Below are 142,997 nucleotides of genomic sequence, written 5' to 3' on the forward strand. Positions count from 1 at the left end.
AGTGGGTTTTCTTGTTGAGACCAGACAAACAAACAAAAAACTGCGAGAATGTCACCTCTCCTCTCGGTCCTTTCCATTCCCTGACCTGAAGGCTTTACTCTCTTTAACCCAGTTGCATTGTGCGTCACTGAATGGAGACAGAGCTTCTTTTGAGTTTGTATGTTTCAGCCAAGGTTGAGGACGCTCTAAGATGTCCAACTTTAATTGATTCGCTCCATGTTATTGCTCATAGAGAGAAGAAAAAAAACGTGCCGCCGCTATTGCCTTCTTGTCAGCCAATCTTTTCTGTATCTCCTGAACCTGCTCCTTCCTCTCTGGCTGAGCTTTTTCGAGAAGAGATTCCCTCTTCGTCAGTAGAATTTCTTCTTTTTTCTTTTCTCCTCCACCATCCACCTACAAGATCGTTCGACTAACCTCCGATATTTAGTTGTTCTCCTGCAGCAGTCGAGGTCTTCGGGACTCATCCAAAGGTCCCCTCCATATTGACTCGCTCTAGCAGCAGTGGTTGCGCACAAAAACGCTCTTGAACCCGTGACTCCGTCTCAGCAGCCGCGGTGAGAAATTGGCCAGCTGAGCCATAAAAGTCCACTATATGTAGAGAGCAGAGCTGAGTGGGCCATTTTGGGCTCTGAGGCCTCAGACTGTTTGATCCTGAACTGCTCATATGACTCCTGAGGTTTCTCACGCAGGCTCGCCCAATGCAGCCGCATCTATCAGCGGCACTGTTGTACAAGCCTGGGAGTGTGATTCTGTTCCCGAGTATAACAACTAATAATGATGATGTGAAGGACTGTAAGATAAGAAAGTCATTATTAGCGAGTCAATATTATCTATTTTGGCCCAGCTTTTGCACTGAGACTGCAAAAACCTCATTTGTAAAAAAAAAAAAAAATGTTGGACCAGCAAAAGCATTGACTTGGAATAATAGAACGAGAATCATGTTCTTATTGGCATGACTGATACTCCTCTTGTCTTCAAACGCTGTAGACGTATTAATTGAAATGATAATAAAACAGAGCGTTTCGTATATGATTAATGCTGCTGTTCCTCTTTTTGTCTCTGCGGCGACAAAAGCCAAACATTCAGAGTCCGTTCCGATAATAGGGGATTATGTTAATAAATATATTCAGAATTTGATTACAACGTTGACGTTTCTGACAAATAACCCTCTCGAGACAGAAGCCATCACTTCTAGCCCGACTCCAGACTCTTCTATATTTGCTTTTTTTTGCACCACTAAGAAGAGAGCAATATCCATGTTATTCATTTTCTTAATAAATTAGCCTTTTTCCCACCTAAATTAGATTACTGCCGATCTTAATTTGTTTTATAATAATGAACCACAGGCTACTTTTGCTCATTGACTGATATCAAATAGTAAAACCTCTTTCAGCAGTGCAATTAAACATTGCTCTCTTTTTTTTCTCCTCATTTAATTCCCAAGTTAGATAAATCACATGTCTAAATTGGGGTCATTGTAACCTCAGAAAATTTGATTAAGTGTCCAATCGGCCAACTTGTGTTTTCATTCATCCTGCCTGTGGTGAAAACTTGCTCTCTCTCTCTCTCTCTCTCTCTCTATATATATATATATATATATATATATATATATATATATATATATATTTAAATATATATATTGCTTGGAACTGACATCGCTGAAGGGATTTAAGATATTTCCCCCCAAAATTGGTATAAATAAGGCTTAAGTCCAGTTGCCGCAATGGAAACTAATACTCTAAAGCTTCCTCAAGCTTAACCAAAGTCCATAACTTTATCAGCATGTTTGAGTGAGAACCATGAAGTGTTATAGGGGACTGATCAGAAAGGGGCTCCCTTCGGTGTTCCCGGCAACAAGATTGTCAACTTTAAACTGATCTATCTTGAGAATAGCTGAATATTCTGCATTGAGTCCACAGCACAATTTGCAGCGATCCATTCTAATGTATGAGCTACAATATACCACAGAGAAGAAGCAGGAATTATCATACAGATCAGGGTTGTGTTCAAAAACCCTGAATACATTGTTCTCCCATACAGTGTTATAGAATGCCTCATTTGAGAGAAAGAATGGCTCACATGTACCAGTTGTATTGTCTAAGCCCTTGACATTCAATAGACATTATGTAAGAACAATAGAGATGGCAGTTTTCAAGCAGAACTGATAGTTATACCACATCTGAGTAGTTTTCATGGAGAGGGACTTTGTGTAGACGTGAACCAGACCCTGAAATAAGCAGCATTTCTATTAAAGACATAATATGCACCATCTGCGGATGGAAATATTTCCAAACCTTGGACCTTGGCTGTATATATTTTTTGAATTCTACACTTCTATCCAAAAGGTTTCCAACAATGAAGTGAAAACCCCAGTGAAGATTGTAATTTTATTCACGGTGAGGTTCAAGGTTTCATTTGGCTGCCTGTCGCTATTACTCACGAGAAGTCGGCAAACGTGAATGAACAGAACGTGAAAAAACCTTTAAAACTTTAAAATCTCGTCCATGAACATTTCTCCTTGAGTCACATCTGGTAGACTGTCATCAGTAATGGTGGCTGTTAAACAATGAAGACAACAACTATGATCCCAGGCTACCATACAACATCGTCGACTACATTTTTATTGTTTTATATTTGTATGGATTGAGAGACCCATAGTGACAAAAATTCTTTTGCATTTAAAAGTGCAATGTGCAAGAATTTTAGTTTGGAAATGGTTACAAATTAACAAGTTAATAACAGAATGTGGCTAACAGTGTTGATGTGATGACATCTGTGTATTGTGTTGCAGAGAAAATTAGCATGCTAGCAAGCTAACTCTGTCCCGGTCCAGTTCTAACTTCCTTTATGAGATCCAACAATCACCTATCTTTCAACAGAATCACCTTCCTGATGCTTCAGAATGTCCAGCTGGTGGCGTTAGAGGAAATGTCAGGAGATCGGCAAAGTCATTAAGATTCATCCTGTGGGGACCATGAATATTTGTGCCAATTTTCATTCCAGTCCATCAGGTTTCATTAAAACCCTAATATGTGACGCTCGTGGCACTACAAGAAAAGTCAGGAGGTCACTAAAGTTATGAGGATACATCACCTGGAACCCCTAAATGTCTGTCCAAAATTCAATGGCGATCCTTTTGGTAGTTTTTGAGATATTTCAGTCCAGACCAAAGTGCTGGACTGACAGAAAGGTCACACTATTATGGCTTGCTGCACACTGATCGGGTGGCTAAAAACTTGGCCCTGTATTAAATGTGAACTGTTCAGGTAGAACTCGGGTAAAAATAAAATCTTACCACTGTGCTGGCAGAGCCTTTTGCATTGGACAGACTTGAGTCTGGGGTTTGAGAGACAGCATGAGTCAAAGCTGGTGGACAGCTGGCTTGGAGTCAAAATGAAGTCACGGCCAAAGTGGAGTCATAGCCATATCAGAGCGGAGTCGGCGCTGGCGCCAATCTGGCCGAAGAGCCACAGAGGAGATGGATCTAAGATTGAGCCGGTGCCAGAGAAAAAAATTTGAGCAAAGCTGGAAGCTGAGGCCCATTCTGGAGATGAGTAGGAGTTGATGTCAGAGAGGGAGTCTCGCTTTTACTGAGGAAGTAGGAGCTGATGACGAAGAAGACGATGAGTGGAGTCTGAGTTGCGTCAGAGTGGAACCAACCAGATAATTGCTGGAGAAGCGCCAGCAAAAAGCTGCTGGAGTCTCTACTGAAGTCAGAGACAGAGCTGGAGTGGGGGAGGAGAGCTGAGATGAAGAGGTGTAAGAGACTGGGGATTCATGAAAGTTTTCTTTCTTTTCTTTCTCCATTTCAGTCCCTTTCTGATCGTAATGATGTGTTGAATTTAGAAGCAGGGAACAGTGTGAGGCTGACGGAGAAAAATTGTGCTGTCAATGAGTATGTTCAGCTTGGCAGGTGAAGAGGCCTGATTTGATATGATTAAAGGGAGTCTGTCACTCTGGCTGAAGACAGAACATTTCGCTCTGGACACTTGACAGACTCTCTGCTGGTAGCCACAGGAAAAAAAAAAATCACTCTCCTCTTTCATGCTGTAAATATTGTCATCTGTAGCTTTTATTCTGATCTGCAACCAAACAACTATTAGCAAGCTCAAAATCAAATCGGCCATTAATCTTAGGATTGAGATTAAACGATTTGCTGTGGTAGATGTCCTATAGAGGGACCTTAAATGGCAGTTTTGTCCTTTTGTCTTTGCCCATCAAAGTCTGTCCTCTTGTTCTGCCCCCGATGATCAATTAAAGGTCCAGTGTGCAGGATTTGGGAAGACCTTTTGATATGGTTAGCATTCAGTGGTTCTGCCAATCACTGATACTTCACATCTGAACGTCCATCAGTTCTCTTTGTTGATCATTTTCTACGTTACCACCAAGTGAACGGACCAAAAGAAGATTATTCATTTTGTGAACGGGTTTAAGTTTTGTACAGACATTCATTGGACCCAGAGGATGAATCGTCGGGACCTTGCTAATCTTCTGATTTATGTCACCAGCAGGTCAAATCTTTCATTTACGCTGCAAAACATCCCATTGTGTATTAGATGGATATCGGCACAACATGCTATACAAATATTCATGTCCCCCTGAGGACGAATTGTTACCCCTTTAATCCCCCCCCCTTCTGTTCATCCAGCACCACAATCAGGTTACAACATCAATTTGTCCGTGAAGTCTTTTTCATTCTTGCATCCAGCTTTTAGTCCTTTTATACTGATATTTATATACTTTTATACCTTCTCTCTGCCTCAGCCTTGTGTAGAGCCTCGTTTTATTTCTACTTTTTCCTTAACTAGGTCTGAGAGAAAAGAGATTTTGCAAAAAGCTAATTCGGAAATAGTAGACCAGGAAAATAGAGCATCAAGCAAGATCACGGCTCATGAACACGATAGCGCACGGCATGGCATGAACACAATGAGATGGCATTGACCAACGGCTGGAGGACAGTCACAACATATGTGCAGCCTGTATGTATACACAATATCTTTTGTATACATTTGATTAAAAAATGCCCTTTCAAGGAGCAGTATAGCAGAGAGAATAAATCAAGTATAGCAGATGCAGTCCCCCAGTTTCACTGATCTAACTCCTGCATATCACTCCAGTAGTGTGAAATATTGACCACATGTTGCACATTGAGCTCATTATAACGGAATAGTATATCACTTATACACAGAGTTGCTAATTGAATGTCGTGAGACTATAATAATGTGACGCATTCTTAAAAAAAAAAAAAAATTACTAGAATTACAGGAAAAATGTGACATATTGGGAAATAAGCTCATTCTCCTCTTTGCCAAGACTTAGATCAGAAAATCAACCCCACTTTCATGTCTGTAATGTGAAGCTAGAGCCAGCGGCTGATTAGCATAGCTTAACCTTAAGCGTAGAGGCGGGAAAATATGGCAAGCTTGCCTTTTCTCAGTTAACTGACGTGCTATGTAATCGAGCAAAAACATGAAAATCTCTTGTGCTTGTGTCAACCAAGTTTTACTACTCATTTCCTGCAACACTTTTTTTTTTTGCAATGCCCATGTTTTACCACTTCCCCGGACCTATTAACACTTACAGACTCTGCCTCCCTCTCTCTCACCCACCAGCTCCTCTTTGTTGAATTTTATTGGGACAGCACGTGTTGTAAGTGCCGGAAAGTGGGGGCGCAAATGGATTGGAACCAGTTTGTAGCTTGTGATGATGAGGTGGCCGTGACTCCCTGATGGGTCAGATGGGAAATTTAGCCAGGCCACCAAGGGAGGTAATTGTTTTCCAGGGACGGCAAGGGTTACACGGGAAAGCTAGAGCGAGAAACAGGGAATGAGAATGGAAACGGGAAAGTGGGGGGCGGGTGGTTTGGTGTATGAGTAGGTAAGCAACATAAAGAGCCATTCTCCTTCTCCTCCTCCTCTTCTTCTGTCATTTGTATCATTCTGTCCCTCCTCCTTCTCTCCTCCCGTTCCTTGTCCTTATCAGATAAGCGAGGACGGCTTCCTTCTAAAGGTGCTACTAGACATCTCCAATAACTATGTGTGTGTTCACTTGTGTGGCTGTGCGGTGTGTATGTGTGTGTGTGTGTGTGTGTGTGTGTGTGTGTGTGTGTGTGTGTGTGTTTGCATGACAGTTATGGGAGCTTGTCATCGTGCTCCTCTAGATCAATGGAGCACAGTTGCCTAGCAACCTGCTGATCGGGAGGAAGGAGGCGGGGGGGGGAGAGAGAGAGAGAGAGAGAGAGAGAGAGAGAGAGAGAGGCATAAGATTAGAGGAGGGAGAGAGATGGAGAGGTCTGGAGAGGGAAGGAAAGAAGGAAGAGAAGTGGGTGAGATCAACAGTGAAGAATGCCGTGGTTGGGTGACAGGAAATAGGAGCTAAGACAGTAGAGCTTAGCGTGTCGAATGTGTCTTTGTGCGTACTGTAAGAGGCGGTGGGTGGATGGAATGTGGGGTGTGAATGCATGAATTGTGCGTCCGTATGTGTGATTGTGCGTGAGTGTGTGCAACAGTAGTTTGGGGACTGATGAGTAGATGTTGATACTATCGCGCTGAAATAGAACATCAAAGCGTTGCATGGTGACGCCAGCAGCACACACTCTCTCTCATTTAGCTGCTGATTTAATTATCTTTATCTTAAAGGGGAACAAAGTGGTTAAACGCACTGCGTTGGGAGGGAGCGGTGGTGGAGATAAACAGCGGGGAAACGAGCGGGGGGGTGGGGAGGGGGGAGGAAAAAAAAATGTAGAGGGAACTTGGAGGGAGATGAATTTGGACAGGAGGAAATGAGGAGAAGGGGGGGCGGGCGTTAAAAAGAAGGAGAGGGGAGGAGAGCAAGGGCGAGGTGAATGGAAAGGGAGATGGATGGAAAGAGAGTCTGATGATCAGGTGTTGGTTGGCCTCCAGAGAGATGCACACATATGCTCCGGATCGTCTACGATATTTGCACGGCGCTTCCCCATCTCTGCCAGTGATCGCAGGAGGAAGGAGGAGGAGATGAAGGGGGTGTGAAGGGAGGATGGGGTGTTAAAATACACGGGGACGGGAGGCGAGGGAGGGATGGGGAAACAGAGGAATAGCTGTACATCCCAGAGGTATACTCTGTGACTGAGTTAGAATAACATGTGGAGGCAGAGAGGCTGTTAAACTTTATGGAGGATTGAAAATGGACAATTAGCAGCTCAACGATCTCGCTGTCACCTGGAACGTTCTCCCCCCGTTGTCATAGTAACCCTCCTCTCCCTGCTCACACTTCCTAATTCATGGTACACCCCCCCGCCCCACCCCCCACCTCTCCACCGTGGCCGGAGTGCACATACTTGTACCTTCATGCTCACACAGACGTACAAATGGGGCACTTTCTGTGTGTGATCAATACAAACTGTATTTTGTGTGATTCTGGTCTGGGGCTGTTTTTCATTACGGGGGGAAAGTCTTAATGCTCCAGCACACAGCGATGATTCAGATGATAGGATGCGTCCAACTATGCGGCAGTAGTTTGTGGAAGGCCGTTTCCTGTTCGAACATCATCACGTCAGAAGGCTCACATGTCACCTTTGAGATGAACTGGAACGTCGACTGCAAGCAAGGCCTTATACCCTACGTTCATCTTCACTGATCTCTGTCATCAGATGCATATTAAAACATTAAACACACAATATGTAACTACCAGTATCTGGATTAGAACCTCTGGAGAATAAACACCTGGAGTCATTTCAGATTTTGCTCTGATCCATAACTGAAGGGAGGAGAGCACAGAGATACTTTTACAGAGATACTTTTAAAATTCTGGGATTAAGAAAAAAATGGGGATTTATCTTCATTCCTATTTATCAACCTGACTGCAACGGCGATCTGCTAAGAAGAGACCTCCGTTTTCTGAGGTTTCTGTACTGTAACGGCTAGATTCCACCAGATAAGTGTCCGGTAGGTTAGTACGGACCCTGCCAGAGTAGACATGCAGGGCTTCTGTTTCAAAATGCAGCCAGTGGAGGATGCCGGAAGACGGATGATGGAGCGAAACCGTACCGTAGCCAGAACACAATGTACATGCATCCAGTTGAATAGGGTAATGCTGACAGAGTACCAGGCCAACGCTCTGCCAAGTACTGAATTCACCGATGGGTTTTTCTGGTTTTGATCCCATAGACGCACACACACCCTTGGCGTGTCTCGTTAACATTATCTTACAGCTAACGTACAGTAAACTGGCTGTTGGGGACAGATGAAAATCTATCTCATGTGACTCGGGCACAAACGTTTGAGGTAAAGTTTCAAAGTCTAATTTGATTTCATAATCAATGATTTTTCGACAACTATCCAGGTAGTAGTGACAGGCGACCACATGAAATGTACTGTTCCCTTGAGTAGCCTTGTGGATTTCTCTGGCGTTTGAGCGTTGTTGTAAGTATTAGGTGTTAATGAGAGAGCACAATTCAATAAAATATATAACAAAGGTTTCATTTGGTAAAAATTTTCAATGCAGAATTCCTACATTTTATATCTTCAATGCAGAAAAAGTTGGGTATTAGATGCACAATTGTTTCCGTTTAAAGACTATTTATTGTCCCTAGTTTTAGTATTGACCGATCACATTTGAGTGGGCTTTGGCCGCATGCATGTAAATAGTCTGTACAAAGAACAAGAAGGCTGTTGCAGCAGGAGAATAATGCCTATGGTTTTTGGAAATAAATGTCAAAAGCAGACATTTGGACTTTGTAAGGTAATAACATTAATGATGGCTGTGTTTAAGTGTCCCAGTAAGCTATGAGTGAGCCAGCATTGCACTGTACCAGGACCCTGGAGCTGGAGAGGCTAAATGCAATTCAGTAGTCATTACCACTTATTAAATCACACCTGTGCTTTTCCTGCTGTGACATTTCAAAATGTTTTCCAATAAAAAGGCCTATACGGGTATGATGTCTGTGGGGGCTACCCATTATTTGTGTGTACTGTGCAGTTTGTGTGGTCCCGTCTGTTCTCCCGCATTTCACCTCAGTTTCTATCACTCTCCCTCTTCAACTTCTTTCCCTCCTCCGTCAGCAGGATGCCTTTTCTTTTGCAGTGTACAGTTTCCACGGTTATTCCAGTTGTTACTCTGGGACAGAGACCGGGGCAAACAACGAATCTTCCTGTTTTGGCTGCGCAATTGCAGACAAGCGTCCTTTGTGTTGTAATTTCTCAACTATTTTGGGAAAAACAGAGCCCGATGGCTGACTGAATGAAAGCTGGTCTCAGTTTTCTGCAGCCATTACACTGTGCAATCAGTGTTCACTTGAAGATGATACATTTAACCAAACAAAAAGTTGTTAATGTATGTTAACTGTTATGTGAAAGAAAATCACAAAAACTTCGTCAGCCGCTGACTCTTGACCGTCTGCTACTGCTTCACACTAGGACTCTTTCTTTGCTGTGTTGTTGTGTGATCCTCAGCAGCAGCTAGACTCAGCCTCCTGCCTCTGCTAGCATCAGCGGACGCTAGCCTATCTGGAAGCTGCCTGGAGAGCTAAGTTGAGATCGACACTGGAAGCAAGTAAGTAAGTCATACAATGATTATTCACAGTATAAAAACCTGGCCTTTATACTCAGTTAACTGTTTTTGGATCACATAGCAAATTAGTTAGCATACATTCGCTAGCTAGATCAGGTAGCTAGTAAAATTAGGTAGACGGAAGGCCTATTTAACTAGCTCACCTATCTAGTTAGCTAATGTATACTAGTTAATTTGTTACGTGATCCCCTACTGCCAAAACACTGGAGACGTCTGTTTACGTCTCCTCGTAAAACTTTTTTCAAGCAACTTGATGAATTTAGCTCTTTTTGGCAGTGTGGAATTACCTAGCAAATTCCCTAGCTTACGTTAAAAGGGTATGCTTTTCCGACAGTTCTTATAGCTTGCCTGGCTGAACATCCAGTTTGCTAATATTTTAGACTGGTTTAACTTTAACTGACTAGCTATGTTTAACTGTGCTATGTCAACTTTCAGATCATAAAGACAAAGTCCATGGATATCTCTTCTTTTTTTTAAAACCAACTACAATTTAGGGGGACCTAGTGACAAAGATGGAATATAATACTCAGAATTTTGCTCTCATAATTACTTGAAACTATTAATCATTGCGTTTCAGCTACTTTAAAAGGAGCCCTTTATATCTGCAGGAGAAGTGCTCTTTCATGGAGTCCACCATGTCGTGTGGAGGTGTATTCAGTTGGTTGCAAAATAAATCAAGAAACTTGAGTATATCAGTGAGTGAATTCCTGAACCCTCATATCAACAGTGTTTAACTAGCACGTTTACAACAGCCAGAGAGAATGCCTGACATTCTGTTATGTTCACTTGGTTTTTGTATGCGACCCCAAGATTTTCTTTCACCCCATCTGGCAAAACTTGGGGAAATTTTCCTGGGAATCGTCAGTATTATCGCCCTACTCTTGTTTGTTTCCTTCCTTCGCACTGTGAGGTCCACATAGCTTCAGGCATTAGGGCGTCAGAGTGTCCTTCATGTGTGCTGTGCAGCCACGATGACATTTTCTCGGCAACTTGGTGAAAGGTCATAGGTGAAAAGTAAAAGGGGGTCGACTTGTTTCTCGTCACTCGTTTTCCTTGTTCATTATCCGCTCTCAAATTCTATTCTGCTGCACAAAACCTCTCTGACCCCTTGACCCTTTACTGTAGGGCACGGATCGCCGCGGGCTGAGTACGGCCGCATCGCCATGACAACCAGTAGCAGCCTCGTCGGTCGAGATTTATGGTCGTCCTGATGCGTGCAGACACTCGGGACGCCCGGCACATGTACTCACAGTCCAACGTAAATCAGTGGTGTGAGGGCTAATGAACTATGGATCTTGAGGGTTTTTTTTTTTGTTTTTTTGTTTTTTTCATTTGGCCACACATGTAAGCGAGCCCCTCTCACACACACACACACACACCTCCCCTCCTCTTGTTCAAAACACACACACACACACACACACACACACACAATCAGACGGGCTTTGTTTGGTTCTTGTCGGTCACTCTCCATCTGCTGGTCAGATGATCAATGCTAATGCCTGTTGAGAGTTCTAATGACACACAGATCTATACCCAGATGGACTGCGCATTTGCTCTAGTGTGCGTGCGCCCGTGCACGTGTGTGTGGGCACCCATGTGTGCATGTTTGTGCACACACGGGCTAATGTTATTTGTGTTTAGAAATTGCAATCCTTTGATGAGGACAGGTCAGCGCTATTGTTATAAATGAGAGTAAGACTGCAGGGAGGTGACCTCTCCTGCCTCACACACGGAGATACACACACACGTACACTCACACGTATACACACATGCGCACGTGGCTGTTTGCACTATTGGCAAGTGGAATTAGTAAATGTATGAGCTACACAGAAACTCATTACAACACGATTAGAGACAAACCTCCCATTTAATCTCATTTAGAAAAGGGTGGTTGCCTGTCAAACACACTCACACACACACACACTAACTCACTTATGCGCATGCACAGACACACACACGTTTGTGCTCAGACAGAAGACCACCCACTCCGTGTGAGTGACAGCAGGGGTGTCGGTCTTACTCATGAAATATAGCCGTGTAATCATACGCTCTCACGGCAGTGTAAGCACAGTGTTTTACATGACAAAGTGAATCTGCCCCATATGTTTAATCCCACTGTTCGGATCATATCAGCATTAAAAACCTGAGATTTCACCACACAAAGCACTTCCTCCCTCCCTCCCTCACTCCCTTGCCCTCCCCCCCCTCACTCTGTGCCGTTTGTCACCATTCATAGCACAAACTAGGTAAACCTCACTGTCTCAAGCTCGGCTCCGAAAAAAAAAACAAAAAAACACTGTAGCACAAACTGACATAAACGCAAGCACAAAATATGGGCGCACAAACACACACTCACACACACACACAAGTACCCGCTGGATGCTGACAGATGAGTTTTTATTTTTGGCTGTATATTCTCTCTGCTGGCAGTTCAGACACATATTACCCCGCGCACAGGCGCTCCAGCACACACGCACACATACATAAAGAAAAAATATGTATACACACCCAGAGACACACATATACAGTGACCTTCTCTCTGCTGACTAGGCAAAGAGTCAGGGGTCACTGCCTGCTGTCAGCCTGTCAGAGGGGAGGAAGGGAGAGGGGAAGTGAGAAGAGGCGGAGGAAGAGCAAACGTGGTCAGAGGAATGTACAGAATGGAGCTCCTCCGCCTCATCATTCAATAAAGACTAATGCAATCAGGGCCGGCCCATTTCTGTCACGGTTAATGTTGGCTGATAGAGTCGCAGCCATTTAAAATGCTCATGGTATAATGCATTTCCCTGTGCCTCTTACAGACCGATGATGCATCACCTCACGCCTTGATGGCTCTCGTAGAAACAGATAACCTGCTCCACAGCATGCTGAATGGAGCCGCCATTATTCCTCAACGGTTTTCTTTTTTCCCCACACAAAAGAAGTTTGATTTTGAAATCCATTATAAAAAAAAAACAAAAGTTACCTGAAGTTCACTGCTCAATCTTTCAGAATTATTGCCGGTAATTATATCCTATAAAGCAATGCTGCCACAAAGGCCGAGCAGGATATCTGTCATTGAGTGTTAATTTCTTTCTCAGAATGGATATTTTTATCTTTGGTGACATATTTCCACATGATTAATGCATCAGCGAGTCATCAAAATGACATTTTCTTACAACAAGTGGAAGATGAGCAACGTTTGATAATAACCCTTCATTGATAAAGTAGTTAATTAAACTATAGTTGATGATAATTTCACTGTTTACAATGATTGAAATACTTAATAAACCATCCATTAAGCTATTGTGAATGTTTATGAACAACATTTGCACCTTTACTATAAACAGTTGCCTAAGAAATGGTTTGAAAAGCTTCTCATGGCTTGTTAACCATGAAATAACCCTTAGGTAAGTTTAATTCACTATAAATTTAACTGTTATTAATGATGATGATGACACCGATGAGCGCTGTTTAGTTTTTATTTTTTTACGTTTTTAAACGTAGTCAGTTGTCTCGGGAATGCCGCAATGCTGTTTTATGCGAAGCTTCAGAAAATGTTTTGTGGACAACAAAACCTCGGTTCGCCTGTTCCAAGATAACAACAAATTATTTACTCACTAGACCAAAAGTTCCTTGTTAAAATTGAGATGATGAACTTCTCACTGTTTTTAATGTGATTTATTCGAGCCGTACTTCAACTTTAATCCCGTCAGAGCAGCATTTTATTCCCTGCGTGTGCTTTTCTTCATTAGATTTGTAAACGGCCCTCTTGGCTGAAAAACATGTTCCTACCAGTATTTTCCATGGCACTTTTCATTGCACGGAGAAGAGATGGAAGAACGTTATTATTTGATAATGCCATTTGGTCCAAAAGGTCAGCTAGGATGGGCAGAGAGAGAGAGAGGGGATCCAATGGGAACCCAGGTGCTGATGTTGAGATAGTTTCCATAGTAACTCCTCCTCCCAGCCTTGTCGTTCCCCTCGAACACTCTGAGAAAACATGTGCACAACTGCACGCTCAGACCTCTCCTCTTTATCCCAGCGCTGGTCTCTGTGGTAAACCCCCTTTTTGCTTTAATATCTGTTGCTCGAATCAATTTGAGCCTTCCTGTTCCAGCTGTGTGGTCATACGATATACTGTGGCTCAGCCATTAAAAGCTGCTTGTCTACCAGTCGCCTGCCTGCCTGCCTGCCTGCCTGCCTGCCTTGCTGGAGTAAATATGCACATAAGTAAATACCTCATGGCCGCAGGCAACGGGCTCAGACTGTACATTCCACTGCAAACAGACACATAAAGACGACAGCTACTGTGGCGAGAGAGGAATGACGTATATGTGTGTGTAGCTGACGGCCGTGTATGAATGCCGCTCCATTAATTGTTTCTGTTGAGTGCATGTTGAATCGGTATTTCTGAGCAGGTCAGGGTCGTTCTTCATACGGGAGGCTGGTTTATCTAGCTCCACTACTGCTCCTCCTCCTCTCCCCTCATGAAGGTGACTATTAAAGCAGAGTGAAAGGAGTAAAGCAGATGTGCTGGCTAATCAGCGACAGGCATATACAGACTGACAGCGAGAGAGAGAGGGAGGAAAAAGAGAAGCAGCAGCAGCAGCAGCAGCAGCAGCTGGCCCAGGGAGCCCAGGGAGAGCACCTCTGAGCTGGGTTCAACACAGCTGGAGTCCCTCCCTGGGAGAGGCTGGAAAAATCCCTGTTGATGTTGTATCTGTGTGTGTGATCTTGCAGGAGATTGCTGTGTGTACATCTGAGGGATATTTGTCCATGTAGAATGAATGTACATACACCGTGAGCCCAGCAGTACACGGGCACCTGAACACCTGGCCACACATACTGTACAGTACAACACACAATAACTAGTCTACCACTCTATAGGGCCAAAAAGGATGCAGACACTTGAATGTTACATCTATGTGTAACTGTGGAAAATATCACCCCAGAACCACATGCATTGGTCTAGCGCTATGACATATTACACTGTGCTAGTGGGAGACACTTCACGAGATGTCAGCTCTAGGAGCTCAAAAAGAGCATTTGTGATGACGGCCCCTGGTGTTGGAAGAAAAGGTCTGGCTCTCAGTCGGCGCTCCAGATCATCCCAAACAGCACAAAAGGAAGTGTGCACCCGCTCACGGGTTGAGAAGCGTGTGAGATGGCGACAGTAGCGGCGTCCTCCTCGGCTAAGCTGTAACCTTAGCTCGTTTAGCGGCGTCACGCACCTCCTTCTGTGCAGTGATGCAGTCGATGGTTGTAGTCCGGCAGAAGGAACATACGTGAAGCTGCTCACTACAAGGCCTGAGGATTATCTGGTGTAGGAAGGTCATGGGATCACATCAGGTTTTGCTCTGACTCTGACTCTGACTCGTTTACCAACCAGTGGAGAGCTCAAGGATAACTTTGCGGATTAAAAAGTTGATTTGTCTTCTATTTAACAGCCTGACTGCAGCGGCGACCTGCGGTGGTTATGTACTTTTGTACTATTTCATGAATGTTATGTTACAGAGAAGAAAAAGAGAAAGAGCCAGAGTTCAGTGATTGACCTGAATTCAAACATTAAGACACACACGCACCCTTGAGCGTGCTGCTGTTTGGTAGCTCGCAAGGCAAATAAATGTGGCTGTTTGGGGAAATTAAACAATTTGATCACAAATGTTCCCCCATAACCGTTTCGTAGATTCAGTCAGAGAAATTTTTAAATGTGCTAATTTGGCATCTTCTTAGTTCCGCCCACAACACCATCTGATTGATAACACGTCACAATTAATAGCACATAAACACTTAATAATCTGAATCTGCAAAGTAACTACTAACTAAATGTATTGAATACATGTAGTTGGGAGGAAGTATAAAGTAGCAGTAAAATACCTCAAAAATAGTACTAAAGGACAGTATATTGCCATATGATGTGATATGCCATCACTGGCTGTGTTGGAATTTTGACAGAAGGATTTGAATTTTTACTGCAAATATTATCGGCCCCAATTTTTTTTTAGTATGTTTCGTAAAGTGACTCCTTACATTACTGTATGTGTAGTCATCTGCACATGTACCTTTGGATGTGCGTCTTCTGTCATTTTGTAAGCCTCCTTAATGTCCTACAATCTGCAGCCTCATAATAGGACTGACGTACGCAACGTAACATTTACAGCAATTTGTTTTGCTGGCAGTAAACTGGGATGAGGCACACAGTGTTACAGCTGTTTCAGTGACAAGGATACGACAAGCACTTACCCTCCAGGCACAACTTGCACTTCACCGTGACGTTCTGTCTGTCCTTTACTGGCAAAAATTTGAAATAATGGGAATATTCCCACTAAGGTGACGCCCCTTCCCTCGGCCACCTCCCTACATTGAATTAGCTAGGTGCACATGCGCACTGACACAGCCGTGGGTTTACCTTCGGCTGGCAGCAGGAGGGATGAGGACGGCAATATTTCCAGAAACAGATTACTTTTTTTTTTCAGATTACTATTTTTTAATAAAAATGAACTAAATAAGGGATTACTTGAATTGCGGAATCAACACTTTACATCACTCCTAACAGACTTTGGGACACATTACCCCCAACACTAGGTATCGGCCCTGAAAAAGCCATATCAGTCAACCCATAGTAAGTACACAACTAAATGGAATATATATAAAACAATGTCAAACTGTTTTTAGACATTTTAAGAGAAGTTGAACGAGGAATGGACTTTACTCAAACTGTAGCAACACAACTGAAGAGCACACCATCTTCTAAAACGCCATTATAAATTGTAAAAATTAAAGACTTCCCCTGAACAAGCACTTAGAAGTATTTATCCACCCGGAACTGTGTGTTCAGATTAGACCAGTGTGTGTCCTGTGTGTTTGTGTGTGTGTGTCTGACGGGCAGGAAACAGGAACAGAGTGAGATATTTGTAAATTGAGACGGCCTTTTTTTCTCCTCTTCTTCTTCTTCTTCTTCACTGTTTCTCTTTCATCCCGTCCTTCCTCCCCACAGCTCACTGCCTCGCTTGTCTTCTCTTTTTATTCTATTATTCATTTATTTGTTTTATTTTACACTCGCTCCTGAAGCACGAGAGAGGTAAAGGCCATCGTCACTGTCACTCACGGATTTAATCATTCGGATCTACCCCGGGTTCTCGCATTATTTTCTGCCTCTGGTAATTGCATTTCTCTTTTTTTCGTGCGTGCGTGCGTGCGCGCTGTCCAAGGTGCTGCAGCAGCGCGCGGCCCCGCCCATCCCCTCGCGCTCTCTCTTTCTCGCTCTCTCACACATGCACACACACACACACACATATATATAAATATATATATATATACATACACACTCTTTCTCTCTCGACCACGTGACGCTCCCTCTGTCGAGTCTCGCGGAGAGCATCAGACTGCACCTTTTCCTCCTCAAGAGAGCGGAGAGAGAAAAGAGAGAGAGACATAGAGGGAGGGAAGGAGAGAGAGAGAGAGAGAACGAGAGAGAAAGAGAGAGAGAGAGAGAGAGAGAAAGAGAGAGAGGGGGGGAGACCAATAGCACCTTGTCGCCTGGAGGCGAGCCTGTGATAATTTTGTCCCTGTCCGGTAGACCGGCTCTATCTACCACCGGGCGCGCGGGTGCTCTCTCCTCTCTCGCGGCTTTTTCGAGCTTCTCCTCAAATGGGAAGAAGGGAGATCGATGCGCCGCACTGTTGCCACGGAGCGACAGGATGTGCGTGAGGTAGGTCGGGCTTTTCTTAGCCCATATGTGCCCGCATTGACGGGGAGAAAAAGCGAGTGTTGGGTTGTTGTTTGGTTTTTGTTTTTTTAAGTGACCGGGGCGAGGCTTTCCGTGAGATGCCAATTAAGACAGTTAAAGGTGTGTGTGTGTGTGTGTATGTGTGTGTGTTAGCGGATGGATAGAAAGTAATTAAACGACACGGCGCAGGTGATGAGACCGAACCCCGGGCGCGTAGGAGAGGAGAGGAGAGGAGAGGGGGGAAAAATGGAGAGAGGAGGTATGGCCGCAAATCGAGAATCGATATTTCAACCGCATTCATTCACCCCCGTCTATCGATAACTACGATGTCGCCGCTTTCAAAGATTCAAGACGCGTTGGAGGAGCTGTTTTAGCTCATATTAATGTATATTTATATATATCTATGAGCGTGTGTGTGTGTGTGTGTGTGTGTGTGTGTGTGTGTGTGTGTAGAAATGCAGCTCATCTGTGAGGTGTTGTGTGTTTTCAGTTTGTTCGAAACGAGCTCCGGAGCTGTTAATTCGATAAAAAGCGAGGCGGTTTGAGTCATACGCCGCAGAGCAGAGCAGAGAGGAGCAGAGAGGGTGCTGCTCCCGCTCTTTGTGAGGTGGCTAACACAATGACGGTGGCGTTAATGAGTCCGCTCCACCAAAACATACATTAAACTACCGCGAAAAGAGAGACACAAAAAAAAGAAAACGATGCTCGGTGTCGACTTTCAAGCGTCAAAGATGGTTTTGTAAAGAAAAAAATATATAAGCTACATGACGCTCAGTAAATCGCAGGTAAATGCCACCTTATAAAAATCTCCTGCGGCATGATGGGAGCTCTCACTGAGGAGGTGCTGTTTGGGGTTTTGACTATGTGTGTATATATGCATATGTGTGTGTGTAGCTGTGTGAAAGTGAACATCTTGGTTTTATTGTCATGTATTGTTTTTATTGGGGGGGGGGGTCTCTTAAATGTGTAATGTGATGTCAGCCTGTGTGTGTGTGTGTGTGTGTGTGTGTGTGCAAAATGCTTGAGTGAGAGTAATTTGAGAATAATAGCAGGCTTGGTGTGTGTGTGTGAGAGAGAGAGTTTGTGCGTGTGTTTATGTGTTGTGTGTGTGTGTGTGTGTGTGTTTGTGTGTGACCCTGGTTGATTGTGCCGTCTCTGTTCTCTCTGTAGGTCGCTGGAGAGAGTGATGACGTGGCAGTGAGAGACACACATACCTCACCCGCACACACACAAACACACACACGCACACATATATCTTTGCCCACACACATTTTTAAGTCTTGCCCTACTAAGACAGGGAAGAGGGCGAGAAAATATTCTGCTATGACGGTGTCATTTCTCTCCATTACCAATGTGTGAGCCACAAACCCACACACACACTCGTACTCCGTGGGGAGTTGCTTTCATGGGGGATAAGGCCCTATCTAGGGCACAGAGATGGCGTTCACATCCTATTCGTCACGTATCTAACACTCACACAGATGTACACACAAGTACACACACCTGGAATCTCATATGTCAGAAGTGAGGAGTGAGAGATTGAATGGAGCGAGCGCAGTGAACACCTCAGAGAAGACGCCAACGCCGGGCCAAGGCAAGAGAAGATTGCCCAGGTGTGCTAAAAGGACAGCGGGAGCTCCTGTATGACCCCCCGACCCCGACTGGAGCTGTAACGCGTAGGAGCCTGTCGTTGTTAAGAGCAGTACCGAGAAGGCACCTGAGACATACAGAAGGTGACCAACCAAGTGCCCTACAGTAGTCACCATGAGCTGTAGGCTAGAGGGAACACCTCAGCTCTAGCCTCTATCTCCTCCCGTGTGTGTGTGTGAGTGTGAGAGCGAGTGTGTGTATGAGTGTGATGGCGGTGTGCGTGTGGGCGGCAGCCCCCCTGCTCTTCCTGGGGCTGTGCCTGTGCAGTGTGGGGGGCCAGGCTCAAGGGGAAGTTCTGGAGTTTGGAGGCGTGTCCAGCCAGTGGGGGCGGTTTCCAGTCTGGAACGCCTGCTGCGAGAGTGTGCTGAGCTTCAGCCTGCGGACTCACAGCCAGGAGGGCCTGCTGCTCTACCTGGATGATGAGGGTTTCTGCGACTTCCTGGAGCTGCTGCTTCTCCACGGCCACCTCCGCCTGCGCTTCTCCATCTTCTGTGCCGAGCCGGCTGAACTGCAGTCTGGCGTGGCGGTGAGTGACGGACACTGGCACGCAGTGCGTGTCAAGCGGGACTGGAGGAACACCTCGTTGGAGGTGGACGGGCGACTGGAGGGATGGGCGGAAGTGAAGAGCAAGAGGAGAGACATGACAGTATTCAGCCACACCTTCATGGGCGGGGTGACACCTGAACTCCATTCCTCGCCCCTGCGCCTAACTTCCCCTTCGGTGCGCGATCACCCCGCCTTCCGTGGCTGGATCACGGCGGTGAGCATCAACGGCTCGCTGGTGGCGCTGGACAGCTCAGAGGGTGTCACAGTAACAGCTGGCTGTGGGCCGGATCACCAGTGCCAGAACGGAGGGGTGTGCAGCGTGGTCAACGACCAGGCCGTCTGCGACTGCTCCGACACCGGTTACCAGGGCAACGACTGCAGCGAAGGTAAGGCCTAGAACCATGCTGACCCATCATATACATCTCATCCTTTACATACACACACATACACCTAATACGCACACACACACACACATTTATACCTCCAGTTCCCCAACACCAGCTCCTTCAGTGTAGACATCTATTTTTCATTCACACCTTCACAGCCGCCTTCAGTCGTATGGACCAGCAGCCTTCACCAGCAGTGCAAGACATGCATACTGATCATGTTTGATATTGATTTTTCATGGCTGCCAGTGATAATGCCAATTTAGTATGTACCTCCAGAGATCAGAGCTGAGCCCCCTCCCAAGAAGAGCAGTCGCAACGTAGTGAAGCTGGAGCTGGGAGCTTGAGAACAGCTGTTCAGACAGTCAAGCTAGAAAGTCCAGAGATTTTTGAGTGAAATTCCTGAAAACGGTCACCTGGCTGTTAAAGCCTCGATGGGCGCTCAGTTGGAGTGTTTGGCAAAACACGGTAACCATATAGATCCATTATGGACGTGGTTGTTTGGCTCTTGTTGAGAGACTTTAATTGGAATGAAGCTTAGAGGCTGGAAATCAGTGGCTGTTACGTGGCTGATATCTGTCTGCCGGTGTTAATGGATTGCATTGATTCTAAATGGCCTTCACAGGTACCGTACGTACGCTGTTGAGATGAAGTGTGGATAATCTATTGCCTGTCATTAGTCTGAACAGTTTGCAGCCCTTTTAAGATGCTCTGTTTGTGAAATGTGTGAGCATGTGTAGTGTGTTTTCTGCATCAGTTTGCTTTTGCATTATAAAAGAGGAAATAGTGCCCTGTCAGGAATACTTTATGGATATAAAGAACTTTGACAATGAACAGCTTGATGCACGCATAAAAATTTTATATGAAAGAGGCAAAAGAAAAACGCCGTTTCACAAATGATTTAATATCTCGACTCTACAGGAACACTCTCCCTTAATTCTGTCAAACAAGCCTATGGTCAATGCAAGTGCCAATACACTGGCTCTGTAATGACGGCCATTACAAAAACGAAACAGCTGCTTAATGAACTCAGCTACCTTGTTATGGCCGGTACTGCAAAAGCTTCAATTTCCCCCTCTGCTTAGTTGTGTGTGTGTGTGTCGTCAGATGTGCCTCAGTTCATTCAGAGCAAATCTGCATTCTTAATCAATAGAGCGCTCAACTCCTCAGTTTTTTCTTTTTTTTTTCCTTCTTTTCGATACCTTTCAGCTTCACCTCACTTATTGATATTTTAATGGCACAAATGCATCTGCCAAAAAAACGTCAGAGTGGCCTTGCTGCTCGGCCACCGCTTGTCACCGAGATGACCTCACACTCCGACCAAGACCGCTGCAAGCATCGCACCTCCCTTTAGCCACCTTGCAGATCACACCATAGCATTTAGTGGGCAGTGGGATGGCCTAGGTTTCCATGGAGACAGGACTAATAAGGAGACCTCATGCCAGGAGTGTTTCTCCTTCTGTCCTCGCTCTTCCTCCCTTAAGCTCCAACCTCCCCCTCCTGGACTCTGTGCTGCGTACAGCTCTACCTCAGCTCGTAGTGGCTTCAGGCATCATGTCCGCCACACAAATCTACTGTATTTACGTGTGTGTGTGTGTGTGTGTGTGTGTGTGTGTGTACGTGTGTTTCTGCGTGACACGCATCCATAAAGGCGATAATGTCTTGACCACTGGTCTTAATCTTCCAGGCAGGTGGCGGGAGGTAGCTGCTGCGTTACGCTCACTGGTGCTGAAATGATTTGTCGATTGACAGAGGAATAATTAATAATTGAAGCAGAGCAGCAACGATTAGTCAATTAATTGATTAGTTTCCTTGACAGAAAATTAATTCTTCAAGCAAAAATGCAACAGCTGGTTCCAGCGTTGCTTTTCTTCGTCATATATGATCGTAAACTCAATATCTTTCAGTTCCTCGAGTGATGGTTGAATTTAAAGAGCTGTCTGAAGACATCACCTTGGGTTTATTTGCAACATCTGACAGGTAACGATTAATCAGGTGTATAACCTGCAGATTAATCAATCATGAAAATAATTGTGATGTAGCCATATAGTTGCAAAACAAGAATCCTAAACATTCCCTTGAGAGCTGCAAAATACGGCAAAAAAAAAAAAAATGCATCACAATTTTCATTTTCACTGAAAAAAAGAAATAAAATGATTAGGTTTAGAGGCCCGGGTTTCTCTGCAGCACTAATGCTGTTTTGTCACACAGATACCTTTGACAAAAAAAAAAAAAAATCTTTGGTTTTTTGGACCTCGACTTCATCTAAGCAAGTTGTAGGCATTTATTGCTTTTTCTTTGCCATATTTCAGACCAAACAATTACTAATAAATCAAAAAATAATTGACTGATTGATCAATCATTATATGCAGCCCTGGTGTTTGTGTTTGCATGTTTGGTGTCTGTAGGTCTACAGGAAGTGACAGGTGAAGCCGATGATCAGTCCTCTGTAGAACTTGGTGCTGCGCTGAGAATTACGTTTGATCCAAGCCAGTCTAATCCAGTCTGATGTTTTGCTGCTGGTTAGGGCACAGTGGGAGACACCACCACACACACACATACCTGCACAAACACATGTTACACAAACATGCAAACACGCGGAGAAACACCTACATACAGTGTGAACGCGCCGGCACCACCATTACTCACATCACAGCCGAGGCAATAGACTCAATAAGAGGCGCAGACATTTTACATAAAGGCTCTCAATGGATACCTGCTTTGTACCTGCACTTTGTCGCTCAACAAGATGCTACGTATTCCTTTAGAGGGACTGTTTTATATTCCTAAAGATGCACTCTCATTTCAGTGGTGAGTCACGCCAAGTGTTGCTGTGGAGAACAAGTGCTAGCATCATTTTTCCTATTGGCAGTAGTGGCTGATGTTACTAATAGTACGCTAACAAAATGTTCTCAGATAGGAGGTCTACTTGGATGGATGTATAGGGGGGTTTAGCAGTTCTGTATGTGGTTGTAGTAGATTTGCTATAACGTGCAATTATAAAGCTTTACGAGACTAAACAATGCGTATATTATGCAAAGAATAAAACATAATTGGGAGTTGTTCTTGGCTTAAATTTGCTGTAAGACTGATGTGGAAATACAAAGATCCCTTCCAGCTCCCTTTTTGAGTGCTGCACAATCTGATATCGCTGTGTTAGTGTTGTTCCCAGAACATCATATGTATTGTTGCTCCAGGGCCATCGTTCAAGCTGACCGATCACGTTTTTTGTAAGATCATATCTTAGCAACTCAGGGGAAACGACAGGAAAACTACACACACGAGGAGAAGAAAAGAGTGTATTTTAGCTCAAGCCATGTTTTACAAAACCTAACTAGGTATATCTGTCAGGTATATATCAAGTTTATTTGTTATCTAAACCTAAACCTAAACCTCACCAAACAGCACCCAAAACCTGTAAAGTGACAGAAAGTGATAAGTGAAAAAGAATATCACAGGTATCCAGATTTAGACCTACACCAACACGGCAATAATTTGGAAGTTAGTAAGTATTTTTTTAGATTGATATTTTACTCTTTATTTGGTTTCTCAAGTTCAAATGTTTGGGGCAGAAATTGCAGCAGGACTGAGAATATAATGGTAAGATGATAGCACATATTGAGAGAAGCTTAATGACTGGTTTTAAAAAGGTTATTTGATGTCTTTTCTTCAAGTACTCGCAGGTTGTGCTGTTACGGTAAATCACTGACATTCGAACAGGAAAGTGATTTAAAGTACTATTCTCGGTGAACGAGCATCTTTTTATGCAGAAATAAACAGCAGGAAACCGAGCCACTTAACAAAAACATAAACCTTGGACAACAGTTCAGCAAAATCTTCCAGTGCTCGGTTCCTATCTTAGACCTCTGAATCATGGAACATGAAAATAACTTTGAGAGGTTTGAAGAGACATGTGAGCAGATGATATATTCTTCGTGGATGCTTTAAGTTTTTGTGTGCGCTCCCTTGTGGTATAAAATGTTTTTTTAAAAACCGGCACCATGCACTGTTGTTCATTTTTAGTCTGACAAGATGCAGGCTCAGTGGGATATCTCGGACCACAGGATTTGCAGGCTGAGCTAATATCCGCGCATTTATATCACTACCAATGAATAACTCATACAAAGTTATAGTGCGTCAAAAGAAATCTGTCCTCCGGTGCTCTGAGGCACTCTTGAGAGGAAAAATTCAAAGGTTGTATCTGAGAGAAATGAAGTGGATGGCAAAGGGAGTAAAAGGAATAAAAGCTCAGGTCAGAATCCTGTTGACAGCATGGAAGGCTTTGCAAAATGGTGATTGTAAGTAGTGAAACCATAGCCATCATAATCAGTATTTGCCAGTATGTGCGTCCAGGCTTTGTAGTCGCTTTGTAAGAGTCAGGCAGTTGAGTATAAAGGTTTATCTCTTATATGGTGCCTTGAAATTATTGTTATTTTGAACCCAGCAACCTCACGGAGGCTGCAAAATAAAGCTTTGAGATAAAATTATAACCCTTGGAAAATTTGAAAAAACATTGGTTATGAATCTTTAACACAGAATGAACGGCTCCACTAAAGGAAAAAAAAAAGGATCCTTAGGACCCCGTTTGAAGCAAAGAAATAAGCAATTTGGCTGTGGGACTGCCGCCTTCTGTGCACATTTACAATTACACGATATCTCCGAGCCTCCCTAATGATCCACTTTTGTTCACACTCATTTTTTGCAGATTTGTGACAAGCTCAGAAACATTCGCAAAGCAATATGATACACACTGTAAGCATTTTTCAGCTCTGAAAGACTGTATATTACATCGTTCATAGCAGTGTGAAGAGAGGGCTATTTATCCGGCGGGGTTTGTTCCAAAGCACAACAATATGTCAGTTTTAGAGAAAAGAATTATAACTCAAGAAATTCAAAATATGGAGAAGAGAGTTTGGGCAGGGCTGTGCATAAATATAATTACTGTCTTAGCCATCGTGCCCCCTGGTGAAGGCAGAGTGAACCTGGCTTGTTAGGCCTGGCCTGGCTTGCATTGTCCTTGAGGGCAAATCGCTGTTAGCATGCTAATGGCTCCACCTGTTTCTGCCATGCTACTAGCACAAGGGCAGAGGCAAGGAAACACTCAGATCAGCACACAGCTCAGAATACACACACACACACACACACAGAAACGATAACACGCACACAAACACACACTCAGTCCCAGTATTGATCCATGCATGCCCCTCGTCTTCCTGCACTGCTAATCCATCCCTACATGTTTTCCTGCTATTACACATCATTATTACTGCCATAGTCAATGTTCGTGTGTGTGTGTGCGCGCGCGTGAGTGTGTGTGAGTGCGTGAAAGACAGAGCGAGCGAGTGAGTGAGCGATTGTGTGTTTGAATGTGCGTGCGTGTGCGTTGCATGCTATCTTGTCGGGGGACTCTGGGGAGATGAAGCGGCTCCAAGGTAAGTTCTGGGGTAAACGGCTCTTGAATCCAAACATACAGGTAGGAACGTATATGTTTGCCCACACACCCCCAACCCCCCTCCACCCTTCTGTATCTGCAAGTGTGGGTGGTTATGTGTGTGCGCTTACATCTAAGTGTATTTTTGCACAAGAGAGAGATTGTGCGTTTTAATTTTTTTTTTTTTTTTTAATGCCGCTGTGTGTGTGTGTGCGCGCACAAATATTATAGACAAACCTCAGTTTTGGCTACCAGTGCAGCATGGTATCCATTGTGACGTTTGCGTGGACTTTGCATGTGTGTTACCACGGTAACCCCGGACGGGTGTGCATGTACAGTAAGTAGCCATGGTAACCCGAGGGCTTAGCATGCATGTTAATGAATGTCTGTCTCTCTCTCTCCTCGGCCGGCCGCGACACCTTTCCAGAGCACAGCTACACTCCAGGTAGGTCGCACAATCTATCTATCTATCTATCTATCTATCTATCTATCTATCTATCTATCTATCTATCTATCTATCTATCTATCTATCTGTCTGTCTATCTATCTGTCTATCTGCCTGTGTCTGTCTGAATTCTTCTTTCGTCAAACATCTTTTTCTTCACATTTCTATCTGAATCCTGTCTTTCCATGTTCTTACATTTATTACAAGTAATTACATATAAAGTACACACTTCTATAGCTGGCATCACTTTATTTTTAGCCGTTCCTCCCCACCTTCTTTGTGTCTTCTCCATGTCAGTCCTGTCCTTCACATTCTCCTCTCGGGCCCTCATGTTCCCGCCACATCCTCTTTTGTGGAAAATAAAGCACAAGGTAGCCGGCATAATGTATGTTGGTCTGTGTAGGTGTGTAGGGGGATTTGGTTGCTGACGTCCGGTAAGTTTTCTTACATCCCGTGTGTAGTCACCTGAAGTGGCTCTGGGCCTCAAGGTTACAGAGATGTAGGCACACACAGATACAGTACTGTATACGACCTAGTTCGTAGCTGTGTGTGAGTGTCTGTGTGCGTACCTGTGTGTGCGTAGGATCACTGCCTGGGTAAGTGTCTTCAAAGCAAGGTTTTTTTTTTTTTTTTTTAGACATTTTGAATAATTTAGAAGACTCGTACACACATGCACACAAACACACACACACACACACACACACACTTTCACACAGAGTACTTTAGCCTTCACCAGCATGTCACTGACAAACTCCTGTATCACAAAAACACATATATGCACACACACACACACACACACACACTTCACGCCCCATGAACCTTTGCTGTGCTGACTGTGCTCTTGTCTTCCTTTAAGGTCTGGCACACCTGATGATTGGCGACCAAGGTATGGCCTCCTCTTACCTCACTTCCTGTTGTCCTCTGCTATACCATCATCCCCTCACTCCCACACTCACAACTCTCCCTGTACCCCCCCACCACACACACTTCATCACCACCTGGCGCTGGAGGAAGTTGTCTCTCTAGGCACTGAACTAAGGTCAGTTTTTTTTTTTTTTTTTTGTAACGTAATAGAGATTTCTTCATTTTAAAACGGTCCCATTTGGTCTCATCAGAAATTTCAGTTTTAATTTAAACTGAAATGGATGACTTGGGCATTTGAAGTGGAACAATTGAATAAGAATTATTGAGACGTGGCCTCACAGAATACTTAAGGTGTGATTTTTTTTTTTTTTTTTTTTACTTTTAAAAGAGAGCGATGAGCCTGAGAGCAACTTCTGCTGTGATATCGTAAAAATCATGGCTGCTGATGTGGGAGGGTTGTAGACGGCTGTGGCTTGACGGTGCTTGGCTGGGTTAGATTTGGCAGGGCTCATGGAAATGGAGCTGAGGGCCGACTGACCGACTGACTCCATGGATGGTTTGAATTCGTCTTTACTCTTCCACTCATTTCATTTTCCTTCCATCTGTATGTAAGAGTTTGAGCGAAGGGATGGAAGCGACGAGAGCGTGTGTGTGCACGATGTATACATCTGAGTGCATGTGTGCTTCCTCATCATGGTTTGGATCAATGACTGTGGCAGTTTTCACGGGAACATTCATCTGCATTCATCTACGGCTTTTCATCTGCTTCCAGCATGCCCTGCTCTGCCGTTTGCCGGTCCTCACATGGGCTCCTGCTCACACATTTGGCGAGCACATGTGATTCTGAACTGATGTATGAAAGCAATGCTGTTATACCTCGACCTCCCAAGATGTCCAGTGTTTTTGAACACTGCTCTGCCTTTTTGAAAAATTGTTCACGGATGAACAAAACTCTTGATGCCACCTCACTTTCTTGTTACCCTCTTTCTCCTTTCTCCTTCTTTGTTCCCGCCCTCTTTCTCTCTGTTTGGGACACCAACCCTTTGTGAATTTAGGAAAGCTCAGAGGTACAACCTCCTGATTTTCTTGTGTGTATGGCTAATGGGCTGTTGTGGATGGGTTTTTGAAGTTGAATGCATAGAGAGGCGAAGTCTTACTCCTACCGGTGTACACAATGGGACCTCATTTTGGAAAAGAATACCACCGAAGCACTTAGACCAGGCATCCATAAAGTTACATCCTTTGGATTGTTGCAGAAAATCTGACCCGAGTGCTTTACAAATAATTACACAGTTAGCAGCTTTAAACAACTTAAACAAATCATCCACAGGCTTGTCCACAGGCAACGAGGGAGACAAAGAAGTTCTCATTCTTCACATCACATTACAATCTGCTCACATATGGCCAATAAAAAAGTGATTACTACATTTAAATTGCCCTTTTAAATATAATTCTGAAAATCTAGAAAGTCACAGTTTACCTTTTTAGGTTTTTGTGAAACCATTCAGTGAACTGCACCGTCTCACTTAAGATAGATCACCAGCACCAACATGGCCATCACCTCGGCACAGAATAAGCATTTAAATAGGTCTATAAATAAACATATTGACAAATTACTGAGTTAGTCAGTTTGTTGTGTGCAGGGTTGTAGTGATATACCCATTTCAATACTATGATGACAGTTATCACACTGTAAACATTTGCTTATCTAAAGTATTGAATTCTATCATAGCAGAGTTATTAAAATGTATGTATTTCAAGTATGTATAATCTGTCAGGACAGAATATTTTGAGAAATTATGAGCATTTGTTAAGCCTTAAAAAAGACCTTCTATTTTCATTCTTTTAAGGGTCATTGTGTCAAATAATAACAATAATAACAGTTTAGGATCGTTTGACTCGACAAACACCTTGTGTGTAAATCATGGCGCAATGCTCTCGTCATTCATTACCATACGTAGTTGTCTGAAATAAGGTCCGATGGTTGTCCACCAGAAGGGGCGCGACCTCCCCTCTGTGATGAGGGGCTCTTGTATGTATGGGGGATGCAGACTTTTAGAGCCGTTGGGCTTCGAGTCCTTTTTTGCGGTTGTTAAAAGTGGAGTGTTTCGTTTTTTGGGTAAGGTAAGCTGTTGATGCATGACTGTGTGCGTGTGTGCGTCCGTGCATGCGTGTGAATGAATTGGAGCTCCGGCCTACGGTGCTTTTGAGAAATCTGAAGGTAGGTGCTGCTGGATCGGCCGGCTCTGCATGACGCTGATGAATACACTGATTGACCCACATGAAGACAGGCCGCACTGTGACGGGCTGATCGGTGTCTATTGTGCTCTTTGATTGGATGAGAGAGGACATGATGACGGCTGTCTCCCATTGTGACAGGGCCGCCGTGTATTCAGCGAAAAGTGCTATTTAATAAAGCCGGTGGATAGAAATATCTTGAATAGAGCACAGATTGTGTCTTCAACCATCTACCGCTGTGAGATATCTCTATTCTGACGAGTATATTTCTATCTGAGCACTCTGTCTGTGTTTTTGATTGCTTAGTAAGCTCACAGCGCCGAAGTTCCTGCCTTAAAATGTCTGCCATGAATCATCCAGGTGGCAGTGAAAATTTAATTGCTTCATCTGGCTTACGCTCAGCATTTCAAATCAGCTACTTCAGGGTCGACATGTATTAACATATGTTTTCCAGCATTATTACACAGTGTATTCCGTGTATTTGTGTATAGTGGCTGTCCTTACTATTACGGATGTTTGGATTGTGCTAGGCTGAAAGTAACTGTGGCTGATTTTCTTTTTCTTTTATTTTTTTAATACCTTTGAAGTCTCTTTCAGAAACTGTACACATGAAAAAAAAGCAGTGTGTGTGTGTGTGCGCGCACGTGTGTGTGTTTTTGCTCTGCATACTGAGATGTAAAGGCTGTCAAATGGTGCAGACGAAGCCTAGCTTAGGTTAGCTCAGCGTAAAGAGGCTTTTTGAGGAGCCCGCAAAGCTGAAATGAGTTTCTTTGAGGGGGCGGATTGGGCGCGGGGAGGAGGGGTGTCTTAGAAAGATATATAGCATGTGTGTCTGCTCGTGTGTGTGTGTCGGTGCCGGGGAGAAATTGAGAAAAAGCGACTGTGCCTTGCGAGAGAGGAGCTAAAGGAATGAATGATAGAGGGAGCAGAGAAGGGAAAGAGGAAGCGAGGGAGAGATAAAGTGAGTCGTCTTCTTGCCTGTGATGTAGAGCAACTGCCTGTATCTGCAAAGGGACAGCGGTGCTCCTGTCTGCCCTCCCAGCCCAGTCATTCTCCAAGGGACATCAGCCCTGATGGGGAGCCGTGGACCTTTCCCCTCCTCCATAAAACACAGCTATCATTCTCCCTGGAAACGATACCCACAGATCACTAATCACTTTGAGTGGGTGAAAATGCACGAATTGTGGAGGGAAGAAAGAAAAGAGGGAGCCAAATTGGATTTTCATAAGTATCGAGCAGCCAAAGGAAGAGGGGGAAATGGATTTTTTTTTTCCTTTTTTTGAAAAGTATTGAGCGGCAATAATCTGGATGGAAAATGTGCTTAAAGCCAAGTAGCAGATTTTGCCCTTTCTCTTCTCTCTGTCTGGCCGAGAATAGACCGTGAAGGGGTTCTGGGTGAATGAGCGATTGTAGGTTTCTGAATAGGATCGAGGAGTAGCTCTTGGACGTAATTGGCAGCGGTGCTCATTTGCATTATTTGTTTATTTATTTACTTAAAGCTTTGAAGCAGGTTGTCCGGTTAATAGCGGTTGTTTGTCCGCACGCGCCCAAGTGTTCTCGATATCAATCCCACAATCTGTGCGCGGCATAAACAAGTGGTCAGCCTCGCTCGAAGTGACCTTTACACGCGCGCTTACGTGAACGGATGGACAAACAGACACACACACACACACACACACACACACACACACACACACTCACACATAATAACCTTTAGAGAGTGCCCGCTGAGTAGGTGAGTGAGTGTGTGTGTTCAGTGTAAATATGCATGAGTAAGGCTGCCTGCACATATTCTTCACGGTCAGTGGATGAAGGCAGGAACGGGAACGGTGTGTGTGTGTGTGCGTGTGTGTCATTGTGTGTGTCCGTATGTTTGCATGCATCTCGTGTGTTTGTGTGCATGTTCAGGGGAGGTGGATTGTGAGTCATCACTTGTGACTCATAAAGCGTCGGCAATCAAAGCGGCTCATTTTAACACATTGTCTCAGTGCAGAAACGCATAGATGGACACTTCACACACACACACACACACACACACACACACATGTTCGGTGTCACACTCTTTGGATTTCTCTTTAAACGGCCTCTTTTGTTGTTGTCCCTCCCTCTCTCTGTCTCTCTCTGTGTGTGTTGCACTGTCTCCCGGACATACACATGTGCGTGCTTAGCTCTCTCTCACACACACACACACACAAACACACACACACACGCACGCACGCACTCACGCAGAGGATGAGCTCCGTGCTGACTCCACCATATGTAGGGTTGGGAGTGGTAGCAGACGCCAAGACAAGAGGAACCAGTCAGTACCAGCAAAGTACAGCATGTCTCCAGCTTCTTACTCATCACCATCTAACAGCCCTAATAATAAATCACACAAGGACTAATTATTCTTTAATTAAATACAGGCTAAATTAAACTTAACTAATTAAAAAATATATTTTTGTTACCTCAGCTAAGCCTTTTCTAATTCTCTGCTTCCCGCTGAGGTGGTTGGGTTTTTTTGGTGCTCAAATAATCCGAATTTTAATCAACAATGTGGATAAATGATAATGTCTTAAGCAAAAATGCCAAACATTTACTAATTCCAGGAGGATTTTCTGCTTTTCAAATTCTACATGACTTGTGCAACTATTACAGGACAGATTAATGAGATGATAATTTTCTGAATCAATCAGTTCATCGTTTTGTTTAGTGAAAGTCAGAACATAGTGAAAAATACCCGTTAATAGACCGATTAAAGGTCCGGCCGGTTACTAGAAACTAAAGTTATCAAATGAACATATTTGATTAAAACAAAGAATATTTGCATCCAAATGTATTAAAATTGTCAGTAGTTACATTCCGTTAATGATTTTTCTATATATTGACACTAAGATCTTCACTCTTATAGCAAGTGTTTAGGGTTCCAAATATCAGTTATCGGTTCCCTTGATCACTAATAATCAGTATTGACTCTGACATAACATCTGTCGATTCTTAGTCCTGTCAAAAAAGCCAAAAAAACACAGCAGCGCTGGTTTAGCCAACAGGAAAATGTACCTCGTGAGAGGGAATCGCAAATAATAACTCTCCCGTCTAATAATCAACATAAACTGAATAATTAGAGCGCAGGCATTCAACCATGAAAATAAATGAGTGAATAATAATAATGGAGTTGTACTCTTCAGCCTCATGCTGCAGGTGAAGGCCATTCGAGTCATCAACATGAGATAGAAGTGGTTCCCGTAGAAGATGTCGAGGAGCCTCTAAGAGTTTACTTACATATTCTCGATGCTGAGAAATTGCGAAAGATTTCTAATTCACTGCCTCCGCTCTAATAAACAGAGCTAGATTAAGCGTCTAGTTGCAAGAGACGCGATTCCAAGTCGAGTAAGAGTTTCACATCACATTATAGAAATGTTACTATGGATGACCCGATCCACCGGCTGAACCGGGTGTGAAATCGCACAGATTTAGGCGTGACGGTTGCAAGCACGTTAGACGGACTCCCTATGCTTTGTCCCTTTCACAATAAGAGTCCTGGATTCCAGTATAGCTGCGTAAATGCTATTAGGCGGTACTTAAATTCACATAGACAGTTTCACTAACAGGTCACTCACTAAAAGAGCTTACAATATGTTATATAGTATATTTTTCTTTCCAATTGCAGAGCTCTTTATTTTGATATTTGTTTAAGTGAGAATGAGGGAAGGTGCTGTAACCTGGTGCAGTTTTGGAGTTATAAAGGATTTAAAACACTATAAAAGCTATTTGATAGTAAACATTTAATCGCAAACACACAGATGTTTGTGTCTGCTGTCAATTACAGTCCTACATCAGGTCAGACCTTTTTAAATTCGGCTGGGAAAATTGCAATCATGCAACTCTAAACATCACCCTTAGATAGACACATTTCTTTGCTTGCTAGTAAAACCATCAGAATCCTCTGAGCCTTGAAGTAAATACTGTAACATACTGTACGTTTCTCAGACTCACATTAGCCGCTGTGGCTGTAATTCCTTACGTAATTCAACAAGACGGGCAAAGTGAGCAACTCGAGGTGAGAGAGAGCCTGCTTGGTGTTAAGAAGCGAAAGTGTCCGGCGATTGGCCGCCTGCCCAATGGACTGGCATGAATTTGGCTCGTGATGGCCACATTTTGAGCTGTGATTAAAAAAAAAAAAAAACTGTTAAAACTAAGTTATGCCCACTCCGGCCATCAGTAGGGGATGAAGCAAAGGCAAGGAGAAAAAAAAAAGTTTTAATCCTCAAAATGCACATTTCTTGTAGACATATCCTTTCCACTAATAGGAGTAATTCTGCCTCTCCTATCTGCAGCTAGCACCCATTACAGTACTGTACTATAGTGCTCATTAATGCTTAACACCCATGCGGTTCTTGTAATGAAAGTCACAGCACCACCTCTTCCCCCTGCACTATCAGTGAGATACACAGTTCCTCGATTCACCATGGGAAATGTGTTGCAATCCCACTAGTAAATGTATACATTTATTGGTAATTGTATGCAATTACCAACGCGTTAGCAAGTGTTCACATTAACATTTTCGCACATTCACCGCAACGCTAATAGGGAGCACACAAAGCCGACGCGCCCCGTAATCGCCTAAAAATAAAGACATCAAACGGACTCCCCGTTTACGGAGGATGAAGGGGAAAGATAGAGCGGAGGCTGGCTGCGAGTGTGTGAGGGAGGGCGGGAGGAGGGGGTGGGCGGGATAGGGTAAAGGAGTGTAGAGGAGTGATGGTGAGGGAAGATAGGAGCGCATTCAGAAAGTAGGGGAAAAAAAAGAGGGTTGGAAAGAGAAGGTCGGCGACGCAGAGGGAGACAGGAAGGGAGATAAGACTGCAGCGTTGCTCAGCAGGGGCGCCGCATCTCTCCTTGGGCTCCCCGACTTGACACAGTCCCGCGTCAGCCCGGATGGTATTCATCAGAGATGCAGATACCTCATCCAACGCAGGCACACACGCGCAAACACTCCCATTTTAGAAATAAAGAGGAAAGAAACAGGCAAGTCGGTGCTCCAGTTGTCTCATACCTGTTCTAGCAATTTCCATTGTGTCTAGGCGGGTGCTCAGGGTAGTGGCCCAATTGGCGATTCACTCCAGTACCCCATCTGGCATTTGAAGTTCATTTCTTTGCTGTTTGCCAAAACAAGAACAAACACATGAACAACACTTTCACTCGCAGGCATCACACACACACACGCAAACACACATTTGCTCGTAGTACTTGTTTGGCGTAACTGCAACAACAGAAATAGCCACAGTATTCATTAAAAAGCCATTACATTACCTTTATGAAAAGAGGTATTTATGCTGTTGTTATTGGTTAACAACCTGCTGTAAGGAGTTTCATTAGGTGTGTGTGTGTGTATGTGTGTGTGTGACACAGCAGTATATGTGTGTGTGGGTCTGAATCCATGCAAATCTGAGTATGGTCATTTGTCTAGCTGGGTATATTTAACTTCACCGTGTCAAATCAGCTGCAGAAATAAAACAAAATTCAGTCATCTTCTGTGCGTACGTGCCATGACGTCGGTATGTGTTTGTGTGCGCAACCGCGAGCATGTCTGAGAGTGTGTGTGTGTGTGTGTGTGTGTGTGTGTGTGTGTGTGTGTGTGTGTGTGTGTGTGTGTGTGTGTGTGTGTGCGTCTAACACGGATGAAACTGACTCTGATCTTATCCAGCTTAAGACAAATACACTGTTCAGCCTGCAGACATTGTCATGGAAACAAGCTGGTTTCCCTGGGTACCAGAGAGAAGGCCGAACTGAAGCAACAGAGAGAGAGAGGGAAGGAGAGATGAGCTTAGATAAAAGAAACAAAAAGGGACAAGAAATAAAAGATTGAGCATAATGGGAGGAAGTGTGCTGTTGGTAGTTTTCTTAAAATTAAATTCAAAGGGATTTACAGTGTAAGATATTATTTGGTTGAGCTCTGTTTGTCTCAAGGAAATTCAATTTGAAAGTCACTTAAAAATAGATAAGAGCGTATCTGCTCCGAACCATCTCCAGCCGTAATTTGTTTTACGATTAATGAAGCAAAAATGCTTCTTGTGACTGTTTTTATCGCTGCACATTGAACGGTCCGGTTTTGCACAAACGTTTGACTGTTTTCACTTTATAGATCAAACAATTTATTTCAGTCAGTTCAATGAATGTGTTGACCACCTTTTAGTCTGTTATAGCTACAATGATTGGTCCTTTAATCAAACCTGGGTTGCAGCCGACAAATATTTTCATTGTCTGTTAATCTGCAGATTATTTTCTTGATTAATCGTTTGAAACCCAAAGTGATGTCTTCAGTCCAAAACAAAATGACTCCTCATCTGTCGTCATCAATGGCAAAGAAAAGCAGCAAATCTTTACGTTTAAGAAGCTGGAAGCAGCTAAAGTTTGACACCCTTGCTCAGAAAATGACTGAAAAGACTAATTGATTATCATTATTTTCTTTCAACCAACTAGATCAGTGTCTCGACTAATGGTTGCTGCTCAAAAACAATCAATCAATAGACAGATTGACAAATGTTTATTTGTTCATTTACACAAAAAAACATCAGTTCTGATGATGAACTTTAGTTGCAGCATCTAGTCAATAGATTGTTTGATCAAGTAGTTATAAATACTGCTGCAACTGACATCTGCTGATTATTTACATGATTAATCAATTAATCATTTAGTCTATAACCCAATTTTCTAAATGAAAAGAAATCAGCAAAGCCTTCGATTTAACAAGCTGGAACAATCAAATGTTTGACATCACTGATCGACATAAAATGAATAATCATGATGATTGTTTAATTGTTTTAGATGTTTTTCCACATAAAAATTCACACAATTTGATTGTCCTGGCTCTTTAGTTGTTGGACGTTGCTGCTTTTCATTGTTTTAACTTTATAACAAATTGAATATCTTTCAAAACAGCACATTTGATGACATCATCTTGGCTTTTGAGGAATTGTGATGGGCATTTTTTCTGCTTTATAGACAAAATGATGAATCATCTAACTTAGAAAATCATCTGCAGGTTAATAGATTTTGAAAATAAAAGCCGGATAGTCAATTAATTGTTTGATCGTTCAAGTGACATTCAGTTGTAATAAATAGGGCTGTGACTAGTAATTATATTCATTATCTATTAATCATCAATTACTTGATTCATGATGATAAGTCGATAAACTGTCAAAAGAAATGTGAAAAATGCTCTTCACAGTTTCTTTTAGAGCCCAAACAGACGTCTTCACATTGCTTCTTTTGTCCAACCATCCGTCAAAAATCCCCCCAAAGTCTTCATTAACTGTCATAAATGACAACGAAAAGCAGCAAAACCTCACATTTAACATTCTTTAAATCAACTAATCCAACGCGAGATCTTCAAATCTCATTCACAGTGATTAAAAGAACAGGAAACAAAGGAGCGTTTAAATGCTTAGTCTGTAATCAAAATCATTGATTAGCTAATGGATTCATCGTTTCTGCAGCAGTTTAACTTCTGGAGCCAGTAACAGAGCCGTGTGTCAGATTTAAAAAAAACAAAAAAACAGTATATCTTGTGTTGGGGATAAATGCCTTCAATTTAACAACAACAACAACAAAAAAAAAAAGGAACAAGAGCCCAACGCTGCAGACCACCAATCTGTCACTTGTGTCCTGACAGTAATATCCTCTTCTACAGTATTGCTCCCCTGGCAGTGATGTGATAGCCCAATCGGTTTCAAAGCCAGATGCTGTATATCACCGAACGGAGATGGAAACGGCCGCCGTAGCCTTTAGTGAACTTGGCTGTATGGATTTTCACACTTTAACTTAATATAGAGACTATGCATACGTTAGCATACATTTGCATGCATTCCCCAAACACTGGTCATCTATCTGTATACTGTACGAGTGCGTAGTTAATCCACCTGTCTGTTATTAAGGAGGGATGCCTTCATGCAGGATGTTTGAGTTTTGTGTGTGTGTGTGTGTGTGTGTGTGCGTGGTTGCATTTGCGTGTGTGGACAGTCTGAGAGGAGCTGATAGCAGAACTGCATGGTGGGCTAAAAACGAGGTGCAGGGGAATTGCAGTGTGCTATCTCCAGAATGACAGGGCTGCCATGATTGAGGCTTGCTACACTAGGATTTAGATACACCAGCATTTTTCTCTTTTTCCCCTTCCCTCTCTCTCGCCATCCATCCCTCGCTCTCCGCCACTCCCTTCCCCCCCCTTGTCTCTCTTTCTTTTTTCCTCCTCTCTTCTCTTCCATTTTGTGTTACCCATCTCAATGAGTCCCCTCCATCTTCGCCTCTTTTTACACCTTCTTCTTTCGAAACCCTCGGCCCCTCATGTGCATCTTTTTTCCCCTCTTTTTTTTTTTTTTTTTCCTTTCCGCCCTGCACCTTTTTCCACCCTGCTCCCTCTATCAGGTGCTGTATAATGTAGGCTCCCCTGATGTGCTCCCAGCCTCCATCCGCCATTTTGATTCAGTACAGCTGTCCATGATAATGTACTGTTCACTCAATCACTCTTTCTCTCTCTCTGCCTCCTTCCCCATCTCCCTCTCTCTCTCTCCCTCTCTCTCTCTGTCTCTCTCTCTCTGTCTCTCTCTGTCTCTCTCTCTCTCTCTCTCTCTCTCTCTCTGAAACACACATATTTGCTGTAGCCCGTGTAACTCAGGGTTTCCATGGAAATGACAAATTAGTGTGTGAGATGTTGAGGATGGGGACCCACGAGAAGAGACAAAGCCATATGAAACACACACACACACACACACACACACACACACACACACACATACACACTGGCGACATGCACACAAACTCACACAGAGTAATCCGAGTGATGTGTGTGTGTGTGTATGTGTGTGTTTGATCGGCGGAGGGGGGCGGTACAGTTGCAGCTGGTCCCAGTAGCTGCAACCATCAGATCAGTTATTCACTCTCTCCCTCTCTCTCTCTCTCCCTCCTGCCTCCCCACAGACTGCTTTATTCATTAGAGGAGCAGTTTAATGATAGCCATCAAAGTCGAACGCCAATCACCACCCGTCTTTACATGTTTGCCTATTCCCACTCTGCCTATAGCCTCCATAGTAAATCAATTCTGCCATCTTCTCTGTTCTGATTCGTTGCATGTTTTCCTGGTTCTTTCTCCTCTCTTTTATTTCTCCTCTCCTCTCCTCTCCGTCTTTCCTTTCCTTTCCTTTTTCCTCTAGCAGCTTAATTTAATCAGTCTCCATGAGATCAAGATCTGTTTTTTTTTTTTCAAAGTAGAGCTTAGAAAAAAGTCAGGCAGATAGAGGCCGCAGCTCGAGATTATCTGCATCACTTAAACGGTTGATAATTTTATTTCAGTTGGCTGACAATTATTTAGTCTATAAACTGTCAGAAAACAGAGAAAGAAAATGTCAATCAGAATTACCAGAGATCCAGAACGACATCTCCAGATTGTTTGGTTTCGTCCAACTAACAGTCCACAATCTTAGAATATTCAATTTCAGCGATGCAAAGTATAGGAAAGAAGAAAATCCTCATATTTCAGAAGCTGGAGCCAACAAACGTTTGGCACTTCTCCTTGAGTAATGACAAACACTCAGTTGATTATTAAAGTCGTCAAATATATTTTTGTCAAGTTGGCAATCAGTGAAAGAAATGACTCATCATTCCAGGACTGCAGTCAGAACTTAAACAAAACCAGCATACAGAACACCAAGGTCAACGTTCAAGATATATAAAGTCAAACATCCGACAATTGTGAGAGAACAAATATAAAAAGAGAGATTATATATGTGTATAATACAATGCTGGTTAAGAAATCTGTTTTTAAAGGCTTTAAAATCTCCAAAGCAAAGAAAATATTACAGAGGAGGTGTTACAGACTCTCCTTTCTGTCGTTCTGATATATAGTAAATATATCTGTCAAGTAAGAGCCTTGAGAATATGAAAAGCATTTACAGTCAGGTCTTACTCACTATCACACAGCCAGCATGAAAAAAAAGAAAATTTCTCGATAGAGAAATATAAAGACTACGATGGTGTTGAAGGGCCATGCGGATAAATCTTCCTTGGCAAGCAAGCAACAGCCTTTCTCTCGTAGTTTGTGACTTTAATCCCAGACACGTCAAACGTCTTTCACACAGATTAATGACTTTATAATCTCAGATGATATTCAAGTTTTATATAACCCTTCACCATGTATCCGCACCTATAATGGCCCTAATACACAGTCCTAAAAAAGCAGACCGAAGAAACTTAGATTTGAGCTGCGTACATTTACGTGCAAATGTGGATCTTCTCTGAGATTCCAGTTTCTATAGTTTCTTTGTGACTTTAATCTCGGAGAATTTCTATGTATATTCTTATTGAGAAAGTTTTGAGAAAGTACATTTTTTCTTGTATACTTACCACTTAAGATAATGAAATATCTACGTGCTTAAGATATAAAATATTCAAATCATTCTCTCAGAAATTAAGAAACTTAAAGGTCGACTTTGTAAGAAAGTTGATTATGTGTCATTTCTCAAGGAAGCGTGCCAAACATTTGTTGGCTCAAGCTTCTGAAATATGGGGATTTGCTGCTTTTCAAATGTTTTACATCGTCATAATTTGAACATTCAAAGATTGTGGACAATCATTGGACAAAACAAACAATCTGAAGATGTCATTTTGGATCTTTGGTTAATCTGATTGACGTTTTCTTTCTCTGTTTTCCGACAGTTTACAGACGTAACAATTATCAACTAGCTGAACAAAAATGATCAACCGTTTTAGTGTTGCAGATAATCTTGAGTTGCGGCCTCTATCTGTCTGACTTTTTCTAAGCGCTACTTTGAAAAGCAGATCTTGATCTGTTGGAGACTGATTAAATTAAGCTGCTAGAGGAAAAGGAAAGCAGGAAGAAAAGAAACGAGGGAGAAAGAACCAGGAAAATATGCAAGGAATTGACTTTTTTGACTCATGAAATACTGTTAGAATTTCATGAGTTGGAAACGAAACTCAACTTTCGTACGAAGTGGATCTTTAAGTCTTGACAATTCTGTTTTTTTTCTTTTTCCTGGAGCGTTACCGGTCCTTCCTCTGGCTCTGTACCTACAACTGCCATAACGCGGCGTCGTAAAAGGCAAACAACCGACGATCAACTGCCAACAAGACATAATCGAGAAAAAAAAACCCACAAGATTCATAAGATATCTTGCAATAATGAACCTTTAAAACCTAGCTTGACAGATTCCTTCCATTCCCTTCAGCTACATAATAACCTTATTCAATCATGTTGTGCCGTTAAGATCAAGGTGACCTGAAAGCAATGAAAAAAGAAGAAACCTTAGTTAAACAAGTTATATAAAAAAACAATTACAGGAGTGTTATAAAAGCATAACGGCGCTCTAAAAATCACTCTTCCTCTGCTTTCCTTGTCTTTCCTCTTTCCTTTCATTTTGCGTTTTTTTTTTTTCCGCCCTCCTCATCCTCCCGCTCGCTCGCTCTCTCGCTCGCTCCCTTTGATCGACAGTGCTCTCCACAGGATGAAGTGTGACATGTGGTGTGTATGTCAGTGTCTGTCTCACTGTTTACTCTGAGCTAATACTGACTCACTCCATTAATCTGAGCTACAACAGATCCACTCCAACCTGCCCACTGGAGAGCGTGCGCGTCTGAACATACCAAACGCACGGATGCACGACACGTTTTCCTCATCGCGTCCGTGTCACCGTATATATATATATATATATATATTTATATATGTATGCATTGTGTGCATGCACGCTTGTGTGTGTGTGTGTGTGTGTGTGTGTACACGCCCGTTGTTGTTGCGGGCCAGAGCTTCCAGATCGATGCAGAGATGCTTTATGTGCTCCTGTCTGGTCTAATGACATGTCTGTAAATTAGCAACAGAATGGTGGAGCACCACGCTGAAACCTAATGGCACCTCTGTAAATTACCGCTAGAATGCTGCCGGACGGCTGCGTGTGTTCTCATTGTGAACAACTTGGCTCCCCTCCTCACTCCGCCACCTCATCTACATTTATCTACGTGTCTGCGTTTGTGTGATTGTGTTAACATTTGTGACTGGTTTCCTTTTTTTTCCCTGTGTGTGTGTGTGTGTGTGTGTGTGTGCGCGCCTCCTTCCCTCCCTCCCTCCCTCCCTCCTCCTCGCTCTCCCGCTCCTCTCAGTAAAGACTAGCCCGGGGCCCTGAGTTGGTAATAGCTTTTCTGACAGCAATACACCAATATTTACAGAGACCAGCACCCACCCACACCCCTGCACATTTCATGCACACATAAAAAAAAAGGAGAAAAAAAAAGCGTATACTCGTCGACGCACGCATTCCCGCACACACTTTTTTTTTTTTTGCGACACGCTCACACAAACACACTCTTAATTAACATGCTGGGAGGGAAGGAATTGTACACTTGGGGGAACTCACACGCATTGCTGGCAAACAACTTGTTGTTTCTCGCTTGCATATTTGGCATTCACACTTTTTGGGTTTTTTTTTTTATTTTCATGCAACAAAAGCAAAGACAGACAATTTGCCATAATTGCTCTCTGAATTGTGATATATTCTCACTTTTTCCTTCTCATTATTCTCCCCGTGTTATATTCACTCAAGTGCGGCCGATTCCATTTCAACACTCTTCTCTCTGCTCCTCGCCACCTTAATAACCTATTACACTTCAGTCTATTCATTACGTGGCAATCCCTCCGCCTCCTTCCTCTCCAGCCGTTCCTCGCCGAGTGTCTGTCTTGCTCCAGCCTGACCTAGTGTGTGTTAAATTCCCCTCTGTTCTCCTCATTATCCTGAACTACATGTTGGTGGTTATGCCAGAGGCTCCACAGAGCAGAGAAAAAGAGGCCAACGAGCTGCGCAGGGAGGAATGGTGGCGTGAAGCTCGAAGGGAGGTGTGAGAGATGTAAGGATGGTGGTGAGGAGAATGCCGGAGTGGAGGCGGAGAAAGGGTGATGCTTTGGTGGTGGGGGTGGGGGTGGGGGTGGGGGTGGGGGGGGGATGGGTGTGAAGGAGACAGATAATGTCACCCCTGCTTGCCGGCACAATAGTATGATCATTTCTTTGCACGCAGATGTGTGTGTGTGTGTAGGTGTGCAAATTTGCTCCTCGGCTTGCCTGCGTATGCGACCGTGCACTTCTGTATGAGTAGGTGTGAGAGAGCAGATAAGAGAGTGTGAGCTTAAGGATGATGGATTGCAAAACCTTGGTCTAGCGTCCTTGCGGGTCACGAAGGGTGCGCAAGGTAAGTTGCCATTGGCTGTCTGCTTGTTATTCTCGAAAATCCAATTGGCCAATCCCGCCTGCTTTGGCTGCCGCAACGCTTCCAGGCTGCCGTCCTCTCCACCTCCACCTCCATCTCCATCCCCATTGCGTTCGTCATCCTTTCTCAACCTCTCCGACTGCACATACATACCCAGACACACACATTCTGGCATTTGATGAACATCACGAAATGAGCCATGTTGTCAAACAAGACCACATAACTTCAGACTGCCAGCACAGCTGTTCTCTCAAAAGAGAGGATGGCAGGTTTCATAACAAGTTTGGAACGCTACAGACTCACGACTGTCTCTCTCGCATCCACACTGTTTAATCTCCAACCCACATGAGTGATCAAAGCTTGTTTACACACCACTCCATGGTACGATTAGAGGTATGGAAGGAAGTGTTTCTTCCAAGTGCTGGCATCAGTGAGGCTTTGCTTGACAGTAACAACATTTTCAGCATCCTCAACAATATGTTTTGTGCCGCACATCCGAATCAAATTTAACCGGGCCCAGCAGAGCTTTGTTTTACTCCGCTGGCTCTGATGAACACCCACCATTTTATCATCTTTGAGCATATTGTGAAGAGGAGTGTGGGAAGCAGCGACATAGCTCGGATTTTGTTCTAATCATTATGATAATGTTCAACAGGGGTATAATGGCTCTGTAATTCTTTGTTCTTCCTCCTTGCTTCCGTCTTCCGCTTCCTCCTCTATCTCAGCTCGCGAGGAGTACGTCGCCACCTTCAAGGGCTCTGAGTACTTCTGCTACGACCTGTCGCCCAACCCCATCCAGTCAAGCAGCGATGAAATCACGCTCTCCTTCAAGACGCTGCAGCGCAACGGCCTGATGCTGCACACCGGCAAGTCAGCCGACTACGTCAACCTGGCACTGAAGAACGGTGCCGTGTCGCTCGTCATCAACCTCGGCTCCGGGGCCTTCGAGGCCTTGGTGGAGCCCGTCAACGGCAAGTTCAACGACAACGCCTGGCACGACGTCAAGGTCACCCGCAACCTGAGACAGGTAACCAGACAACAGGAGGTGGAGGAGTGAGCGACCGAGCAAACAGGAGAGGAGAGGAGATTAAAAAAGAAATAAAAATTAGTAACAGTGTTGATAAGCCTTGAAGGAAAAAAGATTTAAGCAGATGGAAAGTGCTTGGATTTTAGTTAGCGATGAAATGATTAAGTTTGATCATCTTGATTAATCTTTAATCTTTAAGTGTTTTATCAAGCAAGAAAAAATTGCTTGTTCAAGCCTCTGAAATGATGACGATTTGTGGCTCTTTCTTTGTTTTCTATCACTGTAATTTAAAAAAATGTGAGTTTTTAACTGTTGTTTAGACCAAACAAATGATTTTTCAAGTTGTCACCTTGGGCCTCGCAGACTATGACGGGCATTTTTTTTTTCTATTTGTTCATTTGAGAAATAATCGAGTGGTTAAATCAAGCAATTGAAATGATTGTGAGTTGCAAGCATTAATTTTTAACTCCCTGTTAAATAGTTTTGAGTGTGTGTATTTGACGTTGGTGAACCACAGTGACTGCTGCAGATGTTTCAGGGGCAGTGGGCAGCAGAAAAAGACTTTAGTCCGCAGCAAGAAGCTAATCAATGTAGACGCTACGGTCAGTGGTCTGTTGTCCCGACTGCAGTGATGCTGTGGTAGGAGGAAAATACCTGAGGTTTTGGTCTTAGTTTACAGTGGGTTAACCACCAGACCAGCACTGCTTTCAGCTCTAGGTGAGTGCTTTTTCAATTGTGGGTGTGTGAATGAATGTGTGGGTGTGTGAATGAACGAGAGAGAGCAAGAGAGAGAGAGAGAACTAAAGAACAGTGAGGGTCTCTCGCACTCAAGTGCTTGTAACCCACCTGCCTCTACCGTTTGCCTGTGTGTACTACTAACTTGACTACTAACTTTACTAACCTGCTAGTGAAACTAACCACCATCCATGGAATGATTCATTCTACTAACCTAACCTGTGCCCTTCTCCTAGCGAAACCACTCCAACCAACCTACTAACCTCACCAGAGGCCTTCTAGCTTTTTTCCTTTTTTTTGTTCCCGAAGTTGTTCTGTTCACAGTTTTTTGCTTTCCTTTCTCCCCCTCTCCTACAAAGCACTCAGGCATTGGACACGCTATGGTAAACAAACTCCATTGTTCGGTAGATATCATTCTAATTGTTTCTTAGTTTGGGTTTGCCCCGTGTCTATTTCCTTTTGAACCATAGACATCAAAACTAAACCAATAAAAGGATAAAAAAATGCGGTTGGTAATCTTTTACGCTTAAAAAGTCCCCCCCGTCCCCCTCCTCCTTGCCAACCACTTTTTTTCTTTAAATCCCCTTTTATCTTACCTTTTTTTTCACCCAATCACTCTGTTACTGACATTTAGGGGTGTTCTTTTTGGCTCATCCCCCACCTGCACGCTTATGGCGCGCCCCCCCCCCCCCCCTCCCCCCCTTCCTGCATGGCGTGACTCAGAAACCCTTCCCCTCTCTGATTGGTCCATAAAAAGGAAAGAGAGGTCCTTCCTCCCCCTTCTTTTTTTTCTTCTTCTTTTCTTTCCTTTGATTTTTCGTCCTCCACACTGCCATTGCATGTTCTCCATGGTGCCTCTGATTCATCCTGTACTCTGTTGTCGTGTTTTTTATCGACTGTGTCCTCCTTGCCAGTGCAGTTTGCATGCGGAGAGAGGAACAGGACGCATGTTTTATATATTTATGTGCGTGCGTATGTGTGGAATGAGCCGTAACCCATCTAACACCTGTGCGTGTGTGTGTACATCAATATGTGTGTGTTCGTCCCATGTGTCATCTCATTCAGGATCGCTGATCTAACAAACCCCCCCCAGACCACAAACTAACCAACTAACACCCTCATCAACAACTCACCCTAACAACACAAACAACATAAACATCATCACAACTACTAACAGCATTGAAACCATGAACCCTAACCTCAGTAACCTAACACAGCTTGGCCTGACACAAGTAACACCACTGTGGCTGTAAGCAGTGCAACAACTAACTAACAACTACTAACATGTAAATAGTACTAACACCTACCTGTGAAGCACGAAGAAGCCTGCGGAGAGACTTTGCTAACACCCGCCTGGCTGGGCGAGTTTCGCCCGGCAATGATAAGCACCACCAGAGAGAGGGGACACACTGTAGTGGGAAAGTAAAGAGCGTGCAGCCTCGAACACGGTCTGTAGAATATCAGGGCGATAACATACCACTAGCTGTGATTTGTGTGTGACAGGGTTCAGCTAAAAGCTCCCATAGAGGCTGTTATGAAGCAGAGTGGGTTGTTTAAATTATAATAAGACCAGGGTCAGAGTCTCCTTTTACGTGGAGCATTTAGTGAAGTTGTTGTTTGGATATTATGAAGTAAATCAAAAGCGCATCCAATGCTGCTTGATGAAGCAGCTGAGAGTCTGTAATAGAGGAGACTTTTACTGTGAAATTGGAGCTATTGTACAAGGAAGACGAGGCTAGCCTTTTAATGCAATGTTTGTTGAGTCTGTTTTGTAGTCAGAACAACGCAGGCAGAGATTTGACTTTGAAGTTTGGGTGTGGAGGGCTACACGACTGGTTCGGGGATCAGAAAATCTTTATTAATCACACACAGGATCTTGGTTGTTATTATGTGCGATAGACTCACCGCTGTTGACAGGCAGAGGCAGGCAGACAACATAGTCTGAGTCTAAAAGTAGTAGAAGGGAGCTTATTAATAACTGTAGGCAGAGTGAGTGAGTGGCATTGAGCAGCACTACTCCAACACACCACACAGTTAACACTGATCCACCCACACCAAAACAAAGTCCCAACAGCACAACTAGCCAATTCCCCAAACCAATCAGGCCTTCTCCCTACCAGAATGCATACACATTGGTTACCAGAGTAACGGGGGCTAATTTGGCTGGTCAGCGCCTAGCTAGCGCTTAGCGCTGCGTTTGGTGTGAGTATATAGCGTGTCCTTTCCCTGTGCTTTGTTGTGTAGGTGACGATCTCTGTGGACGGCATCCTGACCACCACGGGCTACACCCAGGAGGACTACACCATGCTGGGCTCGGACGACTTCTTCTACGTGGGAGGGAGCCCCAGCACCGCCGACCTGCCCGGTTCTCCCGTCAGCAATAACTTCATGGGCTGTCTCAAAGAGGTAGTCATGTTATTTCGCGTTGGTACGGTTAAACAAATAGCATGTTAGGTTATTTTCCCCCAAACTGTGCACACGTCTTCAACCGCTCGTTCTGTTAGGTTTTAACTACAATTTGCTCAGAATTAATTTAGACAGAATTTAGACTTAATGAGCTGCTGATATAATCTCCACATGATCGTTTCTCCACAATATGATTCCGCTGAAAGACGATGAATGATAATATTTAATTATTGCCTGGTTAATACACTCTTGCTGCACATATTTCTGTATACTCTCAGGTTTTATGAAACACAGATCTGCCTCTTTTTTCTCTCCTTTTTCTCTTTTTCGTTCCCTCCTCCTCCCTTCCCTTTACGCATCACGTAAACATTATACACACATTATCTTATAAAGCGCGCGCGCACACACACACACACACACACACACAAGTGCTTCCATTTGGCAGACACACACAAACAGTCCCAGACACACACACACACACACACACACACACACACACCCGAGCATCAGAGAGAATCAGTGATGAGTGTCGTTGAGGGAGTAGATACAGCACTAAGCACTAACATGCTAATTAGCTACGCCACAGAGACGCTCCATCCATCCGCTGTGCTTGAAATGGGCCACAACACTGCAACAACAGAAACTCACATGACACACTGATGGAACACACTCATTTGCCTCAAATGCACACACTTTAGCACGTATATGTGTACCCAGGAACACGCCACTGAAACACACGCAGACAAGAACTAGTCAAATAATCACACATGTAGATTCACACAGCGCTCAGTGCAACGAACCCCCCCCCCCGAATACACCCCATATATCCACACCATGTCTGAGGCTCACTTTCACTCACACAGAGGCATAAACAAACAACCAAACAAGCCGACAGATGATGTGCCAAACAGAGAGCTATCTGTATCGGTGGTGAATGCGCTCTGTGTTGCTTCATTAAGACTGATGGTGTTTAAACGAGGGTGCCGCTGTCAAAGTGAACCCTCCACTGGCACATTTACATATTTAATACGATGATATGATAATCCGTGTGAGCAAATTAAGATGTATGCAGTGAATCACGCGCATGAACGATCACGGCTGTAGCAGTTTGGTGCATTTGATGCAGCGCAGGCACACACACGCCCACGCGCTAACACCATTTTGCACACTTGCGGCACTTATATTCAAGAATCGCCCTCATTGCCCTCCACACAGGCTGACATACAAAGCATTTAGAAAAGAAAAAAAAGGGGAAGGAGAAATTTTTGCAATGTTGCTGAGTTGCTCGCAGGTCATAGAAGGAGGTCTGGATTGATAAAGCGGAGCCTGTGTGCGCTTGTCTCTCCCGACATCAAAATGCTCAGCACAAGCGCAGTCTTTACACTCAGTCAGAGAGCGTACTGTGTCAGGGAGAGGAAAGAGCGAAACACAAGAGGGAAGGAGAGAGAAAGAGTAAAAGCGATCGTGCAAGTGGCAGGAACAAATGGGAGTTATCAAAAGATGAGGCTGGAGTGGCTCGCTCGCTCGTCTTAAGGTTTTCACTTTCATATAAAAACACTTGAATTAAAAAAAAAAAAAAGAAAAGCGAAACATTTTGAAGGGGGAAGAGGTGAAGGGATGTCTGGTCATATTTAAGATGTCTCTTCCCCTCTATCTCTTGACTTGTGAGAAGATTAATCAAGCATGTCTAGGCCTTTTTTTTTTTTGCTTGTTTTTCTGCTCATCGTTCGGTCATAACAATTCTGTGGCTCACAACATTTATTTTAAACAGGAATCCAACTGACCAAATGCAAAGAAAAATACATCTCTGAAGTGGAATTAATGTTTCTTTCCTTTCCCCTTCAATCACGTCCCCTGAAGGTGGTGTACAAGAACAATGATGTACGATTGGAGCTGTCTAGACTGGCTAAACAGGGAGACCCAAAGATGAAGGTACGGACTTCAAACGGCGTGACAACACATTATCCTCTTTTAAACAGGACACAGACGTTTTGTGCCACAACCTTCTGTCAGGCCCTGCAAGGCTTATAGTGTAGGAATTTTAAGTAAATGGGATTATGTTTTTTGAGAGGTAGCCACAAGCTTTTGTCTGTTAGTCTGTTCACAGCTGGGAGCAGCTGGCTTTATGTTAATCCCAGACTACAAAGGAACCATTTTGGTCTCGATATTGACTGGACATTTTAACAACGAATATTTCTTATGTCTACCTCCTCCAGGTAAGTGGGGTGGTGTCCTTTAAGTGCGAGAGCGTGGCCACGTTGGACCCCGTCACCTTTGACACCCCAGAGTCCTTCGTGACGCTGAGCAAGTGGACGGCCAAGAAGGCGGGATCGATCTCGTTCGACTTCAGGACCACGGAGCCCAACGGACTGATGCTTTTCAGTCATGGCAAACCCCGACAGCAGCAACGCAAGGACCCGCGCACACCTCCTACAATCAAGGTGAAAACATATGTCTTTCCTTTAAGTCTACAGTTATGCTAGTGTCAGAGAAAATATGCAGCTGATGGTGGTAATAAATCAAAGTTTAAGTGATCAGGGTAACCGTGAATATCTAAACAATTTAGATAGCAAATAAATAGAGCCAATACTGTGTGGCCTAATTTGCTTTAAATTACTTAACATATTCTAATATTTATTACATTGACATGTCTGATTTAAAGGATGTCAAAGTATTTAATTTGAATTCTCAGGCACAAGTAGTTTGTGAAGTTTTTGTATATTTTATCCTTTAATGCAGTTATTTCTATCATGTTGTGTCGATGTGAATAAACTAAATTACTTCCAAGTTAATGCAATTTTCAAGTATTAAACATCAAAGTGATGCGTTACATGTGGATTATGTGTGAAATTTAACATGTGATTGAAAAACGATGTGTTTGGGGAGTTTCTTTTAGTGTTTGGTTTTACTACTTTATATCCAAGATGGCTCCCAGTAATGATGCCTTTAATCATCTTCTCCTACAGACGTGATTGTCCCTGAACATTCTGGGTTGGTGCACCAGAATCAATCCTCATTCCCCACAAAGTCCAAGATCTGTAATTTCCAGAAATGTATAGGTTGTCTAATCTTTACTTAAATTGAATGGAATTGCACAGGGAACCTGATTGTAATAGTTAGACTGGAGCCTAATCACCTTACTGTAACTTGCAGCTATAATTTGCATTTTTATTGCTCGCCATCAACGTCAGTGCTTTTTACAGAATACTAACGCTGGCGTCTGTTCGGCTTCCAGGTGGACTTTTTCGCCATCGAGATGCTGGATGGGCACCTGTACTTACTGCTGGACATGGGCTCTGGAACCACCAAGACCAAGGCTATCGACAGGAAGGTCAATGACGGAGAATGGTATCACGTGGACTTCCAGAGGGACGGACGCTCAGGTACACTTACTGCTCACTCCACTCGGATGCTACAGTAACCTTGACCACAAAGCTTTGTGAGGAGGAGGAGGAGGTGGAGGTTAACAAGTAGACGAGAACATTATTCTTTATAGTAAGCACGTGTTATCCACCCGCTGTCTGTATTTAATTCAAGCTGGGGATACTGATTCTGAAGGTGCTGTATGGACCATTTTAACAGAATCAGTTAACACTTTAATATCTGTTGGAATGTTTTGGTATAATTATCACAACACTGAGACTGTAATTAGAGCAATTACTTGACTCTTTCTCAAGATAGTGGTGCTGCCGTTGGTGTTTTATTGAAGGAGGAGTGTTTTGCTAATTTTGCAGGTTTGTACTTTTATTTTGGGTTACTACTAGAATCTGTTTACGTGCTTTAATGCTCAAAAAGGGTATCAGGGTGCCACTAACAGAAGATCCCCACAAGAACCTCTTTTCAGAAAAAAATCTTCATGACCGCACCTCGCAATTTACTAACAGCAGCCCCACACACGAGCATACCGGTGAGGATCCTGCAGCAAAACATGCTTTGTATGACAACAAAGCTAATAAGAGCTGAACTAGTGCTGCAGTAAAGTCACAAACAAAATCGCAACACCAAAAAAACGGTTACCAGCATCCAAACTGCTAGGCTACGAGGCTTAACATGCACACAGATTCTCACAGGAATACAACATTAGTCCAACATAGACTCACGCTGGATGTAGCGTAGCTGAGCAAGATGCTCACGCCTGATTCAACAGGCCGACCTACAAAATAAACAGCAAATTCACATAAAGCATGGCAAAGCTTACAGCTTCCAAGTTTGAAGGCCAGTCAGAGACAGCCGGCATCGATTTATTCTTGAGCTTCTCCAGTCACTGGACCTCGTTGATAATGCAGTCTGTAGCTAGATTTACACATCAAATAATAGTTTCCAGTCATTGTGAGGACACTTCTCTCATATTCCCATCAAAGATAAATCCCCTGGGTCTTTACGTTCTCAGTTGGGAGTAGATAAAGGCTTTTGTGTTGATCCTTGCAGCCAGTAACAAAGTAGCTCCAGTGTGTTGCTCTAAGCTTTTTGCTGGCCTTCGTCTTGTTAAAAAAATATCCTGCGGTTTCACGCTTACAGATGTGAAACTGCTGGTCCGTGCAGCCAACAACAGTGCACAAAACAATCGTCGACCATAGTACAGTTAGCTCGCAAAACTTGGGTGGAGGTACTCGATCTGGGGATGGTTTCATTCAAATAAGCCTCCATTCTGCGTAAGAAAAAAAAGTGAGTTTTTTTTTTCTTTTAAAAAGTTATGTCCACATTTGCCTCCTGTGGGTAGATTTGTTAAACAGAACTACACGATGCCTTTTGTTGTCTTCATCTCTTCGTTCCTTTGAACAGCTCCGACACAACGTGAGCCAAACAACTGAAACCATGTGTGGAGCTCCAGTAAAGTTAAAGTTTGCACGTCAGTGTTAATTGCAGCCCAGACAACCACAGTAGAAGCTGCCAGTCCTCTCAGTGTGGGCCTTGTTTGTTTACTGTACCCGTCCTAATGTCACAAAACGTTTATTAATGCTTAATTGGTGACAAAAATGTTCGGCGCTGCACTTTAAAACCAACAGCCTGTGTAGGTTTTCCATTGCCACTGATTATAGCGGTGACAAGTGATGGTGATGAGAAGGACTGGCGGAGCACAAAGAGGTGGTGGGATGACGGTGATACGAATGATGATGATGGTAGTCATAATGGTGGTGCTGCTGATGACAGGGATGATTGTGGTTGTGATGAGGGTGTTCACACTGAAGGTCGCACCGATTACTGAAGTTGTTTTGATGTCTGGTGGTGAATCCAGGAACCATCTCGGTGAACAGCGTGAGAACAGCGTACACGGCTCCGGGAGACAGTGAGATCCTGGACCTGGATGACACTTTGTATCTGGGAGGGCTGCCGGAGGACCGCGCTGGACTCATCTTCCCCACGGAGGTGTGTGGCGACAGTATGACGCTCTAATTCGGTTGCTTGAGCTGCAGCAATTAGTCTGATGTGAACTAAATTAACTGTTTGATTACCTGTTAATTGGGTTTTCCAGGAATCATTTACTTGCTGCTGCGTCTGTTCAACAGCAGAAATGTGATGTTTAATCAATAAAAAAACTTTAAATGAGTCGCTGAAATAATCAGCAACTGTCTCCAGAATCGTTTAAGTAAGTTTTAAAGCAAATTTGATGGTTGTATATTTTTTAAATATGACCATTTTTTGCTTGTCTTGTCCCACTTCCATCAAAAAAGGTGTCTTTCTCCTTCTTCCCACAGGTGAATGTTCACGCTGTTGAATGCTGTATGTGCAGAGTTTAACACAAAGTCATTGCAAAGTGTACATTGAATATCTGGTTTTAAGTGACGTGCCTACGGGCATGATTTGATAAATCACTGAAAAAATCTTTGTGTAGTCATTTATTAGGGAATTTTTAACACGGAGGGAAAGAAAAGATGCCATTTAAACGATTTTAATGTCAGAATTTCCTCTTTTTTTGCCCTTCAAAACCTTATTAGACACAGATTAGAGAATCTTTATGTCTTAAAACGTGTGTGGAGGAGAGGCTGCATCCTCAAATCCCCGACCCACCCCTTCTTTCTCACCCTGTTTTCCTGTCACTCTTCTAATATAATGAAGCCCCAAAGGACCCAAAGATAATTAGTATTTTAGTAAAAATTAAAAAAAGAAAAGATCTCTTTTGGATTGTTTGTCAGGAAAGAGAAAGACACTGGATGACTTCACCTTGTTCTCAATGACATTGTGATCGTTACTTTTCCTTGTATTAGGATGTTTTAAAGATGAGTAATTGATTAATGGATAAATGTATTTACAGATACATATTGAAAATAATTGTTTACTAACTTACAAGCATTAGTTGCAGAAAAATCCAAGATGCTTTGTAACTTTTGTTACTAACAGTTGTTGCACTGTAAGACAAATAAAGATGGTATAAGATAAGAGATGAAATGTAGATATAAAACACAACAAATCAGCAGAAGAGGTATCAGCTAGCTTTACTTCTCTGCTGGTTGAACACTGTGATATGCAGATAAAAGCCTAAAAAGCTAGTGAGTGAATCTTGATCACAGTCTGCACCTACGTTCTGATGAAACGGTCCAATTTGGGGTTTTTGATTTTAAAAACGAAACCTCAAATTTGATCCTGATTCAGGAAAGTATCGTGAAAAAATGAAATCAAACACCTGATTGAGCCAACTTGTGTTAAAAATAAACAAACAAAAACATCTCAGGGTGACATCATGTCTTTGCTTTCAAAGCCAAAACTTGCTGGCAGTTCTCAAATTCCGCTCAACACTGGTGACCTCCTCCTCAGGTGTGGACGGCTCTGTTGAACTACGGTTACGTGGGCTGCATCAGAGACCTGTTCGTGGACGGTCAGAGCAAAGACATCCGGCGGCTGGCTGAGGCCCAGAGGGCGGTGGGGGTGAAGCCGTCCTGCTCCAGAGAATCACCCAAACAGTGCCTGTCCAACCCCTGCCAGCACAACGGCATCTGCAGGGAGGGCTGGAACCGCTACGTCTGCGACTGCTCCGGGACGGGATACCTGGGACGCTCCTGCGAGAGAGGTGAGGATGACGTGGAACCAGATTAACACTTCAGCTGGACTTTTGGCAGCACCGCATAGCAATTGGCATGAATGCTAACGTCACATTTTTTTTTCTCACAATGGAGATGAGTAAGCTGGCTAATTACAGCAACATTTTGTGAAACATTAATAATATGTCATGAAGCAGAAGACAGTCATGGTGACAGCTTTGTCATTTTGGCTTGAGAACACTGAGTAATGCCAAGGGGATGAGTGACAGAAGACAGATGGTGCGGGGAGGAGAGTCTGAAGTTTTAAAGTCAGAAATAACTCCATCAAACACTGACGATACATTATGATCACCAGTTATATCAGGTAATAAAGTTTTTATTCATTATACCTTTAAGTTAGGTTTTTTTTTCCCCCTTAAAAGGCCTTTCCTAAGAGATTAGTCCTAACTCTGATGTGCGCTCAAAAAAGTACCCTCATAAAGATTTATTGCTGATAAAAATGTGGCTAAACTCCTAAAATAAAAAAGGCTTGAGGATTTAGTTTTTGGTAGGTTTAGTGAAGGAGAACAGGAAGAAATAAAGAGATATAGAGGAGGCTTGCTCAGCGACAAGAAATAATAATAGTTCAGCTTTTCTATATTCGGCTGAATCTTTTTTTTTTTTTTTTTGTTATTCAAAAATACAAATTTCGTGCGTCAAACCGAGAGTAGTATGGTGGAGGCAGGGAGTGGAAAAAAGAATCTAACAGAGGTGAAGGAGAAGGCGTGGGAGGAGGCCGAGCTGCAGACAGGAGTATTGGACCTGTATGGATGCAGAGACTGGGAATCGATGGGCGAGGAAATGTGCAGAGAGCAGGGGAGCAGGTAGCTGTGACAGAGGGAGGGGTGGAAGCACCGGGCCGGAACCGCCGTGTGACAGCAGGTGAGGAGATGAGGAGGAATGGGAGACGGGAGTAGAAAATCTGACAAAGAGATAGAGAGAGAGAGGGAGGGAGGGAGAGTTATGAGAAGAGGTATGAATTCAGGCCGAGGGGAGAGAAATGGAAAGCAGGAGAGATTGGCAGAGGGACTGATACAGGCCTGTTGAAAGAAGCGAGATGGAGTCAGACAAGGAGAAGAGAAGAAATGTTGTTTGTGCCGCAACTGCTGACGCGTCTCAAGTGATGATTGTACTATCATCTAACAGGAGATATGGATGCACACACACACACACACACACACACACACACTCTGAAAGGCGTTGATATGAAAATGTTTTATTTCGGAGGACAAACATCCGCAGTGTGTGTTTATCGTAGCAATGACCCGTCTCCCCCCCCCCGCTCCTTCTCCCTCTTTCTCTCACTCTTTCTCCCCCCGTCTTCCTCTCCTCTACATCTTTCTTCATCCCTCTCTGTGTGCATTGAGGGGTCACTAACTGGTGGTTCAGTGGATTAAAGGAAGCACAGATGGAGAAGCAGATGGAGAGAGTGATTGGCCGTGTTTACGCCTTCTACCTGCGGTTTCCTCCTCCCTTTTTATTTTTTTTATTTTTTTTTCTCCCTACCTCATTCTCTCACTCTCTCCTTTGTTTCCCCCCCCTCCCTCCTCTTTCTCTTCTTTAATGAACAAAGATGGTCGCCGCACTCTCGCTGCGAGATGAATTTTTATTTTGCAAAGAGCAGTCACACGTATTTCCAGCGACACATTTGCAAATCTCTTTAACACGTTGTCAGTTCATTCCTCCTGCTCGCTGTTTCACGCTGGTGGGTTACATTTTTTTTTTTTTTTCTTGCTGCCCTGATTTCCCTATGGAAGCTCAAGTCTGCCTGGAAGAGAGCAAAATAGATGAAATACGAGGAATTACAGTTTCATCTTATAGTTTCAGTGGGTAACAATTAATTGAATCTCTACTATTTAATATAAAAGAGCAGATTTTTCAAAACACAGCACATTCAGATCAGCATCTTTTAATAATTATGGATGATTATAACTAATTCATAGCTGTAGACTTTGATGCTGGTAGAAACAGTGTTAATAAGTGTCAAACTACTGGTGAATTAGTTATGAGAGAGGAGGAAGACGTAGTTAAGAGTCATATGTGTTTTGTTTCATAAGACTACACCATGTTTATGAAGCGTTATTAATGAGAATGACTATTCATGTGTAAAGCTGCAACGATTAAGCCTTTAGTAGTCAACTATTAAATTAATCTGCAACTATTATGATAATCAGTTTGAGTAATTATTTCAGGAAAAACTGTCAAAATGATCTGACTCCAGTTTATATAATTAGTGAACTTATTTGGGTTGGGTCTTTCGGTTGTGGACAAAACAAGAAGTTTTAGGACGGCTTTGACATTTTTCACCATTTTATAGACCAGAAAACAAATCGATTTAGAAAATAAATGACAAACTTATAATTGCATATCAATATTAAGGACTAAGGATTAAGAACTTCTTTGCTCACTATCAGTAAGAAGTAATTGAGGAAAAACTCTTGCAGGATAAATCATCAATAAGTGTTTTATAATGACTTATAATGAGCCAACACAATTGCTATCACAGGTTATTGACTCACTCCTTCAGTAAAATGATGAGATATTGTTGATTATATCTGTTGATCATTTTTGGTGAGTTGTTTGTTGGTTTAAAAAATGTCAGAAAATGGGGAGAAATGTCAACCATCGATGAGGTCTGACTAGTTAATCGCCTCATTAACTCATCAATTATTGGAAACTCGACACTTGATTGTTGATTAGTTCATTCGTTTTTTGGTCTATGAAATATAAAAAAAAAAGTGGTGAAATATGTCGATCAGGGTTTCCAAAAGCCCAGGATGGCGTCCTCAAATATCTTGTTTTGTCCACAAGCTTAAGATATTGAGTTTGTCGTCATGGAGGAGGAAAGAAACCACAAAATATTTACACTTTAGAGGCTGGAAGCAGAGAGTTCTTTCTTGAAGAGTGTTATTTCTTAAGAAAATACTCAAATACTCAAACCACTAAACCCATTATCAAAGTGGTTTGCGATTAATTTAATTTAACAGTCGGTTACTAATCGAAAGACTTGCTGCAGCTCTAATAAATACTCCCACTGAAAGGCCCCATTCACTGCTGTTTGAGCGACATTTCCTTAACACAGCTGTGACCGGCTGTGACCTTTTTTTTTTTTTTTTTTTTTTAAAGAAAAAACACATTTTATATTTGTGCCTTTTTATATAAAGATTTATCTCCTCGGTAGCAGCCACAGCAAAGTTAAACCGTGTTGAGAAATTAGCGTTTTCTGCCTCGAATTTGCATAACATCTGTCGCATGTTGCACATCTGGCGCGTGCTACATGTGTCCTGCGGTTGTGACGGTATGCAACACAGTCAGTTTGTTCTTTTTCTGCCACATAAAGGAGCCAAACCATCCCCTCCTCTGTTTTGCCTGGTGGTGAGTCAGGTGCCGTGGTGGAGAGAATTTAAGTCAGCTGTCTCCCCTTATCGGAATTGAGTGCACGTGCATGTGTGTGTGTGTGTGTGTGTGTGTGTGTGTGTGTGTGTGTTTGATTGTGTTGGTGCGGGTGTATGTGTGGCTGTTAGTTATGTTATCTGTGATATAACAGGCCAACCACCTCCTCTTTTTTTTCCCTCAAGTTAATGAGGGTTCATTTGCATTTTAGCCAAGAGCTCTTCTCCCTCTCCCCTCCTCCCTCTTTTCTCTCTGTCTTGCTCTGTCCCTATTTTCTCTCCCCCTGCTCTCACTTTACTAAACCCTCCTCTGTTCACACTTAAATTCACTCACTTATTCTGACATGCACGCACTCACACACTCTCTCACACACACACACACACACACACACACACACACACACACTATCTCTCTCTTTCCCTCCTTCTCAGCTCATCAGTATTCATGAGGCCTCCCTCTCTTCCTGTTCTCTTGTTTTTGCCTTGGCTCCCCGAACGTCTCCCACAGAAACAGGGAGAGAGAGAGAGAGAGAGAGAGAGAGAGAACGCGAAGGAGGAATGCAGCGGAGAGATATATAAGAAGAAGAAGAAGAACGGAGAGAGAGAGAGAGAGAGAGGGGGAGAGATAAAGACACAGAGACACGGAGAGTGTGTTTAGCTGTCTATGTAATTGGCCAATAAAAAACAGGGTCCTCGGAGGTAAACAGTTTAGCGGTCGGGGATTGGCCCCAGCAGGTAGCGGGGAGAGAAGATTATGAATATGTAAATGAGTATGCAAAAGACATTAAAGCGGGATCACCTGAGCTTGTTACATTATGACTCCAGGGTCTGGGATGTCAGCGACGTTGGCTAACACACTCATCGCCGTGCATTCTGATTCAACCGGATAATAGGGCGAGCCAACCAGCTGCGGCTATTTTTACACCGCCTTTGTGAGGGGAGTGATGATGAATTAAGGATGGAAAGTGGTGGGGTACTTTTTTTTCTTGTAGGGAGCAGGTTTTGAGTATCAATATGACGTGGCGGGGAAGGGGAACGAGGGAGTGTTGCTGCGACACACTTCGTCATGTTTAAAATCTGATTCACTCAATGTCAAATTTGCCTTTGTCTCTTCCCACCTCATGTCTTTTCTCCTTGTCAATCTCGCCGTTTTTTAAAATATTTTTCTTTCTGCTTCCGCCCACCTCTTCTTCTCTCTTTTCCACCATCGTACGCCTGTCTTTCACCTCTTCCCTCCCTCTCTCATTCCTCATCCTCATCTCTCACTTTCTCTCCGTCTCGTACAGATGCGACCATCCTGTCGTACGACGGCAGTAAGTTTATGAAGGTGCAGTTGCCTGTGGCGATGCACACCGAGGCGGAGGACGTCTCGCTACGCTTTCGCTCCCAGCGGGCCTATGGCGTTCTCATGGCAACCACATCCCGTAACTCCGCAGACACCCTTCGTCTGGAGCTGGATGGGGGCCGCGTCCGACTCACTGTCAACCTAGGTACACACATGCACACAAACATGGAGATGCTTAAACATGACTTTAATTACCTGTCAGGGGAATGCAGCTCATACTGGCCTCTTGGCTATTTCTTGTGTAGGAATGTCATTAAGTGTTGATTAATAATACAGCGTCCCTGGAAAGTAAACTTAAGTTCCTGACGATCCTGATGAGTCTTCCAGATAATTCTCCTGTTTACACTAAGCACATACAAAACACGGATTCACAGGTTTTGGCTGTTAACATCTTTGGCGTTTTCGATTAACTTCGTGGTGCATATAAAGTAGGACTGGGCGATACGTGAAAACCGGCCAACCACAACAACCAATGATTTCCAGATACTTTGGCGCAGGAGGAGCCCACATGAGTGATGAGAAGGCCAGTTCTTTAAAGTGAGCTGGTTTGTTTCTTTCACCTGCCACGAGGGAACCGACTCATGAACAAATCTTTTGGTTGAGTATTTTCAGACGGGATGTGTGCGAACTGTGCCCCACAAGCTCTCTTAGCACATTATGAGTCTGATAGATAATGAAATAAACTCATCAGATGTTGAGGAAGAGAAAAACGTCTGAATTTCAAATTTGAGAGACGTTTACCTTACAAGTTAACTCAACAGGCACAAAATAAAACTTACCGAAAACCGTCTTGATTTGTCTTTCCACTGTTCAAACAATCCCCAATCCCTCAATTTGTCCATTAGCTCTTTGGCCACATAATGTCAGAAAATGGGGGAAAATGTTGAAAAAAAGCCCAAGATGACATCCTCAAATGTCTTATTTTGTCCACCCAGAGATGTTTAGTTTCCTGTCATGGACGAGTAAAAAAAACCAGGACAAATTCACATTTAAGAAGCTAAAACCAGGGAGCTTTTACTTAAACAAACTGGTCGATTTGATAGTCAATAAATGCAGCTGTAGTCGAAATGAACCCTGATCAAGCTAGAAGTTAAATATTCTGCCTCCGTTCGCCGTTTCTCTCCATTTCCTTTTTATGCTGTTGCTCTCACTTGTTCTTTGTAAGCAGACGGTTAAATTAGCAGAACAAAATGATAGTCGATAATTAATCCGCCCGCCCCGCCCTAATACACAGCTTATCTTTGAGTACATACTCACGCACACACACATACACAAGGTCAGTGGCGTTGTTTTTGTGTTGAACAGAGGGTCGAGCCTCAAGCTGCATTCTCTGCTCACTCCCAGTGGACCTGTGCATCCCCAACACCTCCAACCACCAACACAAAGACCTGCAAACTGTAGAAACACACACACACGTAACGTAGTCCGCACGTAACTGAAGGAAGAAGCCAAGACATCTCTTTCACTGTCGTTGAACTGATGAGCACATTTCTGCACACACTCAAGCACATTCACATGCTAACACGCACACAGGTACATAACAGAGGGGTGCATGTGTTGGTCTCTGGTTGTCTGCAGCCGCGTCTTTTCTGTGGTTGACGCCACACGACACACCAAGGCATCATGGGTAATAATAAATATGTGTATAATGTGCTGCCGGGGCTGAATCTTCCGACTGTTTTGCGGAGATTTGTGCTCTGGATGGGCGACAACAATTATGGGATGTGTTCGATGTCATGAGACAAACTGACACACATGACCCATCTCAGTCTCCTGGCGCTTTTTTTACGATTTGGTGACTGAAACTGTCGCTCAGGCCAGAGCAGCCAATGAGCACACTGCTCACGCTGGGACACACACACACTCTCCTTAACACAGAACAAGATCCGACAATCTCCATGCAGATTTTTTTAAATTTCTACCAGACAAAAAGTCACTGAAATTGCAGTTTGAATTGTAAGAAAATGAGGTCCCGTGACGAAGAAGAGTGTGTGTTATCTCAGCAGAGAAAGTGTGTGCGCGTGTTTGTATATATGCGTGCAGGGTGTGTCGATGTGTGCGTCCCCAGGGCGTGGAGAGTAATGTGAACGTGTGCAGCATTAACCCTCTGCTCTGCTCTCCCTCCAGACTGTATCAGGATAAACTGTACAACCAGTAAGTGATCCTCCATCTCACCTAACTCCCCCCCACCCCCTTCCTCCTCAGTATGTGTGTGTGCGCTCTAGAGTGTGTGTTTTTCTGAATGTGTCCGTCTGACTATTTTTCACTATCTCTGTCTTGTCAGTCCACCTCCTCATAATCCCTTATTCGACACATCTTTGTGCCGCCTGTCTGTGTGCATATTTGTGTGTGTGTGTGTGTGTGTGTGTGTGTGTGTGTGAGAGAGAGAGAGAGAGAGTGTGTGTGTGTTGGATGAGGGAGGTGCACATATGTGTGTTTGTGTCTGCATGTTCAGCAATGGTGCAATTTTTTGCTGAGGGCCAGGGTTTTCCAGGTCGGCCATTTTAGCAAAGAAGGATAGACGGAAGAGAGGACGGTGGGGGTTGAAGGGAGGAGGAGGAGGAGGAGGAGTGGGGGGGAGGAGGAAGAGAAGAAGAAAGAGGCGTATGAGGTGTTTCGGTAAAATTAGGTGTGTAACCGGTGGAGCTGCAGGGTAATTACTTCTCCTTCATGCCGGAAACAAAAGACGCGTTATCCCTCTGTTTTGTCTCAGTCGCACCGTCATCCCGATGTCTCTCCGGTTGCTTTTTCTTTGTTTGCGTGTTGTTTCTCTCTAAACTGTACATGAGGGATTTTTTAGTGGCGTTTCATTTAGCGTGTTGAGTGTGTGCCTGTGCATTCTTTTCATCGCTCATCTATGTGTGTGTGTGTGAGTGTGTGTATGTGTGTTTCTCTTCATGCTGCTGTGAGTGGAGCTGAATCCCTGATGAAGTTTAATTCCCTCACGTGGAGTTTCTCTCTGTCACGACCACAGAGAGAGTGAGAAAGAGTGAGAGAACCAGATAGAGAGAGAGAGAAAGAGGGAGACGAATGCTCTGTGACGGCGAAGAGGTGGTGAAATGGACGACTGCAGTTGCCATAGAAACCCTACTAGCCACACAGCGCTGTTGCTATCCCGCATGCCTGTCGGCCAATTTTAGACCGGCTGTCTCAATGAACATTTCAGTAGGCAGCCACTTTTCTGGCACACCGTGTGCATACAATAAATTATACATCTTATATTCGGGGGGGGGTGGGGGGAGGGGGGTAGAAAAAAATGTATTTAACAGCCGGGCGCCACTGAAATAGTCCACTCAGCAGTCAAAGAAAAGCCCCGGCATGGGAGAGATTGAGGCTTATCCAGCAGAAAAGCCATTTGTTATTTAGAGCTAATGAAATATGAAACGCTTTTTGTCATTTTGTTTTCATTATCCTGCTCTTATAATCTCCACTAGCTCGTCATTCCCACTGCCACAAACAGTTCCTTTTGTCTTTTGTGTTTGAGTTGTCTCGCCTCACCGTCTTCTGGTTGTTTTAGCAGCACGGGGCGCAGACTGTCTGCTGTCTGCTGACCGCCGCGAAGCTCGGCGTTAAAAACCGAGCTCTCCACGCCGCCGAACACAAAATAGGTGCTCATGTGTTTTTGTGTGTGTGTGTTTGTGCCTCTCCGTGTTCCCAGGTTGACACAGATCACTGCCTCACCCTCACATCAGTCTGCTCATTCTTTGAGTTTTTGGTTACATATGTAAAAACACACACACACATGCACACGCACGGAAACGCTCACACATACATACACGTATTCTCTCCTTCACTCAGCGTTAGGCAGTGATCCATGGTAACAGGATGAGATGCTCATGCCCAGAGCACAGCTGAGTCTCCTCAGGGGAACCCTGTGTCCTCTCTAAAATGCACAACACACTCTTTTAGCTCTGCGCACACACACATTTCACACTGCCATATCCATTTTGATTGACTCCTCATATCCGTTTGATTACATTTGCGTGTCAGAAAGCCTTCCTTCTTTCTCTGCCTCACTCTACCTGTGAGTGTGTTTGTGTGTGTGTGTGTGTGTGTGTGTGTGTGTGTGTGTGTGTGTGTGTGTCTGCCTGCGTGCCTCCATGAGTGATGTAGACATGCTTGACATTTTCTGCAGCAAGAATCCGTTCGGGTCAGTTTACTTCTCACCTCCCCCATCATTACCTCCTATAGGTCACCGTAAGCAGACTCACTCTCGCACTGCTCGAAACCAACAGGGCTCGGAGGAGGAAGGGGAGGGCGTGTGTGTGTGTGTGTGTGTGTGTGTTTGTGCATGTGTGCGGGGGGAAGTGGTCGGTCTTGTGTTCAAGGTTGGTGGGGTGCTTGTAGCGAGTGGGAGGAAGGGGACTCTGAGGTTTTTTGGGAACTGTCAAATGTGTGCAGCCAACTATGTGAAGATGGGAGCTGGTAGATGGGCAGAGAGAGAGACATCATGAGAGGACAGCTCAGCTTCTTTCATTCTGCTGCACATCAGCACCTTGGAGAGCTCTCTGATGCTCAGCCGTTTGTCTAGTGCCACCATGAGGACGTTTGAGGTATTACGAGAAAGAAAGAAAAAAAAAAAGAAAAGAAGAAGATCCTGCATGTAGACTATGTTATACGTGTGGGGGCGAGAGGGTTTTATAGCAGGTTAAGCAGACTAAGGGGGTGCGAATGTGCAGTCTGTGCATGTGTGGGTAGTAGGTGGTCATCATGGCGGTGTGATCTGTCCACAGATGGATTGTCTCAGCGTGGGCCTGTTGTGACTCACAGTCTCCATCTTAGGCACCCATGGCATCCATTTATGTTAATCTTTCTGTCTGTCCGTCTGTGTCACATCATCTGTCTCGCTGGCCTATCTGCAAGGAGACCTGTCTGTCTATCTGTGGAGAGAGTGTGTGCGTTGACACGGAGGTGTTTGTCTCCCCAGGATATGTATGGTTCCTCCTTCCCTCCGCTTTGTCCCGCCATTTCCTCCCTTTCTGTCCTTAAGTTTTAATTCAACCTGCCTGGATTCTTTTTCTTCTTCTTCTTCTCTTTCTGTCTCTGTTTCTGGATCTCCTCTGTCTCTCTCTCTGTCTCTGTCTGTCTCTCTCCACCTCTCTGTGCATTATGTTAATGGTGCTCTGGGCTATGTGTAGGTAAAGGCCCAGAGACCATCTTTGCGGGGTCGGGCCTCAATGATAATGAGTGGCACACAGTGAGGGTAGTCCGGCGTGGCAAGAGCCTCAAACTCACCGTGGACGACCTGCAGCCCGTTGAAGGTAACCACAGCAGCATTACTTTCAGACTTTCACAATAAAATGACTCAATAAACTCTCTCAGGTCTTTAATCTGTGTGTGGACACCTGCTTGTATTCTGTGTTAAAATGTTTTATGTGATGAAATGTTTTGTTTTTTTAATTTATTGCTATAAGACACACCTTGAGGGTTCTATTTCTTTTTTTAGACAACTCTACCTTTGTAAGTGAATATAATCATTGTGAATCTACTACACTAGTTGCCTACATTGGTTATAGTATTAGTAAGGATTGTTATGTGACGTTAACATGACGTTACTTCAAGAAAGGACAGAAACATTGTGATAGTAAAACAGAAGTTTTCTGTAAAAATTCCAGATCCAAAGAAGTGATCAAATGCTTTGGGACATGACACCTTAACAGATAATCTTATTTAGTGTTAATATAATCTCTAATCAGAGCATCCATGTAACCACAGAGTGTCTGTTACATACATTACAAGCAGTCTGTCACTGTAAGTTTAAATGTTTGAATGAGCGTTAGTACTAGTTTTAGTTCTTGAACAGTTCCACATGAATCCCAACTTTCCGTAGCCCTCACCTCTGAAGTTTACCCCCCGCTACCAGGTCAGATGGCGGGCGACCACACCCAGCTGGAGTTCCACAATGTGGAGACGGGCATCGTGACGGAGAAGCGCTTCATGCCCGCCGTGCCCTCCAATTTCATCGGCCACCTCCAGGGCCTGGCGCTGAACGGCATGCCCTACATCGACCTGTGCAAGAACGGCGACATCGACTACTGTGAGCTCAACGCCGTCATCGGCTATAAGAGCATCGTGGCCGACCCCGTCACCTTCCGCTCGCGCTCCAGCTTCGTCACGCTGCCCACGCTGCAGGCCTACTACTCCATGCATCTCTTCATGCAGTTCAAGACGACGTCCCCTGACGGCCTTATTCTCTACAACAGGGGAGATGGCAATGACTTCATTGTGGTAGAGCTGGTTAAAGGGTGAGCCGGACAAAGCACCGTGTGTGGTATTTACTTTACATTTAGAGTAACGTCTGAAACAAAGGGAAATTAATCATCCCGCAGTTTGAATATGTGTTCATGGTGATGTCTGTCCTGCAGAACTGTGCATGTCGAGTTTCACCAGTCAGGATTCACAGTTAACCTTGTCCTTGATGGAAGAAAAAGAAACTTCTCGACTATGAGGCTGAAATTTCGAACATGAAAAATGCAGCTCCTTTTTTCATCTTGTAATTACAGTTTCTTCAAGACAGATTATAATGCCCTGAAGTATATGACCCTGTGTTCTTCTTCATCATGAATACGATTAATTTGCACTTTTCTCTCCTCAGTTTTTCAAACCCCTTCCTCTCTCCTTTCCTTGTTCCTTTTCCAGCTACCTACATTACATCTCAGATCTGGGAAACGGAGCACACCTGATCAAAGGCAACTCTAACAGTCCCCTCAATGACAACCACTGGCACAACGTTCACATATCCCGCGACACCAACAATCTCCACACGGTCAAGATCGACACCAAAGTCACCACGCAGACCACCATGGGCGCCAAGAACCTCGACCTTAAGGGTATGCACAATGATACAAGCGGTGATTCCTCAACGACAAGAGCTTATACTGATAAACTGCGTCACAGGAAGCTGATTCAAAGGAAAAGTTCAGCATGAAGGGAAATAGGCTTCTTCGCTCAAGTGAGATGATTGATACCACACTGATGTTAGGCTATTAATCCTTTAGTTTGTAGTAACCCCAAAGCCCAAAGTGACGTGTTCAGATGTACTTCTTTTGTCCAACCAACAGTCCAAAACCTCTGCAAATGACAAAGAAAGGCAGCAAAAGCAACAACATCACACTGACTTTGACATTTCTGCTTGAAAAATGACTGAAATGATTAATCAATTGTTGAAATAGTTATAGGTTAATTTTATTTTCAGTTCTACTTTCATGTCTAGACGATTAATATGAAGTTACCAGCCCCACAAACGCTGTCTAATTAACATGTTCTTTGTTATTTTATTGAATCCCTCACATACAAACGTGTAAAAATGACAATTTAGTTCTTCTCCTGACCGATGAATTTTAGAGGTGCCACTAGATGGATTTTATGGCCTTCGGACGGAGCCAATCTAGCTGGTTTCAGTCTTTGTTCTTAGCTTCATGTTTGCCTGTAGCCTAAAATTAGATTATATGATTGAAGAAGGAAAGTTTGTTTAAAGGATAATTATTTTATTCCCACAGAAATAGACTGGCAAATATGAAAGAAAGTCAAATATTCACTGGTTCCAGCTTTAAAAAAAGAGAAGAGTGCAGCTGTCTGTGCTCACATTTGTAACCTTTTCCAAACAAACCAAAAAGGCCGGACTAATCAATAATGACAATGACTGCCTGCGTCCCCAACACTGACACAGTCTTGCATTATAATTGGTTCCATGAAGCTGCCATTCACTCTGTTTGCTCCTCGTCAGGTGACCTGTACATCGGGGGCGTCTCCAAAGAGATGTACCGAGACTTGCCTAAGCTGGTCCACTCCCATGAGGGGTTTCAGGGTTGCCTCGCAACAGTCGACCTAAACGGCCGCCTCCCCGACCTTTTGGCTGATGCTCTGGCAACCATGGGACAAGTAGAGCGAGGCTGTGAAGGTGAGGCACAAACACACAGACAGCACACACCAGTAGATCTGTCCTGGTCCCCATGTCCCTACTGCCTTTTCTTTCAGTTTTCATTTAAGTCATGCTCTCTCTCTCTCTCTCTCTCTCTCTCTCTCTCTCTCTTATGAGGATAACCCACTAACCCAGCTTTTGGTCTTGTTAGATGTAAATGTTCTCTCCCTTTTCTCCTCATCTCCTCCTCAGCCTCTCTGCACATTGTGTTTTTCTCTCTCTCTCTCTCTCTCTTCCACTCTCTCAGCAGTTCACAGGCATCTGTGTGCATTGACTAACCATCTAACTTGATTTGCTTGTTTGCTTTTTTGTTGGGCTGACAAAAGTTACATTGATGAAAGCTGACTTGCAAGGTATATCGCTTTGTGTGAGCATGTGAGACACGTGTGGGGGGGAGGGGAAGTGCGTGCGTGGGCGCGAGTGCGTACAGGTGTGTGTGTACGTGCGTGTGAGTGAGTGTGAGTGTGTTGAAACTACCCAGTGGTGTCCAGTGTTGTGTGGATCCAGAGTGATCCAGAGTCAAAGGTCAGAGGTGACCTGTCCTCTCCTAGCCACCGTAGTGACTTCATCACAGTAGTGACATCACCACCGCTTGACTTGAGTTGACCACAGCTCCACCAGCAGCATGCTCTCTAACCCCTCCTACTGACTCCCAACCTAAACTTCAATACTCCCGTTTGTGAACCATTCCGCACCCTTTCCTCCACGCCTCGGGTGAGAAGTGCAAGGAGGGAGAAGAGCTTTGACGTTCTCCTCCTGTGTGGTTTCAACACGAGGCAGGGAGAGAACGGTGACACACTGCTGGAGAAAGAGTATTGAGATGAAGGCCCTTTAAACATAACTCTGCCCTCTTATGTTTAATTCCTCCTCCTGTCCTCGCCCCGCTCATCTAGCCTCACCACCTGCATGCTCTCCACATTTTTCAAAGTAGTCGCACAGATTCCAGTCTAGTTTCAGGCTGAACGGCCAATCTAACATCCTCTGTAAGTGTGAAGCTAAAGTATGGGAGCCTATCCGCTCCATCTCGCAATTCTTTTTCTTACTAATACCACTAATCATGACGCCATCGCAGCACAACAGCCAACCAACAGCCATTTCAAAAACGTTTCAAGGAAATGTGCTCTTAGAAAGTAACAACTGCCAAACTGCTGTGAGCACACTGGGCTCCAGAGGAAAAAAAAAAAAACAAGCAACAAAAAGTGTGTTTGTTTATCTTCTTTCCTAACTTTCGCACCCTCCGACCCCAACACGTCTCTTACTGCAGGTCCAAGCACGACATGTCAAGAAGACTCTTGCTCAAATCAGGGGGTTTGTTTGCAGCAGTGGGAGGGCTTCACCTGTGACTGCAGCATGACGTCGTACGCCGGGCCGCTATGCAACGATGGTGAGTCTTTGCTTTTCAGTGCGTCTCTCCCAGATCTGCCTGGATTACGGACATATTTTAGTTTTGATGGTATGAAAAACTGATTTTGATATATTGATATACATGTAGATCACAGAGCATCAGGTTTAAACATGCATCTGTAGATGTCCACATTGTTTTTTGTGTCCTGTACTCTCTGTCAAACCTAAATCCTCAGCCGAAATATATTCTTTACATATCCAGTGATAGAATCTAACTAAGTACAATTTTTGATGCTTTACTTGAGTGCATTTCCTACTACTTTATGCTTCTACTTCACTACATTTTGGAGACAAATACTGTTCTTTATACTCCACTACATTTGTTTGATAATTACTAGTTACTTCACATGCTGCTTTAGAATCATAGTAGCACATTTTTTATTATTTTACTGATAATAAGATGAAAAAAACTGATTCCAATAGTCCAAAAAATCCTCCACTAATCAGTCAACACATGATAAACAGTATATAGATACAAGTAAATACATTTTAATTTACTCACTTGTACTTTTAATACTTAAGGACATTTAAAATTAGATATTATAAGACTTTTTAACAATCCTCCCATAGTAATAAACTAATTTCAGGTCCTTCTGTAAATTATTTCAGGAAGAAGGGGAAGTTCTTTTTAAAACCTTTTGCCCAAGCGTCTCTAAGAGGGTTGTCACAATACCAGAATGTTAAACTTTGATACAAAACCAGGATTAAAAGACGGAATTTGTTACCATTTTTGGTTCTTTTCTTTACACAGAGAGAGTCACTGAACTATACACATATCAACCGATTTGAAACTAAAATGGCCTTCAGTAGAGCGCATACCTCAGCTGAGGCCACTTTAATTCAACCAAGCCTGATCCAACATCTAAGAAAACATATTTAAATCCACTAGAACCTGATGGTTGTTGATCCTTATCTAACATGAACCCTGGTGTAGAGCTGCAGGCCTGGAACTGATCCACTCGGATGATTTTTGGATTCAAAGGAATTTCGTGTGCATTTTTTCAGAGCCGCCACGTGAGGGCACTGTCATCTGTTGATTCTGAGGTGGCACAGAAACACTACCTGTTCAGTGTCGGGTTTGATTATTCTAATCTGTGAACATTTAATAACATCCACCACACATTTTCAAGCTTTTAGCTCTCTATAATTCTCAGCAGCCTTACTGGCAACGTGCTCCATGATTATTTAGTCACCATACAGTGAGTCCATCCATTGTATGCTGTTATTTGTATGAGTCACTTATCGCAGTGAGCCTCCTGCAGTACTGTTGTTGTCCGGGAAATACTGATTTTTTTTCTTAGCATGTGGGAGGAACAAGAAGGCCAGTCAACTATGACATTTAAAAGTTTTATTATTGTTTTCCAATATGCCGTTTCTGTCTTAAACAATAGAACCATGTCCAATCTGCAGTGGAGAACCTCTGATGACACATAGAACTGTTTACGGCACACAGACATGCTTGCAATTAAATTTTTTATCTGTGTGAGCCAGCTGGGACCACCTATATCTTTGGCCGTGACGGAGGTGTGGTGGTCTACACGTGGCCGCCTAACGAGCGTCCCAGCACCAGGGCGGACCGGCTGGCCCTCGGGTTCAGCACCCAACAGAAACACGCCATTCTGCTGCGGGTGGACAGCGCGTCTGGCCTGGGAGATTACCTTCAGCTTCAGATTGTAAGTTCACACCCTTGTATTCAAAAAGTAGACCAAAGAATATGTGATTTGAGACATTTCACAGACTGCTTCTCCTCCAGGAATCCACTTATCCAACACATTAACTGACTGGACGTGATTCATTTATCTTTTTTTAATTTATTTTATTTAACACCAGACTTTTCTTGAGACACAGAGTCTTTCTCATTACTCACACTGCATGTGCCATCAGGTAGTAGACAAGTGTGTCCTACATCTGAAAACTGCCAACAGCCAGTACACACTGAACCAACACTTGCCGCACACTCTCTCTAACACTGCTATCCCACAATTCTCTGCTGCGTGACTCTAGTCTGGTGGTTCAGCATAATGCAGACATAAAGAAGTTAATGACATGGTGATTTCAGTGTGATTATTATAATTATGCAGGTCCAAACACAAGCGCAATCATGGCAGAACCTGCACAGATGGCTGTCGCTCAGAAATCTATTCTTCTTTATTAGACTAATGAGAGCAATGTCGCAAATCTGAAGTCAAGTCACACAAATATTAAAGCGACAGTTGGTAATTTATGCTAGAAGAAATTATGTTATGTTATGAAAATCTCTAGACACCCTGACAGCAATCAATAAACTGATAATTCAGACGAATAAAAGAAAAAGATACAGAAACAGAAACATCTCCCTGCTGGCCGGCGAGAGCTACGGGGCCAGTGGCACACTGGCTGGATACTTTCTGGTGTCCACAGTCACCCCAGCTTAAAATATCATATATTTTTATGAAAGTATTAAACAAATATATGTTCTCCATAAAAACATTATCATTAAACATTAAAAATATAATTTTATGTCTCTTTTTATGTACAACTGGCCTCAATCCCTCCATTACTGCTCCCACCTGCTGAATATTTTATGTTTATTGTTTGTCATCGGATTTTATCCACAACACTGTTCGATTTTTAACCTGCTTACTTGTTCATTATGCGCACTATTTAACTGTGTATTTGCTTTGTGCGCCTCATTAAACATTGAAATTCAGCACAAACTGACCAGTGCCAGCACAAAGAAGTTAAAAGGACACTCCACCGATGTAGATGCTTTTTCGTGATGCTTTTTAGATAAAATAGATACAGCAAAGCAAGATGTATTGTCTTTTCTGTTCCCTGCATTCTTCTTCCTTGTTATAACCTTCCGCCTACATTACCTGTAATGCATTTTAACCAAAGCCAGTTCAGTCGGAGATTCAGATGTGTTAAACTAGCAGCAGCTGATGTACTTGAGGCTGCTAGCCACAAGCAGGTATGAGGTCACACCCCCAGATTTACGACGAAATTTGTGCAGCTCCCTCTGAAGCTACATAAAACTTTTATACAACCCCGACTGGTAACAGGTCTTAGCATCATGATTGGGTGTAAAAGGAGCCCTCTTCATTTCAGTTCAGTCAAATTTCTACATGGGCTCGGGAACACTTCATAAAACTGTTGTCTGACAGTTGTCTTTAGTTTTCTAATAACTCTAGCCACTTCTGATCAACCCACATCATTTTATAGTTGCCAGGCTTAAGTCAACAACTCCTGGATATGCTGCAGTGCAAGTCAAAAGTCGATACGTCTGAGTTGGTATCCCCGACTTCCAGTCTAAATGCGTCTCAGTGTTTGTGCCTGCAGCAAACGGATGTTTGTGTGGCAAGTCTGTGAACTTCAAGAGCCACTGCAGCAGCAGATTTAAGCGTTAGGGGCACTTAAAAAGAGACAGGAAGAGAAGGTTAGTGCTGCTTGCTTACAGAGACTCCTATTAAGCATAAATCAACTGGAATGATGATGGCAACCACAAAGTTGTTGTTACAGCACGCTTCACAGCACAAACAGTGCGTGAAGTGAAAAGGGATGAAAGGGTAAAGGTAATTGTTCGCTATGTGTGCCACCATACATCTGCGATGTCCTCCGTGCCGGGCTTGGTGGATCTCGGACTTGGACGCCTGTTCAACTGCGCTTTTCCCCGTCGGAGGTCCTTATTTTCCTCATTACAAGTGCAATGGATCGCTTAAAGCCCGGCCACTTCCACGTACCGATGCAAAATAACTCGGTTGAACGGATTGTTAGGCATCAAGCCCCATAAACTAGGACCTTAATAACAAAACTGTATCCTTGCCTGCCAAGTCACATTCGCCCTGAAGCATTTCTCTCTCCTCCTCCTCCTCCTCAGGACAAAGGCAACATTAGAGTAGTGTTTAATGTTGGCACTGATGACATCAACATCGAGGAGAGCTCCAAGTTTGTCAACGATGGGAAGTACCACATAATTCGGTTCACCCGCAGCGGAGGCAATGCGACCCTCCAACTGGACGACCTGCCAGTCATAGAGCGTTACCCCTCAGGTAGGCCCTGCCCCGCCCACAGAAGCCCAACCCACCTGGCCACCACAGCACTGCCTGTCCTGGGACAGAGCTAACTACACCTTAGGCCAAATCAACCCACCTCCTGATTGATTGTTCCTATCAATGTTTATATTTAAACACTGAAGGTTGAGAAATTTAATTGCAGCTTTGTTTTATGTTATTGTGTTTGAAATGAAATATGTGTGATCTGATATGAAACATGACTTTTTAAACCTTAAAATGAGATATATTTATTACAATAGCTTGTATAGTAGCCAGCTATGTCATGTTAGGCCTGTTAAATAGTGTTAAAGGTAATTTATGAAAATAGTCAATTAGTCAGGTTGTTTTTCTCACCATAAAAGATTATAATAATAACAGTTGGTGCATTTTTGGTCAAACAATAATTTAAAAACATGTCATATTGTGAGTTAAATGTTTAACTAGAGTGAAAAAATAAGAAAAAAAGTGTAAAAGTGTATTTTGTTGAACATAGTCTTTGTTTTTACATTTGTTGTTTTTTCATATATAAAGTGGTAATCTTAGGTAGCAGTCTTTAACACAATGAGACAGCTGATAGCTAAAATGCTAAATGCTAGTTGTTGTGAGGTGTGTGTGAGGGTTCTTCCTATATGTATGTAACTCTAAACTCAGTCAGTCATATAGACAGTATGTGGCAGCTGTAACATTATTTCCCTGTGCTCTTGCAGATGTTAACCCCTGAAATGTCTCTTTAAATTAAACCCAATGAACAGAGAGTAAGAGTCCGCTCACTGGAAACATAGTGAATTCAGCTCCTCATCAAGCATACCTTAACGCAGTGACATGCTAACAATGAGCAGACCATTACTTTCTTTTCATTGCTGTTCTTTTTGTATCCAGCTCCTGTACCACGTTTGGATGTGCGTAATTACTACTGTGTTTTCATCTCTAAATTAAAGGCAACATTGATAACGAGCGCCTGGCCATCGCCAGACAGCGAATCCCCTATCGGCTCGGTCGAGTAGTTGACGATTGGCTACTCGACAAAGGTAAAAACCCTGATTAAAATTCCTTAAAACTTTCAGCTTTAAAAAATACAATTTGAAGACAGTTGAATATACTTTATTGTGCACCATCAACTAACATCTAAAAATCTAAATCCATAACTAAGTATTTAAAAGTTGGGCAGCTGTAGTGTGTAATACTGTGTAAACTGTAGTGCCTGTGAACGTATCTTGTTAGTGTGTATCTGATAATATCAGGTTAAAGGGACGATGGAGAGATTTAAATGTGAATAAATCAGAAAATAGAAAAAGAAGTACTGATAAAAGATGCTTTATTAAGACTGGTAAATAATTTTGTCTGTTATCAAATTGTAAACGATAAAGCATTTACTAAAGATTATATGTTGAAAAACAAATTTTTGTAATCAAATTAAAATGCATGAAAAGTATTGCGACATGTAAGAATTATGTAAATTTGTAAATGACTTAATAGAGCAATGCTTTTTATTCCTTTTTTTGAAAAAAATGTAAAAGTTTTCCTCCTAAACTCCAGCAGAGCTCCTTAAATTAGCCTCTAGTCCCTTTAACAGTGAGCAGTGCTAGAGCTTATAACCTGTGCATGCTTCATAGGGCTGTTACAACAGTTCTCTAGATCTCTGTCTCTCTGTCTGCCTGTCTGTTGCTCCTTCAAATACAATGTCGTGCCGCACAGCCATCACCACAGCAGCCATCTGTCAGCCCCGTCTTCTCAGGGCCCTCTGACTCCTCTCATCTGCTGCCTCTTCCTCCTCCCTTCTGTTCTCTCCCTCTTCATCCTCCTCCTCGACTTCTCTTCACCCCCCTCTGCCTCTTCTTCGCTCTCTCAGTCTCAGCCCTCTCCACGGTTCTCCACGGCTTCGATTTTTGCTCTTGCCATGCTTAATCTATCCCATCCTTTCACCATGGCTTGGGGGTGGTGAATTGTGTAACACTCAAACACTCTTGTGTGTGTATGTATGCGCGTGTGTGACCACCGGTACGTATGTGTGTGTGGCTGTATTCTGCGTGTGTCCGTCCGCCTTCCTTCCTGGTGCACCTGTGCGTGTTTGGTGTGTGTGCGTGTGTTTGTGTACGTGTGTGTGCATGCAGGTCGCCAGCTGACCATCTTCAACAGCCAGACGACGGTGCGCGTGGGCGGAGGCGAGCGAGGCTCAGCCATGTTCCAGGGTCAGCTGTCCGGCCTCTACTACAACGGGCTCCGCATCCTCAACATGGCCGCCGAGGGGCACCCACACATCAGGGTGGAGGGCAGCGCGAGGCTGGTCGGCGACATGCCGTCCTCCTCTATCACCCCGCAGTCCAGCGCAGCAGCTGGAGGCAACCGCTCTGACTCCGCCCCCTCCATCAGTGACATCACAACCACCACAGCCACCAACAGGAAACAAGGCGCCACACAGCAGGTTTGTGTGCATTAAAGAACTCACTAAATCCTTCCTGCGTGTGGTCACAGATTGACTCGCATGTAATGCCTCAGATATCTTGTACATGTTTCCTATCGGCCCTCCTTTTGGTGTGACAATGGGTAATTAAAAAGTGTTAATTCGCTTTGATAAGTTTCTTTTTCGGAATCAGTAAGAGGATTAGCAAGCACAGAGCCCACTAATCAAGGACTCGAGGATTGCAAGATATGTCTGGAGGAGTGGGATTGTTTTAAACTCCACTCAAGGCAAGGCAAGTTTATTTATGTCGCATATTCTGTACACAAAGACGACTCAAGCTGTATCAAAACCAGAAAAGCAGAAGCTCTTAAAAGAATGGATCAGAGTAATTTAGGAAAAAACATTTTGAAATAAATTACAAAGAGAAGTAGAGGGTAGTTCTAAGTAGAAGGTGGAGAATAATGACTGCTCAAGATTCAGTCAAAGGCAGAGGAGTTATTTTTAGGGCCTCAGGCCACTGGGATACTCCGACATCAAAGTTTAAAACCTTGATTTAAAAGTCTTATATCACTTTGCTCCAGCTCGTGGGAGCAGGAGAACTAAATAAGGCTTTAATCACTGGTTTAGGAATTTATGAAATGAAAGAGCAGATTTCTGAAAAGTCGACTCATTACTTTAATGAGAAGCAAGAACGTCTCATCTCACAGAGCCAATCACAATAATACACAACACATAAATATAAAATGACTTTAACCTTCACCTGATGTTTTCTTGTTTCTGTTGAGGTGAGTCCAGTTAATTTTATCTACATAGCACCACATTAGGGATCAACCGATGCAGATTATAAGTAATCAAGTGGACCAAAAACAAGTGTGTAATAATTTGGAAACCACATACATTTGCAGTAAAAATAATAAATGTTTCAAATGTAACTAATTACAGTGTACTTAAATAGTTTACTTGAGCATTTCCATTTTCATGTAACTTTATATTACCACTTCATTATACTTATCTGATACCTTTAGTTACTAGTAACAGATTCTCCACTGCTGAAAGGTTTTGTTACTTGTGACATGTGACCAGGGTCGTGGTCACGTAATAAAAAACCTCAGCTGAGAGTCTCCACGACATTTTGTCATTCACGGGTGAGCTGCTTCATGGTGCATTCATGTGCACCATGTAAACTCCAACTTCTACTTCACTTTGTGTTGTAAAGCGTCTGGGCGCTGACCTTGGATGTAAAGGCCCTGACACACCAGGCCGACGGTCAGTGAGCATCTGTGGCTCTAGTTGGCACTGGACAGCTCTTGTTGGTGGCTTTTGGCTTTGTCCTTATTTCTCTCCTCAACCTCTTCACGAGGGCCATTTGCAACTTTTTATCAGACATATTCTCGATTAGAAGCAGCTACATTAGAGGGAGTGGTGTCAAAAGATGCTTGTATTTCCATTTTACACAGGCAGCCTTGTTAGTTGTCGGCTGTAGTCTTTGGGGTGTGTTCAACATTAAAGGATTTCTTATTCTGATTCTGATTCTGATTCTGATACTGAAATGGCCACCAGCGTTGTTTTAAATGTGAGAATGTTGATTGTCCCATGTTGTATTATGAAGGCTTATGTATGTCATTCTTTTTAGTTCCCCCCCACAGCCTTTTTTATGGTCAGATGTTAAAGTCAGAGCAATATCCCATTTCTTTTCTATGTAGGCAGCTTTTCAAAGTCTATAAAAATCTCAACAAATCGTATCTCTTCACCAAATCAGAACAAAATTTGTCTCATGGCGCTTTTTATTCAGAGAGTCTATACACTTTAACTAACAGAGTTCCAGCGTTCCCTAAAGAGCAAGTATTTGCTCCGTATCAAATCTGACATCTAAATCAAATGTTAAGAAGACAGAGCCAGAAACGTCAATACACCGCTCACATATAATTTTTCTGCTCCAGCGGATCCACATGAATGGATTAGATGACGAACTCCTGACTAAGTGGCCCCTACCCGTTAAATTATAGGGGGAGAAATGTTTGTGTTAATGGAGGCCGTAATAGCTTTTCCATAACACGCGTCTTGTAAACTGATGCAAATGGGACTCTACAGTAGAAATGTGTAAGTGTTACTGAGGCGTATTTATAGTGGATCTGACTGCAGAGTCGATGCTAATGTCAGAGGATACATTATCAGCGCCACAGACTCTTTTGTTCAGATCACTAGTGAGATGTTGTCAGGCTCTTTGTGGGCGTTTGTGTGTGCTGCAGTTCTTCTTCTGTGTTATAAAACTGTGCCCGCCTGCCTGCCGCACTGAGAAAATACTTTTTTTTTCCCCTCTCTCTCTCTCTCTCTTCATCCCGATGATACAAGTTGCCATGGAGATAGTGAGCCCCACTACCCCTGCTGCTCGCTTGCTCTCTCCCATTCCAGTCTCCCATAGAGAATAGCTCCTCTGTGTATCAACCGCCAGCTGTTTCAGACATAAATAATAGAACGCAGAGAGCTGTGAGCTAAGCCTCAGGCATCAATAATGGATATGAGAGGAGGATGGATGGTGCTGCGGAGTGACAGCGTTGTCACAGTGGCTTGTTTTCACACTTTACCTCTCAATCTGTCCCAGTTGGGGTATTTTAACCAAACTATTCCTGCTCTCACCCTATGCTGATGACAGCGCTAAATCTGGGGTTGCAGAGTGGTGTGCACTGGAGTCAATATCACTGTATGAGAACTAGGTCAGACCCGCTATATGCTCAACATGCTGCAGAATGTGTGTGCGTGTGTGTTTGCCAGAAAGTCGAAATCGCCCCTGCTGGCCCCCAAACTCTCTCCGTGTGTTTGTCTTATTTAAGAAGGATCTACAGCATCTCCATTGAGGCTGCCTAGTGTTGCCTGGCAACCAAACCTGGCCTCAACCGGTGCACACATGCGATGTAGAGGCGAACACACACGCGCGTGTACGCGAGAGCACACACACAAACGCTCAGGTTGATTGAGAACAATAGGCTTGAATTGCAGCACGTTGCATCAGAGGAGGGGCAGTGAGGGATGTCTTCCACAGGGGCGTCGGGTCCAAGAAATGTATCGATTTTCACGCGCACGCCGGAGTTCGGGGTGCGTGTTGATCTGCCTAAGTCGCCCCGCGGGTTTACTCCTACGGTTAGTTTCTTTTTGTGCAGCAAGAAGGTGTTACGTGCCTCCTCTTGAAGTCCACAGTTTATTGAATTTTTTTTTTTTTTTTTTTTTCCCTGTTGAAAAAGTGGAAGAGATTAATAATGCATGACAGCCGAGCACCAGAGAGGAGAAGCAAGGGAGAGATTCGGTGAGAGTGTGTGTGTGTGTGTGTGTGTGTGTGTGTGTGTGTGTGTGTGTGTGTGTGTGTGTGTGTGTGTGTGTGTGTTTATGCTAGAGGCTGCTCTGAGTCACAGAGCTTCGAGTTTGGTTTTTGATGTTTGGTATCTGTCTGTGTGTCTGTGTGCATGTTCGTGTGCGCTCAGGTGTATGTGGGTACCTGTGTTTGATGGCAAGACTGATAGAAGAAAAACCCGAGGCTCACAGCAGCGCTCCGATTGGCTCCCAGGAATCAGCTGACCCAGACACTTCCACTCTGAATATCTATCTCTCATTCGCTCCCATCCTCCCTCCCTGTCTGTTTTTTTTTTCTCTTCCTCTTCTTCTTCGCTCCTCTCTGCACATCTTTCACATCTTTTTCTCCCTCCTTGCCCTCCCTCCGCCTGCTATCCATCTTCTGGAGATACTTTCTCCCTCCTCCCTTGCTTCACTTTTCTCTTTTCCTTTCTTCTCACTCTTCTTTGCTCTCTCTCTCCCTCCATATCTTTCCATATTTACCCGTCACTCCCCCCCACCCCTCCTCCTCTCCTCTCCCTCCCTCCACCCTCTCTCTCAGTGGTTGAGCTTCAGTGATAGGCTGTTAATGCAGGCGGTGTATGACTCTATCTCACCATCTGCAGTAGTGGAGCTAGCTTCTCTCCTCTCTCGTCAGGATCTATTCATCAGCCTGCCAACTTCCAGCCTGTGTGTCTGTCTAACTGTGTCTAAATAGAACCAGAGACCAATGGAGCACGTTTGGCTATTATAGAGCTCGTGTATGTGCACGCGTGTTTGATTTTTAATTTTTTTTTCCAGTTGTGAAAGTAGCAGACAAGCTGTTGAATCTTCTGCAAGAGTGTGTGTGGACAGAGTGCAGCTACTATGTGTGAACTAGGCAGTCAGGGAGGCATGGACGGTCGTTGGCACTGTTCGGCTGCTCAGGTAGAGATTTTGCTCTTTCGGCATGCTCACACTTCCTTTGTCTTTGCTCTCTTTCTGTGCGTGCATCTGTGTCCATGATTATGTCAGCATGCTCCGTTAATAAGACTGTGAAAAGATGGGGGACAAAGAAGGGGTGGGGGGGTGCAGAAGGAGGGGCAGAGGTCCCTTTAGTAAAACTTCTGCAGTTCATTGATGTGATTTAAGTTTGGCATGTCTCAACTTTCCTCTCGTGTTCATTGTTTCCTGTGCGATAGGTGGATCAATAGTCCAATTGACACTTTCCCTGCTTGAATGGGGTTGATCAGCTGACAAGGGGGGGGGGGGGTCACAGATCAGAGGAGGGGCCTTGGCAAATGCACTTGTCTGCTTTTGTTTTGGCTGGGATCAGGATTCAAAACAGGTTCCCGCGGAGGGCACATAGGTGTCTCCGGATCGATAATCAGGCATGGTGGCTTGACATTGATCGCTGACAGTCAGGGGGGTGATGTGTTTCCTACCGGCTGATTGGTTCTTGTGCTATTTGGATCCTGGCAAAGGCAGTGAGGCTTATTGACTGGCTGGATTCCAGAGGCTAAGCTCACCCTAGCAGCATTTGACAGCCCAATGGGCAGAACTGATTGGAAAGGCAGTGGAGGAAAGAGACGGAGTCAAGCTTCAATAACCTAATGTATGTTTCAGGGCAAACTATACCCACAGTAGACTTGTCAGGACCACGACCACACCATGCAAGACCGGTGTGGGCTGCTTCAGACGAATAAACTAAGTGCTTCTCTAACCTTATGTAATCTTACAAAGACGAGGAGGAGAGGAAGTAGAGAAACCAAGGACAGAGAGGAAGCTTAATGAATTCCAGTTTGAAATACTGCCTGTAGGTTTTAGCTGAGACATCATCGACCACTTAGCACTTTGATTTGGTTCAGAATCTCTTCTGGTCCGGTTGTAATCTGCCTCTAGAGCTCTTGTCTTTTATAGCTGCTGCTGCTGCTCTGTCCTTTTATTCTGTGGGTTACTAACATCTACTGCAATGCATCACAATCCAATTTTAATTTAGTGCTGGCACTGAGCGCCCAGTGTGGTTAAATCACACACACACATACACACACACACACACACACACACACACACACGTTCATATCTCTCATGCCGGAGCGCCATGGCGGGCGATGTTTAACAGTGGTTCATGAATATGCGGAGGACATTAGCACGGTGTTAAGTAAAGACCGCAGCACTTTGAAGTCCTCCTCCTCTTTCTCTCCTCTGTTTTCTTTTCTCTCTCTTTTTCCCCAATTGGCTTCTCCTAAAATCTATCCATCTATCTTTTCATTCCTCTTTTTTCTTCCCCCCCCCCCCCCCACACACACACACACTCTGGCTGGAATGGCAAATCAATGCACAGGTCCCCGCTGAGGGTGCACACTCCTTTTCCCTTTTTTTTTCCCCTTTTATTTATTTATTTTTTATTCCCCATCATTTTTAACAGCCTGAACTTAGAGTTGCCATGGCAACAAGAGGAGCAGGGATGGAGAGGAAGAAGGGCTCCTTTTCCATAGAGAGGGAGCGGAGCGCGGAGAGAAAAGAGCAGTGGTTGAGATGTTAGGTTAGATTTGTCAGGTTAGAGGCTGGATGTAAGTGGGTTATTGGCAAGGTGCTTATGGAGAGGTGTTAAGTAAAGGAGATTTAAATGAGCCCTGAAGTGTTTAGTTGGAATACTTAATGAAATCTGAAGGGTGGGGGGGAGAAAAAGTGTTTTTTATTCCTCCTCACTGCGCATTCTCCACAACACATATCAGCACCAGCCAATATCAGATGGAGAGAAGAACAGGAGGAGGTGTGGAAGAGGAGAGAAAAAGAGGGGGAGGGTCAAGAGAGTAGGAGATGATAACTGGCTTTCCCCTTGTGGTTTTAAACAGGATTCAGTGTTCCTCTCCTCCCTCCTCCTTTCTTCTTCTCTCGATTTGGCCGCCTGCCATCGCTGGGGGCCGTAATAGGCAAAAGTGTTTGTGGCAAACTGGAGAACGGGTGGGCGATGGATTTTGTGCTGTAGAAAATAAACAGAAGGGGTGGAGGACAGGCTGTTTCTTTCTTGGAGATGTTGTGGTTGATAGTGAGTTTGTGTCTATATATATGTGAGTTTTTTCTGGTTTTTCCTCTCTCCACAGTCGGCAGACGACCTGCTGGTGGCGTCGGCTGAGTGTCCCAGTGATGACGAAGACATTGACCCCTGTGACCCCAGTTCAGGTAAGATGAAACGGTCACCACCCGCTCTGAACGACTGCCAGATCTGAGTATCGCATTCTCTACCACGTCCGCTACATACAACAACACCACTCGGACAAACCACCTGCCGAACTGCAGTACAACTTATATATGTCAAGTTTATTTTTCAAACACAACAACCAAAGACAACAAACCATCAAATAAACACTATCTAGATAAAAAGGTTAAGAATTCACGAATTCAATAGACAATTTCATAAAACATATTATGTAAATATGTATAAGTGGGTGCCCCTACTTTATGGGCTGGGTAGAAAAAGAGTAAGGCACACCACTTCACACCATCATTTCTACAGCTCACACACATGCTTGAAACACACAGGAGAACCAAAAGGGAAATAAAACGAAAATATAGTACAATAAACTAGAGCCTGACCAACATATTGGTTGGCTGATATTACATCAGTATCGGCCCATACGTTGTCCGATATGCGCTGATACGAAACTTCAGTTTTTTAGACACAATGCTTAAAAACATAACATGATTCATAATTATATAGTTCCTGTTAACGTTTACTATTTCAGGGCAGTGATGTTATTTCAGATAGCACATTTTACTGTGAAGCTGTAATATCCATTATATATATTTGCCCGTGGAGTTTGTTGCAAGAATTTTTCATATATCGGTATCAGAACTTTTTACGACATCCGCATGAATATCCTTCAGGCTCTATAAGACACCACCACATATAATATTAGATTGTACATGGGAGATGGAACATAGACAAATATTTGCGAGGTCTTAAAAGCTAGAGCTAGACAATAAGCATAAGTAATCATGATCATAAACAAACATGACAAATTACTGGTTTTACAGCAGTTCTATTTGTGGTTTTTATCCAAGTGGTGTTGCCGTACCTAACTGTCCAACACATCGGACGTCAAGCAGTTACAGCCCCCCGCCGACTCCACACATCACGCTGCCTTTCCAACTTTTCTTTTTTTTTTCCATGTGTCTCCACATTCAGCGTCACTTTTCCTGCCACTTTGTCGCTCGCTGTGATGAATTTTTCATTTCCACTTGGGTTTCTGCCTCAAGGCATTACCTAACACTCTCCATCCGCTCCCGCAATCTCAGTCTCCATCTCCTCCCTCACCTTCCCTTCCCTTATCCCTTTACAGTCATCCTTTCTTCTTCTCTTCCCTCCCTCACCTCATCTCCATCCAGCTCCGAGAATTCACATGCAAATTCTTTCGCCGACAATCTTTTAATACGATGTCGTATATCACAGTCCGGCAGCCCTGGCTGCCTGTGCATGTCATAAAGTGTCAAATGTATGTAATAAAAATTGATATAATGTGCACCTGTGCTCCGGCCCTCCTCTCAACACGCTGTAATGTAATCTGTTTACACATTATGTGATAATACAGAAACAGCTTTGGCTCTGAGCTGCAGCCTTCCCTCGCCAGCTTGTAGAATTATGCAAAATGCATGTCAACTAATTCATCATGATGATGCATTGTATTTCCTTGCTCCAGCTCTCCACCCATCAACTTGACATGCAGTACAAATTAATAATGCATGCAGTAAACTGTAACGTAACATCACGTGCCTCCTCTCTCCCTTCACAGCCCGCCCTCCCATACCGGATGTGAAGGTGTTCCCGGGTCCGTCCGAGGTGGTGCGGGAGAGCAGCAGCACCACGGGCATGGTGGTGGGCATCGTGGCGGCCGCGGCCCTCTGCATCCTCATCCTCCTCTACGCCATGTACAAGTACCGCAACCGCGACGAGGGCTCGTACCACGTGGATGAGAGCCGCAACTACATCAGCAACTCGGCCACGCAGCCCAACGGCAGCGCCAAGGACAAGCCGCTGGGCATCGCCAAGATCTCCAAGAACAAGAAGAACAAAGACAAGGAGTACTACGTCTGAGGCGGAAGACGTCTGACACACAGACATATACGCATACACCTTTATATATAACGGTATATGTACATAAATAGATATATTCTAAAAAAAAAAAAAAAAACACACACACACACACTCTGACATAGACATGCTGATGTTAATGTTTACTCTCAAATAATCACACCTGCACACATGCTGGCAAGCACATTCAAGCACACACACATACATTGAAGCACAAACATACACACAGACACACACACACACACACACAGACTGGCCCAAGGGCGAGGACCCTTATTGTACAGTATTTACCAATGAGAAGAGCCTCAGAGAGAGGCTCGTTTTATGAACATAAACACCATTCCAAATGATTTAAAGAAGCACCAGTTCAACTCCCAGTCAAGAACCATTTTGGGGCCAGCACGATTAAAAGAGACCAGTGAACTCCCCCTGCCACAGACGGACCTCTCCTGTTGGACTCAAAGAGGTCGAGGAAGACTTTCAGCGAAGCACATGGCAGACTGAGTTGAGCGAGAGGGCAGAGCACGAGAACAAAGATGATTTAGAAAAAAAAGCACTAAGTGTCTCTTCCAAGCTTCTTGGCCTTCCTCCCTGTTAGCAGACGGGACTCGACGAAGCACGGGGGACGCCGGGGAAACAAGCACACCGACGGGACAGAAAATCAGGGTGTAGCCAGAGACGATGAATTACGAGCGAGTGAGCGGAGGCAGGGCTGGTGTCGTTAATAAAATGAACGGGCTGTAGAGCTGATGTTTTACAGCAACGCTGTAAATCACAAAGGGTGGAATCAGCGGATATTTTTCCTGGACAGGATACTTGAGACTTCAGATGCTACCTACAGACACTGCGGTGTCACACACACACACACACACACAATGCACACACACTAAAAATATAAACACATGCAGACATACATGTACCTGCAATGCTAAAGACCCACCATATCTTCATAAGACTGAAGACTACACAAGAAGACAATGGTGCAAATGACAAAGACCATTATGATAATTGTTATGGCAATGATACTGATGAATATGAAGAACATTTGGGCAGTATAGACTCTTTGGGGAAGGGAGGGGGGGTCTTATTGCACGTGAATTATCTTACTCCGTGTGATTTATACTGCGTTGAAACTCCAGAGGTTACACCGTGACGCACCACCATCATAAACTTACCACCTTGGCTTGAAGTATTCCTAAATAAAAAAAATAATGGTTTTCAGTGTGTGGGATCCGAAAAACGATTTTAATCAAATCCTCATCGACAAAAAGTGTGACCATCTCGAGTGTTACTGCATGCCTGAGTCTCCGAGCTGTGCTGTGAAAGTGGCGGCGTGTCCCGCGAAGTCCAGAGGTGGTAGGTTTGTTTGTTTGTTTGTTTGTTCAGAGGAGGAGGAGGAGTGATGGGTGATGGGGTGTTGTTGCGGGTTGCGATGTAACTCCAGTGCAACGCCTGGATGTGTGCGCCCACCACAGGCCACGTTCCTGTTTTCTAGCCTGATGTCTTATAGGCCACACCCACTATACCTGCTCTAATCGACCACCTTTTATAGCAAAAACCAGCCGAGGAAAAGAATCAAAAACAGATCAAATAAATGTTACCATGTGTTGCTAATAGATAGAAAAAGTCCAGTTCCTGACGCCATTGGCTTTGCGACAACTTGAGTTGCTTTTCATCGGCTCCCCCTTTTCTCTCCTCGCGTCCTTTTGTCTTCATGCTATTGGTTGACTGATTTATCAATACTCGTGGCTCGGCCAACGCGGGACAGACGGATGGGTTTTCCGATTTGGGCTACAGCATAATTATCTGTTTATGGACTTGTCCGTAGCCCTCCACAGCTGAAGAATTGTAGCTCCACGATATATATATATCAATACAAGCAGTGCCATGACATGAACAAGCCCCCTCTAGTTCTTCCAAGCAACCAGTCAGATGCATGCAAAATGACAAGAGAGGACACGAAAAGGACTGTGTGTGAGATTTCAAAGTATAATGTCAAAATTAACTGAACATATTCCCGTATTCTCTCCGTCCTTAACTGGCCTTTCTGACCTCCTTTTTCCGTTTTTTCCCCCTCGTTAAGTACGTTTCCCCTCTCTGCCCTCCGTGTCTATCGCTTTCTTTTCCCTCTCTCTCTCTCTCTCTGTTGTGTTGCCATCTGAAACAAAAAGGAGGCGTCTCAAACCAATGGGATTCTACATCTAGGTGTTCATTAACCATGTTTATTTTCTATATGTACAATTTTTCTACAGTATTTACTTTTATTTTTATTGTTACGGTTCTTTGATGAACATAAAGTGGAAATTTATTATGAAAAATAGTTTTGAAGATTAACGAGTAAATAAAATATTACCCAAGTGAGCCTGGAGTGCGTTTTTCTATGTGGTTTTTGCTCCGTGACAGTACTGTTTGTGTGTGCATGTGTCCACCACCAGATCAGTGTCTAATTAAGACGAGCTAATACCAGTCCACATGATGTGAGGACGCAGATCTCAAAGGAACAGGAATTCTGGGAAATATTCTTCAATTTCTGGTGGAGAGTTAGAGTCATACTGCTGCTGCTAGAGGCCAGTTAGCTTAGCTTAGCATAAAGTACTGGAAACAGCTACGACGACACTCTATACACTCACCTTTTACCTTTTTCAAACTTGGACTGAGCTGCAGCGATTATCCGTCTATCAAACAATAAACAGAAAAAGTCTGACGATAAGGGATTGTTTAAAGGGACACATGAAGTTCACATGAAAATCAAATAGACATTTTTCCTCTTACCAAGTAAGACATCTCGATTTGTTGGTGTAAGTTGCAGAGTTTGGGAGACATCAGCTGCAGAGATGTCTGCCATCTCCTCAATATAATGGAACTGGACAGTTCTCAGCTTGTGGCGCTCAGAGCGCCAAGATGAATAAATAAAATGTTAGAAAGCAATGTCTCTTTCCAGAAATCATGACCCGGTTACTCAGGATAATCCACAGACCTTATTGTGAGCTGGTTCATGAAACTATTTTCTATCCACCGAGATACGCCCAGTTACTGGATCACTAAAGGACTAAATGTTGAGAGGTTAGCTGACTAAGCTAACTAACGTTACAGGTCACATCTGGTTACAGTGTTGGAGACTGAGCCTTGTTAATTCCTATGAAAGCTGCTCAGTGGCACATGATGGCAGACAAACTCAACTTCATGGTAATCAAATTGATTGACCCCCAGATGATGCACATGAGAGTTTTCCACCAACCAAGCCGGCTGACCTCCGGTTCAACTTGAGTTTAGAATTAACTAATTCCTCGTGTGGTTTTTCTAGACTTTCCACACTTTATTGGATGAAATTGATCAAACCATGAGAGTGGTCATTCTGCTACATTTTACAGAAGCCTCTTTAATAATGTAAACTTGTAGGTCCATTTTGGGCCCCAGTGCATCATGTGACGTTATAATTACACAGTTTATCTACTGCGAAAGTTGGCCTCAAAGCCTTGGGGTCTCGGCTCCACCGTGGAGGACATCTTTAATGTTTTCTGTGCGTTCAATCTGGTAGAAAGAGTAAATTCCCCACCAGGAACTGCTCGCAACAAGTTCTGTGGATTATTTTGAGTGAGCGGTTCATGATTTTTATTGCTGTTGAGGTTTTTTTTGTTGGTTTAAAGACCACAAGCTGAGGGCCATCTAGTTCCATTACAGTCAAGAGAGGGTGCAGTCATCTCTCAGGCTGATATCTCTAGGTAAGAGGGAAAATATGTGCTTTTGATTTTGGGGGGGGGCGGGGTGAACTAAGGAAGTAAGTAAAAATGGAAATATTCTCTGTTTTTCTTGGTTTTTTATGAGCACATTTGTGTACATACGCTTGAGTACCTTAACACAGGCAGATGAATAAACCAGGTTGTTCCATGTAAACGCCATATCCTTGATACGATCAATATCCAGGATACCTGTGCACATGCAAGCGCAGTTTATGGAACTACAGCGGTGTGGCTGTAGCTCAGGAGGCAGATTGGGTCGTCCAGTAATTGGAGGGGTCAATGGTTCGAGTGTAGTAAAGTGCTTTGGGATGTCCAGTAGACAAGAAGAGTGCTCAAGAAATATAACAAAGCCCAATTTACCATAAACCGAATAACAAGATCCTCCATTTTTGTTTCTAATTTAGCGTCATGGCATCAATGCAACACTTGCGAAAAGAAATTGACCTACAGCTCCAATTAAATGAACAAGCTTGGTGGCATTTTGGGCACTTAATTAAAAGGAGACCAAAAAAACTAGAGTGTGTAGCTCAAATAGATTTCCGTATTTTTGTGCTTTCTTGTGCTCTGTTACAGTTTTTCTTGATGGATGACTTTATGATGCTGATTATCGTTAGTTAACAGCCCGTGGTGAACAGAAGGCGCACAGGAGCCGTGTACTATATTTCCCAGGACACTCCTTCTAAAGGGTCTATCTAAACGCGTCAGATTCCCCTGTGCTCCTCTTATTCCCTCTCACCTCTCGCTTTATCAAAGTAAGAAAAAACAGCACCTTCTCTTTCCCGAGTCCCGTTCAGCCTAACTGGGACAGTAGACACACAGAAATACCCCATCGCACACACCGAACGGGGGGCTTTGAAGTATGACTCAGTGCAGTGAACGGTGTAAGTCTCTGCAGAGTTGCTGTTTGCCGGATGAAAAGATCCCCGAGACTGCAGAGAGGAGCCGGCGTCCTCAGGTGAGAGGAGCTACAAGGACCTGCTATTTCAATAAACACCTCCCCAATCTGTCCCTGCTCCCCCCGCCGACTCTCCCTCTCCCCATTCTGCTTTTCCTTTTTCTTTTTTTTTTTGTCTGTTGCTGAACAGCCCGAACAAAAGGCTTGTGTTAGGCTGTAGCCATCTGCCACTGTGCCGTCCTTGACCAAAGCCAGCTAGTACATAGATAAAGCCAAAGCCCTGCTGTATTTATGTGGTAAATAAGGGGGAAAAAAACCACTCCAGCGCTCGTCTTATCATGCACACCTCCAGCGTTTACATCTCATCCACAGAGCCACTGCAGCAGCTCCATAAAGCCGTGATGTTCATTACACCCCAGACAGTAAAGCTTGGAGAGATGAAAACTGGAGACAGAATTACAATCAGATCTGTTTTACTGGTGGAATAAAAGAAATGGAAGGATTGGCTTCAGGGCGCCACTTGATTAAAAGCCAGTGGCCATTTCAGGACATCTCACCCACTGTCAGACTGGGATGGTCTCAGAGTTGAACCTGACTGTCATCACTCGTATTTCCAGCTACAGGATTGTTTCATACATACACTGTTTTACGCACTGTCAACATTTGTGAACAAGAAACCACTGGGTCTTTTAACAAGATGTCAGCGCAATTTGCAGCTGAGTTACAGGCAGCAAAGGTGGATTTTCTTTTATTTTGAACAGATACTTAAAATGAGATGTCGAGACAGTTTATGAAGCGTTTGTGTCAACTCAACAAGCTATGTCTGATGAGATGTCAGGACTGACGTCTGCAGCCGTTAACTGGGGCTTTCGGATCAGACATTGAGAAGATTTCCAGCTGCATTTGTGGCAACAATACCAGATATTTTTTTAACGAGATGTCAGGACATTTTGCAGCTGAAAATCTGGGTATTTGAAGCGAGATGTCAGGATAGTTTCCAGGCATGTGAGCTGCGTCAAAACCAGACGTTTTAAATGAGACGTCAGGACCATTTACATTCAAAAACCAGGTGTTTGTAACGAGGTGTCGGAACAGTTTCCGGCCATACAACAAAACCAGATATTTTTGATGAGACATCAGGACCATTTGCAGCCGATAACCAGGTATTTTTAACAAGACATGAGGACGATTTGCAGCTGTGTGAGTGGTAAAAAACATCCAGACATCTTTGAGGAGATGTTAATTTGTAGCCCGAAAATCTTGTGTTGAAACTTGATGTTGGGACAATTTACAGGCCTTTTGGTGTCAAAAAAACTTTTTTTAACAAGATGTTGGGCCAATTTGCAGCCTTGTCTGTGGTGACAAAACCAGGTAAGCCAAATCCTGATGATCATATCCATATGCTAATGATTTTGAAACATAGTCGTGGATTTCAGAAACATATATTGCCAACATTTATCCCGGTGATTGGGTTAGTGATCTTAACATCTGCATTAGTGTCCTTGCTTTGAGTCTCATCCTGTAACAAGACCTCTTTAGTCCGCCCTGCAAGAGGCTCCAGATAATTAGCTGCTAACTGGCATATATATAGATATTTCTAATAGCATTAACATTGGCTGTAGTCCATTAAAGGGCCCCAGTAGATCACAATGAAGGAAAATGCACGAGATATCCTCGCCATTCTTCTCATTGTAAACTGTTAAAAACTAGACTGTACATTCACCCACAGGTGCAGAACAATCAGCAACGATTGAATCTACAAATTCATATCATGCACACACACACACACACAGATGCCGTGGATCTTTCCTGTTCCTCAGTCCTTGGTTTTCCCTCCTGCCTGCACCTGCATTCTGCCAGACTCCATGTACCCATCTTTCTTTCACGCCTTGTGTCTCAGCAAAACTATGAGACAGTGTATACGCGAGGGAGAGAGTGTGTGTGTGTGTGTGTGTGTGTGTGTGTGTGTGTGTGTGTGTGTGTGTGTGTGTGTGTTTGTGTGTGGTCATGTCAGGAGCTCAAGGTCCTGTTTCAATAAATCATAAAGAGCTCTGTTCCTCTACATGAACAACACACACACACACACACACACACACACACACACACACACACACACACACACACACAGACTGTCTTTCTGCCAGAGACAGCAGCGCATGTGAAGAGGAGAAACTGTGGTTGCATAAAGGAGAAAGACGATAAAGACGATTGTTACATAAATGTGTGCGTGTGTGTGTGTGTGTGTGTGTGTGTGTGAGAGAGCGTGTTTGTGTGTGCGTGTGTGTGTGTATGTGTGTGTGTGTGTGTGTGTGAATGCAGAAAGAGCGTCCTTGCAAGCTGGCTGTCCTGCTGACGTGTGGGGAGTGGAAGGGAATATTATGTCCGTCGGTATCAAACTGTTCTCATCTCTCAACACAAATATGAGGCAGGAGACAAAACAGGTTCACTCCTGTTCCCAATTATGGTATTTTTTTTTCATTATAATTGTTTTATTATTATTGTTCTTTAGTTTGTTGACATCACTTTGAAGTTAGCCAGAAATAAGTAACTCCCTGCAGTCTTGAAACTGTAAATAACGCAGACTCACTTGGCAAAAAAAAAAAAAAAAACATCATTAAAACCAAAACAACAAACTATTTTCAAATGTAACTTAACGGACCCCAGAAACTTATCACGTGTTTTTCTTCTCTTTTGCTACGAATCAGTTTATGAAATACACAAAAACAAAAAGTATAAATTCAGATCTTCTTCTTGTCTCACGTCAGTGTTTCATTTTTCAGCTCCGGCATGAGACTGCACCTGTCGTGACAGTGTGTCTCGTTGTTGTGTTTTGATTTATTTGGATGTCATGCCCTGTCTCCTCTCTTTCAGCTCCCCCTGTGTGTTTTTTCCCTTCGTTACCTCACCTGTCCTCTTCCCTCCTCACCCGCCTCACCTGTTCCTGATCCCCTCGTTAGTGTGTCTGAGGTTGTAGCAGTTCGCTCTCCCTGCACTCTGTCAGCCTCCGTCCGCCTCTTCGTGATGTTCTGTGGTGTTTCCTGCTGTCTCTCCCCCATCGGTGTGTTTGGATTTTGATTTCGTGTTCCTCTTTGTGATTCGAACTTTGCCTTTTTCTTTGCACTTTGTTTAGTTTTTAGTTGCTACCTCTCATGTGGGTTTTTTCTAAGCCTCCTGGTTTTTGTACCTTTCAGCTTGTTGAAATCAAGCTTGCTTTTGTGTCCCATGTGTGTCTGTGTTTGGGTCCACGTCTAGTTTCCCACATTCTGTAATAACAGCAGCCATAGTAGGCGAGGATCTGTTGATCACCCGCGTACACACTGCTACGACATAAACTTTGGGGCTCTGGACAAACAGTTAAAATTGTATTTTTGTTGAGCCGGATTGAGACAGAAATGCTCTGAGATTATGTGATTTTTACCTCTGTATATTAGATGTTTGACTCTTATTTGAATAAAAGGCTGTCTTGCATAGGAAATAAACATGCTCATTAAAAAAAGGGAGTTTTGACATTTCATAGCATCCAGCAGGCCTTTATAAACCGACTATATTCAGTGACTGAAGCATGAGCATCCAAAAGATTTAGAGCTCGCTCACACACACACACACACACACACACACACACAGAGCAAAGACCTCCTACATCCTCACACACCCATAAAGCTTTTTCCACACGCCCTCCCATCATTCACCACTGCCCGGCAGGAAGCACATCAGTATCTCACGCTCTCGGCGACCTGCCGGTGAGCGCAGAGTTGGACAGACTGTGTGGACTCTCCTGGAACGCCTGCATGCGCGTAAACACAGACAAGAAAAACACAGACAAAAGAATATTTGAACAGTCAAAAAAAACCTAACAATCTGGACTGTGGGTGACTGACTGCAACGATGACGGCGATGGCTCTCATAATGTTGGTAATTGTGATGATGAAGATGGCAGCAGCCTCGGCGCCCGACACTGAGACGGATGTTAAACCCGGAGCTGATGAGTCCGTCCTGGCCGAGCAAACCCTGTCAATCTGCAACCAGCTGCCACCCGAGGTCACAGAAATCCCCTCCAACATCTCCAGTGACACTGAATGCCTGTGAGTACAGACACACACACACACACACACACACGTCTACAAATGCAAAAGTTACTGCATCCATTGTAGATGTTTATACGCCACTTGGCTTCTCAAATCTCAGAGGAAGTTGAATTTCTGAGCATATTAATACTGCGAGTTGATTTGTGGCATTGCTGTGTTTTGGTAACGCTCATTATCTCTTGATTCATTCCCCCTTCTGGTTTGCAACTCTACAAAAAACTAGCCTTTTTAAAGCTTTATGTGAAATCATTCCCAGTGTACAGATATGCCAAAAGCAGGAGAACAACAAGAACAACGTGCTCCGGCCAATTTTTTCTTCTACTCTCTCATTTTTAATGGCCTGCTGTGAATTTGATGGTGGCTCTCTCCTGGTATCCTTTTTCTCCATCGTTTGAATTGTTGTGGTTGGATATTGCTGTATTTCATATACTGATTTCTGCTGTAGGACGAGGTGCTAATAAGGTTCTTGTACCTGGGACGTGTGAAGTCGGTGGGTATAAACTTTACAGCCGAGTCTTTGTCGAGAGGAACAAAGCGACCATGAAATGTGCCGCACATGACGGTGGCGCTCCTGATTTTATAGCCTACGATGTTTTGATTCGCCCACCACGTATCTTTCGTAGAGTTTAATAGTTGATGACGATAGAGTTTTCTTTGTTTGTTCATTTTAAATAAGGCCAAATTTCAAGCAGCAGAGTCAAAGATATCCTGACGGTTGAGTCTCAAAGATGAAAATCAAAATCAAAGGGGAGCCTAAATTTCCCACAATGCAACAGCCTTAATGTTAGGTAAATACCAATGTCTTTGATGCTCTCCACCTCCAGGTTTCCTGGGGAAAGCTGTCTGTACAGCCACGGGATAAAGTAAACAGATGTTTCACAGATGTTTTCAGAGTACGGGTAGAACTCCTGAGGAAAACTGATGTGGATCAGTATTACAGAGGTTACGTCCCAAAATAGTAAAAGTCCAATGACCATTTTGCACCAGTACAGATTAATGGAACGTGCAGTGTAGACAATTAAAATCCCATCTCGTGAGCGTGCAGCCATTCAGACCCGTCATTTAGATAATTCCTCTCTAATCCTCGCTCATCTCCTCGTGGCTGAATTTCACTCTAAACTTGCCAATTCTGGTTTTATTACTGTAAACATTCATTCGCCCAGGAAATGTATGCACAGCATGTCTTGTTTGTCCTTGTGGCCCAGCGACCGTCTACAAGAAAAACTTCCTGTAAAGAGAAGTTATTGTCTGCTTTCCGTTTGTCTCGCAAAAACACGTTGCGTTTGTCCTCCAAGTCTGACAAACCCATCAGGGGAATTTTTTCTTCCTATTAGGACATTTGCAAAGTGAATTTTTTGGGGGGAATATTTAAAATTGTGCAAGTGTTTGTGTGTAAACTGTTGATAATAAGATACTGGAGTTATAGTCTTCTTCACTGCATTTGTAAATTTCTGCCAACAACTGTCCACCAGCAGAATATTCTGAAACTTGTTTGCTGTGTATTGTGTTTTCCCTCGTGTTTGCTAAATGCTAAAAGTTAGCATTACATTAACAAAAATAGATAAGCGCGGTGTTACATGCATGAAGGATTACATGTTCAGAATTACGCTGGTATGGTTTCTTGCCAAGAGTAAGACGAGTAGTTGATGCCCGTCTCATGTGTGCGGAGAAAGATGATGAAGCTAATACTAGCAGCCAGCTATCTTAGCTCAGTACAAAGAGAAGAAGCAGGGGCACGCTATTGGCATTGTTGTTTTTAGCTCTAGAGAGCTACCTCAGGCTAGCTGTGTCCCCTTGTTTCCTGTAGCTTACTAGCTAACAAAAAAAGTTCCACATTCAACACTTTTAATAGAATGTGAATGACAGTTTTGATGTAAGAGAGAAATTGCAGAGAAGTTAGCATGCTAACTAGCTAACCATGTTCCATCCCGGTGCAAAGTTCCTTTGCTAGCTCTGTGAACGGCAACACTTAATGAGCTCCCAGTCAGGATGGCAACCTGCGGAGCTAACGGTGCTAACTAGCCAGCTACATTTAGCAGCAGATAGCGGTTAATCTAGTAATATGCTATTTGTTCAGAGAATGAATTTGACAGGTGGTCAATTGCGCTGTTATATAATGATGTTTTAGCCTCCACAGGTGTCACTAAAAGTGACTTAGGTGTTGTTGGACGGAGTGACACACAGCTGGATGAGGCAACTGAGGATGTGTTGCCACGTGGAGTGAACGCTGCCTCGTTGTTTTGGCCCTCTGAGACGTTTTGAAGGAATCTCAGGGCCAGAGGAAAGGAGGAGGTGGGATGGTGGCCGTGGGGTCCGCATGACAATGAAGACTGACTCAAGCTTTTTGCACAAACACTACCTCGCACACGCAAGAACAGAGGGAAGTTTTGATTTGATAAAATAAAAACAAGGCTATACAAATGAAAAAGGCCTACGGTCGACATGGAAACACAGACAAGGACTCACTTGTCTTGAAGAAGCATCTATTCTCAGGAAACGTGTTGTGAACTCCCAGGTGTGTGTTCTCATCTGCTCCACTCTGCTCAAAGGTCAAGGCTCAGGAACGGTGCAGATATCTACAAGTATGTAGCGCTAGATGGCCGTTTCAGAGGGCCACTTGCAAAATAAGCTTGGGATCTTATATAGACATTGTGCACACAGAACATGCTTCTTCCCACATCCCCCACATGAGCAAACTTGTCACGAACTCGCTGAGGCCCTGGTGATTACTACGTTTTCATTTCGGCGAATGCATTCCTGCTGTCTGTGTATCGCCAAGAGCTGATGTGATGTGATGTGATGTGGCTGCTTCTGTACCAACAGGGAAGTTAAGCAGACGCAGATCGCAGTGATTCCCCGGGGCGCTGTCGGCCGCCTGCAGCACCTCGGGATACTGTACGTGAGTGCGTCTGTTGTTCATGTTCATTTTTTTTTTTTCATGTGCAACATGACTGAACTGAGGGAGGTCAAAACACTGAGGATTTGGATCATCAAGAACCAAAAGGAGAAGTGTGGAGGAGGGCGAAGAGTCTCGGTTCAGACCTCATCGACAAATACTTTGTGTTATTCCTTCTGATTTAAAAACAGGAATTTGGTGCTCCACGAGTTTAAACTATATATGATTTTCCTGAAACTAGAAGATGGCCAAAGAGCTTAACATCTGGAATTATATATGTACTAATTGCCTTTTATTGTGTGCTGGAATTTGCCTCCAAAATGTCAGACTGCAAGCTCAAAATTGAGCCACAAATCTGTAGTAATTTGGTTTTATATTCTCTATCAAAAATGTTCCAGCATGTGTTTTTTCCTCCCGAGGGGAAACATGAACGATTACCCCTCATTATTAATTCATGTATCATTTATAATCTCATAGTCAGTCTGTGAGAATACCCTCGCCGATTTCCCTAACGTGAAGTCTTGAAAACCAAAAATATATTCAGTTCACAATCGTAGAAAACAAAACGGAGAAAAGTAGAAAGTCACCCGAGTGGTGAAGCGTGAACCAGACAATAGTTTTTGTTTCTGCATGAAAAAATGATACTGATTGTAAAGAATAGTCACAGATTAATGATTTCCACCCCAAAATTAAATCAAAAGGAAGAATTAAGAATTGAGAGGTGAGGTTTCTGCTGTTTTTTCAAGGCTAAATGAATTTTAAAAAAAAAAAAAACCCAAAACACTGTTTTGTCAATTTAAATGATAACTTTACTTACTGCAAGCCAAGACAGTACCAGTATGTGTGGTCTGGGCACTTGGTCCCAAGGTTCAGCCCAGATGATCTAGTAATGACTGATGTTGCTTGAAGCAGTGAGATTACACTCACACAACAACGAGTGACTGACGGCCAATGTTTCTCCACTACCTTAGCATAATATCTAAGAACGAAGTGCTGGAGAGCATCGGTGCGTTCGCCTTCGCCGGCCTCCTTCAGCTCACCAATATGTGAGTATACATGCAGCCGCAGAAGAGCCGGGGAAAACTCAGTCGAGGAATAATCTTAGCCGGGCGGTGGAGACAAGATGTGTCAAAGAATAAATGTGAATGAACAGCATGCGTTTATGTTTCCCCCCCTCAGCTTCATCTCTGAGAACATGGAGTTGGCGAGTATCGGGGCGTTCGCTTTCTCTGATCTCCCTGAACTCACCGAGATGTGAGTATTACTGGCAGGATAATGGCAGCGGCGAAAGCCAGTAATTGTGAGTCATTCATATTAAATGAGTACGTGACCAAAAGTGTTTTCTTTCAGGACCATAACAAAGTCAAAACACCTGCGACACATCCATCCAGACGCATTCAGGAACATCGTGAAACTCCGGGTTCTGTGAGTGCTCAGAGAGAGGAGGAGGAGGAGGAGGAGGAGGAGGAGGAGGAGGAGGAGGCGGCAGCGGGGAGGAATACTTTCTTCTTCAATTTGTGTTTGTCAAACTGATTGTGAGTCCAAAATGGGTCATGGGTGACAGGCCTACTTCTGAAGAGGGCCCCCACACGACCAGAGACATGATTTTTTAATGAGCTCAGATCCCCTGGAAGAGAAATCAAGTGTCACACTTCATCTGTGAAAAAAGCTAACCATCACGTCAGCCATGTTAAATCTAGCCACCGCAAAAAGATAAAAGGCTATTCAACCGGTCTCAAAGTGACCATTTATAAAGGAAAGTACACCGCCGAAATTCTTTATGGTCATTATCAGAACTGTTACTGTTAAGTATGTCCCAATTTGTGAGAACTGGGACACATAAAAAAGAAACCTTCATGGTGGAGATTTTAACTTTAAACCAGAGCACAAGGACGATGTATTTTGAATTAGACCTCAATTATTTCTGATTTGTATGATTAAATGTCCACGATGTTGCTCCGAGAAAATGATCTTGAACCTAGCTTCAGTGATTTATTTCAGAAAAAGTTAAGTTAGTTCTCTTGAAGGTTGAACACAAAAGTTAATAAAATAAAATCTAAAAGGAAGCATGAAATGTTGCATGAAAAAGGAAAATATGTCTATTCGATTGCCTTTCAGAAATGTTCTGGGATACACTTGTGAAAAAAAAAAACTGTTATATAGTCAAAAAATATCACAGTTTTGTTCCGAAAAGTGGTTTGATATCCAGAATCTTCTAATCAGTCAGTCAGGTGATCCACTGCTTTGGTCCAAAGCTTAAACGGAATAAATAGTAGAGATTCGGGTTCCGAAGTGCCTTTAACCTGCATTCTTTCCAATGGACTCAACTGGTTGCAAAAAGAAATCTGATTTTAGGTAAGCGTATGAGAAAACGACTCTACTTCTCACTTGATTTATTAGCCCAGTAAACAGTTTCCTAATGAGTGTATGGTCTCAATCACAAAGTCTTCTTCAGTAGATTATTGTGTTTATTTTTGTCCCATTTACAGTAAAATGGACGATGGTTTTCTTTAGGGGTGTGGCTGCCTTGTGATTGGCAAGTCGGTACTTTTGGTCGTCCTCTGCAATAATACCAAACTTTAGCTTTTAAAGCACCAGTCAGCAAACCAACAGCTGACATCATAAATGTCCCTTCAACTACCAGGTGGGCTGCCACGAAATTTTGTGCAGGTTCTCATGATCCCATGAGGATGAACCCATGACCCTGACTTTTCATCTAATCAGGTCAAACGTACCAATGTAACATACATAACTTAAGCTACGTGATGTCACTTAATTAGGTCAGGAAGTTAAAATTACTCGCCGCTGACTTTTGGTTTCACAATGGACACTAACAGCTAATTGCTGTTGATACAAGCATAAATTCTGAAACAATCACATTTCCAAATTGAACTAATTAATCAGTGTTTAATGGTCAGATCAATAGATACTGAACGTTAAACTTGTTACGTGTTGTTGCCAAAAAACAGGACAGTTGTTCCAACCGCTCTTTAAATGTCTCAGACTTATCTTTCAGCCAGCGGAGCTCCTCTCTGGAACATCTTGGAAACTCTTCACTTGATATTTTTTATATCTCGGTCAACACAATGAATGTTACATTGTCTGGTTTTATCGCAGTGACTCACCGCGCAGAGTGTCTCTGTTGTTTTTTTCAGAGGTTGAAGTGTGAGAGCAGTAACATTTGGTGCTTAAATCTGCACATCACAGGATCATCTCCAACACCGGACTGAGAATGTTTCCAGACTTCACCAAGATCCACTCGACGGCCCCTGACTTTCTTTTGTAGGTCAACACAGTATACCCCAATGTATATCTGTACATATGAATACACGCTGAAATAAACATCCACCCAGAATTATTCCCTCGTGCATTTGAGCATATAGTTGTGTGCAAAACCAATTTAATTATGCCCAGAGGAGATAACACCAATAAACATGTAACACTGCAGTTGAAACCTACGCACTCTGCAGAACCGAACCTCCAGCCTTTACAGATCCATCTTCAAACTGTCTCATACACACATTTGTCTGTTGTTTCTCTTCATGAAAATGTGGTATTTACTGCTCAGTATTTGTTGCTTACCATGTGTGTTATGTCTGTGTAGTGGCCTGCAAGAGAACAGCCACATCGAGAGAGTCCCCGTCAACGCTTTCAGAGGCCTCTGCACTCAAACTATCAGCGAGATGTGAGAGATTCGTCGCTTTTTTAGAAACATACGCTCCGCCCTCACACAGCTCCGAGTGGGCTTCACATGCGCACTATGAATGTTCCCCGAGATGCTCCCTGCCCTCTTTACTGAGCTCCGTCTTCTCCTACATCTCCGAACACTCTCATTGCTAAAAATTGCCACTTTATTTTTTTTTTTTCGCTGTCCCTCTTTGAAGCGGCTTTAAACCACATGCAGGTGAATATATGTAGGCCGACTGAATCGGAGTCAATACATCAGAGTTGCATGTGTTTTAATCTGGCTTACAAATGTTTGTCATTAATTGATCTTCTGCATGAAAAATGATTTATTTCTATGGCATTATTTTTTTCTATTAACACCCTGGTATACCTCTATATGTTACATTATTGACAGAGGTTATATGTTTATGTAATTGGTATTAAATAATTAAAAACATAACTAATATACAACTTGTGTTGTTAGCTTATGAAACATGATACAGTGCTATATATTATTTTGCCAAATAGAGCATGAAATAGTTTTAAAACATTTAAAAGCAGCTTTAGTGGTTTTGCATTAGTAATGACAATCCAATATATATGGTATATATTTTAATAACACTGACAGGTGCATAATAATCACACTTCCTTTTAATAATTTAGATTCATTTTGCTGCTAATACGTGCTAATTACATTTACCTGACTTAAAACCTTTAGTAGACCACTTTTAAATTGTACCATTGTTGCCTTTACTTAAAGAAAAAGTCAGACATTTAGGGTGTTTTTTCTTGAAAAAGAAAAAAGTTTGATGGGAAGGCTCATTTATGAAGCTACCAACAGAGGCTGCTTAGCTTAGCTTAGCACAAAGACTGGAAACGGGGGACACACAGCTAGCCTGGCTCTGTCAAAAAGGTCAACAGATACACCAAGCAGCAGCTCTAATGCTCATTAACTAACACATGAATCTCTTTTGTATAATCTCGACACAAACTGGAAGTTTGAAACTACAATTCTTCATTTTTACTAGGTGGTGTTTCACCAGCTATGCTAATTAGTTCGACAGGAAAGCCTCCTTGTTGATGAGACACAAGGCTCATCTGCACTCTGGTGTTACGTCCAAAACTGACCAAAAGAGTGTTGCAGAAAATTATGTTTCCCCTTTTTCCTGTGGCCAATTAGTCAAAAGTGCTATTTTTAATGCACCGTTTATTACTGTGCTGTCTCTCATGGCCAATAGTCCTTGAACAGGCTAACAGCTGAAAATAACTTTTGTTAATTACAGCTGATTAACAAAGGAAATAGGGCAAACTGTAAACTACAGCTGGTTTAAAATACCAACCATTAGACTGAGTGGATAAACAGTCAACTACAATGTGCAGTAATATCAATATAAAGTTTGTTTATTGTACATATTAAAATATGATGTGCAAGCTTTACAGGTAGATTTCCATTTAGTTTTTGGTCTTCATGCTAAGCTAAGCTAACAGGCTGCCTGCAGGCTCATGTTTACCTGGCAGATATGAGAGCTGTATCAACCATCTCATCTGACTCTCAGCAAGAAGTGCATTTCCCAAAATGTGAAATTACTTTAAAATTGCGACATGATTGCGTTTACTTGAGCAGAAAAGCAGGATTCAGTTTGCCCACCAGCTTCCAGGTCCAGACCCGTGAAAGTAATGTTCCCGCTAAATAGCGAGAAAAAGGCCGAAAACCAGATCAAGAAGAAGTCTTATATAATATGACTTATTTCCGCATTCATGCAGCTCGAGAGAACAGGAGAACTTCACACGCTAAAATAAGCTTTGATAGTTCAGTTAAGTTTGCTGCTGGGACCGTTCTGTGCCGCAGCCACATGACTGTAATTTGGCTTCTCTCTCTAATGACAGACGGCTCACCAGAAATGGAATCAAGGAGGTGGCAAGTGACGCCTTCAACGGCACAAAGATGCACAGATTGTGAGTCACAGCGCGGAGACACAATTACAAACAGAAGATTTACCAAAAGGTAGCTCTCATATTTTGATTTATTTTTTTTTTCTCTCTCTCTCTTCCCTCCCTCTTTGTCAGGCGCCTCAGTGGCAACCAGCAGCTTACTCACATCAACCCCGACGCCTTTGTGGGTTCCAGTGAGTTGGTGGTACTGTAAGCATGACATCCTACAGTGAACTCACGGCTACGTGATTCACCGTCCTCATGGTCGTCATCACTTATTAATCTCAGGGTGTAGGAGAGAGAGGAGCAGTGTGGCGTGGCGTGTGTGTGTGTGTGTGTTTGTGTGTGTGTAGGGTGGTGGTAAAAAGAAAAAAAAAAATTACACAAAACGTGCCAGATTTACGGTAAAAATAAACAGAGAGCAGGTGAAGTCATTAACGGGAGAGAGAGGGACTTTTTTTTTTTTTTTTTTAATTCTGTGTATTCCCAGAAGAAGAGACACATATTTCTATTGAAGTAGCAATCAGAAAGAAAGTAAAAAAAAAAAAACCTATTTGTTTTTCTCTTTGGCTGTCACTGCTGTAATGTTTTTTCGCTCGACGTCGTCGTAATCACTTGGCAATCAGACAGGCGGCTCCTCCTGTGAATGTTCTATTAAGGAAATTTCAGATGTAGTGTTTTTTACTGATTAAAAAAAAGGGGACTTTGTTGATATAACTTGTCTCAATCAGTGAAATAACTCATCATCGGTAGAACTGGTGTTACATATCACAAACAAGTGAGGACATCTGTTTTGGAATCGCATGAAGCCTGAAAGTTATTGGGACACCCAAAATCAAAAACACATATTTTTTCCTCTCACCTCCAGAGCTATTTATCCATCTAGAATGATTTTCTGTGAGTTGCAGAGTTTTGGAGCTAGCTGCCGAAGAGATCAGATGTCATGATTTATGGAGAGAGAGACGTTGGGTTTTTCAAATTTATTTATTTATCTATCTATCTATCTATCTATCTATCTATCTATCTATCTATCTATCTATCTATCTATCTATCTATCTATCTATCTATCTATCTATCTATCTATCTATTTATTTATTTATTTATTTATTTCATTTTTCCATTATATTCAAAAGGAGGCAGATGTCTCTACGGCTGATTGAGCAATTGAAATGTTCTCAGTTATAAGATCTATCACCAAGAGAACATAGAAGTTTCTTCATTGATGCAGAGACAGATCTCATTGATTGGACAATAAGCGTCACAACTTCACCTATCATGCTTTAAACTCTGAGTGGACATTAGGCTAAAGTAATGTAAGGGGTGAGATATCAGATTTCAGCAGCAACTCACACCAAAACAATCTAGATGGATAAATAGTGCTACAGGTAAGAGGAAAAGTATGTTTTTTGATTTTGGGGTGAACTGTTCCTTTAAACGCCAACTTGTTTGTATTTGTTTCTGCAGGGACGTTTCCCACACAGCCCTCACTTCCCTGCCGGACAACATCCTCGGCGGACTCCAGAAGCTGATGGCGGAGTCCGTCTTCCATCTGAAGGAGCTTCCTCCGCTGCAGCTCTTCAGTAAACTCCAGGAGGCCTACCTGACGTACCCGTCGCACTGCTGCGCCTTCCACAACGTGCACAGGAACAGGTATCATAGGGAGGAAGGAAGGAGGGAAGGAAGGAAGGAGGGAAGGAAGGATGGAAGGAATAATGAAGCTAGAACCAGAAGACAGACAGTTAGCTTAGCTTAGCATAAAGACGGGAAAACAGCTAGCATGGCTACATCCAAGGCAAAAAATACTCAATTTTGCTCTTATTAATTATCTTTAAACACACTTTACTTCTCTACTAATATCATCTTATTAAAGACAATTTACAATTAATAATCAAGTACAATGTGTAAGACTTAACTGTATTTCAATCAATCAATCAATCAATCAAACTTTATTCATTTTACTTTACTTTTAAAGTAATCAATAAAATCGCTTTACAAGTCATTTTTAAAAAATCAGGAAAATTAAGAAATAATAAAAATGATATGGAAAATAAAATGATTTAACTCTAAAAAAATTAAAAGGTAATACAATAGAATTATATTAAATAGTTATATATACATTTTTCTTTTCATTTTGATGCTACTAACCATTTTTACTGCAGTCTTACTGATCCCCAGAGCGTTGATCTTGAAAATCAAAAAAATGTTTTGGTTTGTGCTAGATCGAGTTGGAACGCGCTCTTCTGTTCGCACCCCGACGCTCGGGGCATGCCTCACTTCTACAAGGACCACTGCTCCAACTCCACGGCCATCATCTGCACCCCGACCCAGGACGAACTCAACCCGTGTGAGGACATCATGTCCGCCGTCCCACTACGGATCCTCATCTGGATCATCTCCATCCTCGCCCTGCTGGGGAACACCGCGGTGCTTCTGGTCCTGCTGGGTACGAATTTGAACAATCAAATTTTATGTTTTCATGAAATCATTCTGTGTGGAGTGCAATTTGTCTATTATTTTCCCTTTTCATGAGACTTGAAACTTTTCTTCCACTACATTTAAGAAGCTAATCTACTCTTTACTCCATCTCTGCTTTGTAGATAAAGTGTTTAGAGATTCAACATGAGATTACTGAATAATTTAGCTTCTGACTTTTATCCTTTCTTTACTGCTTTTGTTCTTTACTTGCCCGATGTCCTACTTTCTCTCACCATTTTCCCATATTCTTTTACTGCTGTCTTTCCTTGTGTTATTCATAATTTTCAGCTCCTTCCTTTTTTGTGTATATCCTTTTTTTTTAGATACTTCTATTTCTTGGAATTAGAAGGCTTCACACAGCAACATAACTAACTTTTGCTCTCTTTTACAGTAGGATATCGACCTGAGAACATAGAAAAACTTTAGTTATCTCACATCTATCCATCTGTTTCACAGGCAGCCGCTGCAAACTGACTGTTCCCCGTTTCCTCATGTGCCACTTGGCCTTTTCTGACCTCTGCATGGGCATCTACCTGGTCGTCATAGCGACTGTAGACATAGTCACCCGTGGGCGGTACTATAACCACGCCATAGACTGGCAGACGGGCCTGGGCTGCAGAGCCGCAGGCTTCTTCACGGTGTGTGTGTGTGTGTGTGTGTGTGTGTGTGGCTCTACATGAATAAATCAAGATAAAAATGCAGCTCGAACACTGGAAATGTGTGTGTTTGTGCGCCCGTGCAGGTTTTCGCCAGTGAGCTGTCAGTGTTCACGTTGACAGCGATCACCCTGGAGCGCTGGTACACCATCAAACACGCTCTGCGGCTCGACCGCAAACTTCGCCTGAGACACGCGTGTATCGTCATGACGGCGGGGTGGATCTTCTCCTCCCTCGCCGCCCTGCTGCCCACGGTTGGGGTCAGCAGCTACGGCAAGGTGAGCGCTTCCTTCTCCTTTCAGCTCCATTTTGAGACAGCAGTTTTAGAAGTTGGTTGGGGATGCAAAATGGCGCATGAACTCGAGCTCTTGTAAAATATGCTTTATACGTGCAGGTGAGCATCTGCCTGCCCATGGACGTGGAGTCTCTGGTGTCTCAGGTCTATGTGGTGTCTCTCCTCCTCCTCAACATCCTGGCCTTCTTCTGTGTGTGCGGCTGTTACCTCAGCATCTACCTGACCGTCCACAACCCCTCGTCCGCGCCGGCCCACGCCGACACCAGCGTGGCCCAGCGCATGGCCGTCCTCATCTTCACCGACTTCGTCTGCATGGCTCCCATCTCCTTCTTTGCCGTCTCAGCCGCCCTCAAGCTCCCTCTCATCACCGTCTCAGACGCCAAAATCCTGCTGGTTTTCTTCTACCCGATCAACTCGTGCTCCAACCCCTTCCTGTACGCCTTCAGCAACCGCACCTTCAGGCGGGACTTCTTTCTCCTCTCGGCTCGATTCGGCCTGTTTAAGACCCGGGCGCAGTTTTACCGTACAGAGAGCTCAACCTGTCAGCAGCCAACGTGGATCCCTCCAAAGAGTAGCCACAAGATGCTGTACTCACTGGCCAATGCACTAAGTCTGGATGGGAAACACGAGGGTTGACTGTCATTCAAAAACAGACAGACGTTCTGCTGGATTGTCAAGAGAGGGGTCTTATTTCCATCTCCAGGGAAGTCCTTAAAGTTACAAGAAAATGTATTTCCATCTGTGGAATTTGAACAGACTGTTAGGTCAAAGAAAAAGAATATTGGACGTACATAAACATAAAGTTGCAACATGAAGAAACATTTATTTGGAACTTTTCTGTGGTTTGCTGAAACGTATTTAGCTTTTTTGGGCACATTTGAAACACAAACTGTTGTATCCTGGAGCTCTGAACAGGATCAGGTTACTGATACAACATGCCACAGACGTTCACTGACGGCCCAACATTACCCCAAAGCTGACTCGGCCCTTATGCTTTGGATGACATCGGATGCATCTTTGATTTGTTGCCAGTATCCTTGGCCTGTATGACAGCTGCTCACTGCTCTGGCCTGACCTCAGGCATGCAAATACAGAGGGCACAAGTGTCCACTGTGACACATGGGTAAACTCTCCTACATGCACAGTGTCCATAGTAAAGATAGCTCTAGAACAACTGCAGACACTTTGACCAGATCTAGGTCAAACAGCTGTCCCAGATAATTCCCTGCGTTTGTTTTAAGTCGATTGAAAAGGCCCGATTGGTGGAGTTCACCGCAACTGAGTCTGCAGGCAGGAAGAGCAGAAGCAAGGAGTAAACTGATTTTTCACTCTCACTCTCACTCGTCGTCTTGCGCTCTCAGAAATGCCATCCATCTGGTGTCCCGAGATGATGAAACGAACCGGAGCGCTTTGAAACAGTTTAATAAAGGTTTCGACACTCGGGATATCCAGCACACACGCATCGAGAAAAAAAAGCAACATTCATTTAACATTCAGCATCATGACTGAACGATATTCATTAAGAAACACACCGCAGGGACCCTCTGATTAATAATCTCCTCGTATACTCTGTCTGCTGTGGCTCACCGTGTCCCTGTTACCCTTCAGTTTGCCTGTTTTTATGTTATATATGACAGACGTGTCATTATGTTTGTGAATGAAACTATTATTGCGCCACTCTTGTTTTTATATCTGTGTGTTTTTTGCACAAAATGTATTTTTGTGGTGTTTTTCAGTTATAAACGTGTTTATTAAATCATCTCTTTGTGTGTGGAATGAGTGTATACTTAGTAGTAACAGAAGGTAAAACTCTCTCATGCTGACACACACACACACACACACACACACAGACTATACTGAGCTGCCTTTATCTAGGAATGCCGTCCTTGAGAGCATCCAAGGCTTTCAAGGACAGCATGACCTCCATCGACCTCTGCTCTGTGAGGGTGGGTTGATCTGCAAAGGGGAGACGACACAGCTGCTCTTCATGCTTATTACAGGAGGATGAATATGGCAACTAGATAAGACACACACACACACACACACACACACACACACAGTGAGGAGCAAGCAGCACTGTGTTTCAAGGCAGCAGCTGCAAGGAGAGTCCCAGTGCATCTCATTGATATGGAGACACTGCCTCCTACATGCAGACATCGAACATTCACATGCAGTTATGCTCTTTAACCACCAGGTGCTGCTGCTGCAGGAGTTGCTGTGATCTCTGCTCTGTTATATCAAAGTCACCCTCTCAACTGCACTGGCAGTGGTGTAATGTAACTAAGTAACTAAGTATATTTACTAATATTAATGGTTAGTTAAACTGTTGTTAAAATACATTTCACTGTTTTAAAAACATTTATTATGTTTTATTTTAAAAGGTTTATAAGCATCAGCAGCAACTTTACAATGAACAAATTGTTTAATAATTTTTTTCCCTTGTTTGTTAATACTGAAAACAACTTTTAACTGAATCTAATTTACTATATTCACTATAAATGTACCCATTATCAACTTACATAACTTTATACTTCTACTATTTACTTTTCAGTTAAGTTATGTTAAAACTTTCTCTCCCGTGTAAAATCAGGAATCGGCTAATTTTGTGATTTTTGATTAGATTTTTCCAATTAAGTGAAGCACTATATGTTCCTTTATGGCAGGACTGCCCATAGTGGGGCCCGCAGGTCAAAGGTGGCCCACCACAAGGATCACATTCGTCTGCAAGATGTCTGAGCGAAGTGTACCGAATAATGTTAAAGGGGATTTTGTAAGCACAACAACCAAAACGGTTGTCCCGGAAGAGCTGGAGGAAGTGTCTGGGGAGAGGGAAGTCTGGGTGTCCCTGTTCAGACAGCTGCCCCCTCAGCGATAAGCAGAAGAAGATGGATGGAACAACCAAAACCCCAACAAAGTTAGTTGAACAAGACACAAAAAAAAGATGGTTAGTTCAGGTAATGAAAGATGAATAACAAGCAATACAAATAACATAATAAATAAAGATATTAAATACCATACAAATTAAATGGATTTTAGTAAAAAAGTACAATGTTGATGAAACAAGACAATGACTTGTAAAGAGCAGTGATAGCAAAGTGAGAGTACCCAAAGATTTTCTGTTTTAGGGCCAAAATTGAAACATAATATTTTATCATATTAAGATGCAAAAAGATGATCACAAGTTCCCTTAAATGTCACTACGTCTGCCAGAATAATTACATATGCCACATGTTTAAAGTTCACAATAGCAGTTATCTTTCCTTTTTTTAACTTAAAAACATCAGGTAGGCCAAATTGACCCCTGTAACAGGTCAACGTTGGGTAGTAAATGATATTACACCTTCACCGCACTTCAGAAAATACATTTTGCAATGTCTTTGAGAACATACGTCAGGGTATAGGTCAGGTTTAACAGAGCAGTAACAATAAAATGTGTTGTTCTACAGTGAGTGGAAGTCTTTTATAACATGTTTGTAAAAACAGGATTTGATGCAAAGCAGAGACGTCAAACTATCAATATTTTAAATTCAAAGGGGAACTATGTCGTTTCTAGAGAAGAAATTCAAACTCAGAATTGTAATATTTACAATCTTGATGCAGTAATGATACAAACTCAGAAATATTGATCCTTTCCATAAATCAATAAACAAGCTGCTCTCAGAGGAAAATAAGGTCTCCAGAACACTGTTTGAAGCTAGAAAGGCGGCAGGGTCCGCCACATATAATCAAAGTAAATCCCTATGAAATTGTGTTGTCCTTTAAGTTCAGTTTGATTATTCTGTTTATTCCATCATGAAAACCAAGAGAGCTTGTTTATTAAGTTATTTCTTTTCTGATCAAAATTTCTTCCCCAAAACTGCGTAGTGCACCTTTAACAAATCAAAAAAAAAAAAAAAACAGACAACAGTTGCATACAAGTGTATTCAGCACATCACTGTCACTGTCTGCAACTAAAAATAATGTTAAATCCGAGACAGACTGCTGAAGTTGACTGATACGGCCTCAGTTTGATGTTACTCTGCAGCTCAGGAGTGGAAACAGTGACAGAACTTCTTCTCCTCACCTGCTCACGCAGACAGCACGCGCTTTTTAAGTGTCTAGACACACCAGCAGCAGCGCAAAACAGATTTATCCCCAATTTTTTGCAGTTGGCTCTGCCGCGGAAAGGTGTCCCTGAAGCAGCATCTCGTGGCGTCCCATTTCATGCATTCATCTTAACACAGTGGCAAAATCTGTTAGATAAATCCCTTGTTGTGAATTTTGTCTTCGTGCAGGCGATAAACTCACAGTCACAAGCTCAGTGACAGTACGGTTGGTTTGTTTCTTTTTCATAACATTCAGGGCATCTTGTTGACCTTAATTTGCTGCATGTCACCCTCCTATCTCTCTCTCTCTCCTCTCTCTTCTATTTCAGCCCCTTCACTGAAAAACAATCCAATAAAAAAAAGATTGCATTAAAAAAGTAATAACATCCAACCAGCAGAATGTGGTTCATTTGATAAGAACCCTGCAGCCACACAGTTTATCAGACATTCAGCTATTTCTACTGTATTTTTTTTTCCCACGTATACAATATTTTCTATTTAAAATATCATCAACCACAAACTTTCATGCACAAAAAGATGAATCGCTGCTGCTGCTGGATGTTGGAAGGTGTGGTACAGATCCTCTCCAGACACAATCACAGTCTCAGTGCAGTGCTGCGTCTGCTTAGTACCTTGAGATCATAATCATCCGCAGCCAAACAATGCCATCTGCTGGTCCAATTACATAAAACAATACTAACTGACCGAACATGTTTATTAAAGCGATACTCCACCCAAAAATCTATAATTTAGAACACCCACCGCCTGTGGGCAAAATCAACACTGTGGTTTAGTTTCAGTTTCAGCTCATTGTTGAAGTTAATGTGGATACCAGATATATAACACATGAAGTAGCTGTTCTGTGTTTTATTATAACTGGAACATTTTTTATTATACATTGATTCAATCAATTTGCACATTTAATGTAGCATTAAAAAAACTCAAAATTAGAACAATCAAGGGGAATAGTTTTATTCGGGCTGTTACTGTTTGAATAATTAGGCTAAATAATAAACTTTTCACAAACATAAAATTATTTTGATTAAAAAAAAAAAGATAATATAGAAACATTAAAAACTCTTATTATCAACCTTTCCTGGAGCATAATCCAAGACTCTGCCTTCGTTATGCTCAATATTGTTCTAAAAATCACTCATGTTTACACATATCCTACTGTCCACTTGTAAATAATTATGAAATAATGAATTTATTAAATTGAATGAAAGGATTTTTCATTTTCAAATGTATATTCCTGTGCTTTAAGTTCTCTATCTCACTAGGCATGTGTTTCCTCAGCTTTTACACTAATTTTTCCATTTAACTTAAACAAATTAATTGTAAAAACCTTTATATCTCTTAAAGGTACAATATGTAATTTTGGGGTAGACATTTTCATGAGAGGAGAAAGATCTTCATTCATCTTCAAGACTGAATAAACTGAACAAACAAACGACCTTTAAAGGACAACACAGTTTCATACTATTTTACTTTGTTTATATGTGGTGGACCCTGCCACCTTTCCAGCTCCAAACTATGTCCTGGGGGCCTTATTTTCATCTGAGTAAAGTTCATATATCAGTTAAAGACAAGTAAATATTTATGAGTTTGTACCTCATTTATATTGCAAATATAAAACTACACAGTGCCCCTTTAATATAAACACTTCCAACAACATAACCCAAGATTCCGTCAGAGCATCGTTACATCTTACCAACTGCTATTCAAAATCTTTTATTCCCTTTGAGATTCGCCTTTAAAATTTACTGTGTATGTTTTTATAGTTCCTTTTGTTTTTTTGTTTTGTTTTGTTTTTTGGATTATATTAACTGATGATCAAACAGTTTATTAACATCTTCTGTTTATTATGGATTCCTTGGTTCATCTGAACTCCTTGACATATCTTATTCAATTGTATTTTAAGCCTATTCTATTTATTACTCACCTATTTTTGTGTCCACCTCTTACTGTATGTTCCAGTATGTGAGCACTGCAAGCTGTTCCCATGTTGCCCATGATGCGATGAATAAAGTTGGCCGAGCATGAATCTGAAAAATTCCCAATTAGACTGCCATACAATTAGATACATCCATGGTAATGCTCTTTGTTGGTTATTAAGTGGCAGAGAGTGTTGAAATGTACTTAATATTTTGACTATTAATTGTACAGTAATGCATACTGTAAACAAGCTGCACTAGCCTTTAGCTCACTCATTATCCAGCTGTGAAAATAAACAGTATTTTGGTAAGTGTGGAGTCCATTAGGGAGCCAAAGCATTGATTAAATCGCCGCTTGACCGATCCCGAACCCCAACAGAAAGGTCTGTCAAGTCGTCTGCTACGCCGCTCCTGATTGGCTGCTGCGGGAGGAAATCATAAAACGCGAGGTGTGATTGGTCGAACGGACGCCCTGCGCTTCCTTTTTATTTCTCGCGATTGTTTCCCGTGTGGGTTAATGGCTCCTCCTGCTACAGTCTGAGACGGAGCTGGCACCGAGCGGCGATACGGGGGGAGCTGTATCACCACGGAGGAAAAAAAAGCGATTACACCCCAAATACCAGCGGGTTTCTGATCGCAATTGTTTGGGTGTAGCTGGGAAAAAGGCTGTCCGGGTGGTAGTTTGGGTCGAGGGCTAAATTTAGCAGCGGGCGGTCGAGGATAGCAGTCTATTTTTCGACAACCAACTCCCCAGATGAACTCCGTCAGAGCCACCAACAGGAGACCCAGGCGAGTGTCGAGGCCGCGCCCGGTGCAGCCCGAACGGAACAACGGGGACAGAGGTAAGCTAGGCCGCGGCCAGCTAATTATTAAAGACGAAGCCGTGTCAGGCGACAACAGCCTTCGCGCAACCCTCGGTTTATGCTGCCGGCCTGTTCTCCACTCCTAGTCGCGGCGGGTTCAGCAGGAAAACCCGAGGCTTCTTGCTCTGTGGCTTAGGCCAGGCCGCGCTTTGTTTGGCTTGAGTGATCGGGGCTAGCTAACGCCGCTAGCTAGCTTAGCAGGATATGTGGATGTTGGGGGTTGTCTTCACCTAACGTAATGCGTATGTAGCTATACGGCCAACATTAATAGCCCTTATTCAGGTAACCTCAGCTGGAGGCAAAAGGGGTCGACTTCACAAGCTCAGACCACAATCTGCGCGTCTGCTCGGCCGTTGCATTCCCAGCTGTCACTACCGATTCCGAGGGTGTAAATCTGCGGTGTCTTTGGACTGCCATTTTTGGGGTGTAACGTTAACAAAAACATTAGCTGCGAACGGTGGCAATGCTAGCTAGCTGCCCCCCCCAGCTTCAAAGAGGCCACACGGATCAGCTGTGATAGATGATACGGGATGTGATTTGGATGAAGTCACCGTGTGTGTTTTCTGCGCTTGTGGCTGTAAGTTTGAAGCTTAACGCAGCGAGCAGATCGAAGCCGTGTCCCCTTCCTTGTTCGCAGCGGTGGCTAGCCGTAGCTCGATTTGTTTACACCGCGGATTTGCCAGCTACGCAGTTCAGTTTTTAGCCATTAGCCGCACGTCTGATCGACTACATCTGCGGCCCATTTTATTTGACAGCCCCGCAGAAGATGAGTGTGATTCTGCTCATGTAGGACCCCAGACACGAATGCACACCGCCCGATGTCAGTGGGCTATGACTAGACATGAAAGGCTGGTAAATGTGGCTGCAGGGGGTGCATCTGCCATTATCAATCACTAACCTTTGTCTGCCTTACCAACTATTACCCCTGTCTGTTAGCCTGCGCAGTGAGAATACTGCATGTGAGCCGAATGCACACCATTGTGTCATTAATGGTCAAAAGTGTGAGTGGTGTTGAGGTTTTGCTGGGGAAATTTTAGTCGTTCAACTGAGCAATGGGAGAGATGATTGGGCTTTTATTATCAGGTATCTCTTGCTTGCTTTGTGCCTCTTCAGAAACATTGTGTATGTATAGGAAATCTGTGTGCCTTTCTGTCCAGATGAGGAGGCTCCTGCAGCAGCTGCAGCAGAGATGGCTATTGAGGAATCCGGTCCAGGAGCTCAGAACAGTCCCTACCAGCTTCGACGCAAGACCCTGCTTCCCAAGAGAACCGCTGCTGCCTCTGCCACCGCCTCTGCCTGCCCCAGCAAGGGCCCAATGGAGGTAAGAATGAGACATTTAAGTGCATTTTTGTGTGTGGATGAGAGAGAATTGCTGATTGATTAAGTCCTTCTCTGAAGGAACAATGATTTTGTGACAGAGCAGTATATTTCCCAGTTGATTACTTAGTGCTTGAATCTTGGCATGAAGCTGATATCCTATTTCCTCTCCTTTGCAGGGAGCTTCCACTTCATCAACAGAGGCCTTTGGCCATCGAGCCAAGCGGGCACGAGTGTCCGGTAAGAGCCACGACCTGCCAGGTGTGTGTTAAATCTCCAACTAGGGCAAGGAGAGTGATAGCTTTTTTTTTTAATTTTTTTATCCTTATTGATTTTTCAGTGTGCGGATAAATCCATTAAATAGCACGACTCCTCTGTGTGTAAAGATGTTTCCTAAAGCTTAAATCTTGTGTGTGCATGTGTATTTGTGTGTTGTTGTCTTTTAGCAGCCCCAGCAGAGCAATATCTGCAACAGAAGCTTCCAGATGAGGTAGTTTTGAAGATCTTCTCCTACTTACTGGAACAGGACCTTTGTCAGGCAGCTTGTGTTTGCAAGAGATTCAGCCAGCTAGCCAACGACCCCATCCTATGGTCAGTATCACTGTCGAGATCGAAACGTGTCTGTTCCTGTTTTGAATGTCATTTAAAGGCAGACAACTGATATTAGTTTTGTGTGGCATTTAATATTCTAGGAAGCGTCTATACATGGAGGTGTTTGAGTACACGCGTCCCATGATGCACCCTGAGCCAGGCAGGTTCTACCAGGTCAGCCCAGAGGAGCATGAACACCCAAACCCCTGGAAGGAGAGCTTCCAACAGCTGGTAAGTCTGCTCTGATGAACCTTGCTCAGGCAGCCAGCCCCCCAATTTTTTTTTTTTTTTGTTGTTTGAAAGGAATATTCCAATTTTATCTAGATTGATTTTAGGAAGCCCGAACAGTAAAAAACTGTATGAAATGTGATCTGCAAATTGGATCCAACAACACTTGGAAGTAGCCTGAGAAGAGATTCAGGTCATATGCCTGGGCTTTTTTGGAATTCAGAATTCAAAGCTTGACAGCGCGATTGTTTGGATAGCGAGGTGATGGTTCTCCATTTCCGTTCTCTGTGTTGGAACTAGTGTATGTAGTGACTGGCCAAGGTCGTTAACCACAGCAACCCATGCAGATACACTGGTTGTTTTGACACAAAAATCCACATAAAATGTTATCAGTTACAAAAAAAGTGTGCACAGTCTATCTCAAAGATCTGATTTGAGATACAGTTCTGATTGGCCTGCAGTCTGAACATAACCGTGGTTTGTTTTCAAAGTGTTTTATCATGAAGAAGAGAGTGCTGGTTCAGTCATATATAGTTCTACAGTAAAAATGTATGCTACTCATTAGGGTAATAATATCTGTCACTGGGAAAAGAGGGTCTATAAAGATAAAACACTCATTAGAAAGCAAATCAAGGTCTGTGTATTTATTTTTGAATGTCACAGTATGTCCTCTGAGAGATGGAAGCTTAGCTGTTACTTGACAGTATAACTTGGACAAGCACATGGGAAAATGTAATGGTAAGCAGTTGAATGGAAAAACTACAACAGTCAAAGACTTAAAAAAGGGAAAAAAAAGTGTTTCTACTAAAGTGCATGTTAAAACTCGTCAGTATTGTCTTGAGACACAGACACTCAGAATTTCTCAAAAGCTGTTCCTTAGCTTGACTTTGGTCTTGCAGATTTATGACTAGTATATGTCAGAACTCTTCTTCTGCTTCTTTTCTTTAGAACTACATATATGGTATTTCTCAGAAGTTCAGTCTCACAGCGAAAGCTTTCAGTTCATCCACAGTCAGATCAGTTTCATATGTGAACTTCTGATTGCAATGTTGTTCTGAGGCCCTATGTCAACGATAGGATGTGTAAGATTCCTTACTGTCGAGTTAATCTCATTATCTAATGATGTCAATCCAAGGATTTTCTCAGACTAAACATCGTCTAAGGTCCTGAGGCTAATGGAAAACAAACATGTTTGCTTTACCAATTATGATGTGGTAGGAAAATTCAAAGTGAAAACAAAACATTGATCATAGTTTTTGTTTGTAATTTTCATGGAGTCCTACCTGTTTTTTATGGCTTGTAATTGTGATGTCTTGGAGGACAAAAATGCAGTTTTTTTGCCTTGCTTGGTTTGTGGCATGCATATATTTATGAATGCCTGTGGTTCCTAAGTTCAGGATTCGGGACTCGCATAAGTCCGAAAAGACATTTTCTAATTCACAAAATGTGATTTATTTTTTAAGTTGTTTTTTCAGGGTTGTTTAATGATACCTCCTCAGTAAGTGTTAACCACCAGTAGAAACATTGATTTGTTTTAAAGGGTCACAAGAAGCACCGATGTACACTGTGTGCCTTTTTTATGTCACACATCTTTACTACGCATTATCTTTTCACAAACCATACTGCTTCACAGTTCAATAACCACCACAGAACATATGACAGATTAATGGCTTCACAATATACAATACTTCAAAATTATTATCAGTTACTTGAAGCATGAAATGTATAGATTTTTGATAACCTGTATGGTAGAATTATGTGTTGTAGATAAGCAAATGTGCTCAGTATGAGGGATCGGACAAAGTTTCATTATAGGGATGCATGTGAATGGAGGAAATCAGGATATCCTCATATTTATGACTTGGAAAAAGCTGTCTAACTCACTGACATACAGTCCTGTATTGGTTCCCTGATATTCTGTGATTTGCCTAAGCCTGTCACCTGGCTGAAGGCATTGCTTGAACCACGATGTGTAAAAACTACCAATTCCAAATTTAAAAACGTAAAGAAACAGACTGGGTGAATGGGGATTCCTCCTTTTGCTTATTGAGCTCTTTTCATTACCTATTCAAGATTCTTTGTTAGATTTCTCACAAAAAAAAATCCAATAATTGATGCAATGAAAATATTTGTTTTCTGACTAAATATATAAGGTTAAAGCTATTCCAGTATATTTATGTGCAACTGTAGTTTTTGTTTTTAAGTTTGAATAATATTTTGATTTCATAATTGTGAATCGTGATTATGACTGAGAGGCTAATCATCACATGCAGTTTTCATATCGTCCCATGCCACAACAGTATGATAACCACGACTTTTCATACCATGTTATAACGCTGTAGCCCTATCTGACTTAAGCCACTAAAGAAAAGATGCTTTTGAGTTAAACTTTACTGTTGGAGAAGTCTGGTTGGATGCTTCTGTCATATAAGGACCATGTTTATGTTTGAAATGATCACCAGCACAATATTCTGACCTTGATGCTGTCTGTCTTGCAGTACAAAGGTGCTCATGTAAAACCAGGCTTTGCGGAGCATTTCTACAGTAACCCTGGCAGATACAAAGGCAGAGAGAACATGCTGGTAAGTCTACACTTCATTGCTCAAGAGAAACCCTTTCAGGATCTACTGCACTGGTCGCAGCTAATGTAAACACCTGCTAGCTTTTCCTTAACGGCCCTCTGATGAATTGTAGGCATGTCTATTTAGCCTCAAAGTGTTTGTGCCTTTCTCCTGCAGTATTATGACACCATTGAGGATGCGCTGGGAGGAGTACAGGAGGCCCACTTTGACGGTCTAATCTTCGTCCACTCTGGCATCTATACAGACGAGTGGATTTATATAGAGTCGCCTATCACCATGATTGGTGCAGGTAAGCATGTTTGCTGAAAAGTGCTTAAGACATTACCCGGATGCCTGTGCCGCATGCAATCAATATGTCTTTTAAAGAGAGATACTCTCTCAGCTGTGTTTATGTCCGTATGTTTGAGGGTGTTAATATGGTTTTTCTCTGCTTCCCCCAAAGCTCCTGGTAAAGTAGCAGATAAGGTGGTGATAGAGAATACTAGAGACTCAACGTTTGTCTTCATGGAGGGCTCAGAGGATGCCTATGTGGGATACATGACCATCAAGGTGAGCACAGATCTCCCCTTTCCCCTGATTTATACATCCTTTTTAAACAAACTTAAAGAATGTGTGTTTATTATAAAAACCCTGTAACCCTATAACATCTGAGGGGCTCTAATGTTGAGTTATGTTGTCTCAGCAGGAAGTACCAGCTGAGTTTCTAATTTGTTATTTATCCACAGTTGAGGATAAGTTTATTATTTACCAGATGGAGTTAATGTGCAGTTTGAGGAGAATATGCTGTATGTAAGCAAGAATCACAAATTAGTCAAAAATGTCAAACATGGGCTTTGTAATGATGCACATCCTCTCCTGATAATGAAATTATCTGACTAATTATCTGACTAGAAAATTTGTCTCCATCTTTGGAGAGTGGAGAAGGACACAGTGACCTGTAAGAGACATTCATACAGCTCAAAGCTGCTGCGTCGTCATGTTTCAGAATAATAATTTCTCCATTTGCTGGGTTTTGTTTCTGGTTGAAGCTCCAACTAGAGTTGCAAATATTAGTTTATTAAGAGTAAATGTGGCTGCTAGGGGTGTCACTGTTCTCAAAATCCACTGTTTAATTTGATTTTCAATTAACAACAAAAGATAGAAGTTCAATTTGTTCCAAAGTTCGATATATGTCCCAAGTGAGCCGATCCTACTTTTGATTTCTATCATCATTCAATTGATTCTAGATTTTGAATAAAGATCGCAACACCCCTGTTAGGTGCCAACTATTGTATCAATCGGTTTCAAGCAAAGATGTCAAACATCTGCTTGTTCCAGCTTCTTAAATGTCTTTGTCATCGTAAAATGAAGAGACTTTGGTATTTTTGACTGTTTTTGGAAAAAAGAAGCAATTTGAAGACATCAGCTTTGAGTTCTTGGAAACTGTGATTGTGAATTGTGTGTGATTTTACAAACAATTAATTGTGAAAAGAATATGCAGATCAATCGATGATGAAAATCATTAGCTACAGCCCTATTTAGAAATGTCTACTTTAGTGAACCCAGGGTGACTTGATGACATATAATCCCAGTTGTGTCATACAACGTACTAGATTTGGGTTTGATGTTTTAAGTTTTAAGTAGAAAAACACCTCTGTTTCTTAGGAGTTTTGCATGTAGAATTAGACCAACTGTAACATTGTATGAGACGGTATTATTCAGGAATAGAAAAGAAAAGGTTTTCCATCTTTTGCAAATACTTACAAAGTCTCCTGTTGTGTAAAACATCACTGTTTCCACACTCGCTGAAGTGTTGGTGTCACCGCTGCCTCCAGTGAGGAGAGTCTGATGTGGATGTGGTGGGTGGAAAGAAGCTGCATGTGTTGTCAGTAAGCGCAGCCTCTGTCTGAACTCTGCTGCCTCTCTCTCCTCAGTTTAATCCTGATGATAAGTCAGCACAGCACCACAACGCCCACCACTGTCTGGAGATCACCGTCAACTGCAGCCCCAACATCGACCACTGCATCATCCGCTCCACATGCACAGGTACCCTCCCGCCACACGCCTGACCACACATGAACACCTGTACCGGTACAGCCTGAAAAATAAGAGTTCAATCAGCGCTTTGTTGACTGATGCAACATTAATGTTTCAAAATCTTTGAGTTACTGCAGTATTTTACATAATACTGCACAGGTGTATGTGTTTGTACTCTGTGTAACAGTTTAGAGGTAAAGTAGGTTAGCCACAGCACACAGTGTCCTTCATTTAGGTTTTTATAATGGGCAGGGTTCCTTCAAAGGAAGTTAACCAAGGTTAGGAGCCAACATCAATCGGATGTTTCCACACAATCACTCATGTAAACCAAACATCTTGTAATATTTGACATGAAATGATCTCATCATATTTGTTTGTCTGCCAGCAACAAAACTGTCAAGAATTAAATGATCAGAACATTAAGTAACATAAAGTGACAGCACACTTTGATTGCTGCTGGTATAAATGAGTTCTGTGAATATTGTCTTCCAGGATGATGGACTTAATTTTTCATTTGGGTCTTGGACAAAAAAATTAAATTAGCAGTTTTTCTTTTTTGCCTTCATTACATTGGTTTGCTCACAGATGGAAAACGTCATGCTGTTGGGTCACAGCTGTTGACAAATCTGGAAAATCAGGGCCAGTATTGCTTTAAAACGCTATATACTGTGCATCACCTCTGTGTTCAAATCAGGACAGTTGGTTAACTGTTTGCATTTAGCATCCGGGTAGACGGCAGAGTTGTGCGATATGTTTGGCTAAGGGCGATAACAGCTTGTAGAGATAATTGAGATAAGGACTAGCAAGCTTTTAGCAGGCAGTTGGACAGGTGGGCAGCAGAGTCATGTGACTTGGTGTCATGAGATGTCGTGCCACATGTAGCATCAATTGGGAGTTTGCAGTGGGATTCCAATGTTAATTTTTTTTGTATGTGTTGCACAGAAATCTTAGTTTTCTAGCTGGTAAATACAGGTTACTTGGTCAATGAGAACGATACGCATTTAAATTAGATCTTATAGCATCCACATGGTAGATGATTGGCAGAGCTGTTGATCCATGGGACTGAACAGAGTAATGTACAGATGTTATAACCACAACCACATCGCATATATTTTAGGGCTGGTGTGGATGCTGGAAATTTGTGAAAATGCATGGATTTTTTTGTCTGTTAAATATCTTTTGAGGGTTTTTTGACTGTTGTCCATTTGATAAAGTTACGCAGTCATCACTTGCAGCTCTACTGTGATGTGACGCTTGTGTTTTCTTCTCCGTTCAGTGGGTTCAGCTGTGTGTGTGAGCGGCCAGGGAGCGTGTCCAACCATCAAACACTGCAACATAAGTGACTGTGAGAACGTAGGCCTGTACATTACGGATCACGCACAGGTAAAAATAACTTGTTTTGCCATAAATGCAAAGTAAAACACAGACGTGTGACTTGGTGTGTGTTGACTCCACGTCTCGTTGTCTGTTTCAGGGCATTTACGAAGACAATGAAATCAGCAACAACGCGCTAGCAGGAATTTGGGTGAAAAACCACGGTAATCCCATCATTAGACGTAACCACATCCACCACGGACGAGATGTTGGAGTGTTCACCTTTGATCACGGCATGGCAAGTACACATAACATATGTCCTGTCACACATTACTGTGTGAAGAAACATCACAAGCCATCTAACACATCCTCTTCTTGTGTTTCAGGGTTACTTTGAGAACTGTAACATCCATAGAAACCGTATTGCAGGCTTCGAGGTGAAGGCTTATGCCAACCCCACAGTGGTGCGCTGCGAGATCCATCACGGACAAACGGGGGGAATCTACGTCCACGAGAAGGGCAGGGGACAGTTTATAGAGAACAAAATCTATGCCAATAACTTCGCTGGTGTGTGGATCACGTCCAACAGTGACCCTACGATACGGTGAGGACACTACACACAGGAGACGATCGAGTGGGTGCAAAGTCATATCTTACTGAAGACTGCAAATTACATAAAGGTCAACATCAGGGCTTGAGACGAATGGTAATCTTTCCTGGGATGCCTCTGGGCACGAGTGCTTGCGCTTGCCGCCTACTTGGCCACAGGATGTCCCAAATATGATGCTTTAAAGTTCAGAGGACACAGTACACTCCTCACATACGGAGGACGCACATTATTTTCTCCCCAAAACTAATTACGAGCAACTAATCTGAGTTGAAAACGGCAGGAGTAGAGCTAGTTTGTCGTGCAGCAGGCTCATGCAGTGTGTTGGATAATTGAATTGAAGCTATTGAAAGCTAACGGTTGACAAAGCTGGTATATGTGTAGCTGATATGAAGCATCAAAAAATACATTGTCATGTAGGAAAATTCATTTTTAGCATCTATTCCAAGACTGTGTTTTGTTTGGTTTCTAGGGGAAATGCTATTTTCAACGGTAACCAAGGAGGCGTGTACATATTTGGAGATGGACGAGGTTTGATAGAGAGTAACGACATCTATGGTAACGCCCTGGCGGGAATCCAGATCCGAACCAACAGCTGCCCCATCGTACGGCACAACAAGATCCACGATGGACAGCATGGCGGCATCTATGTGGTAAATTTATTTTTCTAAATATCTGTATGGTGTTTAGGCCATATGAAAGCTTGAACTCTCCTCCTCGTTGAAAGCATGTTTGACAGCTGATCCCGCTTTGTGTTTCAGCATGAGAAGGGCCAGGGGGTGATTGAGGAGAACGAGGTTTACAGCAACACGCTGGCTGGAGTCTGGGTGACCACGGGCAGCACTCCTGTCCTCCGCAAGAACCGCATCCACAGTGGCAAACAGGTAACACTGTGAAGGCTAAATACATTTGTGTAAAGGTATGTCAGAAACTAACCTTGTATTGAATCTACAGCATGATCATCTGGCTTTTTTTTTTCTTAGGTTGGCGTGTATTTCTACGACAACGGTCATGGTGTGTTGGAAGACAACGACATCTATAATCACATGTACTCTGGAGTACAAATAAGGTAATGATTACCCCCTTCAAGCAGTTTAATCAAATAACAGAACCACATAATCCGACTAAACATCAGCATGTTACCGACCTCTATAGTTTTATTTCAACTCACATGATTGTCGGATCTCAACAGGACGGGGAGCAACCCAAAGATCAGGCGCAACAAGATCTGGGGAGGCCAGAATGGAGGGATTTTAGTCTACAACTCAGGTCTGTATTTGTCCCTCGTGGTCTCACACATGTACATTTTATTACGTGTTCTTACACTGAACATCCTGCTGTTTGATTTCACAGGTCTGGGCTTCATCGAGGACAATGAAATCTTTGACAACGCCATGGCCGGGGTGTGGATCAAAACGGACAGCAACCCCACGCTGAGGAGGAATAAGATTCACGATGGCAGAGACGGAGGCATCTGCATCTTCAATGGAGGCAGAGGTACGATCCTGACATTGTCTTCCTTTTCATTCGATATCTGTCTGAAAGTTGAACCTATAAGCTGTCAAGATTCACATACTAGAATTAAGGCATCTTTTTATCTGTTGGTTGGTATTTGTTGTCCTGATTTTGCTGATGTGTTTTTATAATCTTTTTTTTTGCAGGTCTGCTGGAAGAGAACGATATCTTCAGGAACGCTCAGGCCGGCGTGCTCATCAGCACCAACAGCCATCCAATACTGCGCAAGAACCGCATTTTTGACGGCTTCGCTGCAGGTTGGCTTTCACACTCAACTATCAGAACACATAACATCCTAATCCAGTGGCTTCCAACCTTTTTATTAAAGGACTTAGTTTATGTCAATGAGCAGACTAACCTCTGACGATGTGACATATTTTATGGATAGTTCATATTATACTCTGTCCATAAAATGCTCGAACAAGGCGGCTTATAAACTGAACAAATAGTGAATATAACTGCCAGAATGTGGTTTAAAATAAGTGACTGTTTCCTGTGAATATTGCATCAGCTTCTCTGATATTTCTAGGAACTTTGTACACTTTAGTTTGAATTAGGTTTCTTTATAATTTTGAAAAAGCGACCAGCGTCTTAGTTTTCATCTCCTTGTGGTGATGATTTTCTTTTTCCTCTCCAGGTATTGAGATCACCAACCACGCCACAGCCACGCTGGAGGGCAACCAGATCTTCAACAATCGCTTTGGAGGGCTGTTTCTGGCCTCGGGTGTCAACGTGACCATGAAAGGTAACTGTGTGTGCCGTTAAGCTTTGCCCCATTCGATTACGATTGGGTTTTATCATCCTTCTCATCGCTCTCCTGTGTTTACTCTCTGTCCCTCCTCCTTTAGATAACAAGATTCTGAATAACCAGGATGCCATTGAGAAGGCGGTGAGCAGAGGACAGTGTCTCTACAAGATCTCCAGCTACACCAGTTACCCCATGCACGACTTCTACAGGTAAACTGAGTCACGTTCAATTAGAACTGTGAAGAACCCAAACTCATCTGCACTCACCTTAGTGATCAATTCCACGCACACATTGTCTAACTCTGTTTTGTCTCGTCTCTCCAGATGTCACACCTGTAATACAACAGATAGGAACGCCATCTGTGTAAACTGCATCAAAAAGTGCCACCAAGGGCACGATGTAGAGTTTATACGGCACGATCGGTAAGACATTCTGGTTCTTTTCAAATACTGTTTATATATTTCTGCCGTCCTGCTCTATACAACCCTGAATCAATAAGCTTTGGATGCTGTGTATAACATAAAAAACAGAATTTGATCATTTGTTAATCCCTCTTGACACCTACTCAAACAAAAACAGTACCAAGATGACATATTTAATGAAGATGAGCTCAGGAAACATGATTGATACATCAGCATTCCAACAGTTTTGGAATCGGGTTTGTTCCTGAGTATCTTTGACTCATTTAAAGACACTCTGGTTCATAATCCCTGACCTCTGCCCCCTGCAGGTTTTTCTGTGACTGCGGAGCGGGAACGTTGTCCAACCCGTGCACGCTGGCCGGAGAGCCCACACACGACACAGACACTCTGTATGACTCAGCGCCGCCCATCGAGTCCAACACGCTGCAACATAACTGAAGGCACCGGCCTTAGTTACACTCTCACATTAGCATACAAACACATTACACTGCACACAGACACACACACACACACAAACGTACACACACGCGCAGTTACATACACACATCCACTTGCAGCCATAAGGACCCAGAGAGACTCTGTGATTGCGGCGCTCTCAGACGGGCTCGAGGTGAAAGAGGCTGCAGAGGAAGCAGCTTCCTGCCCGCTGCAGTGGGACACGCTGCAGCGGGCCAGTCTCCACTAGAGGGAGCAGTGGAGCTGACAGAACAGCCACAAGAGATTCCTCTCGAGTATTTCTTAATGCAGTCTGTAGACAGAGTGAAGATGGGAAGAGAAGGCTGCTGAGCGGCAGCCAGCAAGAGAAGATCCCCCCCCCTCGGCGTTAATCCTCGGCCCATTTCTTCTTATTCACAAGAACTGCTGTCAAAGAGACTTCCTGCTTCCTCGCAGCTGTCATCCCCATTGGCTGCCCAGGCAGTTGTAACTAGGCAACGGATGGGCGGATGTTGCTCTGTTGTGTGTGGATAAAGGAGCAAGGTTGTGTGTGTGATGGAGCACTTGGGCTTTTTTTAAAAAAGAAAAAAAAAATGTTCTGATCAATGGATTTTATTTCAATGCTTTCTCATGTAGTTTTGTATTTTCAAGCAAAAAGCTGACTGTATTTGAATGTCTTTTATTTTATTATATTATATTATAATTATTATTATTATTTTCTTTGGTTAGCGTCCCTCCTCCCACCCCGACACAGAGGCAAACTGCAGACACTCCGACGTCCCAGTGGTGAAGTTCTTTCTGTGAAAGAGAATCTCGTTTAAACACTACAAACCCTCTCCAGTATATTAGCTTAAATGGCAGGTGGAGGGGCTCCACAGTTGTATAAAGGTGCGTATGTGAGTGTGTAAATGTGTGTTGTGTACAGTGGAAGTTGTATGTGTGCGTGTATATGTTTATAAGTTGATGCAGTCAGTGTTTTGTGGAGAGGGTTTCAATAGGGGGCGTCAGAGCTCCTTTGTACTGGAACCGACAAGTCAATCTGCAGTCCCCCATTCCCTCCCCCGTCCTCCCCCCTCCTCCTCTCCCCGTGTATCGTGGTGACTGTGGCTCCTCATGCAGCCTGAATCGTATGCATGTACCATAACATCTAGACTTAATATATTGTGAAGTATTCAATAACCATTATGTAGATGCTAGTTGGAATTCAAAAAGGGGTATACTTTCTTAGAAAGACAAAAAAAGAAAACAGGAAACTGGCCATTTCTAAGAAAATAAAACTTTATTAGATCAGAGGTGTCTGTCTTTAAATTCACATCCCACAGAACTGACATTACTGGTGTATGATAATTCGTTTGTGTTGAAATGTTGTTCACTTGCTCTGAAACTAGAGCCTTACCTGCATCAGTCCGCTAACAGCTGATCTCCTGGGTTTTGATCGCAGCATTCATTTGTTTTGAAACATGAATCTATTGATTTACAATCTCAACAGTGACTTGCTGTTGCTCCTGTCAAGCTGCATTGCTCTAATTGAAATTTTCAGCAACAAAATACATCAGACACAAGTGACGATTTTTTGATAATCAATTTTAAGAACTTTTCAGGGTAAAACAGTCAAAATTTAGACTTCTTTCCTACTCTTGACAGCTATACTGTGATATCTTTAGGATTTGTTCTTAGTCCTTAAAGCCTAGTACTTTTAAAGAAGTGAAAAGAGGTTAATATAATTGGTATCTAGTGTCTGTAGATACAAGTAGTACAAGTCTGATGCTTTTGATGAGATTACCCAGCCCATGATGCTCAAAAAAACAAACTCGCAGCACATCGAGCAATGACTCTTTATTGAAAAACTATACAGTATAAGAGCTTTAGTGTGGCTGTCTACAGTAAATGAATACATGGATGAATACATGAGTGGAAGTGTAAATATCAAGCTGTTTTAGAGGGAACGCAGCGTGAAAGCATTTCTGTGATGTACATGTTATTCTTGGCGATCAGCTCTTTCTTCATCCTCCGGAGCTCCGTCTTCACCTCCTCTTCACTCATGGTGTCGGAAGGAAGTGACTTCACCTTCTCCAGGAATTCTTGGATCAGGTTTTCCCCCGCCTGAAGGGACAGACAGTGCATCATGTTTACAATATTATTTTTAAAAACAACAACTGGAGGAGTTACAATGACCCTTAAAGGATCACCACACAAGTGATGACGGTGGATTGTGGGAGAACAGAGGCCTACTTGTCTGTCAGTCCGTCGTCTCTTGGCCTCGGGCTCCTCCACTTGCTCCGACTTCTCCCCTGCAGGTTCCTGGAACTCCTCCAGCTCCTCCGCCTTCTCCTTCGCCATGGCAACCACCGCTGGCGGGAAGGCAGCCAGCTCGGCGACGTGGATCCCAAAACTCTGGTCGCACACTCCTGGACATACAGTTAAGAGTCGAAGATTCAAACTTAGAACTTAAGGAAACTCAGTTAAAGAGAATGTTAACAATAATTTTGAGTTGAGGTCCACCTACTTGTGTTTCTGCTTAGTTTTAGTTTACTTGCGTTAGTAACAAAAAAATACATGTTTTAACTCAACCTTTACTCCAGTAAGATTTTCTTTCAAGGTTTCAGACAAAACAAAGCAAAATAGTTTGTTTTTTTTATTTAAATAATTCAACATTTTTTGATATTTTAGCATAAATGGGAATATTTATGGTGCATTTACTTGGCTATGACAGTAAGTGAACATCTTTGGGGTCGAAGGTATTTGAGGACGCCAACTTGTGCTTTGGGAAATGCTGATCAACATCGTTCCATTCCATTTTTCATTTTCTGACATTTTATAAACCAGACAACTAATCAATGAATCAAGAATATGATAGAAGGATAAAAATAATTTAGAAATAGTCAGTCTGTCATTCATTGTAGCAAAAAACCTTAAACCCATCACAATCCCAGTCCCTCTGCCTCTCTTCCACACTTCACGCTTGCTGTCTTACATTTTAAAACTACTTAGTAAAAAAAAGAAGCTCAGAGTCCAGAGAGCTAACTAAATAAATCCACCTGTAAAGACTTACTCCTTTATATCAATACACTAATGTATAAATGTATAAACCTGCATTAATAACATGTGGCCGTGTGATACGGTCTGACCTGGTTTGACTCTGTACAGCATGGTCAGTGTGTTGTGGGAGGTCAGCGCTGTGACGTGCAGGTTGTGGACGGTGGGCTGCTGCGCCGCCAGCGCTGTCAGCTCGTGGAAGTGAGTGGCAAACAGGCAGAAGGAGCCGATTTTGGAGGCGATGTGTTCGCTGATGGCCCAGGCCAGGCCGAAGCCGTCGTACGTGGAAGTGCCTCTGCCGAGCTCATCGATGATGATGAGCGAGTTCTCCGTGGCCGAGCTGGAGGGGGACGAGCAGGGATGATGAGAAAAGGCTTGTTTGCCAGCTTTGGTTTGAACAAACTCGTGTGCCTCGTCTTACCGCAGAATGGCAGCCGTCTCCAGCATCTCCGACATAAAGGTGGAGACTCCTTTGACCTGGCTGTCTCCCGCTCCCACCCTGGCCAGGACGCTGTCGATCACGCTGAGTTCCGCCTTCTCGCATGGCACGAAGCAGCCGATCTGAGCCATCAGGGCGATCACACCCACCTGGCGGATAAACGTAGACTTGCCGCCCATATTTGGTCCTACAGACAAAAGAAGAGAGGAGGTGTAACGCAGTGTCCATCATGAGTGATGGTGAGGTGCAAGACAGAGAGAAACAAAGGCTTTTACACAGTAACATGTTGAGGGAACGTCGTTTTCATCGTCTTATTTTTTGTAGATTGGACCTTCAATATGTAGTTACAATGTTGGGCGATCCAAGAGAGCATTTTCCACATCAGGGGACCAAGAGTTTGTTCTCCTGTTTGGCTAGACTGGGTTTTAAATCTGTCAACATTCTTATCTTGGAATTTTCCAAATGTAGTGGAAACAAACAGGAATGTGTTGAAGGGACTTAAGTTGCTTTTCTGGAACCAACTGGTCAAAATTCTGTGATTAGGACCCAAGATAACTAGAAGGGAAACCTCTGCCAACAGCATGAAAAAACAGTCGGTCGCGCTTCACAGGAAGTAAACATACGATCCAAGTGTTTCGGGCACCTGTGATAATGTAGAAGCTCTTCTCTCCCTGGACGAAGGTGATGTCGTTGGGGATGAAGGCGGTGTCCGCGTCCGTCTCCATGCAGGGATGTCTGGCCTGCTGCAGCTCCATGCGCCTGCAGCCGTCGGCCAACAGAAGGGGTCGAACGTACGGCACCGGAGCCGAGACGGACGCCACGGCGAAACTCACCACCGCATCCAGCTGCGCTATCACATCGCTCAGCGTCTGGAGTGGATCCACGTAACCTGGTGGTTCAAAGAGTTCCGCACTGGGATTATTATGAGAGACGTGAGGTCGCTGCGTGTTGCACAAAGTCTTCCTCTGTGTGCTGAACTGAATGAATCAATTACTTAAGAAAGGTCACAAAATGCCGTCTAATTAAGAGATGATCACCCTTTGTCTGCCTGTCTGTCAAATCAATGTCATACTAATGGGATACAGTGAGCACCATGTGATGAGCAATTCACCTGAGGCAATGTTAATGATCTCTTTGACGATGGCATTCTGCGCCTCCTCGTACTCCTCCCTGTTCTTGGAATACTCCTCGTTGACGGAGCTCAGCTTGCTGCAGACATGTGAGAGAGAACAGACCATCAGCTGACCGGAGGGGCAGAGGGGTTTACCGAGGCCGACGTCAGGTGTCTGACGGACCTGTTGGTGAAGCGTACTCCGTTCTTCTGCACGTCCAGCGTGGTGAATTTCTTGTTGTTCCTCAGACTCTTCTCCTCCTTGCAGGTGACTCGCAGGTAAAAACCCAGCATGGCATTCGACTCCAGCTTCACCGTCTTACCGGCATCCAGACCTGAAACACAACGTTACTCAGATGAGGTCAAACTGGGACTCAGACAACACATGTAAACAGCTACAATTCACTGCCTCATTTAGGTCAAAACCAAAGCTTATGACTGCAAGTCGGAAGATCACATTAAGTGTGAAGCCACTGTGAAGTTTGCACGACGCACTCACACTTAAAAGTGATTTCATCTGCAATTGCTGTGTCTGTCATTCTGTGAAATAAGCCATCACATGCTTGTGCTCTCTCGGCTTTGTTTATATTTGCGTGACAGACTGTAACGTATGTGACATATGTGTTGTGTGTAATCACCAAGTTCTCTGGCTGCACTGTTCAGCACGGCCTGCATGCTCTTTTCCAGTTCGTCCATCTTTTCCCTCAGCTCGCTCAGCACCGGATCGAACGATGGCTTCACCAGGAACTCGTGGTGGTCGATCTGCACATGACGCACGGCAGGCAAAGAAAAGAAACCAGCGTAAAAACAACATGGTGGAATTGGTGATGTGCAAATATAACGGACATGCGTATATGAAGGGTTGAGGAAAGACCTGGTTCATGTCCAGAGTGGTTTCAATCATCTCCTGGTACTTCACAAAGTCGTTCTGCATGTCTCTGAGAGGAGACAGGAACACGGCCTCCAGCAGGACCTGGTAGCTTCCTGCAACACACAACAAATACAAATAGGCCGATTACACAAGTGTAAGATGGCAGCCCCATTGCTTTATCTCCATAATCAGCATACAGATGTGAGAGTGCATGCATCTTCTCATGTGACTCTCAGCAGAAGAGTCCCAAAAGGTCTGAATTATTCCTTGAAGATTTTCACTGATCGCACCAAGACTCCATCCTAAACGGTGGTCTTCTTCGGCCTGCACTATGAAACCAATTTAGTGTGAAGCGTCCTGTCTTTATTCAAGAGCGTGGAGCTTCATGATCACATTGTATCACACTCATCTTCAAAAACCTCTGCCCCTCAGATTCATCCTGCTTGATAAGAATGTCTCTAAAAAGGGAGCAGGAAAACAAAACACAGACTTTTAAAAAGGACTAAACGACAGTAAGACTGGAGATACACCGACTGCCATTTTCGTTGCTGTGTCCACTAACGATTTGAGTTTTTAAAAGTCTGACCGGCCAATTCTGATTTTATTTCCTTCTACAAACTATGACACACAAACATTTCACAACCTTTTTTAATGGAAAATTCAGCTGTATGTTTGTAATAACACACTGATCAGAAGAACACGCAGACAATTTTACCTGAGTATCTCTCCAGAGCAGAGATGAGGGCAGGGATGTGGCTGACAGCCTGGTAGACGCGGTAGCAGTCCTGCAGCGTTGCGGTGTGACGGTGGAACTTCTTGGCCAGACGGTGGAGATCAGGGAACCGCCGCAGCAAGTCCTCCTGACAGGTCTGCCTGAGCTCCGAGTCGCACACGAAGCTCTCCACCAGGTCCAGCCTCAAACACACACAGAGGGAAAAGTCAATTATCCTCAATTTAGAACTTTTATGTGCAGCAAAAGTCAAGAAAAAAACAACACACAAATCGTATGATGATGATGAAGATGTCCTGATCGAGATTTGATCCTGATATCCCTTTAATATTTGGTAGCGGCCCAAAACGATTCAAATTCAAGACTTATACCCAAATGAATGATCAAAATCTATCTGATGCATCTAAATAACAGCTGCAGCTTCTAAATCTGAAAATCCTCAACTTTCACAAGCTTCCTGACCCAGATGCTGAAGGTCTGGCTCAACTCAAACTTTGAAACTTTAAATTACACTCACATTATATTCAGCTTTTTAGGAAAAAGTTTCAAGCACCAACTTGAAACCAAAGATTTCAAAAGCAGAGTTCCGTTAAGAAACAACTGTCAGCTTTTATTTAGCCCATGCCATCTATTTAAATATGATTCTGGACTTCTTGATCCCGACAGTTGATTCCCATCATTGTATTACCTCTCCTCTATTTTGGTTTTGTCCATGAGCGGCTGTTTGATCCACTGGTTGACAAGCCGCTGACCCTGCGGCGTACGACACTTGTTCAACAGACCAGCCAACGAATGAGCTCCGCTGGTGTCCTCAGGTGATCCCTTGCAGGAAACGATCCAAACAGCGAGTGTCAAAATCAAAAATACAAAAAACAGTCTCAACAATGGAGTGAGCAGTTATCATCATGAGCATGTGCAAAGCATCCACCAGTCTGGGACATCTTGTAACAAGCACACCTGTGGAAAACATGTCAGCAGCTGCCAAAGGAGAAGTTGACCAATGAGGCCGTAACAATACAAAGAAGCTTCTTAGTTACAGAGCAACTCAGGAACGGTTTCATTGAGCCCGTGTGTGAATAGAGCAGGTCAGCGAGTGGGCTCATCGATGACATTGCATATCTAGTATCGTACACACTGTTCCTTCCTCTAGAACCACAAATATTGGCCCATTTTTGTACAGCTTCCACACACATTTTTAATATCTCTCTGGAGTACAGATTTAAAAACAAGGACTAACCAAACTACATGAATTGGTAGACACCAGTAGAGACAAAAGACGACCTGGGTCCTGCCACTGACCTGGAAGAGGTTCAGAGCCCTCACAGCAGCGTTGTCCAGCCGCATGTACTGACCCAGGTCCAGAGTGGTCAGACTGAAGGAGTTGAAGTTGGACTCGTCGGAGAGCAGCTCCAGGAAACGTACCACTGCGGCCAGGCACGACATGGCCACCTGAGAACGCAGCAACACCCGGACGTTTAATATACTCAACTTTTATTCTGTCATTCGACCCATTCTCCTGACGTTGTTCATGCAGACAACAGTAATAAAGCCACCTTCCATTCAGAGCTTTTTTCTTTCTTTACTTTTTCAGATGTTGGATCATTTCATCATGTATGTTTACTATTTAATAGGAAAACCAACTTGACACTCATCAGCTTTTAATGGGGCCATAACAATCAAACTTTAAAAGGAGAACGTGTGAGAAAACAAAACACAGATGATATCAATTAGACTTTGAGAGAATAATTAGTCGGGTCACAGTTGAGAAGAGGAAAGCAGTTTTCCAGCGTATGTGGTGCCCCTTGAATGCAACAGACCGTTTCTTTGCATTATCTCTTAGTCTCACATTTTCTTTGGATACTGGTAGATAAACTTGTGCAACATGTAAAAGCCTTTAACAGACTTCTTAAGTGTTGTAAATCAGGTCGTCCCGTTCTGTGAAACAAAAACATAAAAGAGCTGTGTACCTTTTGCGATTAAATTACCTCCTTGAATAAGAGCTCTGTGTCATTATTGCCTATCCTTGATGGTATCGCACCAGAAAGAATCTCTGGTGAGTTTAGTCTTTTTTGCTCATCTCAAGCAGCACAGTCTTAAGTGTCAGGAAGCCCTTTGTGTCGGTCACCTGCTTGTCAAGCTCAGGGAGAGTGTTGCTCGCCACAGTCTGTCCTTTCTTGGCCCTCAGCAGCCTGTTGAGATCCTGGACCATGTCCTTGCTGCTGAACTCGGCTCTCTTCCTGTCAGAGACCAGAACGCCCCCGCGCTGGACCACCTGCACAAAACACAAATACAACAATAATGTCTTTGCACCATGAAGTCCAGTTAAAGCGAGTGTCCTGACTGCTGGTTTGTGTATTTCTGAACATACAGCTGCCTGTGAGAAACCTCTGAGATGGAGCACAGACGCTCGACACATACCTCCCGGAGTTTACTGCCGTCGGCGTTGCCTTCCCCCTGAGCTAGGAGACACTCTTTGGGGCTGATCTGGACGAGCAGAGACTCCAGGTTGGAGAAGATCTCATTGTCCGGGAACTCGCACACTCCCATCGTCCTCTGGGCGGCATCCACATAGCCGACCCCGACCACGCGCTGTCCGTCAGCGCCCGTGGCGAACCGAACCGCCACGACTCCTGCACAGCCCTCGGCTCCGGTTCCGGTGCCAAACAGGATGTCTTCAAACTGAGTCAAGTTTCCTGGAGAGGCCTGGGACAAAGACGGCGATTATAGCTACCGGTTTATCTGACCCTGCAACAATGTAATGTCCACGGATTTTAAACTGTTGTCTGATAACACAACCTGTTTTAAGATTTCGCCTCTGGCCCTGAAAAACTGTAACAGCCAATTCACTATTTTCTGATGAAAATAATGAGAATTGCAGCCCTGTTGACATGTTTACAGCATTTTAGTTTGATGTAACTGTGAGGATGTTGCTGATTATCAGACTGTATGATGAATCAGAGCTTTTTTTTTAAGTTTATATTTTAGCTTTGACTGTAATAACAGCTGAAGAGATGACAGGAAACAGGACAAGAGAGAGAGAGGGGAACTGACATGCGACAAAGGGCCCCAGGACGGGACTCGATCCTGGGGCCGCCACAGCGACCCTCAGGATCGACGCCCGCTCTACCAGATGAGCTAAACGGCACCCCAAATCAATTTTTAATGCATGCAGCATGGAGACAAGACCCAAAGTGTTCTCTGCAGACTGACGCATCATGGCCGCCTTGGATTGGTGTGTGTTATAGATATAGACAATATATTCTGAACTGTGAAAGCACTAAATAAAAGGCATGCAGACCTACAGAAAAATTATAGTTATGATCATCTAGAGAAACACATAGTTCACAGAACTGGCAGAATGGAAGCAGGTCAATAACAATAACAACAGCGTCCATCTACACTTAACAACAGACTCCACTCCTCCATCATCATCATCATCACCATCACCTTGTACTCGACCCTCCAGTCGTGCTCCTTGCTGCTCTTGCTGTGGTTCTTGTACACCTCCACTCTGTACTGCCTCACCAGCAGCAAGTCTTTCACAAAGGCCTCAAAGTTGGACTTGCTCAGCACCACACTCTCCAGCTTACGACTCCCTGTAAAAACCTTCATGTTAGCAAACAAGCGCCTACAGTTTCCACCTAGCAGGACTAACGTTATGCTAGCTAACAGATGCACTTGTAGCTAGATTAGCTTGCGGCTACATGTTAACATTTGGGTGCACGCATTAACAACACGCAGCTGAGTTAGCATGAAACAGCAAACGCAGCCTGTCAACACTTCAGAAGCTCCAGCTAGCTCTCTTGGCTTAGCTAGGCCACAGAGATTACCTGAGCCCAGATGTTTGATGACCCCATTCGTCTTGAAAACTTCCTTCGCCGCGAATATGGCGTCTTTTCCGTGAACCGTGTAGTAGTCGTTACGGTCGAACACCCTGAAAGTGGTGTCCGGTTTCTCCGGCATGGAGAAAACGAAGTTTAGGAAGCCGTGCTCGGCTGCACTGTCCATGGACAGGTTCTGTTTCGGCTGCACCGCCATGCTGGAATCTCCCGCCACCGCCAGGGACAAACAGGAAATGACGTTTTTCCTTCTTTTATTTATTTATTTATTTATTTATTTATTTAGACGGGTTGAAACGAGGACGTTTATGGTGCATGTCGCCACCTGCTGTACCGGAGTATGCGGCGTGGGGATAAAATAAAATAAAATAAAATAAAATAAAATAAATAATTAAAAACATAACAAATGGAGAAAGACAAAATAAAATGAAAATAAGATTAAATACATTAAAAAATTAAGATAAAAATTAATTTAAAAAAAACAACCACAAAAAAACTTTGCTGTGTGGCAACAATCAGCATGTGATACTAGTTGTTCAGTTCATCAAGATACTCTTCCCAGTTGAGCCCCACTGTTGTGATTTTCAAATCATAAATTAAATAGAGGTCAAAAGCCAATGTTATAATGCAGTAAACTGACTCCTGCATCCCACCATTAAGCATGTGACTACACAGTTACTAGACACATTTTATTTAAATTGATCAATCTACAGGATGAAAAGTTAGAGTTAGAACAGTTTGCTTGTTAGAACAGTCTTTTTTTTAATGAATTTGCTGTGGTGTTCACTGTGAAGTCTCATTTAGCCACTTATATATATCTTTATGTTCAAATTGTGGGACATTTAATGATGTATTTTATGTTGTACAAAAAAATGTATAAATACCTTCAGCCTGTGTTAAAAACAGAGATTAAACACAAAGATCATTACATTTTTTAAAAAGTGATTTACAGATTTTTTTCAATTCTTGTGGGGGTTTTGTTGTTTTTTTTTGTTGTTGTTGTTGTTGTTGTGTTTTATTGTAATCTCCTTTCAAAGCAGTTAACCTATGCTTTGACAACCTCATATTGTTTGGTATGTTGACATTTTAAAAGTTAGACGGCATATTGTTAGCTTTAAATAAATCTGTTCTGTGTTTCACAGCTCATGTCCTCCCTCCTTAAGGGGATAGTCCTAGTAGACACAAGACTAAGGGTAAAATGCAAAGGTAATTACATGCTTGCATGTGAGACTTATGTGACAGGTCGGCTCCTAAGAAACACAGTCATTCATGTTCCAAGAAACAGGTGCGACTAATGTCATCATCTTCAGTCTCCGTATTCACACTTTTTTGTTCCATTGTCAACTTCTAGCTGTCCGTGTAAGGGATTACATGAGACTATGGTTTATCTCTGGATGACTACATCGTGATGCTGTTAATTATTCTCGCAGGACATGTTGTTACTCAAACTAATGATCAGCTACTGGGTATCATATCAATCAGTAATCGGCAAATTAAAGAGTTTTGTTCCATCTGATTCGAAGAAAGTGATCTTTGTGTAATATTGAAAGAAACTTTAATCGTTGTTTCTGGAAAGGTCAGTTGAATTTGAGTTTTTCAACTGGTTTTTACATGCGGCGAGCACAGCCACGGTGTTGGAGCAGCAGCAGACCTTTAACATGTTAAAGGTCGATATCTCGAATTAAGCATTTAAAACTGCCCCATTTTCTAATGAGCACTAAGCAATAAAGAACAGCTCAGAGTGACGGGAATATTATTAGTTTTGCTTTTTTTTTAATAAAACCCCACCGTTTTTGGCAAATCAATATTTTGTGATTTCATGATGAAAAGTAAAGGGATCACCAAATTATTACAATTCAACCTGATTGAAGACAGTCCTCACAGTTGCTCTCCTTAATTCACTTTTTCTCTTACATTAGTTATTTGTATCAGATATCCTGTCGGTGAATTGAGTCATGGATCGTTCAATTTACACTTTCATACACACTCAGAAGGTGAGGAGATTGAAACAAAATAAAAAGTAGTTGGAACCAACTACGTTTCACAACTTTGTGTTTACAAAAGTCTGGCAATTCATCTCCTTAGAATCAAACAAACTAAATGCCGATGCCCGTCTACAGGTCTCTGCACGGCCCTGCTCCTGGGGCCACATCTTACAGAGCTGCAGGATTTCAGAAAGTTCAACTTAAAATCGCCTTAATATGCAGAACTGTCTGAGCTGCCCGAGAAGTCATGAGCTGGTGTGCTGCTTGTGAAGTGACATCAGAGCTCATGAGTGGAGAGGATGATCTGTCATGAGATGGGGTGCTGAAAATTCAGTAATGTTCCACCTTGCTGAGGAAGAAGATGAAGAAGGATGATGATGATGATGATGATGATGATGATGGGGGGGGGGTCTATTCTCTGATGACATTTAAACCTGCTGACGAAATCCCGTGTGACGTAGGGCTGCACCTTGACGAATGGGAGCCTGATGCGCACAGGCTTTATAAACGCGCTGAGCGCCGGACACAGCAGAAGACTCCGAAACCTGCCGGCTCACTGAACTCCAGGACCTCCTCGTCTCGTCTCCTCCTTCCTCCAGAGTCCCAACTAGCCAAAAAGCGCTCCGACATGAACGGCCACTGCAACGGAAAGATCAGCGAGGGCTTCGGCGAGCTCATCATTGACAGCATGAAGTCGGCCGCGCACCGCCAGAACGAGACGTCCCGCAAGGAAGCCGAGGACGAGTCCCGCTTACCTGCGCTCGCGGCCGCCTACACCAGCATCCTCAGCGAGCTCGGGGAGGACACGGACCGGCAGGGGCTGCTGCGCACGCCGCTGCGCGCAGCCAAGGCCATGCAGTTCCTCACCAAGGGCTACCACGAGACCGTGGAGGGTGAGTGACAGGTGTCCTCTTCAGTGGGAGATACTCCTGTGTCCTTTATGTGATGAGGTCAAGTTGGGTTTCATGTTTTGAAGGGATGTTCAGTCACCTTTGATAGTTTGGGGGACTGAAATTTGTCTTTTTTAAAGTTTAATTGTATAACTGATAAAAAAAAAATCATCTTTTCCGTACTTACATATTATTCGTTGCATGTGTGGTTGATTACAGCAGCTATAAAAGATGAAGATGAGTTAAGAGAGGCAGCACTTAGTCAGTAAATCCATCAGTTGGTCTATAAAGTAGCAACAATTTGGATTTTGTGTGATTTTTGACTCCTTTAAAAGAGATTGTCAGTGCTGTATCGTGGGCCTCTTGGATGAGAGGTGACACTGACACAAGTCCAGCCGCCTTCGATACAGCACCGAGAATTACCATGATGATGATGACTGAGAACCTTGAGAAATTGACATCTTTAAAGGATAAGTTCACCCAAACAAAATGACAGAATCAAATTACTATCTGCTCACCCTCAATGCTGATGGGAAGTCAGGTGACGTTTCGTATAGTCCACAAAACATTTCTGGAGCACTGCAGCAACAGAAAAACAGATCATGGGTCCGTACAGCTCGTGAAAGCATAATTCAGTAGCATCAAGATCCCTAATCTATTTGAAGAGATGTTATTCACACACTTCTCAACGTCAAAGTCTTCACTGTAGTTGCTGAGCTAAAAGTGTGAACCCCGTCTGAAGTGGCTGCATGAGCTGTAAGTAACGTCTTTACAAATCAGTCTGGGATCTCTGAGCTTCCAGAGGGTTGGAGACATTTTAAGAAACAGGTCCCGATCAATGATTTTCCATCGGGATGAACTGTTCCTTTAAGTTGTTTCATCGGCAATCCTATCAAAAGTTGAGCAGCTCCAGCTTTACAACCTTGAAGATATCTTGTTGTCCCAGGATCGTACTGTATTTTACATTCCTATCTGTTTCGTACATTTGAAGACATCATACTTGATCTTTGAAGTTTCTTTGTTTATGTGTGTTTGTGCCCGCAGACATCCTGAACAATGCCATATTTGATGAAGACCACGATGAGATGGTGATTGTGAAGGACATCGACATGTTTTCGCTGTGTGAACATCACCTGGTGCCCTTTTTTGGCAAGGTAAGCCGTGATCTGAGACTCAATATCTGTCTTTGAATATCATGATACGGCTTTAGAGTAGAGTTTTCCTGTTTTTAAAGGCTGGAGCTCATTTTCTGAGCAGTTCTACAGTTCTCACTAACTCATTATATATATTTATCAAAAATGTCACTGGGGTAATTTTTGTAAAAGTACCAGTTGTCATTCCTGCAAGATTGCAGCAAAAATATTGTGATTTTTGATTTTTGTCACAGTCTTTATTCAGCGCTTTGAGGGAGAGTTATATTTTGTATCACGATGCAGCATACAAATATCACAAATATCATCATGAGGTCCACCTGCATCAACCAGGAGCTTTAATGTCAGTGCATGTGGAGAGTTTCTGGGTTCATGCGAGTATGAAATCGATCTTAAAAATCCCCCAAAATGACCCGAAACACTGGGTTTGTGCATGTATAAGTCGCTGTCCTGTGTTTCAGCATGTCAGCTGAAGTGTGTGTTTCTCTCTAAGCATTTGAATTGCTAATATTTACAATCCTTTGCTCCGATTATCTGACCTCTGCTCTGACTGAGTGCTCTGTCTCTCCAGGTTCACATCGGATATATTCCCAACAAAAAAGTGGTGGGACTGAGCAAGCTGGCAAGGTAACACACACTCACACACACACACACACACACACACTCAGATACACACACTCACATCAAACCCTCTTGCTGCCACTCTGGCTGTATGCTTCTGGTGTTAGTGCCGGGTGGCTGCGTTCTTCTGTTATCTCAGTGCATTGACCTGGAGGCTTAAGTCTAAGCCCAGCGGCCATCATCTGGTCCCCTCATCAAGCACACTCACAGACACAAATCTAAACTCTATCCGCCCTCGAGCCATGAGAAAATCCCTTCGGACCTGTGGGAATCCGCAGTTATTATCACAGCCTCTCTGTCTGTCTGTCTGTCTCCTTCTGTCCCTTTTCCTAAAATATCACACCATCTTTGAGCACAAAACCCCCCCAGAATAACAGTAACAGTGTCGCCAGGGTTTTCTTTTTAGACGGACTTGCTGTTGTCGAATCTTGCACGACAGATTCAGAGAGTTCCGTAGGGTGAATCATTCACAGATGAAGGGTCGTGTACAGTTTGGATGTCCAGGGAAGAGGCCAGGGGTCACGGACTGATGCCAGTTTGTGTTTAACGACAGATTAATCATTAGGATCTGGGTCCTAATGCTGCTACTGCTGCTGAATTTATACTACAGAACAGACCGGTAATTTCTTGTCGCTGTATATAGAAATATTCATAAAATATGGGATGCCGAAGCAGATTTATCACAGATCGTGCGCTCAGGATGGGTTAATGTTAACTATGAAGCGGTTGAGTGCTAACATTGGCTCATAAGCTATCAGCTACGTTGGTTTAACTCGAAATTTGACCTGATGGCCCTCCAGATATCATCTTTTCACTTGCTGGTCAAGTGTCGAAATTATAACAATTTGCCAGATTTCCTACATTCATACAACTCACAATGTAGAACAGAGCTCGATATAACGGTTTGCCCGTTATATCGCCCACATGATGAAAGTTCAAATCGATGAGTGAATAAAAAAAGAGAGATGCATTGGAGTTATATTCTGGAGAACGTGTATTGCTAGCCGGCCTGTCAGACTGTACATCTTCTTGAAAAGCAAAACTTGTGATCGCAAAAAAAGATGAATCATGTGCTCTGCTTGTGCTCTTGTCTCTGCAGGATTGTGGAGATCTACAGTCGGAGGCTTCAGGGTAAGCGTCCAAAAGAAACGATTCAGTCTTGTCAGGCTTTGCACTTTCCCTCCATAGTCTGCACGTGCATTTGACTGCAGTCTGGATTCACACATGTCGTACTTTGTCTCCTTCAGTCCAAGAGCGTCTGACCAAGCAGATCGCCATGGGAATATTGGAGGCCCTGCAGCCTAAGGGCGTAGCTGTGGTTATTGAAGCAGCGTGAGTACACACACCTACACACACACACACACACACCACCAGCATCGTCATCATCGTTATCATCTGTATGATTTAAAGCTGCCTTACACCTCACAGGCTTACATACATATCCCCTGTGATGCTCACAATCTTTTTCACCAATACTTGCAAGTTAAAGAGAAGTAGCGACTAATGCCTCAATCAGAGCTAAAGAGAAGGCAACAATGGTCAGGTTAGCTCACTTCTTTCCAACTCCAAACTCCTGTGTTTTTGTCATTTTCCATCTTGTCACCAGTCCCAAAAGATACTGACTTTTTACACATACATGTTAGATTGGTAAAGTTCCCCTTTAAACACACGTGTTCTTCAGGTCAAAGACCTTCCCAAAGCATGTCATTCACTCCAGCTGCAAATCTGAGCCTCATGTCTGTGTGTGTGTGTGTTTTGCAGGCACATGTGTATGGTCATGCGTGGCGTCCAGAAGATGAACAGCCGCACAGTGACGAGCACCATGTTGGGAGTTTACCTCGAGGACCCCAAAACTCGTGAGGAGTTCCTGAATCTTTCGAAGCGCGTTTAACGAAATGTCATGCACCACTCACTCCAGAGTGTCTGTATACTGTAGCACACACACACACACACACACACACACACACACACGCACACATGCACACACACACAAAGCTCCAGAGTAACAGTGGCTCTGTATCTCAAGCAAACACACAAAACACTAGGTGCTGTATGATGCAGGCTCCAAGCCACTCTGGGGCTTCACCTCAACATGCTGAAGTCCTGCTGCAGAAATCCATCTTATGAAATCACTGTGAGCAGAACAGCAAATATGCGACTCACTTTCTTGGTGCCTTTGGTCGATATTTTACAGTCTTACATGGCAATATTGTTGTTATGATGTATGAACCCTGAGTGCAATGTTGTAACGTGACAAGATTTTCTCCTTTTTTTTAAGAAAAAATGGGAAATTCATCGGAGCATTTGCACAGCTGTACGCCCTTGCTTGTTTTATTATCGTATTTAGAATCTGCCGATTTTGATTATTTAAACAAACTTTGTCATTTCTAAATACATTTATAAAAATCTTTGTAATATACATACATTTTTAAGGTACAAATCAAAGTATATGAATCTATAGTGCAAAGATTAAATTAAATGATGTGATGAGTAGATTGTTTTGGTTTCATAAATGACGACTGTAGCATGTATTTTGAAGATTCTCTGCTTTAATAAAATGATGGAAACATTATGACGCGTGTGAATTTTACTTTGTGTGTGTCAGAAACAGAGATAACAGCTCACGTAAAGTCTTGGTGCGTTTAATTTATTAATGATGTTGTACAAGACACTGACTACGTTTCCACAGCTGTGCTTAGTGACAACGCAATGAAAACACGTTAATAATGCTGATGTTAAAGGATGAGTTCACCAAATATGACAATTCAATCTCAACCACATGCTGATGGAAAAGTCGGGTGGAGCTTCACGGCAAAACAGCGTTGCACCGCTCTCCTAAACAGCATAAGTAGATGTGGGCTTCTTTTAAAATGTAAAAAAATAAATTAAAAAATCATCCTTAATCAAACTAAATGGCTCCTTGCAGCTTGTCCGATGTAATCTGAGTATTTTAAAGCCCTAAGATTTGAAAAAAGGGAATTTAAATCCTTTGTCGCACTCTTTGACCCACTTGAGATAGGGTGCGAGCTAATGGGAATCAGATCAGCTTGGCAGGTATTTGATAAACAAAAGCGCTGGAGAAACAGAAACTTTAACCTGATGACAGCAATCAGGGGATCACCGAATGTCGATATAATACATCCTGGGAACATGAATCGTTGTACCTAATTTTGATCCAATCCAATTATTAGATGTTTAGATATAATTCACATGACAGGAAAAGTCAGGGGTTCAACAGGTTTCATCCTCAGTGTGAACCCCCTGAGAAGTCGCCAATCAATTTGTTGATGACAGCCTTGAATTTTGGTATAGCCACCAACGCCATCTTGGTCTTTTGTAACCAGAAGTGACCGAATTGAGACAAGAGGGTGGAGCTGGGGAGGACACCCTTATTGGATTTGACTGAGAGCCTAATCACAAGGCAGCCATGCCCTTAACAACATGCTGCTTTATTGTATATTTTACTATAAATGGAACCATTATTGACTAAATGAACATCATGTTGTCTTGAAGGACACTTGAAACTAGTGATTCAGACAATAAACTCAATTGGAAACTATTTACTGAGGTAATAAATCAAGTGAGAAGTAGGGTCATTTTCTCATAAGCTAATAAACAATTGGACTTTTTTTTGAAACCATCGAATCTGCCTCCTGCTGGCTGTTAGAAATAATGTAGTTTTAAGGCTTCACCCTTCAGATCTGGACATTTTGACCGTTCTTCATACAGACAGTGCTTCATCTCCTGGTGACCATTAATGTCTATGCAAAATTTCCTGGCAGTGAATCCATAGAAAATATACATTGTACTGTATTTACTATTGCTTTGTAGTATGGTCATGGGACACAGATATCAAATTGAGCCTTGATATCATTTTGCATCCCTGTCAGACAGATTTCAACAGGGATATTATGCTGATGTCCCTAAATGCACCACAACAGACTCAGGAGCAAAAGGGCAATGACATAACAAGCAAACTAGAGAATTATACAACTAGTTGTCAAACAAAGTAGACGCAAATGTTTTTTCATTTTGTCATCATCTCTTATAGGAGCAGCTTACTCTACTTAACGCCTCACCCACACATTACCTTGTGTACATTACCCATCTAATCTGGAGAATGGTGCTGTGTTTCATGCTGTGGTACAACAGAGCAAATCAATAAAGGGACGTAAGTGTGTGCACATGTGGTAAAAAGGCCTGAGGGAGTGCAAGGCCTTTAAATATCAAAGGAGGAGCCTGTCGTCAGTGAACCTGTGAACTATAACCTCCATCTCTTACAGCAGGTGGGGGAGGGGAGGGGAGGAAGGAGCGTACCATGCTGTGTTCAAATATGATTATGAAAGGGTAAATCAATTATTACAGGCATACATGACAAATATGGGTATGTTGTGCGTAAGAGGCTAAAACTGTACCGTTTACAGCCTCAGGCAGAGGTGCAAAATAACCCTGTCAAATGTCCTTGTATAGAATGCTTTATTCACTCAAAAAATACATACAGACATACAGAAATCAAAGTTTAAAAAGCAAAGAATCAAGTCAAATCATTGAATTTAAAATATACAAAAAAATCTGTGAAACAGGTGATAACAGGTGGTGTGTTTAGAGACAACAGTGCTTCCCTGTTTATGGCCACTGTTCCAGCAGCATTATTTGTTATTACGGTGTATAATAGGAGGGCAAAACCACCTCAGAATTTCTCGCTTTCACAAAGGTGGGAAAATTACCAGTTAACAGTTCAAGCTGTCAATGACAGGACAATGTGGAAAGATACTGAAAATGTGAAAAGATGACAAGATGACATGCACCATTAGTCTCATCTTCACATCTGTTGTTCACCCCCAGAACTGCCCTCAGATCGTCGCGCTGTCACACTGATGTCTGTTTGTAGTTCTTGGTGTCCAAAACCTTCTTTCCACACATCGCACAGATTCCTGGAAAGACGAAAACGGAGAGTAAAAAGAGAAAATAGATGAAAAAACATCCGACGAGAGAGAAGAACAATCTTGTGTTACATAACATGTAAACAATGATACTAGTCCCATTGCTTGCTTGTGCTTTTAATTTTAAATTGAAAGACCAAAGGTAAATCACTCTGAATAAAACTCAGCAGAATTTCAACTCGGTGTGGAATGCAGCGTGAGAGAGTTAATACCTTTCTTATATGCACAGCCCTGACAGTAATGTGATCCAGACTGATGAACTGAGCTCTTACAGATCCTGCAGGTGGCAAAGCCGGTCTTGCTGTAGGGGTCAAACCTGAAAGAGATGGACACATCACAGATCCATAACTTGAGCATAACTTTAATAAACATGCTGGCAGCTTAAGGGAATACATGAACGTGGAACAAGAGACACTGATTGGGATATTCCCTCACAAACAATCAAAGAACATTTGGATTCAGGGCATGTAGTGAGCCACTCACCTGGCTTTCTTAGAGGTCAGGAGCTTGTTCTCATTCAACTTACGCCCACCACCCTCTGAATGAAAGAAGAGGGAAAACAACTCTGTTAAAAACATTGTCATCAAAGTAACATAACATCCTAATAAGTGACAAATAGTTAAATGTGCATATATAACAAGAAACATCAAGCCACCAAGATGTAGAAGTAGATTAAATTAGTTTTAAGGGTATCTGACAGAAACCTAAGTATACATGCTTTTTGTAAGTCATACTGAAAAAAACAAAAACAAAACAGAATTACAAAAAGGATTTTTACGTTAAGCTGCTGGATAGTGGTGGCAAACTGAGACTGAAGGTGGTGATCTGACTGACTGTTTCGAAAGACTGCCTACTATACTGTCAGGCTACTCACAAATAATTAAACCACGTGAAGCTGTTTGTTTGTATCCCTCAAACAAGCAAAGTCAGTCAATAAAAAAACGAGTGCGGTTTCAAAGGTAACAGGACTTGCCAACAACCTGGAGGGCACGTGCAAGTATTCATAAGATTATGAGACAGGCAATTTGTTATCTTAAATATATCACTGATTAGTGTACATGCCTGTCATTTATTCAGTATGGCCCTTAAAGAGGGTTTCTCAGTCATTTACAGCCTGACTTTTATTATGAGGAGTCCTTGGCATACAAAGGTGTACCTTTGACCCTAGAGGTCATGAATGTTTCTGTTGTCTCTGTTTCAGTAACCCTGTGTGTGACTGGCTGCAGGTGTGTTTGAGTGATCTCAGCTTGTCCAGGGAGCTGATTGGTTCCTGCCTTGAAGCCAAGAGTTTAAGGGCCAGCTCCTATTTTGAATAAAACCATTTAAAAATGCTTCTCTGCTGGCTGTTCTTGGAAGATGAGAAGGGGGGTCGGGTCTCATTTTCATGTTGCGTCAGGGTTTACCTAGGCCCTGGTCGTAACAAAAGTTTTTGCCACTACGTCATCGTGTGTTTGTCGGCTTATGTTACGATTATAAAACCCGATCTTCAGTAATCACACACGACATACCACGAAAAATGCTCAGCTTGGGTGTACGCACTGTAATTCACAAAAAACACATATTAACACTGAATTTATTTGTTTTTCTTGGTTCACCTGTTGTATTCCGCGCTCCATCCTTCCAGGTGTCAGGTGTGATAACTTTACCAAGCTTCTTCTCGCCTGAAACAATAAATAACAACATTTGTTGAGTAAATAACATTAATTTAACAAATAACGTAATAAAACGTTGAGGTCAATAATGGCAGCAGTTAGCATAACAAAGCGTTAGCTCTAGAAGACTCTCCAGCGCAAACAGTGGGTTAGGTATGAGGATAGAGAGCATCAAAACAGCGTGATACCTACACTTCTCACAAACCATCTTGGTTTAGGCGAAAGCTTTTCGGCAGTTTGTCAAAATAAAGCAAAATCGTTGCTATATCCTAGCTTCTTCAGTTGTTGTTTGTA

The 142,997-nt window shown here is 43.1% G+C and overlaps 6 protein-coding genes across 25 annotated transcripts in view; 4 read left to right on the forward strand and 2 right to left on the reverse strand.

Moving 5' to 3' along the window:
- Positions 1-16,883: 16,883 nt before the first annotated feature.
- On the forward strand, positions 16,884-84,499 carry nrxn1a (neurexin 1a). 16 transcript variants are annotated; one of them, XM_037081484.1, is made up of 26 exons: positions 16,886-17,239; positions 18,428-19,839; positions 25,698-25,715; positions 26,572-26,601; positions 27,635-27,646; positions 42,788-43,089; positions 44,184-44,207; positions 46,069-46,230; positions 48,091-48,162; positions 48,447-48,671; positions 49,466-49,613; positions 51,467-51,597; positions 52,984-53,236; positions 57,925-58,128; positions 60,111-60,137; positions 63,122-63,244; positions 63,847-64,228; positions 64,623-64,813; positions 65,710-65,883; positions 67,169-67,288; positions 68,800-68,981; positions 71,165-71,336; positions 72,278-72,367; positions 73,451-73,761; positions 80,151-80,229; positions 81,840-84,499. In XM_037081484.1, the coding sequence occupies exons 2-26, from the start codon at positions 19,107-19,109 to the stop codon at positions 82,139-82,141; spliced, it is 4,467 nt and encodes a 1,488-aa protein (XP_036937379.1). In that variant the 5' UTR covers positions 16,886-17,239; positions 18,428-19,106; the 3' UTR covers positions 82,142-84,499. The 16 variants fall into 16 exon arrangements, with proteins under 16 accessions (XP_036937389.1, XP_036937388.1, XP_036937384.1 ...); XM_037081485.1 differs by lacking the exon at positions 16,886-17,239 and adding an exon at positions 17,411-17,516; XM_037081493.1 differs by lacking the exon at positions 72,278-72,367 and having other exon boundaries at positions 16,885-17,239.
- A 5,273-nt stretch (positions 84,500-89,772) lies between these two features.
- Positions 89,773-104,539, forward strand: fshr (follicle stimulating hormone receptor). 2 transcript variants are annotated; one of them, XM_037081136.1, is made up of 14 exons: positions 89,773-90,855; positions 93,682-93,753; positions 94,726-94,800; positions 94,934-95,008; positions 95,105-95,179; positions 96,962-97,036; positions 97,359-97,439; positions 99,308-99,376; positions 99,488-99,562; positions 100,817-101,002; positions 101,572-101,795; positions 102,284-102,465; positions 102,570-102,761; positions 102,878-104,539. In XM_037081136.1, exons 1-14 carry the CDS (start codon positions 90,659-90,661, stop codon positions 103,412-103,414), a joined length of 2,115 nt encoding a protein of 704 aa, XP_036937031.1. In that variant the 5' UTR covers positions 89,773-90,658; the 3' UTR covers positions 103,415-104,539. The 2 variants fall into 2 exon arrangements, with proteins under 2 accessions (XP_036937031.1, XP_036937033.1); XM_037081138.1 differs by having other exon boundaries at positions 90,803-90,855; positions 93,682-93,757.
- A 4,757-nt stretch (positions 104,540-109,296) lies between these two features.
- fbxo11b (F-box protein 11b) lies at positions 109,297-122,727 on the forward strand. 4 transcript variants are annotated; one of them, XM_037081034.1, is made up of 22 exons: positions 109,297-109,639; positions 110,818-110,981; positions 111,157-111,238; positions 111,424-111,568; positions 111,670-111,799; positions 114,295-114,378; positions 114,535-114,667; positions 114,821-114,927; positions 116,292-116,403; positions 117,671-117,777; positions 117,869-118,006; positions 118,095-118,312; positions 118,788-118,968; positions 119,077-119,199; positions 119,299-119,384; positions 119,508-119,584; positions 119,669-119,812; positions 119,977-120,087; positions 120,468-120,575; positions 120,679-120,787; positions 120,902-121,000; positions 121,309-122,727. In XM_037081034.1, exons 1-22 carry the CDS (start codon positions 109,552-109,554, stop codon positions 121,436-121,438), a joined length of 2,676 nt encoding a protein of 891 aa, XP_036936929.1. In that variant the 5' UTR covers positions 109,297-109,551; the 3' UTR covers positions 121,439-122,727. The 4 variants fall into 4 exon arrangements, with proteins under 4 accessions (XP_036936929.1, XP_036936930.1, XP_036936931.1 ...); XM_037081035.1 differs by having other exon boundaries at positions 111,427-111,568; XM_037081036.1 differs by having other exon boundaries at positions 111,157-111,217.
- A 529-nt stretch (positions 122,728-123,256) lies between these two features.
- msh2 (mutS homolog 2 (E. coli)) lies at positions 123,257-131,702 on the reverse strand. Its single transcript, XM_037081033.1, has 16 exons — positions 131,453-131,702; positions 131,070-131,218; positions 130,041-130,325; positions 129,748-129,894; positions 128,922-129,071; positions 128,311-128,444; positions 127,608-127,807; positions 126,896-127,005; positions 126,660-126,783; positions 126,206-126,356; positions 126,022-126,119; positions 125,554-125,799; positions 124,893-125,097; positions 124,564-124,811; positions 123,668-123,843; positions 123,257-123,538 (listed from the first exon to the last, which is right to left on the reverse strand). The coding sequence occupies exons 1-16, from the start codon at positions 131,658-131,660 to the stop codon at positions 123,362-123,364; spliced, it is 2,808 nt and encodes a 935-aa protein (XP_036936928.1). The 5' UTR covers positions 131,661-131,702; the 3' UTR covers positions 123,257-123,361.
- Positions 131,703-133,985: 2,283 nt separating this feature from the next.
- On the forward strand, positions 133,986-138,648 carry gch2 (GTP cyclohydrolase 2). The gene is made up of 6 exons (XM_037081718.1): positions 133,986-134,339; positions 135,381-135,490; positions 136,059-136,114; positions 137,208-137,239; positions 137,356-137,440; positions 137,870-138,648. Exons 1-6 carry the CDS (start codon positions 134,075-134,077, stop codon positions 137,997-137,999), a joined length of 678 nt encoding a protein of 225 aa, XP_036937613.1. The 5' UTR covers positions 133,986-134,074; the 3' UTR covers positions 138,000-138,648.
- Positions 138,649-140,567: 1,919 nt separating this feature from the next.
- Positions 140,568-142,997, reverse strand: part of cript (cysteine-rich PDZ-binding protein) — a 2,489-nt gene continuing 59 nt past the window's right edge. Inside the window, exons 1-5 of the mRNA XM_037082290.1 lie at positions 142,896-142,997; positions 142,647-142,712; positions 141,535-141,589; positions 141,264-141,367; positions 140,568-141,042 (exon numbers count right to left, since the gene is read on the reverse strand). The exon at positions 142,896-142,997 is cut by the window's right edge and continues 59 nt beyond it. Coding sequence (XP_036938185.1) covers positions 140,978-141,042; positions 141,264-141,367; positions 141,535-141,589; positions 142,647-142,712; positions 142,896-142,911 — 306 coding nt within the window. The 5' untranslated portion in view covers positions 142,912-142,997 and the 3' untranslated portion in view covers positions 140,568-140,977. The remainder of the gene's footprint in view (positions 141,043-141,263; positions 141,368-141,534; positions 141,590-142,646; positions 142,713-142,895) is intronic.

This window comes from Acanthopagrus latus, chromosome 20, assembly GCF_904848185.1.
Source record: "Acanthopagrus latus isolate v.2019 chromosome 20, fAcaLat1.1, whole genome shotgun sequence".
Classification (NCBI taxonomy): domain Eukaryota; kingdom Metazoa; phylum Chordata; class Actinopteri; order Spariformes; family Sparidae; genus Acanthopagrus; species Acanthopagrus latus.

Excerpts from the sequence above, each read along its gene's own strand:
- nrxn1a (XM_037081484.1), top strand. The coding sequence starts at position 19,107 with ATGAGTGTGATGGCGGTGTGCGTGTGGGCGGCAGCCCCCCTGCTCTTC. Across the intron at positions 58,129-60,110 it reads CCGACTCACTGTCAACCTAG|ACTGTATCAGGATAAACTGT; the intron begins GTACACACATGC and ends CTCTCCCTCCAG. Across the intron at positions 64,814-65,709 it reads CAAGAACCTCGACCTTAAGG|GTGACCTGTACATCGGGGGC; the intron begins GTATGCACAATG and ends GCTCCTCGTCAG.
- fshr (XM_037081136.1), top strand. The coding sequence starts at position 90,659 with ATGACGGCGATGGCTCTCATAATGTTGGTAATTGTGATGATGAAGATG. Across the intron at positions 93,754-94,725 it reads CTGCAGCACCTCGGGATACT|CATAATATCTAAGAACGAAG; the intron begins GTACGTGAGTGC and ends CCACTACCTTAG. Across the intron at positions 95,009-95,104 it reads CTCCCTGAACTCACCGAGAT|GACCATAACAAAGTCAAAAC; the intron begins GTGAGTATTACT and ends GTTTTCTTTCAG.
- fbxo11b (XM_037081034.1), top strand. The coding sequence starts at position 109,552 with ATGAACTCCGTCAGAGCCACCAACAGGAGACCCAGGCGAGTGTCGAGG. Across the intron at positions 118,313-118,787 it reads AACAGTGACCCTACGATACG|GGGAAATGCTATTTTCAACG; the intron begins GTGAGGACACTA and ends TTTGGTTTCTAG. Across the intron at positions 120,088-120,467 it reads TTTTGACGGCTTCGCTGCAG|GTATTGAGATCACCAACCAC; the intron begins GTTGGCTTTCAC and ends TTTCCTCTCCAG.
- msh2 (XM_037081033.1), bottom strand. The coding sequence starts at position 131,660 with ATGGCGGTGCAGCCGAAACAGAACCTGTCCATGGACAGTGCAGCCGAG. Across the intron at positions 125,800-126,021 it reads GATCATTAACATTGCCTCAG|GTTACGTGGATCCACTCCAG; the intron begins GTGAATTGCTCA and ends TTGAACCACCAG. Across the intron at positions 124,812-124,892 it reads GAGACGGCTGCCATTCTGCG|CTCGGCCACGGAGAACTCGC; the intron begins GTAAGACGAGGC and ends GTCCCCCTCCAG.
- gch2 (XM_037081718.1), top strand. The coding sequence starts at position 134,075 with ATGAACGGCCACTGCAACGGAAAGATCAGCGAGGGCTTCGGCGAGCTC. Across the intron at positions 136,115-137,207 it reads GGACTGAGCAAGCTGGCAAG|GATTGTGGAGATCTACAGTC; the intron begins GTAACACACACT and ends TTGTCTCTGCAG. Across the intron at positions 137,441-137,869 it reads GCTGTGGTTATTGAAGCAGC|GCACATGTGTATGGTCATGC; the intron begins GTGAGTACACAC and ends TGTGTTTTGCAG.